The following is a 144,179-nucleotide window of genomic DNA, read 5'->3' on the forward strand; positions in this document are numbered from 1 at the left end:
GATTATTTGTTTTCATTCAGAAAACGTTATTTATCTCTTTACTCCCGGCTTTGAGGATGCAGCATTTCAACACTTCTTCAGCTGGGGTCACTAATTTGGGGTTTCAGTCAAGGGTGCCCCCCCCCGAGGGGATTATGGCGCAGGTTGCGCCATAAAGGGGGGTGTAATATTTAAATTTATTTATTGATTTATTTTTATTCTGTTTATATTTTGTTTCATTTATTTAGTTTGTGTGTGTGTATATATATATCATTGCCGTTGCACAGAACTTTGCTTATAAAATAATAATAATTAAAAATAAATAATTAAATAAATAAAAATATTTTTAAAAATAAATTCAATAAAAATATTTTTAAAAATAAATTAAACAAAAATATTTTTAAAAAGTTGGAAAAATAAAAAAGGAGCTGAAAAATAAAAAAAAAGGGGGAAAGAGTCGATAAAAATTTTTGGGGGAGGGGAGAATTCGCACCATTGAACCTAAGGGGGATTGGCACCCCTGGTTTCAGTTCATTTTCCCTATTCAGTATGTATCAAGTTTGCTATTTGATAAAAATCATTTGAGAACGGGGGGGGGGGGGGGAAGCTCTGCTCATTTCAGACAGTTGATATTCAAAGGATTCTCATGTACAAGGTAGTGCACAGAAATTTTAGTGCCCGTCACAAATGACTTTTACGACTCCTATGTCCCTACATTTTCACTCCGCGTTTAAAGAATCTCGGGCCCTCTTCAGGCTCGGAACTGGGACAACAGGCCTCTGCACGACCCTGATCATGTATAAACCCCCCAAAGCATGGCCCGCGCATTTATAGCAGGATCAGGGCCTCTTTGTCTGATGGTGCAGGATCCTTGAATTTTTGTTAATCGACGTACAAATATAAGTTTTTAATGCTCCTTTTTCATCCCGGGCCCTTTTACAGACCGTGTCCAACCCCAATTTCTCTGCCCCTCCCGTTTCCACAATGTGGGAGCCATGGCCTCCAGGGTTCTAAAAACTAGAGAGGAAGTTGATAAGAGAAGAAAGCATTCGCACGTGTGAACTTCAGCTATTTACTTTGGTATTTACTTAGGATGGAAAAAAAAAACTGTTTAAAAACGGTTTTTTTTCACATAGAATAAACAAAATAAAGTTTTTTTTTAAAATTATAACACTTTTAAAAATGCTAAGTGGGAAATTGAATGTATTATGTTCAATAACAAAATTGCTTGAAGTGGCCCACTCGGCGGTGGGCCCAGTCAGGGATCCCCGACTAGCCGACCTGGCCAGTCCACCCCTGATTGTGAGTATATATAATAGTGAGTATAAACAATTTTTTACCTCCTTTTTAAAAAAGTTAAGAAATGGTGTAAACCTTGTGAAAAGTATGCCAAAAAAGACTTAAAATGCTCATCAAGAACAAGGGAATGCATACTAAATATTAGATAATTATTTCACTGCTCGTTAATGTGTCTTTAGTTATGTAATCAATAAAGAATTTGCTTTCAAAACAGTCTTAGTCTAATAATTTGGCCAGCGCTGTACTTCAATAGTAACTGAAATTTAACTAAAATTGGGCTGATATGAAAGCATTCATTGCATGAAATTGTATTTGCTACACTGTGGATGATTAAAAAAAAGCACCTGGGGAAAAAAAAAACTCTTTCTTTATTATCTTAAAATTTTTTTTGCGAGTAGTTTTTAAAACTAGTGCATTAATGAAATCTTATTATAGATTGGAGACAGAATAGAATTTTTTTTTGAAATCTCTGTACTGACTTTTTGATTGAAAACAGAATATTTTGAGGTTCAGCTAATTTTAAAAATAATTTCCTCACTGTTATTGCATTTTTTGTTATAATTGTTGATTTTTAATAAAGGACAAAGAAAAATAAACTCATGTTTCTGCTAATGTATTTATTACCTCTATAAGAGCAAAACTGATCACTCTGAACATCAAAATACATGAGTAAAACTTGGTCAGTAGCATTGGAACAAGTATGTCAGTAGTATTATTGTTATGAAGATGTAATATCAAAAAACCTATAATCCTGATATACACACCATCGATAAAAACACTTTCACAAAAAGGTAAAGATAAATAAATATAATACTCCTTTTGTTTTATTTTACAACAAACACATGAAACAGAGGTGGGTGTACTTCATTTAAAAATAAACATAACATTTAATTGTAAGGAAATACAAAAACAGTAAAACATGATCGTAATTGATACTGGATACAATGGAAATAGTAATAGCTATACGTTTGTTGATTTCAAAAAATCAATGTTAGTGACATGATCTTATTGTGTTAATATTTTTTTTTCATGGCCATTATTGATGTGCATTAGGGATGCACAACTAAGCAAATTGGCCACTAACCAATAAACAATTAATCAGCATCAGGCGATGGGCAAACAATTACAATAATTATATTGACAATGATTTTTAACACACTCGTTTCATCATCTTTGTGTGTGTGTGTTTTCTATATTTAGAAGTTCGACTTTTCAGAATGAATTTATTGGTTAATTTTATTTTATAATAAAACGCTTATTTTTTAAAAATAAATCCTGTGTTTCAAAATTTAATATTTTTTGAAAGAATTAATTGTTTACATTCTTAAATAATATTTATTATTTTTTGTTGATTATATGTTACTATTTTTAATTATATTCTGTTTAAGAAAACTACATTATTTTTTGGTAAATGGTTGCATTCAGCGTAGTTTCAGGTTGCTCTTGGGATACTGTAATGATTTTAATTATGAAAAGTATTTCCATTGGTTTATGGGCAAAAATTCGCCCATTTTGAATAATCAGATGCTGCTGGGTATGATGGATTACCAATTTAGAGCGAGGAATGTATATGTTCCTGCTACTCATGTATCATAATTGTTCATTTCAACCACAAAACTTATTTAGTTCTGGCTTTCATATCCCCTAGTACCTGATTTCAAAGAGCCCTGATTGTAACATTTCAGATGTTAATAAAATACTTGTTTTTATAACGCATATCTTTCAAACAAAGATGCATTCAGTAATAATTTGTTTTATTCACAAAGTGTTACACACTTTAGGTCCTAACATCGAAGAAAAAATGAATTATAATTTAATAGTGCTTTGAAAATAAAAATGAATGTTATGAATTTAATACTTTGAAGTAAAATTTAAAAGTGTACTTTAAACTAAATCTGAAGCCCAGATATTGCATTGATCAAAAGGAAATGTTTCCAATAATCAGAGATAAGGCACCTAAAGTGATGGTTAAAGTTAACCATTACTTCGGGTGTCGTCTTTTAGTTTGATGTGCGTAGAGCCTTTTTGCCTTATTAAAGAGTGTCACTTTTTTTAAGTGGTATGAAAAGTTTCCTTTTAAAAGGAAAAAAGTATTTTTGTTACATACAATAAGCTTTTTCAATTTAAAACAGCAAAAATGTTCTTGAATTTTATATGCTATGCATTGACTACTTCATGCAACAAACGTATTGCTACTAGTTTAAATGGTACGAGAGAATAAACACAAAGAAAATTCGCGAAATGAATTTTAAAAATTTGTTCTTAATAGTAAAAGTATTTTAAAAACAGTGTATTTACAATTAGAGGACAACTTTATCTTAAAATTAAATAATTTAGTGCCCAATGTGACAAACGAAAGTTTTTAAAAGGAAAATTAGCATTACATTAAGAAATAATACAAATAATCATTACATAAATAAACATCTGAACCTCATAGCACGCTCTAAATTTAAACCTATCCTTGTTCAATTGTAAAATACGTTAGAAAAATTCATTGATTTAGAGTAGGTAAATATTAAATAGATAAGTATTAAAAATTCTGAAAAACGAGAAAAACTGTTAATCTTTCATCTACTAAACATTTTATTTAAGTTTCAAACTTGTATTAAAAAAGATATTTCTCTGTTGATTTTCATCAAAATTCCTAAAAGAATTGTCTTCAAATTTAAAGGGTTTTTTCAAGAAATGGCACTGAGGAAAAAAAAAATTGCAATGAAGTTAAACATTGATAAAAACAGATGCGTAACATACAGGCAGATGACTTACTGAATATCAACAAAAGGAACATTTAGCTTTCAAAATTTAGTCTGACTTTGAAAGTTTACTTTTCGTTAGTTCTTTTATAAAATCAACAATGTACTTGACGTCATTATTTTGCTGGATACGTCAACCCTCTACCGCCCAGATTATTATTTTTTGTAGAAAAATTAATTTAATGCACTGAATTTTAACTTTTAAATGCATCGTGCTATTTCTTAACAACGTGCCCAATTTAGTGTTTTAAAATACAATAAGATTAAACTAAAACTCTGTAGTTGTCAATAAAGAAACAAAAAAAAAAATACTTACTAAAGATGCTAATAAATAAATTTTAAACTTGTAAATTAACCAATTTACAAGTAATTTGGTATTTCGTAATTTGGTAATTTTGTGTTTATCAATTTACAAGTAATTTGATAAACAAAACAAAAATTGATTTCCTTTTTCGGAATTCGCAAATGAAGGACACATTTTTTTTTTAGTTTAGTACTCTTAAAAATGCCTACTTCTTTTAGTTATGAAAAGTAAATTTTACTTCTTAAATAGTAAGGCATTTTTATTCCTTTTTTTATCAGTTTTTTGGTATATATATATATATATATATATATATATATATATATATATATATATATATATATATATATATATATATGTATATATGTATATATATATTTTTTTTTTGTTGACGATTTTGTTTAACTATAAACCCATTTCTGTATTACTTATGATTTTCTTCGTATTTTTCTCATAATTTGAACAGAAGTTAAAAGTCAAATAACATATTTTACAGTGTTTATTTAAAAAAAATGCAATTAAGGGTTAAAGAATAATGTATTTACACACGTAAGGATGATTTTTGTTTCTAAAATTTTTATATTTAGAAAAGGGGTTTGTGTCTCTGTGACTGAAATATTAACTTGTGTAGAAAACAACGACTCCGATGTAAAGCAGCCATCATAGTCACACAGGTCTACAAATGAATAATACTTCTTTAAAAGAATACAATGAAGAAATTTAATGGAATATCAAAGTCACGGCAGGCAGTAGAGGGTTGGGAAAACTTTTTGTTTTATTTTATTTATTTTAGGACAATGTGAAAATATATTGAAATAATCATTAAAACTCCAAATAGCAAAACGGTCGAAGTATTTTTTCCACCAATAATACATACACAAATATTTATGCACATAATCGCTAGAAAACTTTTTATTCAAGCTAAACTGCAAAAATTTCCTGTGGCAGTTGGTTTTAAGCTTTTTTAAGTTTTACAAGTTCATCTGCTTCTTTGTGACCCCTCTCCCCCAAATGAAAATTAATAACACTTTATGTGGTCCACTTGTCAAATTTCACAAATAAACAATACATTCGTTGTACATATTTGACAAAATATATACTTATAAATTAAATACTAATGTGGGACGAGAAAGATCAGATAATAAAAAATATTTTTATCTCGTACTTTTCGTTTTCGTAAGTTTTGTCGACTTGTTTAAACTAGACTTTTGATAGATTCTAAGCTTTTACAAAAAAAGAAAAACGTTAACCATTACTGTGTTAGTGTTATGATTACACCTTTGTAAAAATAACACCAATAATTCATTTTGGTAACATTTTAGGTAAACTTTGAGTTTCTACGCAACAACAGCTGATTTCATCGCAGCTGAAAACGCTTAAACCGCTGAGAGACAATAAAAAATTTATGTGTAGAACAGTACAAGAAAAAAAATGATTATACTAAACTAAATATTAATAAGATTTGAATAAAATAAAACAAATATATTATAGCAAACGTGAGCAATTTAAATGATAGACAATGATTATATAAAATATATATTCTTCAAAAATAACTAAAAATAATATAGGTATTTAAAAGTTTTATGGATTTATTATCGGATCTTTTGTCGTCTCACTCAGTCTTTGAAAAAATTAGAAACAATTTTTCTATCACATTCTGTTAATCCGGCGATTTTGTATCAATTATTTATATACATAATATTCGCTAACCTAATCTTGTTGGGGCTCTAGAAAGGGATTGAATCTAAAGAATGAGTTCAACTTTGCACTATCGTAAAACAAAATAGAAAAATGTGTCTCTTAAGTGCTTGGGGCAAGGTTAACTCGTGCATGAATGCAATGTTAACCCAATTATATGCTTAATCCTGCATGATTTCTTAATTCTTCAGCTTAAATACGCCACCTTGTGGTTATTAAAGAAAATAGCCAAAGAGGTAAAACACATAAATTTCTCTCGAGTAAGACAGATGCATCATTGGACGGCCATATCTTACGTAGTGGGTCGGTTTTGAATTTATCTCCTACAGACGCCATTAGCCAGAGTTTGCAGCGTCGCCAATAGTTTATTTGAAATGCGAATAGGTTGCATGATTTGTCGAATGATCATTTTCTGAGAGAATTTTGTTTCTTTTCTTTTTCTTTACGATCGTGAAGATTAAAATTTGCACTTGGAGTTTTTGTCAAGGAAATTCCAAGTCAAATGAGTACTCGAAGGATATTTAACATGCCAGATAACAATAAAACATGGACGCTGTAGATTTTCTGCAACCTAGAAATCCATCACTTGGAGCCAGGTTGTAACTTGCTTTTTTGAGCGTAAAAACCAGCACCTAACCACTAGACTACTCTGTCGACCGATTTGTTTAGTTGTAAGTTTCTTTGTCGCGATACTTTTCAACCACGTTTTCCACAACTTTTTGGAATAATTTCAAATTTATAAACACAAGGGGAAAAAAATCAAGAAATTTTACATAGTTGAATATTGAGTATCAATAATAATCCTGCATAAACAGATAAAATTGGATGATAGAGTAAAATATCAAAAGTAAAACTTTTCACTAAAAACTGAAATTGAATTTGCAGTAAAAAAATAAGGGAACTGTTAGCTGAGTTAAATGTATTATATAAACTAAAAACGGAAAATGGCGGCTCTTTGTGAAATTTAGAGATTGCTTGGTACTTGTAGTAAGATATTCTGCATTATTTTTATATTTTTTTATACATTAACGAAAAAAAAAAACTCAAATATTAAATACTGATTTGCAATGCGAACCTTTTTTGTTAAACGGTTTCATTTGGCATGTTCTCAAAACTTTTATTGCGTACATTTTTCATTTTACAAGATATTAAGCATTGTCAGGTTTACCTTGCCCCAAACATGTCTTGTATTCGTTCAGATTCATACATTCCTAAACAAGGACCAATACAGAGCCCAATATGCAAAAAATTTGAATTATGTAATGGGACAACTGAACATAATATTCAGCAGAGGTGTTGTTAAAAAATATTTTTAAACTACAATTGTTGAAACTGAGCATTAAATAGTTGATTTAGTTAAATTCTATTTAAAAAAAATATTTTTAAAGTAAATGGTGAGATGGGGCAGAAGTGCTCATGAGTTATTTTATCACGTTAGATATTTTTGAGTTGATTATCTCTTGCAGTGATTTTAAATAAACATTCTAACATCTGTTGTAATACATTATTTGTACATATGAGCATTTCAGTCTCGCAGCCAGCTTCAAAATTAATTGAGGAACTGAAAAAGTTGAATTAATGAGCAAAATTTATCAAGAAAAATATTATATTTCCTTGATTGTATTTTCATTCCAAGTAATTATTTTCCCAAGCTATTGCAATGCTCTTTATTTCAAAAATTACTAAAGCAGAAAAGTAATTGAATAATTTAATTTAAGAAAAACTAAAAATCTGAAGATTCTTCAAAATGTTTAAGCTGATGGCATTAAAAATTGCGGAAGTGTATGAATATTTTAATTTATAAAAAAAGATTGGACATTTGTTTGCTATTTTTATGAAAAAAATGCGTGGATAATAAAGACAGTAGATTAATGTAGACAATTTATGTCAAGACATTACAAAATATTTTACATTAAGAAAGGAAACATACGGTGAAACATTTTTTGTCAGAAAATGAAATTAAATTTCAGAAAAGTCAATGAGTGTTTTAGCAAATTAGTATGTGAAATAGAGTTTTACGAACATTAATAATGAAATCAAGAATATATTGATTACATAAATAAATTTAACCATGTGACGAAAAACAAATCAATGTATAAGTGTAAAGAAATTAAGCACAGAATCAAACAATAGTGCAATGTTAAACTCTTCATTTGAATAAAAATAATGGAGATAACAATTTTCTTTACCATAGTTGAGCTTTTAGGGATATAAGAGTAGGTAAGACAATTTTCATATTAAATTGTTTTTTTTCAATATAAACTTTAATAGACCTCATGTATATAACAATACAACAATGCTTTAAACCTTCTTTTTGTTTAAACTTTTCATATAATCTACGTAACGTAACAATCTATTAGACACATGATTTCGATTATTGTCCTTATAACAACTACGACCAGGTTCACTTCTGCTGTCATCATCCGGGAGTGCCACTAGGTGGCGTTGAGTTGTTGGTGACGACAGCGCCCTCTGTCGTCGGGGAAGATGTTGAAGCACCAGCTGACATGGAACGATATATTTCTTCGTTTCCTTTGCGCACTGGAAAGAGAAAAGAGCAAATATAAATAAGTGTACAGAACGAAAAAATAACTTCCATTAAGCAAGCTATTTGAGTCATAAACATAAACACCACATCAATTACATGAACCTTTATCAGATCATGCCACACAGACCCTTTTCTTGATTTGCGAAGGTCTGAAATATACGTATATAGAACGTTTTAATCTCATTTTTATCACCCGGGGCCCCTTCTCCCTCGAAATCTCAGGGATGTTGAAACTCCCTAGACTCTCGCATGGTAGAGGCCATGATCATAAAAGGTAAAGAAGATTGGAAAGGTAAAAATTTCCAGAACCTAAATTCCTTTTGGATGCAAATGATGTCCTAAGAAACTAAATATTTTGAAGAGAAAATTTTCATGCTAGGGTTTTGGATCCATAACCTTTTTGTGTAACGGAAGTGACGTAGTTGTTTTTTTACTCGTAGTTGTTGCCAAAAATAATGAAAAATGATAGTAATTATACAGCTAAAATACTTTCGTTTATTAATTGTTGCCAACCCAATGAAAAATAACAGTAATTATAAATACTTCCGCTTATTAATTGTTTCCAAAAGCGATAAAAAATAACAGTAATTATAAAGTTAGTTTTGTTAGTTAATTTAACAAATTGATATCAATGCTGAATTTAAGCAAGCATATATATTATTTGCATTTAAAACTTCTTGAATAATGCAGGTTTTAGAAGATTTCTTTGATTCTAGTCAAGTAATCCGTTTAAAAGCGTAATCCACATTGCTTAGGTTCAGACTAGTTTGTAAACTTTTATTACCAAAATAAACCTTAATTTTTCGTTGGTTTTTGGCATCTACTAAAAAGCGGGTTTGCAGTATTGTTTATTTTTCTCCTAGTTTAAAATCGATTTTCTTCATTAAAGTAGTCGAACCCGCTTAATGGAATAGCCATTTTGCCTGGAAAAAGTATTTTAATAAGCGGGATATTCCATTAACCGGGATCAAAATACCATGTTACATTGGTTTGGTACATTGAAAATAAATTATATTAAGTGGGATATTCTTTTAACAGATATTCCATTAAGCGGGTTCAACTGTATACAGTTTTGTTGTGAATATGTGTAAGGCAGGAGCAGAAAGAATAAGAGCTTTACGTGAAAGAAAATGAGCCGGTGAAGTAACAGTTCAGAATATTAAAAAAAAAGAAATACGATAAAATAAAACAGTTTCGCTTCTATCGACAGTCTTTGCGACATCCCTTTTTTTCAGAAATTTACTTTTTAAAGTAAAACTCAGTGTTGCTAATAAAACAGTAGCTGTCGACGCTTTGCATATTTAGTTTCAAACACAGAGGATCCAAGCACAACTGTGCTGCCTTCATCAACAATGGTGCCATTAGTATTAATTATTTAGTCTGCAATCTATTGAAAGCAATAAATTACTGTTTCAAAGATCAACCACTAGTAACTTTACAAAGCAAATGCTGTTGTCCTTTCCTTAGAGGGACTGCTAGAACAGGGAAATAAAACTCAAAACAACTCAAGTGAACGCTGTAAGCTTTTGTCTAGGTTCTAAATTTTAATGTACTGTGTTCATGAAAGATGCAGAGAAATTCTATTGCGTAATGTTAAATCATGACATGGCTTCAGCATCCATAAATATTGATCACAGGATATTGATAAACCTGTAAACAATTTTCGATTCTTTGCATTAAACTACACCACAGTTAGTTTGAATCTGGAAACTGTAATAATGGTAATATTTAGATTTGTTTTCGAGTCTAACCCAATGAAATGTGTAGAAATATATAACTATTAGTCCTCTGTAATAAGATTCTTTCTGTTAGCTACCTCGTCGATATATTGCTAGGAATTGGAGTGTGTGCTTAGTATACATTTGTTTTTGCAATGTTGCAGTATTTTGGTATTAATTATAATTATTTTCTTATGTAATTAAACTTATGTCAGTTTTCTACTTTATCACCGTTCACTTACAGATCTTAGTGTGCTCAGCCAGACACTTCATTTGCAAGAAATTTTATTTGGTCTTGATATAAATTAGACAGTTATTACTGAAGAGACCAGTCTCTTTGCATCTTTAAAAAAAAAAAAAAAACCAGATTTTAAATTGGATCAAGATTTTTCTCTGATAGGAATTAAAATATAGAAGCAACTCATATCAATAAATGGACAATCGCCACCTGCACAGTGCACCCTTGCACCCAGCTTTCCAGACGTAGTCTGTGCGACTGTTATTGGGAGGCAAGAGAGCGTATTGGCAGTTAATACACTTTACATTTACTTTATTGTTCCTGCATTGTTCCTTGTTCTGTGTATTGTGGTTGTTTTTGCTATTTTGTTCCTTGTAATTTTTTCTTGCTGCCAGCCATTGGGAAAAAAATAACGTTTACTGCTTCAGGAAAAAAAGATTTTTTCGAATTTTGATGAAAAACATGTTTCTGAAATTATTATTCCGTGAATTGAAAGGTTTGAGGTTTATAAGTTAATAACTCTGTGAAATTTGCTTGGACTATGCAAAAATAGCTTAGAATTAATAACATCAAAAACCCATTGATGTAGATGTTCTGAATTAAACATCACTAGTCGACCCGTGCGGAACTCCGCACTATGCTTCGAATCGTTTCATAAGGCATTTCACTTTTAAAAATTTCAAAGGAAGAACATTATGAAGAAGAATCGAAAAAAAGTAAGCGCAGAAGAGAAGGCATGTAATTTAAAGACATCAGTAACAAAACCTCGTTAAATACAACGCTGTGATAATTTGATCGTCGCTCACCTTTTGGTCGTACATATTTTCAATGCAAACATAAATATCATTAAAAGTGGCTGAGTAGTGCCTCGTGAAAAAGCAATATTTGTGCATGTGAAAAAAACAGGTTGCGGCAAATACAGTGCTGCCCATGTGAACATCTGACAGGAAAAAAAGAAACATTAAAGAGATATTTATTGGCATGGATTCGAATTGGCGCCATTCTGATTAACAGTCCGACACCCCAACAAACCTAGAAATTGCGCCTTCCTTTTCGAAAACTATACATTGAAGGAATGCGTGGTAAAAAACAGCAAAAAAGTTTTTTGGCAAAAAAAAAAAAAAAAAAAAAAAAAAATAATAATAATAAGATCAAGTTTCTATATTTTGTCATTAACCAGCATGATACTATTTAAAATTATTCGTAAAGCATGGAATTTGATTAAAGAATGACGAAGATCTCACGTAGCGGTTGAAATAAGCATTCTAGAGAAGTAATAATTTAGCTTGAAAATAAGTGTTTTTATCTTTGAATATTGAACTATTTAACATAGAAGATTGCTTTAACTGTTACACCTTAAATACCCGCACATGTTTCTTTTTTAATCGAACACTTAAAATTCAAAACCAAAACCAGCTGAACTGAGTCCGTTTTTTAAGTGTAATTTTTCGAATGTAGACAAAATGTATTTTTTTTCAGCAGAAAGCAGAGGAGTAGAAAATGATTTCTTGCTAATGAAGTTGATAATAATTTTAGCGCTTTATATCGTATTTGCGCGAATAAAAAATTAAAGGTTTATTGGGTGAAACTCGTAGTTTTAATTTGGCGTAGTATTTTTTCATTTGTACAAAAGGTTGAACACTGCTATTAGAAACATCTACATTTCAGCATACAATGAAAATGTTTTTCTGAAAAAAAAAGGATTTCCTATAGGTAAATCTAATACTTTTTTATGATTATATTATGCTGAGTGATCTGGATGTAGTCAGAGCTTTAAAAAAAGGAAGAACACCCTTCGATTAACAGTCAACGTATCTGAATGATAACTGTAGCTTGCATAAAGGAATAGAAACACCAAGTAGCATTCCCACTGCATTTATTTTATTACGTGTGTATGTTATGAGTACATGTAATGCGTAATACTAATATACATTTGATATTATGTCGGACAGCCCAAGCTTGCCCGAAGTTCAGATAGTTTATAGCCGAACGCTCTACCGAAAAAAAACTTATCAATTTAACCAAACAACTAATTCCAGTGCTTTTAAGCTTCATTAAAATATGAACACACACAGGCTATTTTTTTTTTGCCGAAAGCGACGTAAAAATTGGAAAACTGCATTAGAACTTTGCAAAAAAAAAAAAAAAATAAATAAATAAATAAATAAAAAAAAATAAAATAAAAAATAAAAAAAATGCATAAGAACTACAGGCTGCATCAAGGTTTTCAAACAGCAAGGTGCGTTTTCGAAAACTTGATTTTTCGACCGTAAGTCTATTTTTCGTCATTAGCCAGCCTGATAAGTTTTAAAATGAGAAGGGAATAATATATAAGATAAGATAGTGAAGAGAAATGCTTTTATTTTTGAAAATTTTTACAATTCGTTACCGCAGGCTGCTTGAACCGTTATGACTTAGATGGCAGCACGTGTTCATCATTTAACAGCACGGTTAAAATACAAAATAAATTGAACTATGCTCTATTTTAAGCGTAGCTTTTCGAATGTAGTAAAAATGTGATAAGCTATTTTTTTTTGCAAAAAGAAGAAAAAATATATATTTTACCCTTTAAATTGAGGTAGTAATTTTTTTATTTGTACAAAGAGTCAAAAATTCATTAGAAGAATATATATTTCAATATACGATTTATTATTTTTTTCTGAACAAAAAATAATTCTATATTGTAGTCTCAAATCTTAAACCTGTTACTTATATTTTCGCTTACTTTATGCTTTAATTTTCTTACCAGAGTCAAAGCTTTAAAAAAGAAAAAAAAAAACGTACAATTCCGAAGTAATTTAGCCCAAAGTCACATCAAGTTTTCATAACGGCAAGGAGCGTTTCCTTCTCATTTATTCTATTTCCTCATATTTGTTATTCACTTAATTAAGTGTTCATGCAATGCGCGATATTTCTCTAATTTTTTGATGCAGATTGTCCGGACGTGGTCCCGAACACTCATTCTCCAGGTTACGAGGAGAACGCTCTGCCGATCAAGCTATTCAGCTCTGTCGGTCATAGTGCAAGTTAAAGTTATAAGTTTAACCGAAAACCTCATTCTGGTTCTTTAAAACAGGTTTTTTGGCTGAAAAAAAACAATTTTTAGACCGTGGGTCTATTTTTCGTCAGTAGCCAGCACCATAAGCTTTAAATCAAGGTGTAAATCAAAGAAATCGATCAAGAATTGAGGAAAATCTGACGTAGAAACCAAAAACAGGCTACAGAAATAATATATAAGGATTCTTATCAATTTCCTCCAAATAAAATATTTTTCGAGAATGAAAGTTTAGCAAATATTTTTTATTGGACAGGTTTTTGAAGTTATTTGTATTTTATATTAAAATTGGTACCAAGTTTTTATAGAAGCTCAAAGTTTTTCCAATTGTTTAAAACTGGAAAAAAAGCTTTAAAATTAGATTGAAGATCAGGTTGAGATGTGCTTGAAAAGATCGTTAAAAAAAAAAAAAAACTTTGTTCGAATCAGATAATTCTCTTAAATGTGATTAGAGAAAAGGTCAGATAAAAAGTAAGTTTACCTTGATTGAAAAAAATTAACGTCTAAATTACTGTTTTATACACATTTAGCTGTAAGAGTATCAACAATATTAAAATTAATTGCAATTGTTTGTTCATCTAAAATGGTTTTTAGTTTTATAGTTAAATAGAAAAATACTCTCCATCTGATAAACCAGAGTTCGGTTTGTTTTTTAAGGTTTAATGAACGAAAGTTTAAAAAAAAAAAAAAAAAAAACTTTTTCGAAAACAACTGTTTGAATTAAATCCAGTTACATACTTTATTTGCAATACTCATACATATTTTGCTTTTTAATAACTTAACTTTTTTAATCAAGCGTTTTTTTTCTCTAGGAAGTGACTTTGATATATCTTTGTCGTTAGAAGTTACCTTTATATATTTTAAGGAGAAAAAACGGAAAAGAAAGGTCGGATAGCGCTTAAGGAAATTAATCCCTCTGATATCGTGAATGGGAGAATTCAACTATACATGAATTTAAATTAATCGTTATTAAGTTAAAATAAAATCAAAAATGTTTTTCAAATTTTTTTTAAATATTTAAAAAAAAAATATTCTCAGAAACGTAATAAATATTTGAGAGCTGCTCTTAAAAAGGCACACATATTTGGGGGAAAATATTATTATATTTCTCCTATTATATTTCTCCGAACACTTCCCCCTTGAAAATGGCATTGCTCTAACTTAGTCGTAGGGATTTTAAAGTCGTCTGTCGTGTCAGCGAAATATTCTTGTGAACCCTAACCTTTATACTGCGTGGGTGGCAGCAAGGCAGAGGAAGTGCCCCCGAGATTTTTAACTTATATTCGTAGCTTAACCCTTGCGCATAAACAGATTGGAGCGAACATTTCTGCGACGGTATCTCGAATGCCTAACTACTTCGAAGAGATCGGATCAATGACCGCCTTTGTTCAGGAACGTGTCGAAATTCAGGAAGATAAATCACGTTGAGTTTTTTTTCGAAGTAGATTCATTCAGATATTAAAACGGTAATTTCTGATACAGCTAATCACAGTTATTTTCTCTTATATTGACAGCGGTTTTGTCACATTTGTTTTTTCAACGAGAGATTTCAAGTTGATTCATTTATTTCTCATTGATTCGTGTAACTATTTAAAGATAAATCAGGCTTTTGTGTTACGCTGAGTCTTAACGTTGAGCCTTTTCAAGACAGATCATTCAGATGTCAAACATCATTTCTGCTAGTACTAATCAAAGATGTTTTCTCATATGTTGACAGTAGTTTTGACACATTTGTTCTTCCAACGAGACATTTCATGTTTATTCATTTCTTTCTCATTGATATATATAACTATTTGAAGATAAAATCGGGTTTATGTATTACGTTGAGTCTTTACAAGGTAGATCACTCAGATATCAAAGCTAATTTCTGCTGGTACTAATTAAGGATGTTTTCCCATATAGTGACAGCAGTTTTGACACATTTGTTTTTCTAACGATAGAGTTAGCTCATTTCTTCCTCATTGATTGCGATAAATTAGATAAATCAGGTTTATAAACTACGTTGAGTCTTTTCAAGGTAGGTCCATCAGATATTAAAACAATAATTTCTCTTAGAAATAATCATAGTTATTTTCTCAGAAGTTGAGAGTATTTTTGTCACATTTGTTCTTCTAGCGAAAGATTTCGTGTTTATTCATTTCTTTCTCATTGAGATTTTAAGATAAATCTGGTTTGTAAATTGCATTGATTCTTACCAGGACAAATCTCTGAAATACAGAAAAATCGCATTACAGCGAATGCCAACATAACGAAATATCCGTTTCAAGGAAGTTAATGTTTAATTTCGTCTCAATTTCCATTACGTTGCTTTAATTTTATTACGATGAAATTCCCGCCATTACGAATGAAATCTGTGGTCCCTTAATGTTCCCATGTAATGGGATTTCATTACATTAAGAAATAAATTCTCCTTTCACTGCTCAAGCCCATTTTTCAGTAGGGGAATGTGGGGCAAAGTGAAATAGTGGTTCAAAGTGAAATATTTCCTCTGATTTTGGCGACACCTACCTAGCAATGTTTTAACTATGTAGTCTGGCCCAGTCAGGAAAGAAATTCCACAAAAGATTCAAGCAAATGGCAATACAGGCAATTGATACTCATATTGTAATATTTCGATGCAAGTTAAAAATTATTTTTGTTAATATAAAATGGTAAAATTCATGTTATTAAGATTTTAATTATTAATTGATAACTTCTAATATTTGGTTCAGTATTGATTTAGTTAATATTAAACTTATCTGTACTTTAAAAATATTGTACAACTAGTCAAGTACATGTGGGGCAAAGTGGATGGGGCAAAGTTAAATAGTTTATTTCATTTACTTACTCAATCGTTTATTAAATCAAATAACTTGTACGCATTCATTTATTAATTAATTTATTAACATTCCTTCATTTAGCAATTCACTTATTTATACATTCATTTACTAATGCTCTTATTTAATTCACTATTTTACTCACGCATTTTTTTTCTTAATACATTATTTATTTATTACTTATTCGTTTACTGTTTAGTTATCTTTTCATTTACTCATTCAACCTTTTATTTACTGATTTGTTTGATCAAAAATATTTTTTATAACCGAATAGAAAGTATTTCATGAAAAAAAATCTTACTTTTCTCTTTGCCCCATGAAAAAAAAAAAAAAAAAACATTTTCCACTTTTTATTGAAGGGGCAAATTAACTGCCAAAAAAAAAAAAAAAGCGGTTTCAATGGAAGTTTTATAATAAAATACAATGTTTTTTCTTTATGAACTGTAATTTTCAAAACAAGTTTCCAATTTGTTTATTTTGTAATAGTTCAGTCATCTTAACTATTTCACTTTGCCCAACATCCCCCTACTCTGACCCAAAGTTTCTCACAACTAGAAATTTCATATTGTTTTTTATTGATTTACATCACGATATTAATTTTATTTGATTATTTAACTTTAATTAATTACATTTCAAGATAGCTCAGCCCTTATAGTATGTATGTAGAAAGATAAATTACTCTGGATATTCCTAGGGCAAATCATTAAGATAATATAACTGTAGTTTCTACAAGTATTAACCAAACCTATTTCCCAGTTGACTGACACCAATTCTGTCGTATTAGTTCACACAATTCGACAGAAGGTATTCCGTATTGAATATTTTTTTCTTTTGCATTGATTCATAAATTTATCTTAGGGTAACTCAGCCCTTATGATATGAATTTAGAAAGATGAATTATGCTGAGCCAACTCAAGGCGGATCAATTACATAGAAAGCAGTAATTGTTGTTATAATTAATTCAACCATTTACTGGTTGACTGAAAAAAACTTTGTCGCATTTGTTCTTATAACCAGAGATTTTAATTCATGTCATGTGCTCTTTTTCATTGATTAATGTGATTATTTTAAGACAATTCAGCCTTTATGACAAAACACCGTAAATTACATTTTGAAGTAAAAATTACATTGAGGTTTCCCAGTACAGATCATTAACAACTGAAACAATAATTTATACTTGAACTAACCATATTTATTTTCAAATTGACTCAATTTTTTTGTTATAAGTTCTCGCAGCAGTAATTTAATATTAATTAACGTATATAATTTTCTTAAGTTATTCTATAATTACTTCAGATGCATACCTCAACCCTTATAATATGTATCAAAGTTTTCCTTTACGTTTAATTTTAGTGTTTTATAAATATTAATGTAGAGAAATAAATTCAGTTACATGATTCAATTTAATTGTTATTAATAACAATATATAAAATGCAGGGTGGCAATAAGTAAACGATCCTACTTTAAAGTTGTCTAGCAACGAAACTGTTGTTCAGCAGTATTTCAAGCAAGTTTGATCGAAAACGTTAAGTTAATGAAAAATTTTCAGAAACAGATATCACTTTAGTTTGACTATACATTTATTTAAATAAATACAAAACATCGTTTTAGACTTAATGCGTATTGTCAGACACAATCAACCCTTTTTCTAAACTAAAAGAATGATGAAATTCAAATCTATTTTTAGCTACAGTTCTCTTTTAGATGCTTTGTAACAACACCAAAAACCCAGACAAATGTCCTCAAAAAAAGGAGAAAAAATATTTTTGCAACGTGCAATCTTCAAATTCAAAAATACTAAATCAGCGCATAGCGTTTTCCACAAATAGAATCACAAATCCCTTCCTACTCACGCTCGTAACCATAGCAACGGTTCCTGCATCCTTTGCCATGGTTACCATTACTGTTTCAAGTAACCTCCCTTCCTCGTTTGCGCTGATCGAGCAAGATTGTAAAATGAAGCTGCTATAAAGAAATTTTGTCCTGCTCGTGTGGAACAATTTCAGTCAAGATTTATAAACGTCTATTTCAAGTAGTTTGAAACACATTCAGTGCCTTTTTTTTTTCTTAAATTTCTTTCTTTTTTTGAGTCGGTAGTAAATAAAAGGTAAACAACAAAAGAACTAATGTATTCTTTTGCCGGCTACTATGTGGAATTTGCAGTTAGGAGCACAGATAAAAATGGTAGTTCGACTCACAAAATCTGCTCTAACCATTCGTCTTTAGCCTACTTTCCTGTGGAACTTAAAAAAAGGTAAAAGATAAAAAAAGGATTTAATTTATTGCAAAGCGTAAGTTTTAAGATATCAAAAATAAAATAAATAATTTTATATTTAGAAAATAAGATTTAAGATATGGGTTTTGAGATGGGAAAAATGCATGTCGACTTGACCATTCGTCTACAATTTTTTAGAGGAATGTTCGGGTTCCAACAAATAGTTTTTTCATTGAAATATATGAATCAGGCTGCTTCATTTCTATTTACAATACTTGATTTTAATATTATTTCGCTAGTTTTGAACAGTTAAAAAATAATAACATTAGCACCAGTGGTCAAATTTAAGGCCTGCATTATTTCCTAAGTGAAAACATGGGTTTGTTTTGAATAAACCATTGAAACGAGCTTTTTAACTTTAAAGCAGACTTTTTTGGTTCATATCGGATTTCTTGATTTTTTTTAAAGACATTAGAAATTGCATGTATGAAAATAATTTACAGTTATGAATGCAGTTAAACTTAAAATTCATTTTCAGAAAAAAAAGTAATATTTTGACTATTTTTATTTCAAAACAATTTTATAATGAGGAATAAAACCAATTCTTATGCAAATAACAAACGTAATTCAAATCAAATTTTGTATGTGCGACACAGTAATGCCATGTTAATTTTGAAAAATAAGTAAAAATTACCAAATTGGTCAGCGTTGAGGAGATCAAATGAAAGTTAAATAAAAAAAAAATAAAAAGAAAGTTAAACTTTTTTTTGGCTAAAATCAGGTATGGTTTTAAAAGTAAATTTAATCAGACTTTTAAGTGAAAAATTCAATTTTTCATATATAAATCAGATGTCCCAAAATACCCGTCATATTCGGTGAAGCAGCCGCCGCAAGCGGCCAATGATGGTTGAGGGATCAGATAACACGCGGGCGAAGCTTGTAGTCAGTTATAATAAAAAAAAATATATCGGTGCAGTGATAGAATCTCGTGATACGAGAATCCGTTTTGTGTAAGATTTTGTGTCGAGAGATAGAATATTAAAAAGTGGCAAAAATATTTGCATTAACATATTAACAAAAAAAGGAAAGAAACTCAGATCAAAATATTAATCTGAAATCTAACCAGTATGTAGTGGCCATCACGAAACTTTCTCTTTTATTTACCTGATGAAATCTTAGATCAAACGTATAATCGCTCATGTATCCGCAACTTCAAATATATACTATTCGCAAAAGCGGGAAGATTTTAATAATTGAGATATTGGTGACGTAATTCATTGACGTTAAATTTTTGGCAACAATGCCTGTGCGAGGAAAGTTTTTCTTTTAGCATGCGTAAACAAAGAGTAGAAAAATATATATTTGCTTCGAGTGACTATAAAACAGCAGAGTTACCGAAATGAAATTACGAACGCAAAAGTTGAAACAGCGACATTTCTTAATTTTTGAAATATCCCCAGAGAAACAAAATTAAAGAGTGAAAATTAAAAGCATTTCAAAAGCTTTGAAGGTTTTGATTGAAAATGTTTTATTTGTTAACAAATAAAAGATGGCGACAGATAAAAATTTTAAATCAGTGAGATTTTCCCGATCATTTGACATCAACTAAATCACTTGACGATTCAAGAGCAAACGATTGTTAAGGTCGTATTTTCGCATTCATAAGGCCCTTTTCATTCACTCAAAAGATTGCAAAACCCCCTCCACCCGTTGGGACGATTGGTGCTGAATTTGAATGAGCGCCTGTTTCCGTGTTGGTTCACTTTTCATCAGTGTTTCCAAATATTATCTAAACCATTGCATTATTGTTTGAGCTGTAGCACTCATATTGAACAAGAAAGAACGTTTGATTATACCACACACTTTTGAAGCATTGGTGCGAAAATCGAATCAGCTAAAGTTTACCTGTCGATCAAATTTTGTTTGATTCTGTTCATTACCTGACGAGTTATAGCAGTCACAAAGATCGAGAAAATGCGTTCACTTGCTCAAATCCTTCATCATCAAATTTGAATCAGCACCTGCAACCTTTGGGGTCAATATGCAGAGCAAATCTTTGTCAATTCCGCGCATTACTTCAGAAGATATAGCAGGCACGCATACGGAGCTCCTTCCCCTCTTGAAGGAATTGGTGCCAGAAACTAATGGACACCAATTCCCATAGGGGTACATATGAGCATCAATTTTCGTTCCATTTCATGCAGTATGTTTTACTGTAGAGCAGCCACAAAGAAATAGTCACACACTTACACACAGACTTTTCAAAAATGGTCGAAATGGACTCAACACATCAAAAAATGTACAAATCCGTCAAAATTCGAAAATTTTCTATCTAGGTGCAGTTATGTAGAAGATGTTATCTTCTACATTTCTGTACCTCTGAGCCAAAATGACAAAAGGTACACTATAGTAACTTCATAAGAGAGAGAAAAAACATTTTTTCGGCGCATGCAAAAGATGGGACGCGCGCTCTGTTAACCCTGGTAAAAAGTTGAATTTTTTTTAAAAGGAATGACGTTCACATGACTCGATGCAAAATAGGCTTCTACATACAATACACTAAAAAACGGAAAATCGGAATATTTAGGCTTACGTCAGTCTGGCTGTGAGGAACAGCTAATAGATATAGAAAAAGGTAAAACTTAAAAGAAGAAAAAGTTAGAAACAATACTATTATTTTTCTCTCTTTAACTAGTGACGCAAACATCAACAAGTAATGAATAATTTTGTATGTAATCAGTGTCGGAGTTGAGAAGCGCTTTTCCAAATTTTATCATGGGATCTGAAAAGGTTATCCAGCAATAATGTAACAAAGGTTTCATCTTTCAAAACATAACTTTTCAGACCTGTTTTTGCATTTTACAGTACCTGCGTCCGATCGAAAAGACGGAACCGCGATCTTGGATTTTTTTAAAACAATGTTTTCCTTTAGATGAAAGCAACAACCATACTGTCGACGCACACAAAACTCGTATCTGCACATTTTTTTTTTCAAAACTGAGTTATTGTCACGGGGTGGTTCTTCATGACATATTGTACCGACATGCGATGTTTTATAGTCATTTGAGAGTGGGAAATATTTTTTTAAAGTTTTGAAAAAAGGAATCTCGGAATTAAATTCATGGAGACGGAAAACTTAAAAGAGAAGTTCTTTGTTTTGATTTCAGCTGCAGATACGACTTTTGTGTGCAGTACGGCAGCATGATGTAATTATCAAATTGCTCAAATTGCCATCTTCATCGTGGTACCAAAAGGGAAAAAGAAGTCAAATTCCTAGTCTTTAAAACTAAAATACATTCAAAGGCAAGAATGCGGATTTAGACTTAAATCACTTCCAATCTGATACATACACATAAATTAATAATTCATGAGTCATTTTAGAAAATAATCAAATAATATGTTTTCAGAGCTCAAATAAATCTTTCATCATTGCAAAAGCAAGTCAAAGAATCAGTAGGATCTTGAAAACTTCCATCTCTATTAGTAAAAATGTTTCAAGAACCTTTTTTTTAATCATCAAAGATATTTTCATTTTGGCTTATATATACTGGAGCAAAGCAAAGCTCTAATTTTCAGAATTTAAAAAAAAAATAATGCTTTACAAAGCGATATTTAAACTTAAAACGAAGCAAATCGGGCGCTCCATTGCTCTTAAAGAATGTTAATTTAAAGTCACCAGAATCTTGTTCTTTTTCGAAGTCATCCGCAACATGCATGGCATGAAATCTAAGCGCAAAACTGTTTGAGAGACATAGTAATGAGAATTATGTTGCCTTAGAACTGATAATATTCTTATCTTAAAGGTTAAATTTAACGAAATTTGTCAAATAAAGTGGTGAAATAAACCACACAATCCATTATTTTATTTCTAAATAACCATATTTGGCTATTGAAAAATCTGCTTTTATACTTTTTGCAGCTTGAGTTCATCAAAAAAAAAAAAAAAAAAAAAAAAAAAAATCTAAACATTAAAAACGCTAACAAAAGCTCTGATGTGATCAGTGTTAATAAATGTTAGGTTAGAAGTGTTAAAAAAAACTAAAACACATTACAGAAATTGTTCTTCATAATTTATCATAAATCGGGCTACGAGGGGCCCAAAATTACCGTTTTAAACGAAGTATCATGTTTCTAGACCTTACCATTATCCTGTGAAATGTGTATACTCAAACGCACATGTAAATAAACTCTCAATTTATTCATTCTATCGGTGGATTTGTACATATTAATATTGCCTCACTGTCTTAAGATTATTTAGCAGCTCTTCAGCATATAATTATAAATAAGGAATTAAAAATGTGGCCAAAAAATTTAATTTATAATGTAAACCAAGTTTAAATGATGATTCGAAATTTAATAAATAGGTTTCTAAATATAGTTAAAAGAACTTCTTTTCTATTGCACAGATAATAAAGAATTATACAATGATCTTTTTGAAAGTTGTTGCATCTTCTTTCACATAAAAATTGTGTAAGTTGGTATGGGAACAGACATAATAAGAACAAAGAAAGTTTCTATAGACTGAAATATAGGAAATTTTCAAACTTTCTTCAAATTTTATTATAATTTTATATTTTAATATTTTTAAAATCTTCTCTGTAATGGTAGAAAACTTTTCAAATATGTATCAACAATGCAATAAAACCCATTTTTAAAAAGTTTAAAGAAGTGTTTTTCAGTTTTTGGGAAGAGCATAACACAATGATCTTTACTCAACTGTGGTCAAAGTTTTCCCCCGAAAAACTGAAATGGTCAATCATTAACTACATTACTTGTTAAAGTTGCAAAGAAATTAAAAGTCATTCCTGTCATTCAAAAGAATTGCATCGTTTTACATTTCTGAAATGTGTCAATGGTATATTGGATAAAATTCCCAGCCCTTTTTCCAAAAACTATGAAAGCTGTGTTTTGAAATCATGAAAATACACAAAACTGGCTCCAACTTGATGATAATCCATTTATAAAATCAACTGCATGACATTAAAATAGCAAACTAATAATTGAACACAGAAACGACCAGTAATTTCCGTGAGAATCTGCTTCATTAAAATGATCTTGATTGGTGATCACATTATTACGCTTGACGTGAAAACAAAACTGGAAAGATATAAAGAATGTAACGGAAGCACAAAGATTACACATTATTACAAATCATCCTGTTTCAATGCAAAAGATGTGCGCTTACGGACGAAATAAAATCTGACAAAAAGAAAGAAAGAATATAACACGCATCTTATATAATTAAAAACTGAGCGTATGTATTATGTATGTATGTCCAATTAACTTCTCCCGAACGCCAATGAACTGACCATCGAGTAAGTTTTCGATGGATTCGTAATCTTCCCTCTTAATTTTTGGCTATTTAAGATGATCCTCCGATAATAATTAGCGGAGATATCAATTAAAAACTATTAATTGTGACTCTTAGATTTCAAAATAAAATCCCTATTTTTTGATGGCTTTCCTCCATTCAAATTATTATTCAGTGCTTCATCTTAACTTTCCGTAACAATGCTTTTATTAAAATTTGTAGTTGTAGCGTGAAGAAAATCGTTAAATAAAAGATCTGTTGCTATTTGTTTTCTCGAATATAAACAAAATTTTGGTTTTTGTTTTGAGGCTTTTCCTGCAATCGGGAGATTTAAAATGTTTACTTTTTTGGTTATTTTCCCGCAATCTGCCACAAAATTTTATTGATTTTTTTTTCCTTCGAGCCTGATTGTTGAACACGCGTCACTAGACATAACTATTATTTTCGAGGTGCACCATGCAAAGCCGCGCGACGCAGCTAGTAGAACTAGATTCTTTGTCAGAAGACTATGTGAAGGTGCTTTCTTTCAAACTATTGAAACATATACTCTTTCGTTTTTTGATTCAAGTAAAGACGTCGTCTTTTCAATACAACTTTGACCGGTGTTCTTTCGTGTATAAGCTATATCTTTTGCAATGAAAAAGAAGTTACTTTTAACCCCGAATCATGTGTAGGCAATAATTTTTATTTTGTCTGTTTCATTTACATTAATATCTTCCTACTTTTAGCAAGAAGGCATTAATTTGTTCATATGTTTCGTGAGCGGTGTACGATTGCTGTCAGTAAACAAAAGTACCAAATTGAAATAAAGAAGCACATTTTTTTTTTCAAAACGAGAACAATACATTAAAAAAATGTAAATAAAACAGCTTTTCATGAACTACGTTTTTTCTTAATTGCCAAAACTGCTAAGATATTTGCAGTAGGGTGAAACTAACTTTTCCAGACTCTCTTCGTAGAAAGCTGTTGCTAGGGAAGACAGCCATTGTTGAATATCGTATTCTGCATTGCCATTTCTTTAAAGCAAGTACTTAAGATTCCTTTTTCAAGTCCAAGCGCAAGTGTAAATCAGGGGTGGGGAGGGGGGGGGATCAAAATGTTTCCAATATAATTTTTTACAAAACTTTGAGACGCCAGCAGAATCACACCTTCTTTATGCCACTTGTTGTTGAGCTGAAAACATGATTTTGAAGGAAAGAGCTGCGACGTCAATGACGTCACACACGGGCAAAGAAAATAAAGAAAAAGAAAACGAAATGGTTCTCTGAAACTGTAGCCGCTTTACTGCCGGCCTTACTTTACAAAGAGAGCATAGAAAAGCTGGTTTTTCTCTAGGACAACAGTCTGAACAATATTAGCAACTTCGTAGAAAAATATTTTCTATCATTCTATCTTGTAAAACTTAAGATTTGAGTGTTTTATGCGCTCTTTTCCACATTTATATCTATACTTTGTGGACAGACTTGGAAGTTTTTGCATAGAGAAACGTTACTGAAACTATTGCTTTAAGGAGATTGTTCTGCTACTATATCTAACCATCTTTGAATCCTTTGATTAAAAGAATTCCTGCTTAAATGAAAATCCCTTTTAAAAACCTACATGCAGTGCCGCCAATTTTTGAAGTCCCAAACAAAGACTACTTTGCTGATGAGCCAATGAACGCAAAAGAAAAAAAAAACTATCACTTTGACTGAAAGAAGACCTCAGTTGTTGAAACAAATTTAGTATTGACTTAAACTTCATCAAATAGAGGACTCTTTTGAAAGTAGACATTTTGATGCCAGTTTAAAATAAATCAGTAAAATATGTGCAGTTTCAATTATTAAAAACCAGATTTGGTTACGGTGCAAATGCCCATTTAAAGTAATAAGTTAAAAGAATAAAATTTAGAATTTGCATACCCGTGACAGGAAACCATTTATTCAAAAAAGTATGAATTATTAATTATTTATGTTATTCAAATTAAATACGGATTAATAGACTAATTGTTAAAACAAACACACAAAGTCTTAAGTCATATAATATGAAAATATTTTCCAATTTGTTCAACAGCTTTTGATCGAGAGCACCACTGAGAACATGTGAAGACAAATACTAAGTAATTAAAATTTCCCCACCTTCGCCAAAGTTTAAAACTGCAAACTTTCTAGAGATTTAGTATCGTCGGCATTATTTGCCCGTAAAGTAGAGAATAAGCTGCCCTTTGAATCTACTTTAATCATGAGAATGCATGATTCACGAGAACGTTAAATTCCACGCAGCTTGGAAACAACTCTGGTAAATGTTACCCAGGCGCAGTTGCAGTTAATGCGAAATGTTTAATTAAATTATTCTGTTCTCGCATTGCGCGAAATACTGCGGGTATTTTAATAGACTATGCTTTATTAGTTCAGTAAGCTCCGATGCTTTAAGTGATTAATAAACATCATTCTCGAGATTCCCACAAATAAAAAAGATAACGGGTGGAAAACATGTGTATAATGAGCATTAATATTTGTTTAATTGGAACTTAAGGAGCAAAGCATCTTATATACAAACATATATACAAAATAGGAAACTGCTACTGAACCAATAATGAGTTTCATTAAAAGAAACTCAAATTAAAAAAAATTCTGCTGTTATGGTGTTTCGAGGCCTTAAAAAGCCTCTTTACCAGTAGATAAAACATTTGTGTAGAGCAATAAACTTAAGCAAAATATAGTTAATGTTGTTTTAGTGTTATTGAGTTAGAAAAATGAGTCTTTCACTCTCTCACTACCAATATACTTCCTCTAAGAGAAAAGGTTTCACGTATGAGAAGTGATCCAGTGGGATACTATATCCCGTTCGTATATGTTAGTTCGCCGTGTATGTCCCAGTGGCACTAAATGACGGCGGAAAATACAAGGTAAAGCGAAGTTATTTCGAAACAGATTGATCCCATAGAGTAATTTGAAACCGCCTTTGAGACATAAATGCCCCAGTTGACTCAAAATAGTTAAAACTCACACCAAATTCTGAAAAAGATAATGTTTTACATTTGCTCAAAAGAGTTCGATTTAAAAAGTAGTTTTATTGTGTACGTGCGGAGCAGAAAACGTGCTACTAACTCCTATATAGTATGTGTACTGCCTTGGAAAGGTAATTGTAGTAATTGCAAATTTCTCATTTTTTAAATTTAATTAATTATTTTATTTTTTTAAATTTTTGTTATCTATTTTACTTCAACTTTATGGTACAAGCTTACTTTTTTGGTTTCTGCTAAAAATTAAGTAACTTAAAAAAACGTCAAATTCCAAAATTTTCCTATTGTTAGTATGAAATCTGAAACGCGTTTCGTCAAGTATTTCAAAAACTTGTTTTTGCGGATATTGTTCATTACCTTCACTTTGAAGTATGAATGAATCAATTTAAGTAATCGTTTGGATTACTTCAAATATGTTTTTCTACTTTTACAATATAGAGATATCAGTTCTGTATTATCTGAATCAGTCAGAATCAGGTGAGAGACAGTGGTAAACAACAAATTCGCTTGTTGCAATATTTTCTTGAAAGGGAATTATTTCCTATTAAAAACAAGAACCGTCGAAAACTAAAGAAGCCTGCTTTGCCGTGTACCACTATCGGCTTTTTAGCATCTGATCAATATTCTCTGAATCAGCTAATGTTGCAAATTATGTTAAACATACTTTTTTACATTTAAGGTTGATTTCTTAAAACGAAATCTGAATTTCTCATCAAATGAAGATTATACGCAAAAAATAAGTAAAAAAACAAAGTAGCAGAACCTCTCAAACAATGTAAAAGCAGCAAAGAAAAAAAAAGTTTTTCCATTAAAATATTCTTTCACTGTTTTCTAAAAATGGAAGAAGTATTAAGAACACAAAAGGCAAATTAAAATAAATGCCATTATCTTTTATAAACCATTATTAGCTTTTGAGAGTAAGCGGGAGTAAACTTAGGTGCATCATTGAGTTTATAATTATAATATGACACATTAAAATGAGAAACAACAAAATATAATAGGGCCATTCCATGGAAAACGATCATTTTGTCCCGCACGTGAGGTCTCATATATTTCATTTAAAACAATACTTTAAAATATTAATGAATAAACTTTTTCTGCTTAACAAATTACAAACTTATGTGTGATATCTTAAGCAAAAAATTCCGTCATTACTCCTTAAAGTTACTACTTTTTAATGAAATATATGAGCCGTCTCGTGCGGGAGAACGGGTTGACTTTTTTAGGGAATGACCTAATACCACAAATTGCAGATAACTGGAGACACTTGTTTCGGGGTTACAAAGAACCCCTTTTTCAATGCAAAATAAATGAGCGTGTGGATGAAAAAACATCCGACAGAAGCAAGGGCTTCCTTGTAACCCCGAAACACATGTCTGCAGTAATCCACTTTTTGTGCTATTATACGTTGTTATTTCTTATTTTACTTTTCAAGCACAAATGTATGTATTCAATTTTATAATATGGCATGCTAGAACTTAACAAAAATTATTTAAAAACAAAGATTGCTTTCAAAACTTAGAGTGAGGCAAATGAGAAAATTCGACTACAACAAGGGCAACTGAAAAACGTCAAGACAGTCACCAAAACCGGCTGCCAACATTTCCAGATTTTTTCCTCCTTGACCGAAAACGACGCAAAATGACTCATTTTGTACGTTATATTTCTTTATTACTTCTAAATTTCAGTTCTTATTTTAATAAAAATTGCATTTTTTTGGAAAATTGAATTAAGAAGTCTGAAAGATAAGTTTGTGCCTCGAGTAATATTACATTGAAAAATGATGTAGTGAGAGGCGTAAAAATTAGTTTCGGCACATGATTCGAAGTGGCCACCAACTGTGGGAAGGTGGCCACTAACTTTTTGGGTTCAATGACCGCCGGCCACTATCATTTTTTTTTAGTATGAAGCATTACGTTATAAAATATTTACTTTTGGTGAGGTTCTCTCTTTATAACTTTGTTGGTTACATAGCTTTGTTGACAATTCAATGAATCATTTAGTGCTTAATACCAACTTACCAAGCTCGTCAATGATGGGTGCCATCCTCAAGGTCAACCCGACAAGAAAGAAACTTAGCATAATGAGAGAAAGGGCCACAATTCCCACAGCAAGGCGGGCTCTCTTAGAATGTTCACCTTCCCTGCCCATACCACTACTTCTTCTGTTAGAACTGTCCTCAGAATGCAGTCTCTGTCTTTTGCAAACACCACCTCGGCGGCATTTGTGACTACCTTTCCTACTGGCCCTTTTCCCATTTCCGGGAACAACTTCGATAGCAAACACTTTCTTCTTCCTCCTCTTTCTTTTCCCTTTTCTCGTCGATGTGTCAGGATCTTTGTTAGTGGAGGAAGGAGGTGTTGCCAGGAGTCTAGGGAACTCGTCGTCCCCTCTTGTGAACCATAGGGGACCAGTTCCTCCTCCGCCACCTTCGAAATAGTGGTTCTCGAACTGGCTGCTGAGGCAACTGGAACTGTGACTTTTTGCAGAGCACCGAGAATTTGAGTGGCATGGAATGTGCAGATGACATGTGTCAGTGATATAACTTCCTCGTTTCTCACCCATGGTGTGACAAAATGTTCGATATTTACTTTTGAAAAGTTTTTCAAGATGTGTCATAGAAGTTGGTCACTTTTTAAAAATAAAGCGAAGTATTGTTATTTGACCAACATTCTAGTCACAGAAAAAGCTCGAGTTGAATTTTACCAACTGTTCACTGCAACAACATGGCTGCCACTTTGTTTATAATAGGATGAGTGCCGTAGAAACTACAAGCTCAGTTTGTTTGTAAGTTTCAGAATTTGTCGAACTGACACGCTTTCTTTCTTAAAAAGAAATATTTGAAAATCTATCATTCAAATGTATTTTCCTTTTTTTTTTCAGATTTCACTGATAGGAAATTTCTGAACCATTCTTGATTTTTCTTGATACATAATTATACTATCATTAAGAGAGGAGTATGTCAATGAAATGGTCTTGAAAAATATTTGCAACATAGGTGTATATGTCTCTTGGAAATTAATACAATACTATAATCATTATCGAAAGCAAATTACTGTCGAAACAAGGTTTTTTAACTAAAAATCCAAGCAGTACTTGTTGAATGTATATGCAAACATTATCTTCACATTTTAAATTAATTTCTCGTTACTTGTCTAGGATCAATTGCATTTTGATTTTAGGTAATTATTTGTTCAAAGTTTAACCTAAAACTTGAGCAGATCACAACTTAGAGGCACACATAGGATGAAAGCTTCACATTAAACTTTATTGTTTACATTTGTCATTATGCGTTTTACTCAAATAACCAGCTTTTGATTAATTTTCTTTCACACACATTATGTATTTCAGTTTTGGAAAAATGACCATTTACTTTTTCACAAGAAAATATTTGAAGATTAATAAAATTAAATGCCTTACACTATATTAGTCATAATCAGAATTTTATTGTTCAAAAATATTCTTTATTCCCATTGCTCCTAAATGACTTTCAAGAAGAGCAATTTTGTGTTGCGAGGTAGAGAACTATACTTGATATGTTAACATCTGTTATAAAGCACATTGAAAGGACATAAATATTGAGCAAAATTTTCATAGTCGAACTTTGAGAGTAATAAACTCACCAACTACAGCTGAAGTAAAACCTTATCTAATGCTTATTTTTTAAAATAATGAAGTATTTTATCAGAAATAAATTCAGCTTGCTAAAACCTACTAATTATGAGGTAATCTTTACTAAAAAAATTAGAGTAAAATATTTTTAATTATAAATATTTTTATAAATGTACTTAAATGTTCAATTAGAAAATTTACTTTAGTTAGATGCTAGTTATTTGTACTTTTTGCTTGATATGAAGTTTATTGTTTAAAATAGTGCATGAAGAATCACAGCATTAGAAGCTATTTAAGCTCATGATAATAACTATAGATGAAAATTTCGTGTAATTCATATCTATCAACCTTAATATATGAATTGCCATTCCAACGGTGGTAAGGAATTGATTGTTGTTTCACTTAAAATGTTAAAATGGAGAATAGATTGTCTAACAAGTAGATTGATTGGTTGATGTGATTATCTTATCCTTTAGATAATTTTACTAATTTATAATAATTAGACGTAATTATTGCTTAGTATTTCAAAAGTTTTCTACATTTTTTGAAGTCACAAGCATTTTAAAGCACATTACACATTTGCAACATCAACAAATTTAAAAATTACTAGGAAAACCATTTCCCCAAAAAATATATCACATATGCGATGAATATCAATGTGTTTAAATTGAAATCAGAACGCAGTAAAAATTATTTAGGAATCCATAGGTACGAAACATCAACATTTATATCCTAAAATTTGGTATGCAACAAGTTAAAAATATTTCTGCGATTCCTAAAACAGTTTAAATTTTTAAATATATATATCGAACGTATAGCTATGTTCAAAAGAAATTTGACTATTAGAAAAAAATATATCGAGAATCAAATATATTTAGGATATTCTGTCAATATTATTTTACGGTCTTATTACTTTACGGATACTGTAACAACATTTCAAAAAATTCAAAGATACGATAACAGAGAATTGCGACAAAGACGTTGAACATAATTAATACGAATAGGAATCGGATAAATATGAATATGCTATGCATTGTTATGACATATCATTGAAGGTTTTGTTAAAAAATGTAGAAAACTTTTAAAGGCAAATTTAGAAAATATAGGAGAAATGTTTGTTCACAAATATTAGTTAAAAATATGATAAAGATGCGAATATTTCTGCTCTCTGACAAAACAACTTTAAAGAAATTTCAAAGCTCTACAGAAAATTTGGTTTTTGATTTGTCAATTTTTCACATCACATTAAAGAAAACTCATATGTTTGGTGAAGAAACAGAGTGTGGGGGGAAACTTTTCAATTTTTCTTAACTAAAATTTAATTTTTAGGGGCTAAAAATCCGAATTTTGATCTTTTGAAGAAAAATAATCAATTTCGTGACAAAAATTCATGACACTTTTACTTAAGGGTATTTGTCTCAAGTTCTACACGCATAATAAATTACATCAAACTTTAGTTGCGATTTGCAAGAAATAAAATATACTCGAATTTGTTAGTAAATGCTAAGAACACAACCTGAAACTTTAAGAACAAGTAGTATTTTTCGGAGATAATAAATTTTACTTAAAGTTTACTCTGCGATTCAGTTTTCACGTCTAGTCTTTCAAAACTGGGAGTTTAACTTCTGACTATAAAAATCTTCACATTAGAATTCCCTTATGTTTGCCGTAAACTGAAACAGTTAAACCAAATTATGATTGCTTTTGCAATGTATGCAGTCTATGTAAACATTTTCAAGTAACGCTGATTGTATTATGATTGAGATTCATGATTTCTTCAAAGTATCTTCCATGAGGATTTGTAAATAATGTAAATTCCATACTGTTACATTGTTCTTGAAACACATTTATATAATTCAGAATTCTCTTGAAACTGGTTTTAAACATGCGATTTAAAATGCATTTCAATTTATTTCGGAATAGTTCAGATGCTTATGGACAATCTGTAGTATATTAATACATCCTTTAGTTTTTCATAGAAGGTACTAAAAATGGAAATCATCAGATAAAATATCTTCAAAAGAGAATTATCATTTTTCAAGAATTCAAAACACACTTTTAAAATCAGCAAATAGGAAGGAATATTTTCTGAAATGCATCTGTAACATTTATATCCAAGATATTAAAGACCAAGTTTTAATTATTTCAAAATAATCAAATCATTTTTACGCAACCACTTGTATGCTTTTTAAGATCAAACTCATTTTTCAAAAAAAAAAAAAAAAAAAACGTTTTCTTACTAGTTATCCTCATTAAGCACACACTCCCGTCCCGGGAGCCAAACATCTATTAAAATTAAAGTTTTTCACAAAAAGATTCACAAACTTCGAGTTAAAGTGAAAGTTACAGCTGGAACATCTTTTTCTGGATTACGAAGTTGAAGTATCGAATCCCATAACAGAAAAACGAGATATAACCGCAACCAATGTCTACCAAAACATATATTTTGGAAGGGATAAGCTGGAAAATTTTTAGCGTATCAATCCCTTGGCAGAAGACGATGCATATCGACCTGCGCATGAGCAAACTTCATCTTGTGACGTCACGGAGTGGGCTCGCATTCCTATTGGCCTCAGGTTGTTGAAAGGTAATTTTCACAGACAGGCTGTTGCTTCTTTTTTATTTTATTTGATACTTTTTTCCCCAAAGAAGGTGCATTCCAAAGCATTTATGAAAGTATTAACAAGACTGTTGCAATCGTCTTTTATTCAAACAAGATGTATTAATTTAAGTAAATATTTTAAAATTATACTTCATCTGATTGTATAATGTGCTTGAGTGTTGGTAACAATATAAATTTTTTGCATTAAAAATGCCGCAACATCTGAAGTTATTTTCATTTCAAAAGACTGCATTTTTTTCATTTTTGGGATTGCTGTACCTCATTGTTTTTTTTTTATTATGTTTACTAGCCGATGTCACTTTCAATTTATTTTATCACAGTTTTAAACACACCAAGGTTTTTGCAATTAGTAGTGAAATTGTTTAGTGCAAAATATATGAAAATTCATTTGTATGCAAAAGGTTAACATGAAAAATGTACTTGAACATCATCATGATAAGTTTTCAATTCACTTTATTAAATTCAGATAGCACGTGAGTTATATTACTCTGGAGTATTAAAAAAAATCGAATCTCAAAGTCAAAGCCCAAACAAATATCTCTTCTATTATCTTACTTCCCGTAAGTATAACATTCTTTGGATCAGGTCAATATTCGGATATGAGCAAATGTCTTACTGTTGCTCTGAGGTGACGATACAGTTAGGTTTAAGACATCCATAAGCATTTAGAACTTTCAATCTAAAAACTATAGACTTGAATATATAAACAAAAAATATAAATTTGTTAAATTCGTTTAGTGTTCGGAATTTTGAAAAGGTATGAGCTAGTTTGAACTATTTACCGATACAGATTTGCTTTCTGTGAAACTTGGAGTGCTTAGGAAGCGAATTTAATTGAAACGTAAACTACTCAAGAAGAACATGAAGGCGTAAACGTTTTCAGAAGAAAATAAATAAAAGTTCAACAAAATATTTTCTCGTTTTTCAAAATAAATAAAGAATTGAATATATTTTGTTTTAGTTTTTCTGTACTGAATAGAATCTGAATTGACAATATAAAATTATATTGCAGACTGATTTTTTTCTCTTTTTTGTAACGGAAAAGAAATTGATAGAGGAAAAGGTAACGTATCTATTATCTACTTTTCTTTTCATTTTTAATTTAAAAATTAGTCCTCAATTCTGAAATGATTTCAAAGTTAATTAGTGACTATAAAAGATGACTTTAGTTAGAATCCAACTGATTGTGTGATTATCTTACGAATCGTTATTCCAGATAATGTTCAGCCGCACGTGATTCATTTTTTGGACGTTTCAGCAGAAAAATAAACGTTTCAGCAGAAAAATAAACGTTTCAGCATGCAACTCCATTAGTAGTTTCGAGGGTGTATCTGTTCGTATAGTTTCGATATTGTCTTGTAAACACGTAATTACATTGATTTTGTTTATTGAATTGTTCAGTTCACCCTAAATAATACAAAAAGCATTCCATACTTGGTATGCTTTTTGCTAGGTAAAAAAAGCAAAAAAAAAAAAAAAAAAAAAAAAAAAAAAACAAACAAAAACTTTAAGAAGATTACAAATTGTTTAGCTCAAACCTGCTTTGTAAACCTAAATCTGTCGAAATTTTAAAATTTCAATGCATTTGTAGCATAAATTCAACATTTTTACAAGTTTATCTCGAATACATTTTTCCAAAAAGCTCTAATTCTTGAACTTCGGCTACACTGTCATCTTCAGATTTGATCCCCAACGATCTTAAAACAAGGGCGTAAGACAAGAACAAAAAACATTCCTCTTTCAATCACCAATCATATTATCGTCTTTTGAGACTGCGTAGCCCAGGAAAACTATAAAAGGAGAGTTTTCTAGGAGTTCCTTCAATTAAAAAAGTAAAGAGAAGCAGGTCTTGTTGAAAAAAAAAAAAGTACTTAGTTTTATTTTTGAGTCACGGCGAGCACTTATTTTGCCGTATCCTTTGGGTTTATGCCATTGCAGTGTTTATAATATTTCTATTGAGGATAAAACAAAAACCTTAACAAATTTGGACAGAAATAATCGGAATCTTATTTTTGTCCTTACAGATACGCATAAACTTACTATCGCTGAAAATGCTAGAATTAGTAAACTTCTTAACAAATCAGTTAGTAAAATATTCAATAAATATTAATCTGTAAACTCTGACTATTCAAATTGAACGCTGTTATGACTTTACCCGAACTTTATTTCAAAACTTCCTTCGTTCGAATTTTTGTGCAGTTCCGTGCAACTCGAGATTGACAGGTTTGACTGGATTAAGGAAGCAGATTTCTAACACATATTTAAGTTATTTTTGCATTGAACTTTTTCATATACCCATTTCACAGCATAATTTAGGAGAACAATCATATGCGCGTCTATTACGTGCTTATTGCAAAAAAGTGATATTAATAAAATAATCAATCTTTATATATACATAGATGCACCACTTGAAATCCATAAAGAGGCAGCAAACAAGCGGTAACAGATAAGAATGCGCATTCTCTTCAATTCCTTCGGAGAACAGTGAAACACTAGATTTTTCAATAATTAACGGAGTTTACATTATCCTCTCTTTTTTTTAAATCAAAAAAGTTGTAACTTGAGTATTAAAATTGTGCCTTTTAAAATACAAAGTTAAACTAAAATAAATGTATAAGTCACCGAGTGCAAGAATCGTTTTTGCATTGACTACGCAAACCTTAAGTTGAACAAAATGTATTTTCCTTGTTAATTTGAAGTCTCCCGAATGCTTAAAAAAAAGAAGGAAAAAATCTTAAGATCAAGAGCATAAATAACATCTACAATGAGATAAAGATTTCCTCGCATTTTATACTACAATATTCAAGTTTTTTTTCCAAAATACTTTAAGTTACATTTTTTCAAAAAAAAAAAAAAAAAAAAAAAAAATATTTTAAAGACATTAACAAATCTCCAAAAATAGCATTCCGTATGATAGAAAACGAAAGTGAAATAATTTGCTCTAACATATTTTTGTGAAACTCGAATGTAAAACAGACTGTCAGTTAGTTTTATTAGAACGTTTCATTAAATTTCCTTTAAAATGTGTTATTTTTTCAAGAACTATTTCTTTCCAATTTTTTAATATACTATTCGAAGCGAAGGAAAAACACACTGAAGGAGTTACTAAATTAGGAATAGTTCAAAAGGGAAAATGCAATGCAAATTCAAATCCTGGAAACAAATTTTCGTATTATTTAACTAATCTAATTTTTAAAACAGAAATCAGACACATTATTTTTTCTAAAAAATAGAGTTTTAACCGAAACTTCTCGTGCACGTGCAGTTAATATCAGTCACAACCAACGAGTAAAGAAACACGATGAAGCTCGTGCTTATTGCTTCCATTAAAAAAAAAATTAAAGATATAAAAGATATTCATCAGAAATTATTAGTTTATGATCTCAATAAATATTTAAAAAATTACTTTTAAAGGGATCTTATATGTTTATTCAAGTATAAATTTAAACATTTGGTTTCAAAAATATGTAAACTACATAGAAAAGAGGTCATTAAAGTAGGGATGCACCGGATAGTGATTTTGCCGGATACCGGATATCCGATGTCCCCTTACCTGCCGGGTTCGGATATCCTGGCCGGATATCCGACGGATATCCGGCATTTCGATTGCATTGCATGTTCGCATATTTTTCTACAACGCCGTTTCAAAACAATAAATCAAACTTGTTCCACATATCATTTCTTTAAAAACATGTTAAGTACATTCAAATGAACTTTTTTAGAGCCTCTATATTTTAATTTAAGAATTGTACTATATATAAAATGAAACATTAAAATATTGTTTTACTTCGACAAACTTTCGGCAAAAATTAATTCTGTATGTAATGTACACATGGTTTAAACTTTTAATTATTCATAGTTGAAATCTTAAAGGTCGTATAATGTGTCGTATTTGTTATTAGATTTGCTTGACATGTAGAAATGTTTTTAACTTCATCATAAAGTAATACATTTTCTTGTTTCCAATTTAGAAATAACAAAAAATAAAACTTTGCTTTGAAATCATTTTTATTACAGATGATACACGTGTAAAATTTTTCTAACATACAAGTAAAAAAAAGAAAATATTAAAACAGGGCCAGTTTGACGCAAAAAATAAATAAATAAACTTAAATAATCAACTTAAAATTTTACTTTAATTCCAGAAATAAAGGTACATTTTCTCTAAAAATGCAAATTAGCATCTTAAATACAGGGGTCCCCCTAAGGCCTACCCCCTAAAAACCATAAATTCCCCCCAAATAGAAAGCCCCCCCAAAAAGAGAAAATACCCCTAAAACACCCCCCCTCCAGGTGGGCAACCCAGTTAACAAATTAATAAACTTATGCTAAAATAATCAAGTGAAAATTTTACTTTAATTCCAGAAAACAAAGATTCACTCTCTCTAAAGATGCAAATTAGCATCTTAAATACAGGGGTGCCCCCCTAAGAGCAAGGCCCACCCCCTAAAAACCATAAATACCCCCCCAAAATAGAAAGCCCCCAAAAGAGAGAAAAATACCCCTAAAACATCCCCCCCCAGGTGGGCACCCCAGTTAACAAATTAATAAACTTATGCTAAAAAAATCAATTGAAAATTTTTCTTTAATTCCAGAAAACAAAGATTCACTCTCTTCAAAGATGCAAATTAACATCTTAAATACAGTATTAAGAGTCATTCTCAACGCGTTCACTTTTTAAAAACAAATTAATAAACTTACTCTTAAATAATCAAATTAAAATTTCCCTTTAATTCCAGAAAATAACGATTCACATTATTAAAAAATGCAAATTAATATCTTAAATATATTACTAAAAGTCGTTCTCAACATGTTAACAATTTTTTTTAAACATAAATAAAACTATACTTAAATAATCAACTGAAAATTTCACTTTAATTTCAGAAAATAACGATTCACATTCGTAATTGATGCAAATTAACATTTTAAACAAACTATTAAGAGTCGTGTTAGACACGTTCATGCTCTTAAAAATAAATTAATATACCAATTCTTAAATAATCAACTTGAAATTTTACTAAATTCCAAAAAAATAAAGTTACACATTCTTAATGATGCAAATTAACATCTTATATATAATATTAAAAAATGTGCTAAACATGTTCAATCTTTCTTAAATGAATTTATAAATTTATATTTGAACAATAAACTTAAATTTTACTTTAATTCTAGAAAAAATAAAAATACACATTCTTAAAAAATAAATTAAATTCTTAAATAGGTTTGAAGAGGAATGGTCGTTTTTGAAGCAGCAATTACAAGAGAAAGCATCATCGAAAAGTTTATGAAACAGTGAAAGCTTTAACTGGAATATTTGCAAAAATAAATTCAAAATTAAACCCGTTTCGTACCGGATAACCCCACATCAACCCCGGATATCTCTCACATTTTTACCGGATAACTGCCCGGATAAACTGCAAAAAACTGTCGGATATCTGAATCCGGAGTGGCTTGCCGGATCGGATACCTCATAGTTCCGGATAGTTACAGAATCAGCCGGATAGGCCGGATACCGGATAGTTACCGGATATCTGGTGCATCCCTACATTAAAGTATCAATCATGAATATTTAAGATACATTTACTACAAAGATCAATATTAAGATATTTAATATTAATATATGTGTTTAAGAAATGTTTATATGTTTTAATTTTAAAATTACAGATGAAAGGTATAAAAATTAGAAAAGTTCGTTATTTGTATTTTTACAGTGAAAAAATGAAATATTTCAGAATTTAGCGTTCCATACGGGACTAATCAGAGCGAAATACTGTGAATTGACCCATAAACAAAGACAAATATCGCACAAGAACAATTTCATTTCAAAAAACAAAACATTAGCAAATAATAGGATTCTTAGTTAAAATACTCGGATCTTTGATACTGACTGCATCATCTACTAAAAGAATTCGTTAGTTTAGCGGAATCCCGTTTTAACGAAATTCGTGAAATCATTTCGCAGTAACGAAAATTGATTTTACCAATTGGCAAATATTTACATTGAAAAGCGATATCTTTGTGCAAGGTAAATTGGATAAAAATGAAACAACGTTTAAAAGCACAAAAAGTATAAAAAGTTTATAAAAACGCAGTCATGTTTCGGAGGCAATAGCCTCCTTCCTCAGTGCGAAATGTACATATGGATGAATCAAGGTCAAGAGAGAGTTTAAATTGCGTAACCTGCTGGTTACGCAATTTAATGAATCAAGGTCCCTTGACCTTGATCCATCCATATGTACATTTCGCACTGAGGAAGGAGGCTATTGCCTCCGAAACATGTCTGCGTTTCTATAAACTTTTTATCCTTTTTGTGCTTTTAAACGTTGTTTCATTTTTATCCAAATATTTACATTGTTCGTGTGAAATTTAAGTTTGAGATTATCTGTCTTCGCTAAAAAGGAGTTCTGCTACAAACGGTGTTCGACTGAATGACCAGAAATAAGAATTACTTTCATTATGTAATTCGATACAATAAAAATTCTATGATTCATTCAAAAATCTCAACATTAAGAGCACATTGCATTAGACATGGTTTATTTTTCTCAAAAAAATATCATTGGACAAAAAATGAAGTCAACAATCCTTTTTACTGCTTCTGGCATTAATAAAATTAATGGATTGTAGAATTCATTCAACATGTAACTTCTGGCAATATGGTTTTTGTGCAACGAGACATTATAAGTAACAAAACAAACTTTACGGGCTTATTAAATAATACTTTATTTCCCATCCTCCCAAAGATGATATTTAAATTATTTTTTATGTATGATTATTTTCATTTTAGGATTGGCTTTTAATTGAAAATAAAACATAATTTTTAACTGTTTTCATTGACTTATTTACATTATTAACTAAAACTGCGAGATACTTATTTGCGTGAGCGCTCTATTACTTGAATAAGTTACTAACGTTTGCTATTTTCTACTTAATATATAGCAAACGTTAGTAAGTTTGAAGTTACAGAACGAGTTTTGCAGTATAGACTAACTTGTTTGCTTGTAGAGCTGTTTCTAATTACATTAATTGCTTAAAAATCCTTAATTAAAAAAAGAAAACTTGAGCTACGCGATGAAAAAAAATTTAAAATTCTACTTTGACGTCGATTAAAAAAAAAAGGAATTTTGGATTGAAAATTTGCAAAAAATTATCTTAAAAACAGAACGCTTAATGTGGTGTGGTAGTTAAGTCCCCAACTTTTCATCTAGGCCGGGGTAATACGTAAAGTATTGAATTCGTAACTAAAGAATCGCGGATTCGGTGCTTGGCAGTCAAAGACTCTTCGCGTATGCTAATGGCGACTGGTGCACGTAGAATCTGTGCACCAGTCGCCATTATGTTACAGTGGTGTCACTACGAGGGGGGATGAGGCGGGGTGTCCGCCCCGGGTGTCACATGTCTGGGAGGTGACACCCTAAGTGGAATTGCAAGTTTTTGAAAAAAAAAAAAAAGCTAAAATGCATTTTTAAGACTACAAATTTGAAATTTTTCCGGGATGTAAATACCCGGTCTCCCCACTTCTGTCCGTTTTTTGTATATTAGCCAACTTAAAATTTCGTTATAGCACAAATGTAGTTGTTTCTGAATTGCATGAACTTCATTTTTTCATGTTTATTTTTTCATGTTTATTTTTTCTGTTTTTCCTTTTGCGTCTGTAGGGGAGGGGGTGACACCACAAATTACCGCGCCGGGTGTCACCCATACTTGGTACGTCACTGAGTTACAAAGTGCTCTAACTTCCTATTTCTAATCAATTTCTCTGAGACAAGGTGTATTTGGGGCTGCTTGGTTACAGCTTGGATCAAAAAACAGATCTGCTTTCAAAGAAAGATCCATTCAGACAGCTTAACCACCTGAAAGTGCAGCAGTATGTATCCTGAGGTATAGTGCTTTTCACTTACATGGGCAGGCTCAAGTCTGAAGTTTGAAATAATATTTGTGTATTTTGTCCTCTCCATGCGTTAATGCGTGGTAATCCTTAGCAGTCATGGTGAAAAATAGGAAGAAAAATATTACGACATAGTATAAAACTGTTTTCTGAGTTCAAAGAACAACATTTTTTTCTTACAATTCCGCTTCCATTCACCATTGAATACGCTCTTACAATTAAACAACAAAATATTATCCTTGTTAAGGAATTCTAAGGATACAGCTGTGCGGATTAAAATAAATAGAGGGAGAAAATCGAGGAAAAAACTATTTTTTAAAAAAAAGTAAAAATTTCCTTTAACTGCAACACAGTTTCGCACTTGCAAAAGTCAGTAATTCACTAATAAAATACTAGAAAATCGCCCATCAAGATATGACGGGTGAAAATTACTTCCCTTTTTTTGACACTTCAACGAAACCATTGCCTGCTTGGTGATATTCTGATAGTTGAAATTGTAACCGTAACTTCAGTGGATTAACCCTAAATTCCAGTAGGTAGCGTTCTTCAGTGTTGACTATTGTTTCGTTTCTTCACCCCCCTGAAAAGACAGTCTTACCAGTAAAACAGTTAAGTTATCGGATCGAGTTCAGCCTTGTCATAATAATGCCTTTCCCTGCATGTTAAACATTACCAAAACATATTATAAAATTGTCATGCCGTGGCGCGAGTTTCATTGTAGAAAATCGCGAGTTACTCGATCATATTATATATACGAGGATTATTGTCTTGTGCAAATTTTTTGTTTAGAAAATGTTCGCATGTGTTGAGTTCTGTCTCAATTAAAAACGCATTTTTTTTTCAAGTTTTCTTTTTGGTCACAACAACGGATATATTACGAGATATGTCCGTTACTGAGCAAACGAAAATTTTAAATATTGTTATGGTGAAGAGTATGCTTGAGAATATGATTTGATTACATTGAAGGAAAGTCAATGTTCTTCATCACACAATTTGTTGCAATGAACTATGAATATTACATATTCAAAGTCTTTATATGGTATTTTGAGCAATAATGATACGGTTTTCAGAACTTTTGTTTTCCGAGCATTGACGATTTGTTCTAATTCCAATTTACTTCCTTCGGAATTGAACTGTTTAAAAAGTGTTGCATTGGATCGGGGGTAACAAATGATATCATATACACCATAAACAGAAAACTTTTCAATTCAACCAATAAAACTCATACACTGGCCCCGGTGAATTATTCTAATTCGGTTTGTGTGTTTTACCCATTTTCCAAGAATCAGTCTTCAAATAGCAAAAATCTTAAAATAGAGTAATTTTTCTGTTGCATTTTCTCCTGTCAATAAACTTAAATTTTCGCAACAAAAACACCCGGTTCAGGAATTTGACAGACGGGGCATTTATAGTATTTCTTGTCAGTGTCAAATGACATACATAGAACAGACCCGACATTCTCTTAAATTCCGTATTGAAGAACATGAAAATTATGTCAAGAAACAAGATTTAAAACTCTCTTCTACTGCGCAACACTGTAGGTTTTACAGTCATATTTTCGATTTTTCTTCTGCCAAAATTATTCATGGTTGTTCTTCGATTTACGATTTAGATTTTTGGGAATCTTATTACTATTGGAAAAATTATTCTTCATTTAGTTAATGATTTATCGAGTACGTCCCCTTTCCATGGTGTTTAGAAATCTTATTTTTAATTTTTTTTTTCGTCCGTGACGTTTTTCCTCAGTATAGGTGCCCTTGCTGTTCTGTTGATGAAATAGTTTCTGGTTCCTTATCGTTTTACTTTGCTTCCTTTCATTTTTCGTACACTAGTCGTTTGGTTTGCATTGGTGAACCATTCATTCTTTTTTTTTATGCACTGATGCTAGCATTTGATAGCCCCTAAACAGCTACTTACTGAGTTTTTAACTCTCTTTTAATTGATTTTATTTGTACTTTTTACACGTTGTGACACTTTACTTATTCACACAGTACAAAGTTTTCGACTGCTTTTTTACAATAATGAAGCGGTTGTTATCGTGGACTAGCGCTTCTACAAAAGGCGTTTCTCGCCAAGCATTGCACGGTGTTTTTAAGAAATTATTCCGAATTTACGATGATTTATTACGGCGCTTCTGAAACTACACTCAGATAGAGAAATGATGGATGGAGTACGAATAAATATAGAAACGGAATTCACGTCCATGTCTTTCAGTTGCATCGATGTAAGAGTGAGAAAGATTGATGATCGAAGATCTTTTACCTTATCTTGATCGTATACGAACGAGAAAATAAAATATGTGTATAAATCAGGAAAATAGAATCCACTCCCTCCGTCTCAAATCAGTAACAAGATTTAAGTCGAAAAATGTGTCCCAAATATAGTTGCTACACTTAAATACAGGTAAATGGCAGCATCTGAGGAAATAAGTTTTTGACACATTTCGAGAAACACGTTTTAGATTCATTACTAATAGAGAAATGTTGGATTTAGATGAGATTTTTTTCGCGCTTTTTATCAACGGAAACCAAATGAGCAAACTTGTACAATAAAACTGAGGTACAATAGATGACAAAAATACAGAATAGTTATAAAAGAAATTTACTATCTATTACCTGCCCATGGCAGTTTAGAACTCAATATTGAAGTAGATGATCTTATAATTTTTCATGAAATATTTTTCGGAGATTTTAAGGTACTTTTATGTCATAAATGATCAATATTTATTTGCCAAGTATTCCTTTATTCAGTACCATGTTAGTTCCATAAATCCAGATTTCGCTCACTCCTAAGCTACGCCCCTTTTTTTTTTTGAGGAATCTTCCGCCAGTGGGCTGGCGGAAGATTCCTCAAAACTCATTCCTCAGAACTATCTGATTCCTCAGAACTCTTTAGTTCTGAGGAATCAGATTCTAGCTCTGGAGCTAGAAGATAGTTCTGGTTGCTCAAAACTATCTTCTAGCTCCAGAGTCAGGAATTCAATGGAAAGCAAACTGATCTTTCTGGTTTACTGATAGTAAAATAAAAGGTGTTTTTTTAGAGGTATAGAACTTTAGGTTCAAATAAAACACCGTAAAATGATATTAATCGCCATGAATTTGGCTTTATTCGAAAGATGATTCTTTGCCGTTTATTTAAATGTGATTTCTGGTAAAACCTGTGAAGTTGACCACCCTTGTAAGTTGACCACCTGTCTAAGTTGACCGCTTTTTTGAGGCACGGAATTAGCCCTTATCATATAAATCAACCTTTGTAAGTTGACCACCTGTTTAATTTGACCACTAAAGTAGTGCACCGCAGGTGGTCAACTTACACAGGTTTCACTGTATATGGCCACTTCGGCTGGCTTGGAGAACGTCTAAATCGGAAAGTCCAATTTTCTATCACTTTTTGCAGCAATGGGGGCCGTATGTGAGGGATATGTGACGAATGTTGTTGTCCAAGGAGTCAATCGTCTGTGGCTTATCGGTGTAGACCTGAGACTTCACACAGCCCCACAAAAAATAGTCTAGCGTAGTTAAATCGCATGATCTCGCAGGCCAATTCACGGGTCCATTAAGCGAAATTATTCGTTCTCCGAAAGTTTCTTTTAATAAATCAATTGTGACACGCGCTGTGTGGCGTGTTGCACCGTCCTGTTGTCTATTCATGATGAAATGGCAAACCAAACTAAACATAAAACAAGTGATAACTATCAAAATGGCCCACAGATCAAACAGTGTTCCCAACTTAAAGTTCCATATCTCTAAAAAACACCCTTTACATACAAAATGGGGAGTGGTTTAGAACTGTGCGAGTTCTGGATTTTTCAAACTAATTTGGCACTGATTTAAGGATGACGGGAATGACTTGATAAGTAAATGTTGTTGATTGTTGGCAAAACATCCTGAAATCTCTAAAAAATATTCAAACAAAATAGTACTATGATTAATATTAGTAATCAGTACAAAGGTATTCAAATGTAGTAACTAATTTGGGACGGAGGATGTGGAAAATTTTACGATTTACAACGGACTAAATATACTTTCAAAAGAAATGAAGGAAAAATTCAAGCTTTTGTAAAATACACGTACATAGGGTTTACTTTCAGAAAATGGTCTTTTATGGGGTATTTCTGAGCATATCACACACATTTGACTAGAGAGTCAAAAAAGCTTGTGAGGGAATTACGGTGCCCATTTGCATAGTCGACATTAGTTCAATGCTGTGGCCCGTTGTAGATAGCAAGCTGTTGCCGCGTGTCTTGATTCAGCGTATTTTGAGACAGCGGAAGCAAAGCGCAATATATTCTTCAAACCAAGCGCTGATTTTGGGATTCTAGTCCCTTTATATTACTCAATGATAATATTTTGAGTTTATTGAGTTCAATAGGTAAAAACTTACCGTGAAACGATAACGTCGACGTTGAATAACAAACATATCAACGGTGAGTAGGTTAAATTTGAAAAATTCCTTGATTGTGATTTATCAATTGGTGCGAGCGGTTAACCTACACCCACGCACGCCCCATAGAAATCGTACTTTTTAAGTTCAAATTTCTTTTAAATGAATTTTAATAAGATCGAGTGTAATTGCGACATGCGAGAGAAGTCATACTGTATATCCACCGTAAAGTTAGTGTAACAAGACTTTGCAAATGATGGAAGACATATTGAAACATAATTCTTTTGAATCCACTAAATCTTACTTTAAACGAATCTCTATCGAAGATAAAGCAAATTTTTCTAGTGCTTATCAAGAGTATATAGTATAGTAGCTAGATATCTTCTAAAATGAGAGGGGAATTTGGTTCATGTCCCAATGGTGAGTAAGGTAGGAGGCATAAATATCGCCTATGTTTCTAATACAGCCCATCATAATTTTCTAATGACTGGAGCTTTGACATAGACAATGAAGCCTGCAGAGTCACTCACCAACAGCAGGAGCTAACTAAAAAACTTTGAAGATTCAGGTTCGACTCATTTTTGTGCTCTGAATATATTGAATTTTCTAGCGAGGTGACTAATAAAAATACTCCATTTACCATCAATCTAGATAGTAGCAATTAATAGTAAGTATCCTTTTTTTTGTTAAAGCTATATAAAACTACGGGTAGTAGGCTTTTAGTTAAATTTTATATAGTTAGGGATAGAGTGCAAATTCTTTAGTAACATGCACAAAGTCTGATCATAATAATATCAACCAATGTCATCTAAGTCACGGTTTTGATCAGCAGCTGTTGTCAGTAGTTCCATAAAAATACCTTTCAAGAAAATAAAAAATAATTATTAAATAAAAACAAAAAACCCGACTGCGTAAAAACCAAAAAAAAAAAAACTGAAAAGAAAAATGTATAAGCGCAGTAGTTTAGAATGCTATTCAGTACTACTGAATAACTGCACCATTCAAATAGTTTTATATTCGTACACAGATAAGACACATCATAAATTCAAAAACAGAATAGAAGGATCAACAGTCGGGGCCCATTCAAATTGTACGGGGTTCCTTGATTCAAAAAGGAATGGGCCCCGACTGTTGATCGGGTATGATATGTGATGTACTGTTACTTAATAATTAAACACAAATTGTCAGTAATAAAGGGACGACTTGCTGAGGGAAGTCGATAAGTAACCCCGAATATTGGTGCTGACAGTTTGGAGAAAAAAAAAGTTTGTTTACTTTTTCCCCCCGAAGCGCATTTCTCTTTTTGCATACTATCCCACTACTCAAAGAAACATCTCTTTTCGATGGAACCTTGACTGAAATAGACTGCAAGTTTTGGCACCAGACTACCAGTGTCAGGTTTTTCCAATAGCTTTGACCTCTACTCACTCTAGTTCATCTTCTACTATCTTGTAGTGATCTACCCAAAAACCACCACACAGAAAAATTAATCTTATAAAGTGGGTGCAAAAAATGATTTTTTTTGGCAACTCCATAAGTAAGTTTAATTACCTAGCAAGAAAATTGGAGCAAATTTTATGATAATTTTCAATTTAAATGCAAAAACATCAACATCGAAAAAACATCGAAATCAAAACATCGATGGTCCAAAAACATCGAAAGTCCAAAAACATCGATGTCGCGCCCCTAATGTGAGGAATTAGGAACCTTGTATAATTCTTCCAGTACGGCTGATGACTTATGAGTCACCCTACGCGCGAATGGTTGAGAGCGAAAAAAACAAAACGGCGATAACGACGCCAAATGTGGCGTTTTCAAAGGGTTTCATTTATTTTACAAATGTGGTGAAACTTGGACAATGTAAGAAAGGTTTTCGTTGGTTTAGTGAAAAACGCAACAAAAGGAAAAGAAAAACAAAAATTTTGTATTTTATAAGGTTATAACTTGTATGAGCACAAAGTGATTTACTAAAGCCATACAAATGCATGTAAATATAAAATAATATTTGTTCTTAAGTTGTTTTATTTTCTAACATGTTCTATGTAAGCGAAATTAGGAGCATTCGGATGGCGGTATTAGAAGCACCTGTTTTTAAACTGAAAAATTCTTTAACCATTTTTTATTAACATTTCAAACATGTGGAAAATATTAAAATTTTATTGCGTGAATATCTAGCCACATAATATCCCTATGACTGAAAACCAACTTCACACTTATTTGTTTAATATGCATACCTTTGGAAAGCAAATTACATTAAATGTGCAATTTATAGGCCTTCTACTTTATTTGTGATTAAACAGTAGCCACATTTCGTTTCATAGTGATGTTTCTTAGGGAAAAACCACTAGGGTGGGTAATAATGCAAAGTGCTGATATTCCGCATAATTATGAAGAAATCCGAGTAATGGCAAATATTTATTAGAAAGCACTTTGCTTATTACAAAAACTTGCACTATATCTTATGCATTTTGGAAATCTTATGAGGGATTTTGGATGTTTTCACGAAGTCGGTTGTCGTTTAAAACATTCGGTTTAGTATGTATACCGGGGTAATAACTCCACCTCCTTTTATGATTTTATTTTATTTGCTGTATATCCTTGTTATAACAGGATTGCATTACGTTATGACAAGGAAATGAAAAAAGTGTATATAGCTCTTTGAACTATACCAGATTTGAGACATTAAAAATTTTCTAGAATATAAATTTGCCTTGCAATATTAAGGTAAATTTCTCTATGAAATAATTTTTATAGTATTTTACAAACTAAAATCAGAAAACCCTTTCATATTTCTTCTAGAATGCACCACAAAATGCTCGATCACTTCACAGCACTATGCTGGATTTGAACAGCTACCATTGTGTTTAAGCATGGTAACAGCAAAAAATACGTTATTAAGAATATCTCATATTATTTGAAACGTTCTATTTTCTTTGCGGTGACAATAGTTTTGGAAGTTTCTTTTTAGTGCTAATAAAATGGACCCGTGACAGTTTATTTACATTTAAAAGTAAATAAAAGGCATTTACATTAACTAAAAAGAGTGTATTAGGACCATCCCACAGAAAATCCATTATTTTGTCCCGTACAAAAATAATGATAGCTCAAAAGCATTTGTGATTTCTTCAACAAAATATTTTTACTCTTTTATATTTTTTAAATGATATATATTAGCTTTCCTGTGCGCGACAAAATGTCCGTTTTCCTTGGAATGATTAATTAGATAATTATTATGACAGTAATAGATGAAGTTCAGTTTGATACCCATTATGGAAATCATACATAACAATAGTGATAAAGCAAAAAATTAAACTGTAAAGAAAATGCATACTAAAGGGATCAGTTTTTGAGAAATTAATTATTTTCAATCAATAATATGTATTACCAAAAAGCAATAAAATCTCCCTTTGTGTTGTTTCTATGCTCTGTACTTAACTAATATGAAATTCAATATTTTATGCAAAAATAATGCTGTCAAAACAGAAAAGAAATTGTTTAACACACTAGTTTTGTCAACAATGAACAAAGAGGTTTCAATTAACGTCTTAATTACATATTTGGCGATAGCGCTGTTTCAGATTTCGGGGAAGCAGAGTAACAAAGAAAAGGTGCTCGAATTTCATTGAAATCTTGCGTCTGGCAGTTCCGGTGATTCTCGCGGGATTTCGGATCCATTACCGCCACCTGCCGGATAATTTCAACGTTCAACGCATTCCAAAGGCCTGGTAGTGATTGGCCTTCTAATTCAAACAATTAGTGGTTGAGAAAAGCTATGAATAGATAGATATATTTTATTTGATTTATATTTTGTCCTTGCATTGTGGCAGGAATGACACCATTTAAGTTGAACGGATAACACAAAGGAGAGCACTGATTTTTCTGTGAATGTTTATGAATAAATTTAATAAATATTGTACTACCATTGTGTCAACGTTTTTGTTTGTCTTGAGAATGTTCTGTGATTTTTTTTAACCAGATGGTTAAATTTACTTTTCTCTTGATATAATTTTTAAACTAATTAAATGACTCATTACGAAAAAATTAGACTTGTAACCAAAAACCCGGGTGTGAATTAAGTGCTTTGCTGATATCTTATTCGAGTTTTTAGCAGTTATTTTAATTTCGGGTGCATGTGTGTCGGCATGGGTGTGTGTGTGGGCGGGTGGTATGTATAGGCGCATGTGCACATGTGTGCACACTTGCATGTAGACATGTATGTGTATGTGTGTAGTAGTGTGTGTATGTGCGCAGGCGTGTGTGTGTATGTGCGCAGGCGTGTGTGTGTATGTGCGCAGGCGTGTGTGTGTATGTGCGAAGGTGTGTGTGTGTATGTGCGTAGGCGTGTATGTGCGTAGGCGTGTATGTGCGCAGGTGTGTGTGTGTATGTGCGTAGGCGTGTGTGTGTATGTGCGTAGGCGTGTGTGTGTATGTGCGTGTGCGTGTGTGTATGTGCGTAGGCGTATATGTTTATGTGCGTAGGCGTGTATGTGCGTTCGCGTGTATGTGCGTTGGTGTGTATGTGCATAGGTGTGTATGTATTTGTGTGTAGGCGCGTATGTGCATGTACTTAGCCGTGTTTGTGCGTGTACGCTGTATGGATCTTTATTTAGGCTTGTGTGCGTGCGTGTGTGTGTAAGTGTGTGTGTAGGAGCGGGTGTGTGTAAGACGATGCCATCGTTCAGGAGGAGCGGATTTCGGTGGATAGTGCGGCTGGTAGAGGCTCAGGAACAGAGGAGCGGAACCTGCAGGGGCCAGTGTACGGTGGTACTCGCAGAAGTCCTTGTCCAAAAATCAAAGGAACATCAACGGTGATCCAGTAAAGAGTAATAAACAATTTGTTGCTTGCTTAAAATCAAATTTAATTAACTACTTTTTTTTAAAATACACTTGTAGATGCCTAAGTTTGCTAATTGTCCCGAATTGAGAAAAAGAACTAAATGGTCACTTTAAGTATGACGACAAATGAAGTTAGTGGATCAAAGAATAAACAGTTTAATTTTTTTAAAGAAAAGAAGTTCAAACTGTTTTAAAGATAAATTCGCAGTAGTAACTTTCTTTTATACATTTACAAAAACAAAACGCCTGGAAAGTGAAGTGTTGCCCAAGAGTTGGAGATGCTCCTTAAATGAAATGCTGCTTTTTTTTCCCATTCCAATCTCCTAAAAAAATTTGACGCCAAGCCACACACTTCCAATTCTCAGTACACATTGGAAACACTTAAATAAAAAAAAAGTGTTTCAGTTGCCTGAATGTGCACCAAAATGTGCTCCATTAAAAATAAAGCATTTTTAAATGTGCTCAAAAATTGTTCCAAATGTGTCCTGCTCAAGACATTTGTGAAATTTAAACTTTTAAACACATTTGAGAAGAGATTAAAAACACATCTGAACACACTAGTGACTATTTTTTTCTCACAAATATAATTTCAACAGCTTTCGTTAACTACTAGTTAATGAAATATGTCCCAATAGAGTCGCTCGATATGATACGGCTAGAAGATTTGTTGCAGTAAATCGCAGCCGGTTGGTGCCGCTAATGCCGTCAAAAAGCATGGCCTTACCTGGATAAAGATATATCATTGCTCGGCGGCGTTTTTCAGCACTCCCGCGATATGGCTGAACACCGAACATTATTGGTGTAATCAAAGGAGTTTACCATAGGTTCTGTAAAAAGTGTCTCATTAAATATGCTACAAAATGTTTTGAAGAACGGTATGAGTGAGTGCTCAATGAAAATTCTCAAATGCGTTTCCAAAAGAGTTGAAAAAATGCGCTGAACCAAGTAGGTTTTCTGAATAGTGTTACCAGAAATGTTTTGGAAAGTGTTTTAAAAAGTGGATCTCAAGGTGTCCTAAAAAATGGGACAAGTTTTCGGGATCAAAAATTGTTTAAAATGAATTCAAACCGTGTATAAAGATTTCCAGTATAAAAGATCTTCCAATTTCTAAAAAGACAATAACATATACTAACTAATGTGTTATAAATGTCATGTGCCCAATTCCGTTTGTTTTAATGATCGTATTATATTTTTAAAAGAAAATTACACTAAAGTGTTCATTCTTTAGTTTGCCTCTATACCATATAAAGTTCACTAGAAGAAAAAAAACCTATGCTCTAAGATTACTTGTATTCAGAATGCCTCTCATACAAGAACAGCATTCACTCGTTTTGATTATACATAGCACAGTCAAGCTCGGTTATAACGACCTCTGATTTAATGGGAACCCGAACTCAACGATGTCATCAGAAATACTCGGTAGATACAATGTTAAGTTGATGGGAATATAACTCGCTTTTGACGAGCAAACCCCGCTTAAAGCGAGCAAATTTTCTCTGACTCATAAAAATTCTATTCTCTCAGCTTATTCTTTTTCGGTAAATTTCCTTTATCATTACAAAGTCAACCAAAGTGAGTGATAAATCATAAATCCTCAGAACAAGAAATGATAGCACTTTTTTATATTTGTGGAGTAAAGAAACATTGAAAAATTCTATTTGTGTGTACATGTGTATTTCTCAAAAACAATGACTCTAGAGACATGCTGACAGTTAAAAGCAAAGAAACTTACTTCTTTGGTACTGGGCAATGATTAAAAAGAAAAAGAAACGAGCTGATGTGTGCATCACATGACTTCCTTTTATGCCAACTTAAAAATAATAGCGCCTTGGAGTAAGCAAGGAAACACTAGATATTTTCAACCCTAGCTTTTGCGAACGAAGCAAAAAAACGTTTTACACAGATTTATTTCCCCATTATTGGCAAATTTTATTGCGATTCAGTGGTTAATTCTTTAAATATCACCAACATTGGCCGAATTAAAACCAGATTGAAAAATTAAAAAAATTAAAAAAATCGCCAAACTTTTTACCAAGTTGGCGACAGAACTTGGCGGCCAAAAGCTTGGCGATATAGTGCCAAGTGTTTGACAAATTATAACACCACTTGAATTAGCATTGAAATTAACAGTGATTTCCCCCCGAAAAGGTGTAAAAGACCCTTTTAGGAACATTCGAATGCAACCAAAAGAAAAGGTGCACAACTGGACCCCACTAGGAGCCTACGTACCGAATTTCAACTTTCTAGGACATACCGTTTTTGAGTTATGCGAGATACATACACACATACGCACATACATACGTACATACGGACGTCACGAGAAAACTCGTTGTAATTAATTCGGAGATTGTCAAAATGAATATTTCGGGTGTCTGTACGTTCCTAGGCATATATCCACGTATGGTCGAGTCGAAAAAAAAAAAAAAAAAAAAAAACTCGACATTCATTCGGGGGTGAGCAAAATGGAAATTAAGGCCGATTTTTGAGTGAAATTTTTTTCGTGAATACAATACTTCCTTTTTTGTAAAAGGAAGTAAAAAAGCAACTAAAGTGAATTCTTATGAATTGTTTTGCGCACTCGTTTTTACGAGCACTCGGTTATAACAAGAAAATATCGCTGTCCCTTTCGCTCGTTATAAGCAAGTTCGACTGTACTCTGCAAGGAAGATTCTGATGAACGGTGCTATTTCAATGGTAAATTTATCTGCGCTGTGATAAAAGTAATGGGATAACTCTAACAACAGTGAATTAAAACGATGATCAAGACGCCACTCAGTAATAGCACTTTCGAAAATATATAAAAATGTCCAAACTTAGTTCGTTTCAATAATGATGATGGAAACTGACACTAAGCGATAGTGAAAATTGAAATTTTTATTTTTATGTCATATTCTACCCTTTTAACGATATTTTATCATTTTTGTGGATTTCAATGATCATTATTTCGCTTTTAGAAATGCGACCTTATTTTTACTGCTGCAGTAAAACTGTTTTACTGTCCGTTTGATGTAAAGAATCAGCAGTTAACCAAACATATTTAATGGATGCGTGCTTTTGTGGTATCAACATTTCTGGCTGTGGTAGTTAATAAAGAAAGAACCTAAGTAAAAAGTAGTTTTTGATTATAAATGTACAATTTTTTTTGGCTGCTTTACTTTTTGGGATTTTTTGTCCCTAATTTATCCTAAATATTTTGGAGATTTTTTTTAGTTTTTAAAAACACAAGAACTGATTCTGCGTAAAGTACAGTAAATTACCGATTATCCGTAAAATAGGGTGGCACGGTTACCGCGGATAAATGAAGGCCACAGATAATCCGAACACCTGGTAAAAAACTTTACTATTGTATACAACAGCTAAAAAAATTTGAATAACACACATTCATTTAAATTTACAGCTAAAAACATTGTTACATTGGATCTGCTAACATTGAATATAAAAAATATAGGTTAAAGGTAAAAAGGAACAATGACATACCCATCACTAGGGTGGTCACAAGGTACACGGGGAAAAACTTCTTTCAACTAATCTTTTGCGGCAGCCCCCTAAAATGTACCAATAGACCGGAAAATGTGATTTGCCAAGTTTCAAGTCATTTCGATGATACTAACACGTGCCGCAAAGGGACTAAAGTTACGAAAAATGGCAATTTTTTGCAAAATATCGTACTTTTACATCTGTAAAACCAAAACTATTCATTCTAGAAACTTCGTTCTGGTTTCATTTTATAAGGAATTTTAGTTTCTTTAAGTCTAATTTCATTTAAATTCTTGTAAAAATTGATTGAACATTATTCAGGATTTTCCAAGTCAGGTGGTAGCTAATGTCCTCAAAATTGCTTAAAAAGAATGAATCATTAAAAAATAAATTGTATTAGTTCTTTTAGTTAACGGTTGTAGCCCCCTTACAATGCTAAGTAATCAGAGCAAAAACAGGAATATTATCAAAAATATATACAAAAACCCCGTTACAATGAATACTGATACAACGAAATATCCGATTTAACGAAAGAAAATTTCAGCCCTGATTTGATTTCCATTACGTTGCTTAAATTTCATTACTAGTAAAACCTCGTTACAACTAAAAGTTCTGGTATTTCGAAGTTCGTTGTAACAGGATTCCACTGTACAAAAGTTTTTTCTCTAAAACTCAAAGCTAAAACAGCGTGTAAAACTATTGAAATTATCAGTAGAGGCCATTAATACGGAACGTTGCTTTATTCCTATGTGGTCAGAGCTAAACAATAGCTTAAAAATCCCAGTCTTGTAAGGGCTTCGACCCTCCTATTGAAAGGAAAATTTACGATTCCCAGGAAAGTGGTCTGTGTTCTTAGACGGGGACTTGTTAGGGCTTCTGCATTTTTTGAGTACAGTTGTTACAGAAAAAGTTTTTTTATTTAGCAAATCTCTACCACATTTTGAAAGTTGGTTTAAAAGAAGATTTGATTTTCAAAACAGGTACGTCCAATAGTCCTCAACCAGATATGTTTCAAGAATTTCAGGATGAATGGTATAGATAAGAAGCAATCCAAAGCAAGTATAGAAGATTAAAGACAAAATAAGCAATCCTGGTGAAATTTCAAGCTTTCTCTTTGAAAAATAAAATCAGTAGCAGCCTAAGGATGACTACAAGCAATCCATTCAACTTTGCCTAACTTGTTTAGGGAGTCTTTCTCCAAACAACGTTACGTTTCGAGTACCTGGCGCTATTCATCGCACCAGATGGATGGCAAAGGCCATATGACGTAGTGAGAAGCAAAGGGATGTAAGTGGGCTTTTTAAAGTTCTTTATAAAACGCGTTTAGAGTTCAGATTCATTTTAACTTTTTTTCTAAATCATGCTATATAACAGACCCTACCAGAGCAACTAGTACCATCTCTTGCCCCTAAGCAGAGTGGAGGTTCCCCTATTATTTGTAATGATTATCTCCAAAATTTTAATTCTGTCAATTACATCCCTTTGCTCTTTACTGCCTCATATACTCTTTAAAAATATATCTTTTCATGAGTCAATTCCTTAATCGATTTAGAGATAAAAGGTATTGAAGATATTTGGTTGTTTATCATCAAAATTTACGGAAAAGTATGGTTTATTGTCCGCGATCCAGCTTTGGCCCCCAACCAAACAAGATCTACAGTTAGTAAAATGAGATAGTGGTTCAATACTAGAATATTTATGAAAATGACGTAGTCACAGAACTACATAAAATAATTAGCCATCTGTGGTCCTGAACCTCAGAGAAGGTTTTATTTCTCTTTAAAAAAAAAAATTAAAATCTGAAGTAGGAGATAATGAAGATGATTGTAATGATAGGGATAGAAAACACAGCTCAATCTGAAAGAAGCTTAGTTTATTGGACAAAGAAGTACATTTTTTCATTTCTCCTCCAACTATTTAGAGATTTCAATTTTTTTACAGAGATTTGAAATCGATACAAAGTTTTTAAATACTGATCTTGATGAATAGTGTAGAAACCAATATTATATTGAAACTAAAAAGATAGTAAACAGTTTACGGGTTGTCAATGTCACAGCTGAAAGAGATGTAAAACTAATACACTACTACAAATTATGTCTGAATGCAGGCACATTTTTCCACATTCATAAAAATCTACCATATCGAAAACATTACCTCTTTGATTTGTCAATGAAAAGTAATAACATAATGATGTATGTCTTTTCAGTGTACGTCATTTAAAAGTGTAAGAAATAAAATGCATTAGATTTTTTTCCCTTTCTTTTTTGTAGTTTTTAACTCTGCTTTCTCTTCTGAACTGCTTCGTTATTTTATTTTAAATCATCAATTTGTAGCATTTAAATTTTAAAATGCCTCCAAATAAAGCCTTTTTAATGGATAAATTAAAATTAACAAAGAGCAAAAAAATGTAATTGAATATTGTAATGCTTTTAGGTCTTTGCATGAAAATTCTTTATTGATGATATCTTCCATGACCTGACCTGAATAATGCCAAGAACCATTCTGTAATTTTTTTTAAAAAAATGGATAAAACATTTCATCACTAGAATAAAATTTCCTATAAACTGAGACCAGAACGAAATTTCTAGGATGAAAAGTTTTTGTTTTAAACAGGAAAAACTACGACTTTTTGCTAAAAATCGCTGTTTTTTGTAACTTTAGCCTCTTTGTGGCACGTGTTAATTTTATCGGATTAAGCTGAAACTTTGTCAATCATCTTTTCTAGTCCATTGGCACATTTTAGGGTGGTGCCGCGGAAGAAATTCGAAAATCGATTTTTTGTGACCCCCCAAGTTTGTAACAAAACTTGGCGACCAAAACACTGGCGATATATTGCCAAGTGTCCGACAGATTATAACGCTATTTAAGTTTACATCGAAATTAACAATGATTTCTGCCCAAAAAGGGGCAAAAGACCCCTTTAGAAACGCTCGAATGCAACCAAAAGGGGAGGTGCACAACTAGACCCCACTAGGAGTCTATGTACCAAATTTCAACTTTCTAAGACGTACCGTTCTTGAGTTATGCGACATACATACACACATACGCAAATACATACGTACATACAGACGTCACGAGAAAACTCGTTGTACTTAACTCGGGAAACGTCAAAATGGATATTTCGGGCGTCTATACTTTCTTAGGTACATATGTGCGTGTGGTCGAGTCGGGAAAAAAAAACTCAACATTCATTCGGGGGTGAGTAAAATGGAAATTAAGGTCGATTTTTGAGTGAAAATTTTTTCGCGAATACAATACTTCCGTTTTTGTAAAAGGAAGTAAAAACGTTTACTGACAGTTAAAAAGAAAAAAAAATGTAAAAAGTCCCGTCGATAATTCGAACCGCCAATATTCTGAACGCCGACAATGGGGAGTTTACTATATTTAACTAAAATCTCGTGATATTAAAAAGCTATATGTTGTGTAAATTAAAGTAATCAAACTTTGATTGCATATGAAGCATAAAAAGGCTGCGCAAATAGACTAGAGAAAATGTACAAATATGGCATACAGCTATTAATACTCGTATGTTCCTATAGTAATTAGCACTCTAATTTCATTTCGTTGATTAGTTTGAAATGAAAATTTAACGGTGAAGAAGTGCTTCGAAAGCATTGTATTCTGCATACACAGAGAGATTAGGAGCTGTTGCTTAATAATCTGCATTCAGTTCACACAATTACAAGCACGAATCATGCAGAAAATATGGCCGTAAACGCAAAGTCGAATAGCTACATGCACATTGTAAATAAAGTCAGGGACTGAAAGATACGAAACAGGTAATAAATAATTCTAAATTATTACATACAGACCTTTTATACAACATTTTAGTTTTCAAAACTGGTTTCAAGCAGTTGTTGAAGTATGCGGCCTTCAGCTGTAATACATGCAGACCATTTGCACCCTAGATACATATTCACATATTAACAGTTATTCTTTCGTTAAATATCTTGTTTTAATGATATTTAGTTTATTTTTTTAGCAATTAGTTTTCTAACATCCGCAGAAGAAATAAAAATACACAAATTGCTTACATTAACGCTTTTAAAAATGCTATTCATTTTCAATTTTTGTTTGCCACAAAAATGATTTCTTCTATTTTTAGCAACAACTTTTTCAGCGCATCAGTTGAGTTTTTTACATTAAAAAATAAAAATAAATTAAAAAAAGAAAGTAGAAATAAAAAGCTTAAAAAACTATCATCGGTTTGCTAAAAAAAAACTTAGCATTTCCGATTTCAAAATACTTTTTCATTAAATCACTAAGGATTAGATTCAGAGAATGCTCTTGCTTTTCAATAGCCCGTTCTATACTTAATTAAGCATACAAGTACTTTCTATAGAGCGTAGTTCTCCACCATTACTTTAAGCTACTCTATCTTTTGCTTAAAACGAAGAGCAACGATTTTTAGTTTAAAAGAGATTCAGATAATGTCTTCGTTAACATTTAAAAGAAGAAAGCATATAAGTAAATCGATTTAAAATTAGGAGAAGGGTTTCAGAATTTCTAAAAGGTACCGGAATTGATTTCATGGTTCAAAATGAAGATATTTTAAACGATACCTAGTAGAGTATTGATTCGCAATTAAAATTAATCCTACGTTTTAACCCAGCATCGTAATTAGTATTTTTTATCACGGAACTTCTTAACATGTTTTAGCCCTCAATTTCAACAATAAATAACGGGATAAGCTATACATTATTTTTAATTATTCGGAGATTTTATTTTTCAAAATGCTTAAAAAATGAGGAAGCTCAATTGAAGAATTAATTCTTTAATAGAAGCGAAATAAAAATAATGAGATTGAAAATAAATGGAATGCCTGAAGGTGATGATTTATTTGTTTCACTAAAGTTTAGAGTAAGAGTTTTTTTTCTCTTTTTTAAAAAACCTTTTTGAATGTTTAAGAATTTAAAATAGACAGAATTTCCAAATTGAGTTTCATAATTGTGGCAACTTTTACACCTTTAACTTCACAGCAGAGGTAATGTTAAAAGTGCTAGTTAGGGAGCAAAAAGCAATCAAAGATTTTGTTAAGGGTCAACTCCAACCATTCCATTGAGAAAAAAACTGTTGGCAAAATTTGGCGAGTCATCATTTTTAGCGTTTACTCACCAAATTATGTAAACAAGTTTTTTTTCTGAGTTTTTCTTTATGCATGGTTATTGCTTACCGTTACGTTATCAATCTTTGATAATTCTTCCTGACATTGAATTCCAAAACCGCTTAAAACAGAAACAAGTTTTTAGTATTTTCATTTTTATAGATTTTATTTTGCTACTTTTTGTTCCATTTATTGATTTTTTAGAAGTTTATAATGTTGTTGTTAAAAATGGCAAACCGTATGCTTTAATCTAATGTTACGGTATAAAAAGAAAAATCAGATGTAAACTACAGAGATAATACAAGATTTTAGGTTAAAAAAAATTAAGTAAACTAAAAAAATACAAAATGGGTGGGTCTTGGATAAAATCTTAAGCTCATTTTTGGCAAGTGCTCTCTAAAAGTCAAACGAACCCTTCCTAGGCCAATAATGATTTTCTTAAAGACATTAAGATTTTAAAAATGACTTTATTTAAGTTAACTAAATTCTTTTGTGCTTTAAATTTGAAAATGTTTAAAAATTACATAAATATACGCATGCGCATAACTAATATTCAATCCATAACCGACAAGGTAAGCGTGTTCAATCCTTAGATGAGAGAAAAAGAAGATTGACAGTTGAAAACATAATATGCGGTTTACTTTGTTACCCTGAATCATATATATTCATGTCCTTTATATTCATGCACGAAGTTGTAATACTGCTTCCGTCGCATGTATATCCGTCAATTGTCACCCTAATTACAAATGTGGAAACAGCAAATAACTAAATTTCACAGAAAACGAAAGAAACAAATTCAGTTTTAATACATTGTTTAAGTTATTTATGCAGCCATTTTTTCATGAGTGATTTTATTTATTTTTTCTTTATTCTCTCTCTCTCTCTCCTTTTTAGTATTAACTCATGAAACAAAGTATCCGTATTATTGCACCAAAAGAATTACTTGAGTAGTAAAAATCGTAAATATGCGGTGTTTTATAATCAAGAGTACAATACGGAAAAATATTCTTGACATTCATTTTTGAGAATAGAAAACAGTGATGAATAAATGTCCGCCATATTATAACACCACTTGAGTTTACATCGAAATTAACAATGATTTCCCTCCAAAAAAGGCCCAAAAAGACCCCTTTAGAAACACCCAAATGCAACCAAAAGTGGAGGTGCACAACTAGACCTCACTAGGAGTCTACGTAGCAAATTTCTACTTTCTAGGACATACCGTTCTTGAGTTATGCGACATACATCCGCACATACATACGTACATACAGACGTCACGAGAAAACTCGTTGTAACTAACCCGGGAATCGTCAGAATGGATATTTCGCGTGTCTATACGTTCTTAGGCACTTATCCACGTGTGGTCGAGTCGAAAAAAACCCTCATCATTCATTCGGGGGTGAGTAAAATGGCAATTAAGGTTGATTTTTGAGTGAAATTTTTTTTTCGCGAATACAATACTTCCTTTTCTGTAAAATTAAGTAACTGTCCTTAAAGGAAAAGCAAACGAAAATGTTACAACGTTAGAGGCAGTGAGAAGCAAAAGGATGTAAGAGGACATTTTCAAGTTTTGAGTGAAACGTGTTTAAAGATAAGGTCCTAGGTATGCTTTCATTGTTTTTTTTTGTTCTAAATCATGCTGTATAGCAGCACCTAATTGAAGCTACTAGTACCATCTCTTGCCCCAGAGGAGAGGGGCACCTACCACTTTTACTGGTTATCTCCAAATTTTCAATTTTGGCACTTACATCCCTTTGCTTCTCATTGCCTCATAAGTAAAAACGCAGTCAAAAACTGTGTACAATGGAATGAGTAAAAATATGGCAACGTGTATACACGTACAAACAAAAGCAATTAAAAAGCGTTAAAAATTTCTGCAAACAGCTGTTTCGAAGTTATAAACACGAACCCCTTCATCAGTGCATAAAACAAAAACGGTACACAAAGTCCGACGATGGACAAGTGGACAAGTCTAGTCTGATGAAGGGGTTTGTTTTCATAACCTCGAAACAGCTCTTTGCAGAGTTTTTTTTTTTTTTTGTAACTCTTTTCAATTCCTTTTATTTGTACAGTAGTGGTACCCGCACGGTTTCGTCCGTAGTTGAAAATTAAAAGGTCATTCGTTCGCCTAAATATTTACAAATAATAGATGACGAATTTCTCGCCAATTGGCTACGTTCATTCGCTCTCCCATTCCACGTCATGATAATTTCGTAATTTACTCGTCCATCAGATGATAATTTTGCTCCGGAAAATATTCTTAAAATTAAAATAGAAAAAGAACAAAATCGAATTTTCGAAAAATCGCTTCGAGGTGCACACTCCCATGCTACAAACTAACTTTGTGCCAAATTTCATGAAAATCGGCAGAACGGTCTAGGCGCTATGTTGCATGAAATTACAATAACAAACGTAAAAGAAAAACTGCTTTCGCTAAGCTGAAAAATAAAATTCTGCTAGGTAATATATCGTTTATTTCTGTTACAAGTCAGGTTGTTTTTATTGCAAGTACTAGCATATGTATAATCTCACTCATAAGAAAGAAAACATCAAAAAGGCCACAATAATTCTAGATGTTTCAAATAAGTTTTTAACCAGACAAAAAATTATTATAATAATGATATTGAAACATCATAACAGAAAAAAAAAGTTGCTAATAACGCCTGAGACACCATAATTAGTTACTATTTTATCATCATTAAGAATGCATTAAGTAAAGTAAGTCATTAATGTACAACTCGAAGCATCGTTCTGACAAAAAAAAAAAAAAAAAAAAAAAAAAAAAAAAAACCCTCCCTTTTTTTAGACTCTGTTAAAAAAAAAAGTTAGAGAGACATCTTTTGTTATGTATAAAATGTGATATGGGTATTTTATTTAATGTTATTATCTTGTAACGTTTAAAAACACTGATAAAATAACATAATTTTCTTAAGAAACTTAAGTATAATAATATTGGTAGGTGGTCTCTTTTTTTAGAAAAGATCGTTTATGAAACTTTATACAACAGTTTTGACCCCAAAAAAATTTCACCTATTGACTTAATTTATCTTATATTTAATAAGTTCATCATTGGAATGAACTAATATAATGTTTAAATGCTAAAACATTGTATTAGGTTCAAAAATACTGCTTTCAATATTTTTTTTTCTTAGCGAAATCAGATGAAACCCCACTTATTCCGTTAGAAGGTATACGTAAGTTGTGCACTTTTATTTAATTTTAAAGCAAGTACGTAAAAAGGGGGTAAATTGGTCTTACTTGATAAGGTATGTACATTTTTAGCATGGAATATTAACATAACTACATCTGTGACATTTATTCAAAGCTTATACTTGTACAAAGATTTATTTCCTTCAGCAGAGTTATGATTCAAATTTCCATGAATATATAATCTAAACTTCTTTTAGGATTTTGAGCAAGATTTCTGTTGTTTTTAATAAGAGAAAACGAAACATTAATTTTAACATATTAAATTGCAGTACAACTTCTTAAAATTATTCCAACAAAATAGAGGCATATATTTCAATTAGATTTTTACTTTATTTCACATTGATTTAGTGCATAGTATATGGAATCCCGAGGTGGATTTACTTTAGCCGGATTGTTAAGAGCATTGAAAAAGGCAGGAAAATGTAGTTTTTGAATGACAGATCTTCCTCAGTTGAATATTGTGTCAAATTTCTATGAATATATATTATTAACTCATTGGAGGCAGGATTAAAAACCCAATTGTGTTTTTGCATTAAAATCGGAGACAATAGTTTATTTTAACATGCTAAATCGTATTAATATTATTTCTCAAAGTGTTTTTTGTGGATACGCCATTACTTCCTTAATGCGTCATCAAACGCCAGAGGTATGATATCAATCTAAATCTTTTTGTTCTGCTATAAGCGGAAAATAAACAAATGAATAAACTTTTTGCTGTTATTCAAAAAAAAAAAAAAAAAGAGAGAGAGAGAAAAGAAAAGGATTTTTAGTTCCTTGAATCGAGCTCGAATGAGTCGTACGGATCAGCTAGAAATTAACTAAGTTTAGAAATGATGCAGTCATAAATTCTGATAAAATATGTAGCACTTTACAACAAAATGCCCGGAAGCGTAGACGATATACAATAGAAATATTGCAAACGTCCTAGACAACACTGAAAAAGATGGATTAAATTATCGATATTGATTTTTACTATGGTATTTTTGCAACTAGAAGTTTATAAAGCGAAGGAATACACTTTTTATGGGGGGGGGGGGGGGAGGGACTGTTATTATGATACACATATTTAAAAAATGGACAAATATTTTTAATCTGTTAGTCGCGATATATACCAAAATATCTACCTTATAAGCATAAATGAGAATTATTTCGGTATTACAATAATTGCGTGAAGCATTAGACTGTTTAAGGAAAAATTACCTTATTTTTTCTTAAACTAACTAAAATATATCTGCCATTATGTGCAAGAATTCAGTAGACAAGATGATTTCGAACCACAAACTATGTGAATAAAAAAAAAACTATGATAGCTCTTGCATTAAAAGTAACTAATGGATTACCCTACTTTTTGACGACATTTGAAATTTCCTCTGCCCTTAAATACTATCAAAAAGTAAGGTTGAAACTGAAAAATATAGAGGAAGGAAATTTCGTGTCGACGAAAAGTAGGAGACACCTAACTATAATGCTTGATTACGACCTCAAGTCTTTGTTACCATCTTTCTTTGCATAGGCGTAGAAACCGGAGGAGCTGGGGGAGCTTGAGCTCCCCCTGGAATATTTCAGACAGGCTCAGCTCCCCCAAAAAATTCTTGCACTGCTGCTTATTACCGTACATTGATTTTATCAAACCTGATTTCAAAAATGTGATCTGCCTTTTCTAGGAATTTCCACCCAATAAGCAACAAAAGCAGGAGGCAGACGGAGTGGTCAGTGCACATGAATTCACCTTCACCCTTTTTTCACTGTTAAAACATCTCTTGATTCCAGAAATGCGGAAAAGTGGGCTCTACCCCGCGGCCTGCGAAAAGCAGTACCAGTACCAATATTGGTTTTCTCCCCACCTGAACTTTCGAGAGCGGCGTCGCAGTTCATTTCATATTCTTATTAGTTTTGCGTGCCGTTTTTTTTGTCCCATGATCACAAAAAGAGATAATAGTGAGCCAGTTTGGCATTTAAATATGAATAACATGTAAGGTGCTACAGACATCACTGAAAAAAGGTTACTAAGGTTGTTTGTACTTGTTCAAACAATGTTGAACTTGTTCAAATAATTTCAACTTTCCAAAAACTTATCTCATTTTAAGTTATCTGATCCCTCAGATTATACTTTACGAAGTTACAGTTATTCTTGTTTTTTTGCTTTCTCAAAATTACGATTTTTTCATCACTTACAGATATATTTTCATACCAAAATCGTTACCTTTCATCTATTATTGCAGAAAAAAACGCCAAAAATATTTTATAGTTTCTACCGAAGACTTTCACAAAAATTTATCTGAACAATGTAATATATAATGAACAATTCATTTTAACACATTTCCAACGTTCTGTTTCACCGGTCTCCTGTTTTATCTATTCCCCATTTTCTAGTTCTCAGAAAATAAGAAAGTCTTCTAAATGCTACGCTGTCGAGGCCTCCCTTTTCCTCCAAAATTATTACCGAGCGCCTCAAATTTTGTTTTCAAGACTCAATTCCTTGAAAATTTCCGGAAGAGAGTCCCTGAATGCCTTGCCCTCCAACAACATTGGAGATTATGTAATGTTCTGTTTTTGGGACTTCAATTTCAAAAAATTGCTGGACCCCTAACGCCAACAAATATGATCTACAGTCGCGTTTTTTTAGCGACTACAATTTCGAAAAAAATAAGAAGAAACGTATGAACCTTTTCTGATTACATCATTGAAAAACGCTCCCTAGTAGGACTTCAATTTTGAAACATTTCCAGAGTAGAGCCCTAGTACAGCCTTTTACCCTGACATCATTGAAGGTTGTGTACAATTACGTTTTTAGGACTTCGAATTCCAGAAATTGAGACGGAGATGTAAATCGATTCGAAAAATCGATCGACGACAATCCTTCGAGTCATATTTTCCCTAAAAGCAACAAATATGGCATATAATCGCGTTTTTAAGACATTAATTTCGAAAAATTTTCAGGGAGGGTATTCGAACCTTTTCTCCCCTTAACATTACCAAAGATCACCTAAAATTAGCTTTTAGAACAAGAATTTTGAAAATTTTCCGGGGGAGGGCACCCCGAAACTCCTTTATTTCTACGTGCTCATCTTCGAGTACTAACTGACCCCTTTTCAAAACCAATCACCTCATTCTCTCCATAAACAATTGTATATGTACAATATTATATAAGAGATGGAAGTTTCGAAACTAATGTTTTATGGGGAAAAAATTTAGGTGCCCCCCCCAAAAAAAAAAATTCTGGTTGCTCCACTGCTTCTGCCCCTTAGATTCCAGACACTTCTTATACTGTGTCCCAGCTCCCCCTACGTCTACAAAGTTCCTACGCCTCTGTTTCTTTGTAACAATGATTCATGGCCCGCATGCAAAACTTTATTTTTTATTTATCTGCATATTTATAAAAGTTGCTTTCAGATGGCTTGCCTTGAAAAGTAGCCATTGGTTACGGTTTTAACATGTTTGTTATTTTACTTTAAAAAAATGAAATTATTGATTACTTACATATTGCATCGACCTCTGGCGAAAGAAACAAGGTAACCACTACAAGTATTGCACTAACTATTAAAATTGTCATCGTTATCACCATAACTGTGCACACTATCCGTTTTCTTCTGGCTTCTTTTGCAGTGAGTCCTGGAATGTTCCTCATTCCTAATTCTACAGCGACAACATCAGACATTGATAAATTGCTTGCTAGCGTCTTTGTAGAACTACACTTAGAAGAACGGATATCACTGATACTATGTGGTCTAGATCTGGGAATTGCCAAGTGCTTTCCAGCTACTATGAGTCCAGATCTGTCACTAACGCTTCTCCTAACACGTGGTCTGTAACGTGACTTGTTACCTTCAATCGCTGAAACTGATCGTCTCACTCTTTTAGTTCGAGGTCTCATTTCTGGATTATATCTGGGGGTGCTTGAGGCCCTATCCTGATACTGTTGTCTTGTTTCACTGTCACTATGGTGCCTACATAGACGACGTCTTGATGGGGGTTTCTTTGGAATTCTAAAGCTGCTGTGAATAACGTCAATAGGTTGAGGATTTTTGGAAGCGTCAGCATTGTAGTGTGAACCTGTTTCGTCAATAAATTGGATATCTGGAGGAATCGCCATGTTAGGAAACTGAAAAACAATCCCAGATTCATTGCTTCCGAACAATTGAGTTGAATCCACTGATAACTTCTTGGAAGTAGCTCCAGTGTTGTGCATAAAATCAGTGTCCGCCAATAGAACGGCACTAGATGCGTAAGAAGTTGAAGGCATTTGCTTAATATAAGATTCTGCCTGTGAAGTAGTAAAAGCCATTTTTTGCAGTGAAAAGTCGAATTCTTTTGGAGGGATATTTTCATACCCGGAAGTTACTTCTGATACCGCAGAAGAAACCGATTCGACAGGGTCGTTATGCAATTGAGAAGAAGTAACTGACGACACAGTAGTGACACTAAAATCAGAATTATTTACCGATGTGTCAATAAATTCGATGTCAGTTTCTAATGGCATAAGCGCGAGTTTTGTGCTACGGTTGACCGATTCCAATTTTGAGAGGATTTCAGAAAATGAAAGACATTTGTGATTTGAGTCTTTTCCTTGCACTTGACAATCTTCGTTTTTGAAAGATTGTTTGTTTAAACTCTGCTGCGCGGTTTCTTCGAGTGTATGTTCGTTCTTTGATTCATCGAGTGCTTTATTTAAAGAAGAAGACTCGGCAGAGTCATCAATGTAGTGAACATTTAAGGAACTAATATTCTTAACTCCCTCAGGCAAGGACAGTTTGCTCAATGTCTCATGTGTTTTTGAGAGACTTACTTTCGACGAAAAGTTTGGAATTGGAACTGGAAGTTTGGTTTTTCTTAAAGTGTGAGACACTTCCATTCACAATAAAAAAAAAAGCATGTTACTGTGAACACATGTTTCTGAGGTGAGAGGCCGTGTTTTTAGTTAAAAGACTACTTGGTTCCTTTAGAAAAAAGTCATATGCTCATGCCTTGGCTTTCTTTTTCCATTTTTTATGCAGTTTTTTCTGGGGGAAAAATCCATTTCTAGCTACAACAAAATCTATATATAGCATAACTTTTTCCACGGCAGATTATTTAACTTTACCTTCTGCATCATCAATTCAAAAGTCATTATTTCGTGGACATAAGGTGATGAAATATTTAAATAATCACTTTACGTCATGCATAATTCTTCCACATTTCTTACTCTAATCTGTTTCGCTCTGGAACTACAATTATTATTTTTAACTAGACTACGATTTTTTAACAGCTTTATAATCATATTTTTGTCCATTATTCATTATTATTTTTTATGCACGTACACATAAATTAGAAAAGAAATCAAAGAACCTCAATTTTGAGTATGAAATATTCGAAACTGATATTTTTCAGCAGAATACTCTAATTTTTCAGCGCATTGTTAATTACATTTTCGGCTCTGAAATTGAATTCGAAATTAAAGTATCAATAAACACAATCAAGAAACGCGCTATCAAAAGTATTTCTCACTGATTTGAAAGGTGAACAAGAGGCTGCATGGAGGGTTGAAGAAAACATTTTGAAAAGAATAAGCAAAAAATATTTTCTCCGTTTTAAAAACACTTGAATAGTAATATTTTCTTAAAAAGTGAGACAGACTAATTTACGCACGTAGCTTCTATCTCAGAAAACAGTCATGTAGTCATAATAGTATGTAAAACATACAACTGTGACTTGAGTCGTAGTCATGTTTCTTCATATCTTTTGTCAACTACAACCATAAATCACTTTAAATATGTCACTGAGCTCAGTTTATTAAGTAAAACTGCAATAAATATCTTTTGAAGCTTCTTTTTTTTTTTTTTTATCGAAAAACCATTCCTTATCCAAGATGATGCTTCCAAACGTTACAAAAAAACAAAATTAAAAAATAAACTTACTTCTTTTCTAAAAGTGCGCAAACGATGTCAAACGCGGTTATCCGTTTGTCTGCGTTATTCAAAATATATCCTTGTAAAAAATCGGGAGTTCTGGATTGTAAAAATTTCCTGGGCACAAAATTATCGACTAATCAACTACTAACCATTAAAATATCGCGGTGCATAGGAAAACACATCCCAGACTTCGGCACACACTGGATCTACAGTCTGTTCCGTAAGGAATTTCTCGGAATTCTAAAGTTAACCATGTCTCAGATATGAGAAGATGAGTTTTGACAACACGAGTTTGGGGGGAAATATAAAAGGATGTTATGTTTTGTACAGAAATAGTGACAAATTAAGAGCTGGAAGAGAAGCACACAGGACTTTGACGTCAGCACTACGCAAGCAAGTGAGGGAAAGACGGTAAACTAGGAGGGAAAAAATCGGGGGCAAAGTTCTGAAGAAGTGATTTCTCTTTCACGTGTTGCGGTAATTTGGCTCAATTACAATTCTACGAGTAAACAGTGGAGTTTCGTTTTGAGAAGAAGTGCAAAAGAAAAATCTTTATTTTATCTCTCGGTTTTCATTGTCGTAATCTTTTTAATTTAAAGTTTTATCTAAAGAGAAAAACAAAAAGATTTTAAATTTGCATTAAAGAAAAGATTCAAAATACTTATAGTTAGAAATTGCTCTAAAAAGTATTAAAAAAAACTTCATTATTTGAACACCATCGGTACTACTTTTGAACATAATTTTTGAAGTCGGTACAAAAAACGATGGATAAAATCATATGAGGTATATGAATAAATAAATTACAGATATTAATTGAAATAGATTCAGTTTCTTGCAAACAGCATATTTGTAACATATTAAAAATATTTATTTCTTGTTTCGAGCGTTTTATGAAGAATGAGAATGAACTACCGTTATATATTATTTCATTTAATTTTTTTGATCTATCAATTTGCACCAATTCTAAAAATTATGTTTAAAAGTAGTATATAAGGTCTTTAAAGATTGAAACTATTTTTTCCTTTTAGAGCATTTTACTTCATTTAAAAATATTTCTAATTATATTTATTTTAGTGGAAACGTATTTTATACTTAGTATGCTTTGGATTTCTTGAAACTAGTTGTACGTGGGTCTTGAAACTAGACCTTGAATTTTTAACAAAGTGTAACCCGAGTAATTATACACCAGAACTGACACGTCAACATTTCATATTTAGCAAAACACTGCAGCAAAATCCTTTTATTTATTTGTTTGATTATTTTTCGTTCATAATCCTGTTAGTTAAAATTAAACCAACAGTTATTTGACAACTTTTCCATCATTTGACTAATACTTGCACTGTTATTGAGCAATCACGGATTGCTTATTGTTTTCACTTGACCGTTGAGTGACGTCCGTCCTTTGATTTCATTTTTCTATGCTTATAATGCAGACGTCCACGTGCCTCGGAATCAAATTAATTATTAACAACCTTCTCTGTATTACACAATCCTTTTTACGTGAAAACACTATCCAACACACAACACCCAGCATCCAGTGCATAACATCCAGCCCCTGGAATTCATTTGAATTTTTACGTCTTGAATTTAAATTATGTTTGCTGTAAAAACCTCTAGTAGAAATGAGATACCCAATAAGCAGGGTCCTATCGCAATTCGTGATCGTGAAAAACCAAATTCAAGGTTTCAAAAATCAAACTAATTGTTCTTCAATGCGTTTTACTTTATTTTTAAGTAAAAAGTTTCTCTAAAACTTCATTTTATCAAGTGATTACAGTGACAAGGGATCTTTCATGTGATTTATGCCACATATAATTACCTTCATCTCACGGCAGTTTCAATGTTCTTTCAGTTATTACTCATCCACGAAATGCAAATATGATTTAACTATTCACAAGCGTTCTCTCGTTGTGGTTCTACAATCATTTAGTCCCTTCCGTTGCTTCCGATTATGCTAATGACGTCTTGTCAACCGTGCCTACTTAGAACTGCATATCGATCAGCTCGTTTTCGCTGCATAGCAAGTTTGGGTTGATGATGCGAGATCTGGATCCTTACTGAAGTTTAATCCTTCAGTTTTAGATAAAAGGAAGGATGCAGTTCTTTAAAAAGCATAATAATAAAAGTGGCGGGACGATTGAACTTTTAATCGTTTGTTTTAAGATTGATTAATTAAAGTGAGCAATTAGGTATTTTACTACTCGATTTTTTGCCTAAAGATTAATAGTAACAGTTATTTAAAAATATGGATATCACAAGTTTAAAAATAATGGATTACAATTATTTTTCCAATTGTGGTTCTACTTAGAAAGTTCTCTGGCTTGGGTGCAGTTCAACTTTGAAAGAAAAATATTTTGGTACAGTACATATAAAAGTTCATACATGAAAAATAATTTTTTATTGCGAAAATTCTGTGGAAAAACTGTGTATAAATAAAGGACTAAAAAATAGATTTATTTGAATTAAAATTAAGAGACAGTAAATGTACCTTGTTAATAAGATTGTTGAGTATCCTTACTGCCTATAATTCTAAAGCAAGGTTTTCTATCAAACTGACATACATACATAAATGTATTATGTGTGAAAATATCTATATTCAGATACAGTGCTGGCCAAATTATTAGACTAAAGAGTGTTTTTTTTTTTAGTTTTTTGTACACTATATGTACTAAAATACTATTTATTTTACTGTTAACGTACAGTACATAATGTACACTGGTTATTACGTTATTTTAGCATAATTTAATGTTTGCAGGTGACAGCACTGTCTGCTTTGTTTATGTTCTTTGTTTATCTACCTACCAGGAACATAACCTCAATCAACTTAAACAGTTCACTAGTTCTTTTTATTTTTTATTAGTGTGTTCTATTTTATTTAAAGTTAGTTTTAGGTAATTAGTGAGTATGTGTATGTGAGTATATAATAGTGAGTATAAAGAATTGTTTACCTCCTTTTTTAAAAAGTTAAGAAATGGTGTAAATCTTGTGAAAAGTATGCCAAAAAGACTTGCTAAAATGCTCATCGAGAACAAGGGAATGCATACTAAATATTAGATAATTATTTCACTGTTCGTTAATGTGTCTATAGTTATGTAATCAATAAAGAATTTGCTTTTAAAACAGTCTTAGTCTAATAATTTGGCCAGCACTGTAGTCTAATTAAGGTTTTAAACAAAAGGCATAGTCCTTACGCTGTTTTGAGGTAAAAGGATGCATATGAAGGCATACTAGACAGTAAAATTAATTGACTCCTAGGTATTGAGCAAGGCACGTACAGTTCTTTGAATAAGTTAATTGGAGTTCAATTTATAATTTTAAAAGCTGCTGAAGTTGGACTACAATAAATTGCTTAAATGAAAGCATTTCAATCAGGGAGGAATTCAATTTAGTTGAAGGCAATTCTGCTGCACAATGTTTTAGACAGAATAAATAAATTTGCTGAATTAATTAGTGAAGGAATGAAAATGAGGCTGTTCCTTACTCATATGAAGCACTCAATGTTATTGCACAAAGGTGTTTCTCGGAACCCCAAGATTCGTATCTGGTATTACATTGCAAGCTTATGCGTTATAGCATTGTTCTCTAAGATCACTACATGTTCTTTTGAAAAACAATGAACAAGAATTACGGTGCACAAAATATTTTACTTTTGTAATTTGTCTTTTTCGGAGTTAATAAATATAAATCTTCAATATAGCGCTGAAAAAACGCATGTTTAATTTTGAAAAATCGGTCTCTTTAACTATACCAAGTTCGTCATTTCATAACATTTTTGCTTTTGTTTATTTGAATTGTATCCTTGAAATCTAATACACCCTATTTCAGACACGAAAATAAAAATGTAAAGTGGACTTCTTTTTTTTTAATCAATAGGGGAAACCGGGAATTGTTGATACAAATTTTATATTTTGGTTTTTCCAAATTTGCTTCAAATGATGTGTATGAAAGCATAAGTTTGTGCAGATATTATATGCACATATAAGATTGTGCATAAAGCATAAGCACCACCAATATTTTTTTGCAAAATGATATGCATCACAAACAACGTGCAAACTACAATAATTTTTAAATAAAATAATCATTGAAATTTTTTTAGAAATACTAGGGGGCTCTGCCCTCTGCTCACTAACGCTCACCAGCCCCGAAGATTTAAATCGTCAATTAAAAAGAAACAGATTAAAAACGCACTATGAGAACGAATCGAAAAGACATAACTATGGCAACGCCAAATAAAACATCAATTATTTGAATGGAAATGAGATTTTTCGAACTTGATTAAAACTGCTTGTTACCTTTTTTTCTTTGGAGATAGAAGCTACGTTTTTCGACCATCGATCAAAAAAAGGCGCTCTTTCAGTGGCGTTCAAAAGAAAACTGTGTTACAATTCCTTCACTTTTTATTGATAGATTTAATGAAGAAAGTAATGCCTGAATTTTAGCTAAGCCTAAAAAAGTTCGAGCTAAAACGCAAATAACTCCCGCCGTATTTGAATTAGAGCATTGAAACAAATTGCGTAGAACGCGGAAAATTCTACCCATTCCAACGATATATAATATTATTTTGTGTAAGTAATTTTTCACCCGTTTAATATGCATTAATTGGCAATTTACGCGAAATTTGAGCTTAAAAAATTAATTACAAAAAAAAAAAAAAAAACTAATTCGAATTTTAAAAAACAATACCCTAGGTGCAAACCACCGGGACTCGAAGTAATTATGTACTAATAGGTGCTATGGGGTCTCCTGAACGCTGGCCCGCCACAGACTTCCGTTCAAAATTTCCTTTGACCTTACTATTTTTTAATATAAAGATAGATCAATAAAACCCAAAATAAGTCAAGTTGATACACCAATCAATAACCTGTTATACTGACATAAAAAACACCGAAAGGAAGTTTTCAAAAGCTGTTCCTGAAGTAGACTCTTCCAAAAGTTTGAAGTTTTTATCTGAGTTTGCTGATAATCGCTACAGTTAACACAAAAATAAGTATGACTATCAACTCCTAAATAAACTCAAAAATGTCAAGAAAAAATTCCATTACTTTCACTTTTTCTTGAAGGGAGGGTGAAGAGAGGTTGGATCTATCTAAGGATTACTGGAAAAGAAAACAAATATATTTAAAATCTTTTCGGTTGAAATATTACACTTATTTTCACATGTTACGACATTTTTTTGAAATTATATTACAATACCCGACTTTAGAAGAAATTCAAAGCCGCTGTACAGTGCTGTACTTTGCTTTTAAGCAAGTAGATTGGCCGAAGCACCGAATACCTAAGCTTCGGTTGCTGCACCAAGTAGAGCTTTACCTTGAACTCAAAATAAATTTATATATTATATCATATTATACTCCAAATGTTTTAATATTGTTGGCTTCGTACAACATTTTCAGCTTACTTTGTATTTTTAAAATTACTATTACCAACTATGATATTTATTTTTACTTTGCGCTAGTAGTGCCTTAAAAGCAGATACTATTTCTAATTTTAATCGCAGTCAAGTAATATGACGCATTATTTAGACAATGATCAAACAGGCCTGTTCTGCAATAAAGTTGTTAATTAGGTATTCGTAATTTTATTATTTTTTTTATTTAAGACAAATTTGTAAAAGTAATATGCATGCATTATTTATTGCTGGTTGTTGTTGTTATTAGGTCCATAGCGAATAAACACTACGGAAAAAGTGGGTGCCCCTTGAGATGTTGGAATTTATTACTTATTTGCAAATAAAACAAGACAAAGATTTGCAGCACAAAGGGGGGAAATAACACCCAAGTTACTATTGGGAATCGAGCCCACGATCTCCGCCATGTGAAGCGAAGCTTCTACCACGTAGCCTCGAAGTCCCCGCTTATTACTAATCTATCATTTAAAAAAATAATATTAGTATTTTAAATAGCATTTATATTTTTAGTAACTAACTACATGTTTATTCTTTTAGGTTATTGTTGAGTCAAAGAATATTGATCAAAGACCATGAAATGTAGACTCCTAAACATATTTTTTAGTTTTAATGAAAATTTTCACTTTTCTGTAGACTTTTATAGATAGATATAAGAAGCAGAAAAAATGTAAAAAATATGTTTAGTTTATATTCATAAAAACGACGAGTAACAAATTATCCTTATAAAAAGTTCTATTTAGTTGCAAGCATTTCCACTCACTGATTTATGTGCAATTTCACACGTTTCTCACATTTTAGGTAATTACATTTCAAGAAATGTTCTTCAACCAAGCAATTACAGATCTCTGTCAAGTCAGTTCCAATGCATATTATGACATTTATCTTCGAAATTACGAGCTCGTAATCATTTTAATTAGTTCAAATATTCAGAGAGTTGTTTAATTAACTTAGCTCTAGAGGTTCAAGAAATAAGACATGAAATGCTAAGATAAGTTCAAAGGTAACAAAATTAATTGATTAAATGCAACGAAGTTCAAGAACTGAACTAGATACATTAACTGATATTCGAGTTGATTTGAACTTGGACCTAGCAAAGAATTTTTCTTTCCGTTTGCAAAACAAAAAGTTTGTATAAAAGGTTATTAGAACATTTTTTACCCGAACTAGATAACCTTAATTAACAAATATGTTTGCATCGTTTTGGTTCTTTTACTTATTATTTTTTTATTCTTATTATTTAAATTTTTCCTGACTCTGTCCCTTTCACGTTTTTTTAAGGTCCTGTTAACTTCAATTCATTTTACGTAGCTCCAAATTGAGAAACTATTTTCAAACACTGAAGAAATACAAAAATTAATAGGCGAAAGTTAATGTCTTGACCAAAGCGGAGTTGTGTAAATCACAGGACAGGAACTAACTGAAAACTCTAAAGGTTTATATACAACAGCGGATAGTTTCAGTTCACAAAGTACTCTCATTTTTCTGTAAATAACATGAATGTAGAAAAAATAATTCATATTTAGAAAATCAATTATACGTATTTTACGAAACGCATTTCATTGAATCTATTTATATGTACTCAAGAACAGTGCTTTATGTTTTTATTACTTTCAAATTGCCTTATATTCTTCTGGTTCTCTCGAATTCCATTTAAGATTAGTTTCAAATTGCTTATAGCGCTCCCAGCTTACAATGACTACCATGCACATTTTTTTTTTGGATGTAGTATACGTTTTCATCTTTTTTTTTTTAATTTTTATATGTGCTATATTTTGTTTGAAAATATTGAGAATTTTTGCAAGAAATGAGAAGACTAATTTTTCAGCAGATTATAAATTCCCGTACTTATATTCTTTCTATCAGGAACTTATGCTCCCCGAGCAGCATTCAGATCCAATAAAACTGGATACAGGGGCTTCTGTTGCGCACTGATGTATTTTAACATGCATCTCGATATAGGGGGAGCCGAAGCACGTTGGTCCTTTTTTTCTACTTTTCATTTTTTACCTTGTCGAAAATCGAATGAGCAATTCGATTTTCTACCATTCATTTCATAAAAATATTTCTTATTATCCCGGAGTTTTTTTGAAAATACTCAATTCTTTAACGTTCTTCTTATTCGCGGAATAGGTTATTCCGCATTACGCAAACAACTTCTGGTAAAGTTTTAATGATAAATATTATCCAATATTGTAACTTACGCATTTTTTTGTGTTTAAAATGAAAAACATATAGTTTAAAGATCAATGTACGAGTAAAATCATAGGTTTAATTAAATATTAAATTGACTATTTGTCGCTATTTTTGCCAAAACCATCAACATTTCCATAAGAATAAGCACAGCCGAGGCAGTGAGAAGCAAAGGGATGTAAGTGACAAAGTTAAAAATTTGGAGATAACCAGTACAAATGATAGGTGAACTTCTCATTCGCTTTCGAGCAATAAATAGTAGAGGAATGTGGGGCAAAGTGAAATGGTTAAGAGGACTGAGCTTTTTCAAAACGATCAAGTTGGAAATTTGTTTTGAAAATTTCAGTACATAAATAAAGAATATTATATTTTATAATAAAACTTGCATTGAAATAGAATTTTTTTGCGGGGGGGGGGGGGGGTAATTTTTACTTAAAAAAAGTGGAAGAAATAAACTCTATTTTTTCATGAGGCAAAGTGAAAAATGAAATATTTTTGAATGAAGAATTTTCTTAACATAGTTTTGATCAAATGAATTACGAAAATAAAAGAAAGAATGGATAAGTGAAAAGATCCCGAAAAAAATAAACAAATAGTTAAAAAAAAATAAATAAATTAATGTATGAGGATAACTACACGAGTGAGTAAAAGATTGAATGAATAAGAAAAAAAGTGAATAAATAAATAAAAAGGTGCCTTACTAAATTAAATTATGCTAGTAAAGTAATTAATAAAAAACAAGTTAGAGATTTAATGATTGAATAATTAAACGAAATTAACTATTTCACTTTGCCCCATCCACTTTGCTCTGCATGTACTTGTCTAATTGTACAAAATATTTAAAATACAAATAGGCGTAATATTAACTAAATAAATGATGCACCGAATATTAGAAGGTTCATTTAATATTTCAAATGTTAATTACAAGAACTTTATCAATTGAAAATAAAAAAAATAATTTCCCACTTACAACAAAATATAACAATATGAGTATCATTTTTTGAAAATTGCTTGTATAATCATATTCTTCTCTATTTTCAGAGTTATTTTTTTCTTGACTGGAATCAGCTACATATGTTACTACATAGTAAAAATATTACTAGATAGGTGGAGCTAAAAGCAGAGTAACTATTTCATCATTTCACTTTCCCCTGCCATTTCACTTTGCTCCATATTCCCCTACTAGTAGTTCTAGTAGGTGTTGCTGTACAGTCTACCTAGGATTTGAACTTTAAACGCGGTTTACTTGAAACTTTAAATAGTCCACTTACATCCCTTTGCTTCTCACTGCTTCAACTGGGGTTTTCATCAACTTTACTGCTGCTACTACTAGTTTTTTTTTTTTTTTTTTTTCTAATTCGTCTAAAAGTTTTCTTTTTTGCAGTTTTCTAAAGGTGGACCCAAGTACCCCGTGTTCTTGGTCTGTAAACATCGCATCGTAATTTGTTTCTTTATTTAAAAAAAAAAAAAAAAAAAAAAAAAAACGTGCAAATAACCGTGAACTAAAAGAACTTATTTTTTGGAGAGTAATTCCTTTTTCTTCCTCCAGTCGGTAATAAAAATCGTTTAAAAAAAAGTTGCTGACTCCTAAAAATTATTCAGCACTGATGAAGTAGCACTTTCTAAGAAAAAAATCTGTTAAATATACCTATACCATTTGATTTCCTTATAGGATTAATAGAAGTATTAGTGCTTTTGTTGGTCATCAATCAAAGCAAGAAATATTAATAGTATTAAAATAGTTGAAACCGATTCAACGTGCCCCTTTGTCCAAAGAGCCCGGACTATCCTTATTCTAGATAAATGTTATACCAGAAATACGTAACTTTTTCCAAAGAGGCTACCGTAAGTGTTACTTTGTTGCACCAAAAAATAGGATTAGAGGGTGCTTTCGATTGGCAAATCAAATCTGTTGATAACATAAAAGCATATTGTATCAAGTGCTCACATTCTTTCATTTCCTTTGCAATGTTCCGATAGACTAAGAAGATTTCTTTTTCATTTCCTTTCACGTGTTCCAACGGGCCAGACAATTTCTTTTATTTCCTTTCCAAGTGTCAAAATACAGATAATGCGTTCAATTGTTAGAAGCAAAAATTTTCCCAAACGCTGTCTAAAGTTAGTTTTTTTTACTTCCTTTAACAAAAAAGGAAGTATTATATTCGCGAAAAAAATTTTCACTCAAAAATCGACCTTTATTTCCATTTTGCTCACCCCCGAATGAATGTTGAGTTATTTTTTCGACTCGACCACACGTGGATAAGTGTCTAAGAACGTATAGACACGCGAAATATCCATAATGACGATTCCCGAGTTAATTACAGCAAATTTTCTCGCGACGTCTGTATGTACATATGTATTTGTGCATATGTGCGTATGTATGTCGCGTAACTCAAGAACGGTAAGTCCTCGAAAGTTGAAATTTGGTACGTAGACTCCTAGTGGAGTCTAGTTGTGCACCTCCCTTTTTGGTTGCATTCGGGTATTTCTAAAGGGGTCTTTTGCCTCTTATTGGGGGGAAATCATTGTTAATTTAACTCTAGTGGTGTTATTATTTGGAGGGCACTTGGCGATATATTGCCAGTCTTTTTGTCGCCAAGTTTTGTCGCCAACTTGGCGACAAATTTGGCGACTTTTTTTTGAAAAATCTGTTTCAATTTGGCCACTGTTGGTGATATTTAGAGAGTAAACTATTGAATCACATTAAAATTTCAGTAATGGGAAAATGACATTAAATTGGAGTAAAAGGAAGTCATGTGATGTATACATCAGTTCGTTTTTTTTTTTTTTGGATTGTATATTTATGGAAGCGGTCATCAAAATTTCTTCAAGTATGAGAGTATAATGTTTTGGGTTACTGTAAACGCCATGCAAACATATATAGCAATTACCTTTGCTTTAAAAATAATTAAATTTTCCTGAACTTGTTTTAGAAGACTTAATTTTAAGTTGACCAGTGATTTTAATTGCCGTCGCTGCTGAATGAAAATATTTTTCAAAAAAGAAATTATAGCATAACTTTTCAAAAAAAAAAAAAAAACACATATATTAAATAAAACATATAAATAAATAGCAATTTGAAGTTAAAAATCATAAAGATGAAAATTACAAAGACAACAAGATGTTTTTTCTCTTTTAAAACTCATTTTTTAATACCAAATCTTAAATATTGAGACAGTTAAAAAGCTTTCTTTAGCTCAAAATATTTTTTTGTTGTAAGCAAAAAAGGGTCGAAATTATTAAGTTGTGTCAAGTACACTCTCAAAAGAGGAAGTTGATACATTAAGCATAATATGCATCAAAGGAATTGTATTTAGTTGTACTCCGGACATTTCTGACAATGTTTCGTCTCACAGTTTAAAGGTTCATTTTCCAAGATGACCAAAGGATTGAAATTTTAAGATGAAAGCCAAAAGCCTTTTATTGGAAGAATTGACATTCAAAGCTTGCACTTTTCTGCATTGAAGAAGAGGTTCCTTGAAACCTCGAAATATTTGTCTGCAACATCTTGCAATATTTGTGCATCATTGTAACAGTCATTTTTGAGGGTTACTAAAGAGGGTTTGATTTGTTTTCAAGAAAAAAAATCTAATGTGCTGGCATTGGATTTCCTTGCTTATTTATTAATCCTTTGAACTACAGTGAGGCTTACTAAGAATTTCTTTTTTTTAGTCAACTGTTGAAGCCACTGTGTCAGTTAATCGAAGTAAAATAAAGCTAGGTAGCCTCAAAGCAAGCTCTAATGCCTTAAAGCGTTAAATAATATGAATTTTAAAGTAAAATAGTAAAATTGAAACTTTGAAAGCTGAAAATCTAAATCTTTTGCTTAAGTGATCCCCCTTTTCCGTATAACAGCATCGATTTTACACTATCATGTTAATATTTTCTCTCTTAGCTATAGTTGCATATTAATTCAGACATTCCTTTTAACCCCTTCAGACCTGGTGTCCGGTATATCAGATATACACTTTAAACAGCTGCTAATCTTTTAATAATTGATTTAATTAGTTGATTTTTTTTTGTAGTTGACTCTTAACGTTCTACTTATTATAATCTGTGAAATAATTTTTCGTTTGGGGATTGGCAACACTCACATATAAGGATTGAAAGATAGAGAGTGGCTCATTTTTCCAACCATGGATTTTCATCTGAAAAGCGAGGTTTTTGTCCTGATTTTTTTAAAAATATATAATCTATAAGTAATCGTTTCAAACGCTTATACTATGTTTTATAATTGTTTGTAGAACATTTTATAGTGAAGTTTGTTCGGTATTTTATGGTTTTTGTATATGAAATATTGAATTCAAAAAGTCTGGAATATTGGACGTGCCATAACTCTTTTAATTTTTCTCCTACAAACTCAAAATTTTGTCTATAAGATACCCTTTACCATAGTACACTGTGTACCAAACAAACATCAACATTTTTGGTCCAATATTTCATAATTCCGACTGAAGGGGTTAAAATTTAAAACTCGTTTCTAAAAAAAAATCTATCTTTTTTAGGTCTTATTTTTCAGTAACTTTCAACCATTGATGACTTTACTATTAGTAGATTTTAAATTCAATGATTTTGCTAACTTTTAAGCGTAAAATGTTTTGAAAAAAAATGAAGGGAACAGTTAAAATTACCTCTCCCAACATATCATTTGAAGAGATATTTTATATTATAAAAGTCGTTTGCAGGAACTAAAAGTCAAATTTCATTAAAACTAATTTTTTTAACAAAAAAAAAAATCGTTTGCAGCACTTTTATTGGAAAAAAAGAAAAGCAACACATATTCGTTGTTTTCTTCTATGGCCAAAAATTAAAAATAAACAATTAAATAAACTTTACAGTTTTACATTTTAAAAACTTTTTTGATTAGCCGAGGTATGTGCCAAAATTTTTGCAAATTCATTCGCTTCCACGTTATTGTAGCTCTGCCTTCTTTACGCCGTAAATCAGAATGTCGTATTTCATATCCTTTATCATAATGCCTTATTCTTGAAATAAATCAAAACATAGTTGCAGTTTTCCAATATACAATAATTCCGCATTTTACTCCACGTCAAATGCCAAGATATTTGGAATTCGTGATAGTTGGTTACAGATTCTATTCATCTTATTTAAGTGTACAAACTACTATGAAGGCGATATATCCCTTGATAGTGCTTGAATCTTGGACTTTGCTACCATCTTACAAATTGTGCTCTTTATAGTTTAAAAAAAATCAAAGAAATATATATTAATGGGGTTTTTGTAGAGCGGTATTTTTTTTCTTTTTTTTTTATCTTTTAAGTTTTTCTACAACGTGTTAAGTTATTCTTATACTTTCTTTAAAAAATAAAACTCAATTATTCTCAATGTTGTGCTCGCAGGTAAGTATTTTCGATATTGAAACTATTTTTTTTCGAAGTTTCTAGTGCAAATTTTATCCAACTATCGCAGTAAATGTGTGTTTGCAGGTGTAGCATTACATGAGGTAAAAAATATCAAACAAATCATTAAAATTACCTCGAGATGCACTTTGTCAGAGTTACAACTTAACGTTAAAAATATTGTCCAGGGCAAACAATGGCTGTTTTAGAGACTTTTTTAATGACATTTTTGGTTTATTTAGTTTTTTCAAACGTTTAATCTAATTTTCATTTTTGTAATTAAAATTTAAAATAAAATACCCTATTGTACCCTCTAATATCACAAATATCTAATATTTTGTGGATAAATTTTACCCCGTTAAAAGTGTTTATTGCCGATAAAAAAAAAAAAAAAATACGGATTTAATATTTTTAAGTGTTCTTTCGATGTGACAAGTTTTATTCCAATCGGAGATTCACACTTGGGTAGGGTTTCTTGTAAGAAGGGTAAGTCACATGTTGAAAAATATCAAGTGGTGAATGAGGTGTGGTGAATACACCTGTGTTGTACGAGTTCTGGGGGGAAGGGGTGGGTGATATTTTTCTCCTGTGCTCAAAATAATTTTTAAAAAAATCTCTTTTTAATTGACTTACTATTATTTGTAGCGTTTATTGATCTCCTGTAATAATTATTTCTGATTTACGGTTTGATTTTCTTTTTGGAGAATGTGGTCCATCGATGGATATACAATGGTTCATTCATAGCAACCGGCTCCCATGAATAAACCACATGCAAAAATATTCAATTTTAATTTTTATTCTTAATTGAATATAGTTTGCATAAAAGCAAATACTTTTTCAAGGAGAAATATATTGAGGATTAATTTCTATAGTCAAAGGAAAGTTTGAGGCTGAACTACTTTTAAAAAAAGGTCAAAACGGTTATACGGTCAATCGACGGTAACCTTCAGTATAGTAAGTACAATGAAAAGGACATGTGAATTGATCAGAAAGTAATCCACGTGAAAAATGTTTCCAGAAAGAAAGTGAGTTGGACACACACGCGAAATTAGTGAGACAGACTTTGACGGATCATTTAGTTAAAAATGATACATATATTTTTTTTAAATGTTATCGTGATACCGTTAAAAGCAATGAAAATGTTGCCTAATTTGTATTTCTCACCCTTCGCCTAATTTCATCTTTTAACCCATATTTCACTATCGTCCTATATATAGGACAGCTCAGTTTCTTTGCGATACTATAAGTATTTTCACATATTTTAACTTATGTTTGTTACTGTTATAAACGTTACACTTGATTAGTGCTAAGTACAAAAATTGAGAATTCTACTTTGAGGATTTTATTTTATTTTGTTTTTTTGAATTTAGCGATTTCTTGCTGTTTTATTATGCGAAATTTAATTTTTAATCAAATCTATTTTATAAAAAATATGCCAAAATTCTGTCCACAATATATTACTTTTAGTCGTATCCGTTAACGCTAAAGAAAATTTGCAGAGAAAAAACTACATTTAAATAGGTTTTATGGAAGTTTTTTCAGCCGTCCTGTAAATAGGACGATAGTAAAATCCCCTACTGTGCGCTCCCAATGAACAGATCTGAACTCTCACAGAATAGATGGGCCCAGAAGTCAATACTATTCAGTTTTGTTGTAACAAAGTGAGCAGGAACTGGTTTCTCTGGTGTTTGTGGGGGAATGCTTTTGTTGGTTAATTTACCATGAGCATTTTATCACGTGGTGACGCTATCTTCTGCACTGGGTTAAAATATTCGCTCAGTTATTGTTGTTCGAAGTGTGAGAGCTGATGTCAAAAACAAGTAGAGATGAGTACTTTTAGTAGATCAAGTAGGAAATTCTTAACAACGGAAGAAGCTGTGGAATATTTAATGTCATTAGATGATGAAGCAGATGAGAGTGATCCTGAAATGATAACAGTGCCACCTGATCCAGACACAGTCACTGATGATGAAGAAATTGATGAAACCTCTATTACTGCACATGGTCACGCTATTTTTGATGAGAAACTTCAAGAGGAAACTGCTGGAACAATTGAAATTTTAAAAGGAATAAATAGCAATGAAGAAATAAATATATCACAAACAAAATGGACTAATCACGTACCAAAGTTTTCATCACATCCTGAAAAGTTTTCTAATGAAAATCATCAGAAGATATTGGACATAATTTCAGAAAAATCACCCGTGGAGCTTTTCGAGGTTTTGGCTAAAAATATGATTTTGAAAGCAGTAGAAGAAAGCAGCAAATATGCTGGACAAAAAAATAACCATGATTTTTGTTTGAAAACGGACGAATTCAAACAATTTTTAGGCATACTTTTCTACAGTGGTTATCACATTCTACCAAGAGAAAAAAATGTACTGGGAAAATGCTCCTGATACAGGAACAACTCTGGTTAGTCAAGCAATGTCAAGAAAGCATTTTTCTGATATCAAGCGATATTTACATTTCAACGACAATGCAACTATTGATTTAGATCGATATTATAAAGTTCGTTCTCTCTATGATTTTTTGAATGAAGCTTTGCAACAATTTGGTGTATTTTCGTAGCATTTAAGTATTGATGAAAGGATGGTTCGTTATTTTGGAAGACATGGATGCAAAATGTATATGAAAGGGAAACCTGTGAAATTTGGTTACAAGCTCTGGATACTTTCATCTTTTGATGGTTATCCTTTTCATATTATACCATATCAAGGGGCACGAAAAGAGAACCCCATTTCTGAACATGGTTCCACTAGTTGTAACGAAACTAAAATGATGAAAAAGGGACAGAAGTTGTTATCAGAAACAGTTGTTGATGAGTTGCTATCCATTATTGAAACTCCAGCAAAGCATAAAATTTATATGGATAATTTTTTTTCATCTTATAATCTTTTCTCTCATTTGAGAAGCAAGCAATTCTTTGCTACAGGAACAGTAAGGGAAAACAGAATGGGAAAATGTCCTTTAAAGTCCTCTAAAATCCTGGGAAATATGGATCGCGGAACATCCGACAGGAAATTTGACGTGAATAATGAGATTGCAGCTGTTCGATGGAACGATAATAGAGTAGTATCACTCATCACAAATTTTGAAGACACGAGGTGTTTTAAAAAAGTTGAAAGAAGAATGAAGGGTGGAAAACAAAAAGTAGACATCCCATCTTGTGTTGTTTCATATAACAAGTATAAAAATGGTGTTGACTTGTTCGACGATCATATGGAAACATATTACTCTTCCATACAAGGTAAAAAGTGGTATTGACCTTTAGTTATAAATGCCTTTGAAACTGCACTGGTTGCTGCTTGGAAAATATCGAAACTCTTTTCTACAGAACAATCTTTGGAACTTCTTGAATTTCGTAGAAATGTCACTATTGCTTACCTTGGTTTATGTGTACCACGAAATGTTGCAGGAAGACGTCTGGGTGTTCAGCAAAAAAGCGCAGCTTTTTTGAAGTTGCAGAGTGATCATATTTTAGTTAAAAACCCGAATGGAAAACAGCGTAGATGTCAGCTGAAAAATTGCACTAAAAAACCCGTGACTATTTGCAAAAAATGTAATTTGGGACTTTGCATGGAATGTTTTCTTCCGTTTCACGCATACCAGGATGCTTGACTGGAAAACCTTACACGGTAGCGGATTGTACCATCGTCCTATATATAGGACAGCTTGTTAAACTGAAACTAATAAAATTTTGGTAAGTTTTAAAATTTTATATTTCTTCTTGAGCTCTTATTAGTCTGTAATAGCAATTTTTCGGAAAAATATTAATTATTTTTTAATGTGGTACAATATGGGTTAAATAAATGCACAAATAACTTTTTGCTTACACAAATTCTGAATGATACGAATAACAAAAATTTTATAGGGTCAAATTTTGACTTAGTACTGATTTATTTAATGTTGTGCTTTAAAAACAACCAATTAACATCAATAAATGAGGCCTTTACTCACCCTGAAATGAGTTCAAATAGTCATTAAAACAATAGGAGCTGGTGAAGGAGATTACTACTTCGTTTTATTTTTTTTCTTTTAATAGAATGTTCTCCCCTAACTGAGTACAGTACGTTTTAACTCGTAGCTACAGAATATGATTTTTACTTTAAAAATACTTTATTATATTGAAAAATGAATCTTTAATAGAAAAAAAAACAATTGCTTTAAAGGAATTGAAAAACCCTTTCAACTGTAAAAAGGGAATCAAAAGTTTTTGAATGCGCTCCGCTAAAGGACCAAACTAGGCTTGAGTTCACAGAAACGTTCCATTTTTCATATAGTACATCTAAGGAGGATTTTCGAAGGATGTAGGAGAAGAATCTATTCATAAAAAGAAGAACTATGGAAAGCAGGGAAAAACTCCAATTGCCGATTTTCCCTCGGGGCATCGATAAAGCCTTTTGCGGGCGAGTCTACGTCTGAATTGGGGCCAAAGGTAAGAGAAAGGACCAGTTGAAGTGGAGGAATAGGATCAATCTATTTTTAGAAAGCATCTCCTAAACAAGAGTGCCATCTCTCCGCCAGCTATTTTGAGAGATAGGGAGGGAAAAATCTTTTGGATGGGGATGAGGGAGGGGTTGTTCAGAACGGGTGGAGTCCATTCTTGAATGGTGCGGGAGGATCCCTAAAAGAAGAGTGACGTGGAAGTTATTAATTGTAGTAGAAATGTGTTGTTTGACATAAAATATTCTTAGAAAAACCAAAGTACATTTTTTTAAAACAAAACTAATACTTAAAACTGAAAAATAATTTAAAATAAAAAGTGTTGAGGCAGATAAGCATTAATATTACGATTTTGAAATCAAAGGGAACATTGTCTTTTTTTTTCTTCTGTAAATTAAAAGTAGTTTTTGGTTTTCATTGTACGAAAAATTTCTGAAAACATTCCTGGAAAATAAGGGGCAGTTAGACTGCAAAATTTCCGCCAGTATAATTTGAGACCAAAGAAACAGAATAGTTCCCCGCTAAAAGTCGGTGACCGTCATGAAATCAACAATGGAATTCTGAAGAATTCTGATACCTTCCCAGTAAAAATACGTCATGTTTCTGGAATAAATCAGGAAGGAAACTTTAATGTGTTTTAAATACCAGCTTGGCATATTATTGCTTTACCTTCCCAGTTAAAGTTCGTCATGTTTCTGTAATAAATCAATAACCTACAGAGGAAACTTAAATATACTTAAAATACCATTTTGACATATTCTTGGATTACCAGGAAAATCTTAAATAAAATATGGCCTAAGCGAAAGCAAAATTGCAAGCCAAAATAGAGCAGCTTATTTGCATGCTGTTCTGACAAAGCTACGCTATCCACAGACTGCACTTTGAACTTGTTTGGGGCTCAATCAATCTGGAAGGGCCGTAACTAATCTGAAGACGAAACACCAAATAATAAACATAGTATATCTTCCTACTGATAATTAAAAATGATGTATACTACAGTAAGAAATCTTTATATATGAAACTTTTAGCGATTCAGAAACCTTTTTTGCAAATATATACTTATTTCTCGCAGGAAACTGGTAAAATCCCGGAGAATTGCCCCAAAATATTCTGTGACGTTTTGGAATTCTGTTAGTGTTTTGATTAAAAAACGAGCATTAAGCACAGTTTGATTTTCTGAATAATATCTCATAAATTTAAAATCTGCTGCAATTGGTACATGACATTATAATTATGTTTATTGATGCAGGCAGTTATTTTTAAAATTAGGATAGCTTTTATTGCTTTTGATACAGGTTAATTTGATAAAGGTTAAATAAAAACTGGCGTAGCAATCGAGTGAACGAGTTTATTAAATCAGTGAACAAAAGCAAAATTTTCCAGTCGTATCCTGTTTGTAATTGCATAGAATGGTGTGCCAAATAGTTTTTTTTCCCGAAATTCAAAGATTATATTCAATAAAAATTTTGTAAATGCAGATCCACGTATAAAACAAAACGTGTTATTTAAATTTAAAAAAAATGAGCTGAGATCGATTTTTGATAGTCCCATAAGAGCTAATTAAATGTATAGTCAACCATTAAGACTGCTTCTATTCGATAAAATATGCTTTAAATTGAAATGAATGTAAGCATAGCTTCTGTTAAAAGAATGTTTTGATCGGTTGAAATAATTGTAAATAAAGTTCAAAATAAAAATTGGAGATCAACAGAGCAAAAAGACTTTGACCTTTACTGATCACTTAATTATAGGATTATATTTCACTTTTTCATGCGTTGAAGTTTTTAGAACTTTTAGTGAAGATAGGTTTTCTGAAAGTTTTTTTTTCTTTCTCTTTAACTCTCAATTTAATTTTGTTAGATTTATTAGATTAATAATTTCGCGTCGTGCAGATGGTAACTTTATATATGTTCTCAATGTGGCAACAATAAGTAAAAAATATGTAAACTAACGTAGAAAGGTAATTTTGGTGCTCCACTGCGTTTTATATATGTAACATTGTTCTGCAATAATTTTTTGAGAGAAAATTTGGAAGAATATAGCATTAGAATGATGGCATTAGATCGAAAAAAATTTATTGCGGTCTTTTTCCTCATAGCTCTTTGTATTTTTTTCCTTTTTTATTTACCATTCTATTAGTCTTCTTGAATTGAAAAAGTTAAGATTTTTTTTAAAGGTTGTACAAGCAGTTTCAACACAACTTTGGTTTTTTACGCTTAAAATATGGCCTATATAATTTTGAAATTGCATTTAAAAAATGGTTTAAAGTTTATTTCATAAAAGAAACTGCACTCGATATGTGCTAGAGATAAGTACAAAATTCATCATAAAAAATGATCCAAATACATCTGATGGGGAAATTATGCAAATTGGTCAAAGCTAAACTATGACCGCCTTTGGCTCACTTGCCTCGCTAGAAGTTTAGGACGATATAATTTTTCTTTATTTGACTTTATTAATCTGAGTTTTCTAAAATTGAAAACTTGATTTGCTCAGAGCGAATGACGTAAAATGATCTGATGCAGCATGGACACTTTCTGAGAAATAATTTGCCATGTGGGGCACCTGATATTATAATTGTTAGAAATACACTCCAGGTTGCAATTATTCGTTGCAGAAACGTAATTCGTCAGAAACGAATTAAGGTATTATGATTCGCCATTTAATATTTTAATTGAACATTTAGCCTTCATTTTATTTTATTTTTTGTAAGTTGACAATAGTTAAAATTGGAAATTTTATTTTAATTCACTTAGCCTCCTACGAACAGATACACTGAGAATTAAACTGAAATTTCGGGGAAAATTAAGCTGTCTAGAAGATCTTGAAGAGTTACGTCACTTTTCCTTTCTCACAACAGTCTAATTAGTGTCAAATGGTTCTTAAATGAATAAGAACGTCGTACCGTAACTATTAATTTAAAAGAGGTGTGATACAATGTTTTACATTACATGATATTTTAACACAATAATCTGGACCAAGAATATTCCATTTCAAGTCAAGAATATCAGAGCTGCGGACATTTTTAGATTTTAAAATCCATTTCTTTAAAAGAGGTGAAAGATACTGAAAGAACTCATTTCTGTTGCTTGAGGTTTCATTTATTTTCTACTCGCTGCGTCGCCCGGCTTTGCACGGTCTACCTAGAAAATAAAAGTTATTTCAAGCGATGCGTGCTCAACAATCAGACTTCAACAAAAAAAACAAAAAAAAACAAAACTAAAATTTTCCGATAGATGGCGGGAAAAATAACCAAACAGTAAAAATTTTCAAAAGCAAGAATTTTATGTGTTCATATTCGAGAAAAAAATGGCAACTGACTTTTCTTCTCAATGATTTTCTTCACGCTAAAAATTTTAATTAAAGCATTTTTCAACAACGACTGTGATCAAAAATGAATTTCTAATTGAAGTCTTACCTACATTTTAGCATGAAATTAGTTAGAAACAGTTATAATTTATGTTCTAATTACGTTGGAACATTGGAACAAATTTTATCTGATGCAGAAAAATCAGGGGTTTTTATGGATATTTTATTGTAAGTTTTGCTAGCAATTTTTTACTCATTCAATCATATTATAGAAAAACGCCTTTTTTTGGTCCTAAAACTAAAGTTCGGAAACTTCCCTACGTTCCTTTTCGGGTGCCAAAGCACCTCCCTTCCAAATTTAGACGAGATCTGACGTAAACTGTAGATTTGTATAGGGAAAATATAAATACGCTTACATAGATATTCTTCGTTTTATTTATATAGATTGCATCCTTTAATAAATAAGGAAACATCCCGCTTTTGTATAGTACGCCGTTAATAAAGTACAAGTCTTTAATAATGATAAATGCAGTGGACCGGTGCAGCTCTTTACTAATAGATGTAACAACTATGTTTTCCCAGCGATAAGTTCTCCAAATGGTAAATAATTCGCTATGAGCTGGTTGACAGGATTATCTGTTAGCTCGGTAATCGAAGAGGAAACGCGAAAAGTGAAATGCTTGTCGGGCATTTTTCTCTAAAATGTTAAGCTTGTAGTGGATACGGTATTGTGCAAGTGTGTAAGGAAACTGGTTTTAAATGAAAATATTAAAACAGTATGTTATTTAATACATCAAATCTATTTTTTCTGTTGTTCCTAGCATACCACTTTTTCCAACTTTTAAAGAAAGGTATTCCTTTCTTTCACATATAGAATATCTAAGCTTTAAAATTGTATTTCAAATATAGAGGATACACAAGTCAGTTACGCATATTACAAAAAATATTCTCTGCTCACAGCACTCTAAAATTCCATTTTAACTTCTAGGCAGTTTACTAAATACTATGAATTAACTTGAATATATGGATTCAAAAACTATTATCGTTTTTAAAATGCTTAATAGACCATAATAAGCAACAATTATTTCAATCATTTTTAAAGATGTTTGTTTTGTTGGAGTATCAACCTGTGTGAAGGCTGCTACATAATCCTTAAACTATAACCATACCAGAATATTTCTAACATTTTCACTTATTATAATATGCAAGATTTATTTTTGATTTACTACTTTTAATACGGCTAAAATTTTTATTTCCAATTTCTTAAGTCAATCTTAAAATACTTGGTTTTATTCATGTTAATGTTTTATGCTGCTTTATCTATCTTAAAACTGCGTCCTTGGTTGTAAGAACAAATACGTTGTGAGAATAAATTCAAAAATACATTAATACATAAAAGCATGCAATTTCGGGAAATTTTGAAAAGGTGGAAAGAAACCCTATTTTTCCGGTTTTCTAAAATAAAATGTTTTTTTCAAATTAAATTGTATTAATAAATGCTATACTTTCCTAAAAGATAAAATAATAGTTACATACTAATAGATATATTCAATATGTTTTATTGTTTCTTTTTAACCGAAATATACATAACACCTTTACTATTAACAATTATCTAGTTGCTTTCTATGTTCAAAAGACCAAAAATTAACTAAATTAGTCAAATCATCAATCAACCATTAATTTCGAGTACGATGAGATTTTTGAAAATTGTTAATCAAATTTCTTGACCAAACATTTTTTCCCTAAATTTTGAGATTTTAATCATAATATTACTTTTGTTTAAAAAAAATATGTTATGCATTTATAAATGTGTTTGTACGTGAAGACACACACACACATCAAATGAAACTATATTATAATTTTAGTTAAACATGTCTACTAATTGATATAATTGATAAACTAATTCTGATTTGTGTACACATTTACAATGTTAATGAGAAGTGTAGCAAAAAGAGCTTTAATGCACAAGGAAATTATCTCTTTGTCGAGTTGATCCAATTTTTTAATCAGTAAAAGGAAATTTTGTATTTTATGTTTCTAATTATTTATATATTTATTTGGTGGTAGGGAGTGAAAGGTTAATCCTGCATTTTACTTTCTGAAGAGCAACGAAAAACTTTATCAATGCACGGTAACCTCTTACAGATGAGTTTACTACCAATAAAGTTAAATACTGTCGTCAAAACATGCTGCTCTTAACCGTATAACGATTTTTTTCATGTAACGAATGGGTACGATTTGCAGTAAATGTATGAAATTTAAAAAATTTTAAGACAAGCACGAATGTGATAGAAATTGGTTCATTTTGAAAAGTTTAATTTCTACTGGAAATGGTAGGGTAGACCGAGGCATGTTTAAGCAGTGCCCTTTTTTCAAAACGAATTATAACTGGAGAGCCAACAGTCATAACAGATTGACGCTACTTTTTAGCAAATATTCTCACAAGTTTTTAGGCATCAGTCGAGGTTCGGTCCAGCATACAGAAAGAATAATGTTTTCTACCAGGTTGAGTAAATTTTGTATTGAACGTTTTGAAGCTTATTGAGAATAAATAATACTTAGTTAAGAATGAACAAATGTATAAAAATGAGCAGAACTTTATCCTTTTTCGAGAATTGTATTTGTATGATATGAAATGTTGTTAATTTTTTTATACGTTAAAACTAAATCAAAACTTGGTGAAGGGGCACGTTTACCCATTGGACGTCGGAGCACCTTTACGATCGTTCTTATTGTGTGTTACTTAAATGTGCCCCTGAAACGTTTTTTGCTCCAAACTGTCTCAAAATTGTTTACCATTTTCCGGCTGTTTATTTTTGAAAATTATCATTTAATAAGCTAAACATTCGTATCTTATAGCTTACAATCATATAGTGCTTGCTGTCTTCATGCCTTTTCAGCATCAACTTCACTATTCAGTCTGTAATAAATTTGCTTTATTTTGGTAAAGGTAAGACATTATGTTCAAAAAAAAAACTCTAACAGAACCACGTTAGGTGTCAAAATAAATGTGCGTAAACGTGCCCAGTGTCCAGGACATGTTTACGCAACTGACTTGGATTCAAAAATATTTTTTTAACGATTAAAAACACAAGATGAGCAACAACTGAACATACCAATTTCGACTCCATTAACTGCTTCATAAAACTGCCATGTCCTAAACTGTCCTAAGTTAAAACTTAAAAATTAGAAAATTCATTAAACAAAATCCGCGTAAACGTGCCCCGGTATACTATAATTTCTACTGGTATCGGTAATTTCTATTGCAAAATCGTTTTCAAAAAAGAAGTCTTTTTTTTCCCCCACCAACGTTTTTAGCGGAAAAAATCTCAAAAATGTGTTCTTTTCCTCATATAATTTCTTCAGTAAATTTACATGTTGTATATGTTTTTTTCAATAAAAAGCAACAATCTTATTTTTGAAATACATCCAAAAAAAAAAAAAAAAAAAAAAAAAAAAACACAGCAACAGTACAATCGGGAAATTCATGAAACTTTGTTTCTTCATTAGCCACCAACAGTTGACAGTCATATTACTTCTTCAAAAAGAGAGTAAACGAATAATTTATTATTTTAATGCAGCGATCAATTCATTTCCTTCGCTGTTTCAAACAAATTTTTACAAATGCTTTCTCAACATGAGCGATAACAAAATTTGTCAATATTAACAGAAAGAAAGCTAAAACAGAATCTGGCGGCGTCGTATTTTTGTCTGAAACTTAAAAACTGTAAGTAAAGCTGTGTGAAGATTTCTGACTACGATAAGTTTTAAGTGAGCAGGACGAAGTGGCTAACTGCCAAAAATATCCGTTTGTAACAAAAACATTTTTTTTCGTTGTGTAAAGAAAACAGTAATGAGGCAATATTCGATGCCATAGGGGAAACATTTTCACGGTTAATGTGTTTAGACAGCGCTGAAAGTGGGTTTTTTTGAAAACGGTTTTACATAAAGTATACATAGCGACGTTCTTCAGATAATAAAATGTTTCAAGTGTCAGAAAACTCAAGAAATAATGGGTCTAACATAAAATGTTACATTTTTATAAACACAAAGAGTCTTTCCTTTGAATTTTTACTATTTGATTATTAATGGCGTTTAAAAAAAAACTTTTAAGGTTTTTTTTAAACATAATTAACAATGTATTTTTTTTATAAAGTTACGTTAAATTCAACCTTCAATTTCAAGCAATTATGGTTTTACGATGACTGCTTTTAAATCATTTAATCTTAGAAATGTAATTGGGCAAGTCCACGGGTAACTGACAGAAATTTTAAGAGCAAAACTTTATGTAATTTGTAACGTTCAACGCAAAATATACGTTGTGTAAACGATCTTTTCTTCTAGATTATTGTATTTTTTAAGCTAAATTAGATGGTTTAATTGAATTCTCGAAATATATTGTGGTTCATATTTAAAAAATTGTTAAAAACATCGTAACTGACTGACATTTAAGAAAGTAGCATGTTTGTCAGTAACCGTGCTTCGGATAAATTTTTTTAAATCATCCAAAATGTATTTCAAGAATTTAAATTATATCATTGAATTCCGCTTAAAAAATAGAATAATCCAATAAAAAGGATCGTACGCACAACGTATATTTTGTGTTGAATGTTGCAATATACACACTGTTTTGCTCTAAAAATGTCAGTCTTATTCTTGGAATTGCCCTAATACTTTTGTGATAGCACGGATTTTTTTGTCAATAATATATACCTATAAAAAGGGTTAAAAAAAAACGATTTGCTAAAATTAAATCGTGGCTGCTCACTCATTTTTTTTCTTGTAGTTTGTTGAGCACGTTTGCACTGATGAAGATGCTCTATTGTAGCATCTTCCTGTCTATTTGTGCTTCAAAGTCGTTGTTTCCCTTATTTTGATCGATAAAATCTTAAACTAAACGTGTGCAAGAATCTCATAAGAGCTGTTGGATTTTAATGCAATTGTAGCTAAATTAACCTGTACATTTTTAACGAATCAAACGTCACATAATGTTTTCTAAAGAGATAGTTCGAAAACAATCCGCTTTAAATATCTGAGAACGAAATAGTATTTCATTTTTTAAAACTGATTACAACAAATACGATGATTGTAAGTTTGTTGTAAATGCGTTAACGGAAAAGCCCAATTAGTTCTGCATAACACTAAACGTTAAGTATATTGCATTACTAACAAGTTACACACTAAATTAGATTACATAATTTAAGAACTTCATGTCTTTGGAGAAGGAATATCTTTTAAATAGTATTCCTCTCCGAATCAGTTTTACTTCGCAAACGTCTATGTTATGATAAAAATTGTTTTAAGTTTGACTTTAAACTCAATTGTTTTAAGTTTGACTAAAAATAGTATTCCTCTCCGAATCAGTTTTACTTAGCAACGTCTATGTTATGATAAAAATTGTTTTAAGTTTGACTTAAAGTAATTTAAGCAATTTTCATTTTTTTTTTCTTTGAAAAACAATAAAATGTTGGGTTAACGTTATTAAATGAATCGTTTGTTTCAAAAACCAGTCAAGCGACACAATTGCTAATTTTTGAATAACATCTATAATACCATATTAAACTTTTCAATAATGATTATAACATTGTTTATTTAAAAAAATATGCTGCCTAAATATGTATACCTTTTAACTAAAAACATTGTACTCCTTACAGAAAATATTTAATACGAAGGTAAAAATGCTTTTTCGAAATTTTAGAATTTGTCGCTGACTGGATTTTGAAATAAACGGTTCAAATTCGTTCGAATATACGAGTGTACAAGGTGCTAATAACTGAAGTTACTCTTTTTAGACCAACATAAAACTCGTTATAGTTAACATATGTCATTGAAAGTTATATATATACTAGCCTGCGTGCCCGGCGTTGCACGGGCTACTCAAAAAATGAAAGAGCTGTTCAATTGATGTTTTGTATTATTCTGACATCAGTTTCTAAAGCGCTAAGGAGTAAATAATTACGCGTAATGCAAGGTTTGCAAAACACCAGTAGAGCATATTTTTGGCAAAAACCTCTTTAACGTTAATCATATTTATCAATAATACAAGTTATGAGTATTTTCAATTAGCACAAAAGATGAAAATATATGCATTCTCAACTATAATATGTGCTCACTTTAAACTGAATTAAATCTGATAGAATATATCTGAAATATTTATGTGCAATTACAATCAGCTTTTTACATAAAATGACACACACTTTTTTATTGATTAGGTGAAACTAAAGCACCAAGACTTATTAAATACCAATAAGCATTAATTTAATATCAAGCCATCAGATTCCAATTAAGCTTTTGTTAAAATCCTTAAAAACAATCTTTTTTGTTCAATCTGTTTCACTTAAAGAAATCCAAACAATCTTAATTTAACGTGTTCTTTTAACGATACAAACTGTATTGCAAAAATCGAAACAGGAAGGAAAAAGAGATTTATTACAATTCGAAAACTCACCCATGTGACGGAAAAAAGTCCAACAAAATAAACATAAATAGTCGCACATCCTAAATGTACCCAAATATGAGGCCGGTGAATGATAAACTTACACTTCAATCAATAAACATTACTAAAGAAACATTTTTCATATGCTGAAAAGAGTTAAGAACGTTGAATGTGAAAAAATAAGAAAGGACAGACGATAAATGTCCGAATAGAGCAACCAATTTTAAACTAATTAAAAATTAAATTCTAGATGGAAACGTTGTTTTAAGATTTGGACAGCAGCCAAAAAAACTCTTTTGACACAACTATTAGAATTTTATTTGCTCACCCATACGCAAAATGGCAACAGGAAAGAAATAAAAATTCCTGAATAGCGTTATCTTAATTAACGTTTTAATTAATATCTCCGCTATTTAAAGTCGTACAATTATGAGATTGGTCCTATTGTTTTCTTTGGAGAATTTCGAATTGATCGGTATCTCGTTTGACTCCCGATTCGCAGTGGTTCTCGAGAAGATCGATCTTCAGACAGACAGACAGACAGACAGACGGACGCGAACAGATTTTAATATTATAGTGGATTTTGTAGTTCAAGGAAAAAGAAACAGACAGTAATAAAACATTAGCTCGATTTTTTTTTTTTTTTTTGCAGAAAATTGAAGGCTTCTTGACTTCTGTATCAATTGCAATTCTGATCACCAAGGTTCTCTATTTGATCGAGAAATCTTTCGCGCAACTGTATAACACGTTATGACACGCTTTCAGAGTAATTGCAGCAAATTGGAAAAAAAAAAATTAGTGAACAAATTCTGCGATTAAATCAAGTTTTTTTGCGTTTAGGTTTTTTTTTCATACGCCGTTCGTCTTCTCACTGGGTGGTAAAAATTTTAATTAGTGTTTTATTGTTGTAATTTTTTTTTGCCATATATATCTAACGTGTATATATGAAGTATCAGTGTCTTGCGTCTATAAGATTATCTATACAAATCCAAACAAGATATAAAGTACGCAATACATCCACCCTGTATATAAAGTACATTCTTCTATTTCCAATATACATTTTAAAATGCCTAATATGAGAACAAATTTTGTTAAAATATAGTCAAAATATGTCACTCATGAATATTTAAATTATGAATAAGAATTTATTTCCAAGAACATTAAGAAACCACAATTTACCTATTCTACAATTAAGCATACGGTTTTAATACTTTGATGCCTAATAAAATGAAGCTTTTTCAGGGGAAATACTTGAGGAAAAGTATTAAACGCAAGTACAAAAATTTCTACAAAAATATTTTTCAGAAAAAATGCCCCAACATTTCCGTTAAATGGCAGAGAGTTATCCCTCTCATTTTCATCTACCCTGAATCATACAGGAATTCTTCCTTGTGAGATTTCAATTTTTATAACTCTTATTCGACAGGGAAGTTCAGGAAGTTTATTTAATAAATATAAAAGTGATTGGTTAGTTTCATAAAAACAATCAATATATTTAATCACATTGTATGGTTCACATATAGTTTCCTATTCATCCGGATTCCTTTGGGCTGGTACTTAGACAAAAATATTTTTTTTTTTCATTTGCTAAGCCCCAAGAAAAAATAGAGGAATTGAGGAAAAATAAAGAATGGAGTGGAACTCTTAATTTGCGACTGTTAAAAAAAGATGATTTTTTTTCAGTAACTAAGCACTGTTGCTACCAATTTCCAGAATACCTCCGTTTACATTAAATTATAAAAAAAAACACCATTTCCTAACCAAGACCAATGACGAGTAAGCTGAATATTTCTGATAAAAATAAAAATTTTAATAAGTTAGTTTATCAACAAGTCATGCTTTTCTCTGTAATACTACTAAAAAGGAAACGTAGTGATGCCAAAAAATACATTTATCTGAATAAAAATCAATAAAGCTCTAGTAACAAAATACTCTCTTACCCATTTCGTCTATCACAGGTCCCAACCGCAATGTTACACCAACTAGAAGAACACACAACAAAATCAAGGAAACAGCCACAAATACGATTATTTTCCTTCCAAGAGGAGACAATTGGTCATCGTCTTTCTTCGCAATATTTATGGAGTCCTTTCTCTTTTTGTTCTTTGTCCTCTTTTTCTTTCTACCAGAACCTTTGAGACGTTGTTTATCCAAAGGACCCCTTTCCGAAGAAGGCCAAGGACCGCCATGATAACTGTTTGATTGGGACGAAGTCTCATCCCTTGATGGTCTTGAAGAACTGTCCATCTTCAAAGTGCCCCACTCGTTCGTTGTTGTAGTATCTGAAGCAGGCAACACGGGAATGTGAATACCAGGAAGCCATGGGGTTATAGTGGGGTCTGTTAGGCAGTTAGAACTGCGGCTCTTTATGGAGGATCGTGCAACAGTAAGTGTAGATTGTCGAGAGAGAGGGTCTTTACCATCTTTGAGCTCATTTGTCATGACGAAAGATTGTCTCAGATCATTGGCAGTCTAGAAATTCGTTGATGGCTCTGTTCTCGCTTTATACGCAGTTTAAGGCTAATACACACTGTGTGGTAACACATAACATACATTTAGCACCAGTAATGATTGGAATGCTTGCAGAAAAGGAAATTATTTTGTTGTTTTTTAGTCTTTTTGCAAAAAATATTTTCAGAAATTTAACTTTCTTATTTCTCTATTATGAATCACAGAAGATTTTAACACTATTTGACTGCTTTTTTCGCTGCATTGAATGAATCAGAATGTTCTTGTGTTTATTTTGTGCGTATTTGACGAGAAATCTTAAGAAAGTACCTGACTTGAAGACAAAAATATTTGAGACGTTCAATTTAATGACTTCAACTGATATGAAGTCTTTTTAAATCTGCTATCAAATTATGTAATCATCAACACACAAAAGTGAACTGGTGCTTTATCGATAATTCTTGAACTAAAATGCTAAGGAGCATATGCGTTTCATAATCACTTATTAAACCTGAACTATATATTATGAGCAACTCAAAGTATTTTACGTCACAGCATTGTTTATGATTGCTTAATAAAAGTTCTGACGTCCGATTTGATTGTGCATGCTACGAAACATAAGGATTACAGGGACGTTAAAATGTGCATTCGTAAGTCACATAACAGCATGTTATAAAATATGCATTAAGTAAAGTTCTGTTTGATTGTTGAATATAATGGGCAAACGTGATTGTCAGTTATGTAGCACAACTATTTCACCACGTGATCTCTATCTGCGAAATATTTTAAATGAAAGTACAAAGTTTCCACAAAATAACGGACCAAAAATTGGTGGAGAATGAAGAAATAAGTGATGTTCTGGAAGTATTTGCAAAATACCGCTTTGGAAATACTATTAATTGTAAAACATTCAACAATACTTATAGTGCTGTTCCTGCTCAAAAGTATGCAAAGAAATAAATGTGCAAAATAAGTTTCAATATCAAATTCCACAGATGTAAGTAAAGAAAACAAATATCTCCTTGGATCATATTAGGCGACCAACTGTATTTCAGAATAACAACACGGATAAATTAGGAATGGTTTTTAAGTTCTGTTTTGGAATGATAGAAGTATAACCTTTAACCAAAATCATAAAATAACTTGTTTATCCAGCTCTCTACCAACATTAGATAATGTTTCAAATGAAACATCAATCACAGTTACTGTTTCAAAGCGCTATGTCGTATCGACAAAGGCTAAAGTTTATATCGCCATAGTGATATTTGTAAATGAAGAAACCATTAAGCATGGTACATTTATATCATGAAGAAACAATTGTTTCAAAATAAATCTTTGTATTTATGTAAATGTAAGAGAGTAGCGGTAGAAATAATTTAATTTCGTATTCAATGCTATGTGCAGGTGAAGTGTAATTCAATTTTCTACCGAGAGTGCTAATTAGGGATGTCAAAGAATGGTGCTTTACAAGAAATACGAAAACTCACCAGAATATTAAACATTCAATACAAACATATCCATCAGTGGTAATTACTACAAATTGTATCACGTTGACCTTTGAAAAATAATATTCTGCAAGCAATGCATCAAAACATCACCCAAAAGAGCATCTTTTTCTCTAGCTGATACACAAAAATAAACGATCATTTAATCGTTGCTCGGAGAAAGATCACGCCAGCTCCTGGCAAGCAATTAAATAGGGGGTAATCGAAGCATTATGGTGGTTACGGTACGTGTTTCGATTAAAAGAACTGCGGAGAGATAACGTGTTCTCTCCTGGAATTTCGAAAGTCAAGACCACCAGCTATGCCTCGCGGAGAGACCAACCACTTCACGATGGCAGCAGTGTGGAGACAGGGTGGAAGGGGTGGAAGCGCTGCTAGGGTGCTCGGAAGGGGGCGATTTGGAAACTGAAATGTGAGCTTCCGAGCAACGCTCTGATTGGGAGCCTTGAAAAAATGCCAGATTTTATTTAGATGCAATGTTAATAAGTGGGTTATCAGATATGCAGAATTTAGAAGGCATTTTACAACATTGAATCTTTTGAAAAAAAAATTGTTTTTGCAAAGTAGTAGGTTGATGATTTTTATTTATTTAACTAAATTTATAAAGGTAGCTACTAAGGTGAAATTTCGTTACGATGAATTTCAAGAGAATGCAAATTTTATTCGCTTATGCAAATTTTATTCGCTGTAACGGGAATTCGTTTGCAATATAATCCAAGAAATGTAATACGAATTAAATGGGGGATGAAAATTTATTTCTCTAAAACGGATATTTCGTTGTATTGGTATTTGTTGTAACGGGATTCCACTGCATTAAGAAATTTCCTGAAAATAGTGATGCAGCAGCTATAGTAGGAAGAAAAATGATAGTATTGTTACTCTAATTGCATACGTAGCGCACCGTTGAGATATTTTCCCGCTCTTATAGAGCAGATTTATTCTTTCAAAGCGTTATGTACTTTGCGATACGTATCAGAAGAATGTTGCTTTTAATTTCTACAAATTTATCACGGTAACTATTAAAACAATCCTAAAAATGGTGGCGCAGCAGCTACAGTAGGAAGACAAATGATGGTATTGTTACTCTAATTGCATACATAACGCATCGTTGGGATGTTTTCCCGCTGCTACAGGGTAGATATATTTTTCCAAAGCGTTATATACTTCACGCTACATATAAGAAGAATATTGTTTTGGGTTTATTTAAATTTGTTTGTTAAGGTAGTTTTAAAAAAAATCCTGAAAATGGTGGTGCAGCAACTACAGTAGAAAGAAATAGAATATTATTGTTACACTTATTGCACATACAGCGCATCGTTGAAGTATTTTCCCGCTATTATAGAGTAGGTATATATTCCTTTAAAAGCGTTATGTTCTTCCCACTACACATTAGAAGGATGTTGCTTCGGATTTATTTATCGAGGTAGTTTTTTTTTAAATGGTGGTCTAGCAGCTATAGTTGAAATTTAAATGATGAGATTGTCAGTCTAATTGCATACGTTGTCAGCGCTGAAATCTTTTCCCGCTGTTATAGAGGTAATCAGTTATAGATATGTATTTCACGCTATTTACTTAAATTGGTTTATAAAGGTAGCTAAAAAAAATCCTGAAATAGTGGTGCAGTAGGTATAAAAGAAAGTAAGATGATGGGTATTGTCACTCTAATTGCATAAGTAATGCATCACTGAGTTATTTTCCCGCTGTTTTAAAGTTCGTATATTCTTCTAAAGCGCTATGTTCTTCATGCTACATGTTAGGAGAAAGTTCTTTTGAATTAATTTCAATTTGTTTATCAAGGTATAGCTGTTTAAAAACATTCTGAAAATCGTGGTACTGCTGCCATAATAAAAATTTAAATAGAATATTATGTTTACACTAATTGCGTACGTTAGAATGTTTTCCCGCCGCTGTTTTAGAATAAGTAAATTCAACTTAAACGCTATGTGTTAAACGCTGAAAAGTATTAGGATGTTGTTTTCGATTAATAGAAATTAGTTTTTCAAGACGGTTGTTGGGAAACGTTCTAAAGATGGTGCTACGCAGTTAAAGTAGAAGGAAATATAATATTATTGTTAAATCTATTGCTAACTTAGCGCATTGTTGCAATGTGTACCGCTGTTTTAGAACTGCTACATTCTGCCAAGGCGTTATATGCTTCACGTTGAAAAACGGAATGCAGCTGTTAGAGCTAAGTTTAGGGCTGTTCTTTTGGTCGGCAACATGAAATAGACTTTCATTTCATTTTTGTTGGCATATAATTAAGACAATAATAACTAAGACTCTCCAATATATTATTTCTCCGAAGAAATAGGAAGACCTGTCACGTGACGATGAAGGTGACAGTTCGTTGCGCAACTTTTCCGGTTAATCCGAAAGAGATTTCCGCTCGGTTTTTTATAATATTTCCTCTACGGTTAATCTGTCACCTGTTACTCGTAACGTTTAATATTTCACCGTGATTTTCACAAGTTTGCAAAACATTATGACTTTACTGAACTGTCTTTTATTCTACAGATGACGTTCCATTTCAAAAACTTTTTCGCGCTAAAATTGATTAGCATTGTTTCAAAAAAAGATATTTTGAGACAGAACTTTGCGTTTGTAAAATCGCGATTATTCGTACATAAGAGGTTTGTAAAAGTGAGCCCAAACTACATGATGTCGGTATGAAGTGATAAAAATGATGAGAATCATACTAATTCTGTGTTCAGGAATTTGAGAAGTACATGGAGGTTTGATCGCATCTGGGATTCACTGTGAGTCAATTGCATTTTCGAAATACTGGTCTGCGAATAGGTTCTCTCAAATACTTTGATGGATTACTAGATGGACATACCCGAAACTAATTTCCTCTTTGTTTTTTAATCTTGTTTGGCTGCAATGGATGAACTTTTGTGTCCTGATTGCTCGAAAAGTTTTTCTGCAACCATATCTGAAAAAGACTTCCTTCACTAACTCGTTTTAAGTTCAGAATACTAAATGTACGGTGCTGTAGCATGTAGCAAACACAAAAGTCGAATATTTATTGGAGTAGTATGGTTTGTGAAAATTGTGTTGATAGCTTTTTTTTTAAAACCTTATTTAAAGTTTATACGTGTGAATTAAAAATCATCGATAACACAAAAAAGAAATATCCCGCAGTTAGGCTCAAAGAGAGGACATGTCAGCCTAGTCGGAAACTTGGTGCCTTTGCCTTGTTTGCTCCCGGCTTGAAATTGGAGTAGTGTAAATTTTATAAGTTTCATGGAAGTAGGGGGCCCGACGAACAAACTGACAAGGGGTCCACCTCGGCTATTGGCAGCTCTGCCCATCCCCTGTACTCCGAGGCACTTTATCGCATGTCAGAGCAATTCACTGTGTAAAAAAGGACACCACTAACAGATGCAAAAAAAGAGAAGATTTTGAACAGTAGAAGTAAACCTGAGCCTTTGAAAAACATTAGAAATTATTTTTCTTCAGGCAATATAATTTCTAGTACTTCCTATATACTTTTGCAGTAACAAAATGTTGGTTAAGTAAAATTGAAGAAAAAAGGAAAATACACTTGTCTTTTTTTTTTTTTTTGCAAAGAAGCATATTTGAACTTTGCGGTTTATGTCAGAAAAGAAAACAAGTAGAGCAATGCTTGTTTATATAATCAGATATTTTGTGAGTCTTATGGGATGTTATTGACGAGATGTTTTTTTATTTCGATATATTTTCATTTCCTTACGATTATGTATAACATTCGATTTCTGTTGAGAATCTAGTGCATGCTAAATTATTTTTCCGCTCACAATCTAACATAGAGTCCTTGTGCTATTATATGATATAATTTCGTACTTCTTCATTCTAAATGGAAGATATCCCTGTAAATGCTGTGTGCTTTCATTTCAAATAAAACTGTAGCTTGTTTCTGAAGGAAAAAATTTTGAAATCCAGCAGTACTTAGCTATGAACGACCTTTAACTTGTATTGACAAATTCGTTGTGAATATCTTTAGAACGAATATTTCTGCCGTACGCATAAACAGTAAAACTGAACCAGAAAAGCGAAATATAAATAATCGAGTGCAGAATTTTATTTCAACTACCATAGTTTGACGGAATACAATGATTGATCTTTTCTGTTATGTATAAAAATGATCATTAATTATTACTATAATTTAAAAAAAAAGTCAAAACCTTAACAGCTATTACACATTATATCTTCTACCGGGACCTTAGTTACTAGATGTTGTTTGTGCATCAAATTGGGAGGGTAAAAAGGTTACAGGATATAAGAACCAATGGCTTAACTACTGAATTAGCAAGTTTGCTTAACCTTTAAGATCTGAAATAGAAATTGAAGTTTGCGGTGCTTTCAAAAAACGTACAGCTTATTTTTCCTACGTCCAGATTAATAGCACTATAACTGAAAATTTAAATTGTTTGATTTTATAGCGGTTTTGCAGTGATAACATAATGAATTTTGAAATGAAATGCAATTAAACTCAATAATTATGCGAAAATGCAGGGTGTCTCAGTTAAATGCTTCAAAACTACTAAGAGGGGTAGGATGCACTCTGACGACTAGAAATCAAAGAGCAATGCTGGGTCGTAAACACTTTCCCAACCCGAATTGTTTCCATGTGCCGAAAACGCGAGATGTGCATTCTAGTTAGTGGAAAAACTCCAACCACTTACTTTGACTTATGTACCTTTTATTTTTTTACATGTATTATTAAATGTATTATTTGTAACATGTATTATTTGCGGTTTATTTTCTTGGTGGTGCCTCTGTGTACATCAACGCTTCAGGAAAGCGTTTTCGACCCAGCATTACTATATGATTTCCAGTCGTCAGGATGAACCGCACCCCTCTTAGGAGTCCTGAAATTTTTAATTGAGACACTTTGTATTAAACTTAAGGAAGTTTAATCGTAATTCATTTCAAAGTTCAACATGTTAGTACTACAAAACCGCAAAAAAAAATAAATAAATAAATAAATAAATAAAATAAATAAATAAAAATAAAATTAAAAATCTGCATTTATGGCAGCATTGAACTGGATGTACGATATGATATCTCAATAACATTGAAAAAAGTATAATTTCTAATTTTCTTTTTGCATTCATTCGTTAATAAAATACACCTGAACTTAGAAGACATATATACCTCATACTAGTACTTAAAGGGTTAAAAGTTAAATGTTAATGTTCTAATCATTATGAAAATAATACCAAACGTTCATTTTTATGCATGGGTATAAGTTGCTTATGATTAATTCAGTGTTAGAAGCCAGAATAGGTAGCCAATTACACAAGATCATATATAACAGCCAATCATTAAATTCCGAACCCTGTAAGACTGATTTTTGGCTGTGTTAACTGATAATGGTGTGTTGTTTGACACAATGACTCGAGTTTTTTCAGCACATGAATATATAAGTGTAATAGGGGTATTGTCTGAAATCAATGACTTTAGTTTTTTTTTGCACATGGTTACATAAGAATAATATAGAGTCGCTAAATTATGTTTTACTTACAAATATTTCAAGCACGCAACGACAAGATAAAAAATAGTTAAAAATTTTACAACAAGAAGCGAATTAATAGAGCGCAAGAAGATTAAACTGAGGAATAAAGCCGCTATACGTAGGTTTTCTAATCCAGTTTAAGTTTAAATTACAGAAATAGGGCAGTGAATTCTCCGCACGTACGTCTAAATTTTCAAAAGAAAAACTCTTATGCCAGCTTAATCTGATGAAAAAACTCAAACTTTTTTGGAGAAGCAATCCTTTCGGAACTCATTTCGACGCATTGCAATTCGGAACACGTTTAAGTAAAGTTTCTACTACAAGTTGTGTGGAAACGAAAATTGAAAAATTCGAGATTTAAAGCATGGGTAAGCTAGAATATCAGATTCTAAAACATCAATCCTTAAACACCACAAAAACAAATTAATCCCTCATAAAATTTTTCCTATATGTAATGGATGTAATAATGTCCGAGTAAAAATTTCATCATTTTAATTTTGTTCTTAAATATGTCTCTTATGGGACGTTTTGTGGGCAGAATGAACTAGAAAAAAAGACACCAAAAAGCGTTCCACCTGCTACGGTCGAAATGCATGCACTGAGCTTTTGTTTGTATAAATTGCTCCTGGGACGGCCGATATTCCATTATAAGGGAGAGTGTTGCACCTTGGGACACTTTTCATGTTTTAATTTTTAACTTTAATTATTTAAATCAAATTTAAAATCTAAAAGTCACATTGAAATACCCTAACATATTTCTATAAAATATATTTTTTTAAAATTCAGTCCGTTCGAAAATAAAATATTGCCAGCAATTTAAGGTAAGAGTTCCAAGCTGTCCCAAGGTACAGCATCCTATTGTACCTTAGGACACATCCTCTTGTACCATGGAAAAATCTTCATGATTCAGGAAAGAGCCATATACTTAAACCAATTTTGCATCAAAAAAAAAATCATGGCTTATGAACTAAATGATGAATAATGAATTATGAAGTAATGAATTATTATTTAATATTAAATGTGTTTAAAAGAATACATAAGATTAGAACATTTTCCTTTGTTCTTAAACACATCTTAATTATTAAGAACCATGCATATTTTGTACCTTGGAACGTATCCTAAGGTACAATATGTTTAATTGTCCCAAAGGTACAATTACCACGTGGTTTAAGAAAAACCAATATGAGGGTCAATCTAGATGCATTATCATTATTTCTTCAAAACCGAAATACTTAAAGTACTACTTTTCTTTTATAACAAAATAGAATTCAGTTGAATAGTTTTACAAGTACAGAGACAGAAAATGAAATAAAAATGAAGAAAACATTTACTTTAGAGTCATGAAATTTCCTATATCATAAATTCCTCAAATTTACTTATTTGATGCTGATTGTTACTATGGCATCATTTAGTGGTGAAGGTTACTATTAGAGACTAGCTGAACCAGCAAATTTTGTTCTGCCATATAAATTATGTCTAGTAAATATTTTGGCTGTTAATTAAAAAATAATGAATGTATTACAAGTGAATGGAGATGGGTCTGTTATGGAAAGAGGAATGAAAAGCTGTTAAGACGATGATCACCTGTAAAAACAAAGAACACCAACCATTGATTTTTCTCAATACAATGTATTTCATTAACGTAACGAACAAATTCATTGTTTGATCTATTAAAACTTAAAGGTAGTGTGAAAAAGTAATATATTTTTTATCCTAAAGTATAACAATCAAATAAAGAAAATGAATAATGCCAACTTAACGAAGGCGTTTGAATTCTATTGGCACGTTTGTGGGAATCATTGGAATTCGTGGCAGCAAAACATTTTTGGTTCGGAATTCATGATTCAGATTGGTGGCTTCGATAACGTTTTTTATAATTTTTTAAGTGACCAACCGCGTGCCATTGCACAGCCGTGGTAGATTCAAATTTCGAGGTAAAATAACCGCAGATCCAACTTATAGTCGTAGAAAGGGGCGGCATGCTTGATAAATTTAGTGAGTAAATTACTCTGTTGTATAATGTACAGCTTTATTAGAATCGCAAACTGTATCGATCGATTTGTATGATACCAAGTCACGAGGCAATGACTGCTGTATCTTGAAGTTCAAATCTTCGACGTCCACATTTTTTGCTGTTAATATGGTTCTTCTGCCAGCCACTCCTAATTTATGCATTGTGTGCGACATTGGGAAATTGGTGGTCAATGAGAGCATTTTGAGAATTAACGATAGTGCAGAAATTAGTGGGCAATTTATGCATGTAATATTTTCATAGAACCCTTTAGAAACACTCAAATGCAACCAAAAGGGGAGGTGTACAACTAGACCCCACTAGGAGTCTACATACCAAATTTCAACTTTCTAGAACATACCGTTCTTGAGTTATGCGATATATATACGCACATACATATATACGTACATACCGACGTCACGAGAAAACTCGTTGTAATTAACTCGGAAATCGTCAAAATGGATATTTTGCGTGTCTATACGTTTTTAGGCACTTATCCACCAGTGGTCGAGTCGGTAAAAAACTCAATATTTATTCGGTCGTGAGTAAAGTGGAAATAAAGGTCGATTTTTGAATGAAATTTTCTTTCGCGAATACAATAATTCCTTTTTTGTAAAAGGAAGTAAAAAAGTTGACGCTCATGTACAAAGTAATAAATAATGTAAATAATGTAAAAAAGAGTAAATAAAACAATATTTATTCATTTATGAAAACAATAACACGCATGGTTGAAAAAACTTGTAAATTATTTATAAGGGAAGGTTGTCTATGCCCCTGCTTGGTGTGTCATCGACGGTGCATACGTACATCGTGTTTATACGAACGTCCCCGAGTTTTAATCCGTCCTAGTAAAGCAGCAGTAAAGCGGTATGGCGCAACCAGGATTAAAATAAAAATGATACATTTCTAAAAAAAAAAAAAGAAAAGAAAAAAAATGAAGTTTTGTAACTTATGATTAGTGAAAAAGCAGTTTATTTTTTTTTTGTTTGTCATTTTTTTTTTCGTTATTCTGACACCCTCCACCTACAAACTAAGATGGTCATTCCATTTTTTTTTTAAATTATAATTTAAGTTTATAATTATTGAAAGTAAAAACGTCTTTTGGGCAAAGCAGGTCGGGCAAAGTGGGTATAGGATTTAATCATGTATTTATTCATAATTTCTTGACGCATGTACTGACTTAGATTTTCTATTTCAATTTGATAAGTATAACTTTAAAAAGTTATTTTTATGATAGCAATTAGCTAGTCTATTAATTTAATCAATTATTTCTTTAGGATTTATAAACAAATGTACTGACTTTAAATTGGATAAGTTGAACTTATATATATATATATATATATATATATATATATATATATATATATATATATATATATATATATATATATATATATATATATATATATATATATATTATCATGCCAGGTAGCTGGTCAACTAATTAATTCATTTATAACTGTTATATATTGGCAAATTATTATTATTATTAGTATATTGGAATACACTTCGCACCATCTACACCATATCACATACGAAGATACTATGTGATTTATTTGTTTATTTTTTGTCAGTTTAGTAATAAAGGATCAGAACTTGACTACTCTAGAGCAACTCGAAAAGTTAAAATTTCTTTCTTGCACGCCACTTTGTACAAACTAAAAGTTACTTATACACTTATAGTCCAAGAGCCCAGGACCGCCAGACCTAAGTTATTTTCTAAGTAATAAAATGTCTAGGACAGAATAGAGTTAACATGTACTTTCAACATACGCCTGTTTATTAACTTGGTCCGCGGGTCAATTTGCAGGTACTGGGTACTGAATGTACGCAAAAACAGTGCTAAACTTAGTTAGCCTAAGTTATTTTCTAAGTCTCAATTTTTATATTATGATACTCAGGGAATTATTCCGAAACATTTTGCAAGCAGCCAGACCAATCGTATGGGCCAAACATCCCGCCAGACACAGTTAAAACATCGCTCTGATACGAGCGCGATGCTATTATTCTTGAGCTGAAACACTGAAAAATATTGTCTGCTTTCAAAAAGCAATATTGTTAAAGCAGAAAACCTAGTAAAAAAAACATGAAGTAGGATTTCAGTGAAACTCGATTTTACGTCCCCCGAATCTACGTTTTCTCCATATTTCACGTTTTTTCATCAGGTCTCCCAGTTATGCCTGCTAACTTAGACAGTGGACCAAATTTCAGGTACGGGGTACTGAATGTACGCAAACACATTGATAAAGTTTTTTTTCTTTTGGAGGGCTGATTTCTCACGCGCTCGTACTCATAGCGACGTTTTAGCTGTGTCTGGCGGGATGTTTGGTCCATACGATTGGTCTGACTTCTTACAAAATGTTTTGGAATTGTTCCCTGAGTATCATAATATACACATTGAGACTTAGAAAATAAGTAAGGTTGCGCCACTGTCAGCCATTAGTGCCCACGGGACGTGTCTGGTAGTTTTTTAGGTTGTTATAACTGTGTCTGGCGGGATGTTTGGCCCATACAATTGGTCCGGCAGCTTACAAAATGCTTTGCAATAGTTCCCTGAGTACCATAATACAAAAATTGAGACTTAGAAAATAACTTAGTTTAGCACTGTTTTTGCGTACATTCAGTACCCAGTACCTGCAAATTGGCCCGCGGACCAAGGTAATAAACAGCGTATGTTGAAAGTACATGCTAACTCTGTTCTGTCCTACACATTTTGTTACTTAGAAAATAACTTAGGTCTGGTCATGTCTGGCGGCCCTGGACTCTCCATCTATTAGTTTCTCAAACAGGAAAATGGTCTCTAGAACTATTGTTACACTAATATCATTGCGGATCCTTTAAAAGGTAACACTAATGTGTTTTAAAATATGTAAAAACAAAATTAAAACTACTACTACAAAACAAAATTAATGCATAATGTAAAAACAAAAACAAAACTACTTTTTTTCATCATCCTCACATAAATAATAGCCGATGCTAAAGTAACCTGCGTGTTTCAAAAATGAAACTCGCGCCACGGCATGATAATTTGATAATATGTTTTGGTAATGTTTGACATGCATGAAAAAGCTTTATTGTGACAAGGCTGAACTCGATCCGGCGACTTAAGTTTTATTGTAAGACTATCACTTTAGGAAAACGAAGGAACCAAAATAATTCACAACTCCGATAAACTATAGGGGGCGCTGCAGCCACTGTATAATGGCGTATGAAAAAGGTAAAACAAACAATTGCTGTAACTTATAACTTGCTTTGAAGATCAGTGAATGAAGAACAGTGAATTCTGAAATTATATTATACTATAAACTGTCTGAAGCCTGTATTTACCCCAAAGAAAACACGTGGTATGGAATGTTTTACCTTTTTCGGTAGTATTGTAAATCACAGCAAGGTAGCGTATTCGAGCACTCTGGAGATGCGAATTGACGTTATCTACTGGAGTTTAGGGTTAATCCTCTGGTGTTACGGTTAAAATTTCAACTATCAAAATATCACCAAACAGGCGATTGATTCGTTCAAATGTAGGAACAATTCTCACTTGTCATACCCTGACGTGTGACTTTCTAGTCGGTTGAATAAATACCAATCGGTTTGTGAAATCTAAAGGTAATCTGCAAACATAGAAATAATTTACTTTCCGTATATATTAATAACCGTCGCAATCATTTGGCTCTCTTGCATTAAAAATACCATAGGTTTTTTTCCCTTTCTTTATCAAAGAAACGATGAAAATTCCCCCCCCCCCCAATTTTCTACTTGTTGCAGGATCGAAAGGTATTATACAATTTTAATAATGAATAAATGAATGATTGCAAATGAATAATTTAATGAAGGAACGCAAATGGTTTTGTAAATGAATGCATACATAAGTCGTTGAATAAATGAGTGAAAAAATAAAGCGAAATAAATTTCACTTTTCTCCGCATGCACTAGACAAATTTCTTTAAACGTTTAAAATCAAACTATGGTTACGATTAAATAAGTAAATAATATACATCAGCAGTTATCAATCAATATTTAAAATATTAATTAGAAGACTTTTATCAATATATATTAGCAAGGATTATTCCTGCCCACTGCAAAATATTACAATACAAATGCAACAAATTTTCAAAATGATCTAAAGGTCAATGCATGTTATCGTATGCTTTCATATGTGAAAGTATCTACTTTTTGATTGGGTCAAGTAAATACTTAATAATGTAGTTAAAGCATTGCCAAGTAGTGGGCACTGCAACCCTGAAACGTTATTTACCATTTTACCATTTGCCCCTTATTCCCTTATTTAAGCACTTGTCATCACTACCCGATTAACGCATTTCGTTTTTGTTTTAGCTTTTCTGTTTTGAAATAAATAATTTCCATCCCCAATTAAAAAGAAGAGATGCAAACAGTTCTTAAGAAAAGGAAGAGAAAACCTGCCATGCACAGTTGGGAAATAAATAAATTGAACTTTCTATGTGGAAATGTCTACCCGAGTAAATCTTTCCACTTCAACTCGCTCCCATGATTACGAAAAAGTAAAGCCGCTTTCCCTTTAATATGTTTGAAGTACAACCAGAGACATTGGATAGAAGCCATAATAAAACAAACAACCATGAGTGAGCCGACTTCTCATTCGTCTTGAACTCAAGAGGGAAGAAAAAACTGAAACAGAAACTATTTCCAAAATAGCACAAAGAAGTTTTCTTACTTTTTTGAAAAGACATTATCTTGCTGTGCATTGTGTATTCTTGAACATCTGATTTTCTTTTAACGTATATATATATATATATATATATATATATATGTATATATATATGTACCTTTTTTAATTCTACTTTCATGCTTAAGTAAGCATTAGCTTCGAATAATTTCATTCAATCCTGGCTCTTTCTTGAAATTTCTCGTTAGATTAAGCGTCTTTTAGTTCAGTTAAAGTTCGCTAAATTACCCTTGTCGTCGGTCAATGCTACGCAAAAACGGAAAATGTCCATAAAAATTATTATTATTTTTAAATTGTTATCATGGAAAATCTTATGATTATCACAAACTGATTTTGGTCAATTCTTTGCAAAAATGGTACAATTCGATTTTAATGGTTACTTCCAAATCATCATATTCTTAAAAGGTATTCTCCATTCTTTTGTGTGTAATCAAGAATTTATTTTTTGCGCATAAATAAATTATAAAATGTTCAAAAATACTCTTCTTTAAGACCTGAAGGAGAGCATTACTACAACATTTGCTACATTTTTAATGCATCAAAAAATGTTATTTCCTGGTTTACTTGCTTATTTCTGACGCGTTTCAAAACCTATGAGGCTTCTCTACGGGTATGCTGCTCAAACTTTCTAACAAAGAAGCTGCTTGATTGTGCTCATAAAGTTATGTTTATTTGGGCTTTTTACTTTATTTGCATGTATTTTCCGCCATTTTAAAATCTTAAATACTTGATATAATTCTAACTGCTGCATTTTGTGCCTTGTTTATATTGATTTTTCGTTTGTTTCAATTTCTGTATTATATACATACATACATACATATATATATTCTCGCGACGCGTTCCGAAACCTGTGAGTCTCTGCTGCTCCCATGAAGAAGCAGCTTATTTGTGCTTATAATATTATTTTTATTTGTGGTCTTTTTTTCTTTTACATACTTACATTTGTCTGCCTTTTTAAATCACATGAACCTTCTTTAGCGTTTTTTGATGACGAAACTTTGCGTAGAGAACATAATGAAGAGATGGGAAATTTTTTATGCGAATCAAACACAAAAATTCTAAATTTTGCCGAAAGAGGGTGTTTTTAATAATATGCACATTTACAACTAGTTCATTGTTTAGATTTCACCATCATTTTCACTACCCTCACCAAATGGAGCTCCTCCACACATTACCCCACACGTGATCCGCCACACGCCTTCGTGTTTAGGACATCCTCAAAACTTACTTAATCGAACATTCTATTCACTTTGGAAAACTCTCTCTTTTATGAATAAGTCGTCACATCTGTCTGAAATTATAGTCATTTGCTTTTCTGTAAGTGACTATTTCTGCAATAGATCGATTTTCGTCCCAGTCGGATAGTTCCGTTTTAGCGCGACTTTTTTTGTCTTTGAATCAACTGTATCACTGCTAGGTTTTCACAAAATGAATTGAAAAAGGTTTAAACATTCATATTTTTGGATTTTAGTATAAAAAAAAAGTTTTTCTTTCAGGCAAGAAACAGGAATTTTGAAAAAGATGGATTTAAAAACATTCACATTTTTTTTTAAGGTAATGCTTTAGATAGCTTTATTAGAGAACGCAAAAATATTTGAGCTTACTTTTTTTCAAATACATTTTTTTTACTTGCAAATGTTTATAATTTTTTTTGGTCAATAGTTTTTTTTCGTTTTACTTAACATGCTATAATTTTCACATACAGTTGATTTTTTAAGACAAAGATTCATCATTGATTAACAGCTGAGTAAAAATGTTACTTTAGTTTGGAATTATTGTTAATTCAATGAATATATTTCTGTCTACAGAGAAATAATTAGCAATTTTGACTTCCGATTAATGGTCCTTTTGCATTTTTATTTGAATTTACGCTAGTGTACTCGAATCGTTTGTTATCGAAAATCAGTAAGTATTGTAGTTCACTTTAAAAACAATTTCTGAGTGCATTCTCGTATCATTAACACTTATAACTTAGGTGTTCAAGCTTAATGAAAAAACTTTCGATTGCACCCTGTGATAACAGTAATGTTAAATACCATAACATTATGTGTGTAAATCTTAGTAATATAGGACAAAACTAGATGTCAAACTTTCTTTGCAAAAAGAAGAATATATTTCACAGAAGTATTTTTCCAAGCTTCGACTTCTTTTCAACATTTCAGAGTGGCTTGCTTGAAATGCCCCGAAACGTCAAAAACTGTATACAATACTGACGTTGACGAAAATTCTATATGCAATACTTTTCCCCATTTATTTTCTCGAAATGTGTGTCTATCTTTTTCTGTCTTGAGAAAATGCATATAACTGTCAAACACTTCAGTTGACAGATGAAAAGGAGATTTTAAAAACGGCACCTAACTTTTTGCACTGAAATGGAGTTTAAAAATTTGACTGTTTGCACTTAAAAAGTATAAATAAATTTTTGCATTAACAAAGTATTAAATTTTAAATATGTTATATGACAATCTCATTTCATCTATAGTGCTGGCCAAATTATTAGACTAAGACTGTTTTAAAAGCAAATTCTTTATTGATTACATAACTATAGACACATTAACGAACAGTGAAATAATTATCTAATATTTAGTATGCATTCCCTTGTTCTTGATGAGCACTTTAAGTCTTTTTGGCATACTTTTCACAAATTTTACACCATTTCTTAACTTTTTAAAAAAGGCGATAAAAAATTGTTCATACTCACTATTACATATACTCACATACACATACTCACTAATTACCTGAAATTAACTTTAAATATAACAGAACACACTAATAAAAGAACTAGTGAACTGTTTAAACTGATTAAGGTTATGTTCCTGGTAGGTAGATAAACAAGGAACATAAACAAAGCAGACAGTGCTGCCACCTGCAAACATTAAATTATATTAAAATAACGTAATAATCAGTGTACAGTATGTACTGTACTTTAACAGTAAAATAAATAGTATTTTAGTACAAATAGTGTACAAAAAAAACAAAAACAAAAAACTCTTTAGTCTAATAATTTGGTCAGCACTGTATATGTATATAAAAATGGATGTTGGTAAATGTGGATGTTACCACTAAACTCAAAAACTACCGAACCAATTTGACTGAAAATTTCACCATTTTTTTATTAGTACTATACCTGAGAAAGTTTATAGACTAGTTTGAAAAAAAAAATTATTGGTGTTTTTTTTAAGTTTCAATTTAAGTAACCATTTTCACATGTATTCCATAATATGGGGTTGATAAAATACTTGCACACATTAACATTATATGTCCATCAAAAGCATTGATTTTCTTCTGAGGATATCATCGATCCCAAATTTCTAAGTTAAATAAAAAGCAAGTTGAAAAGTTTATAGTTCCATGTGCAATGACTTTCATTAACTCAAATTAACATTTAGTGTTTCATCTCAACTTCCTGTGGATAGCTAGATTTGTTGTATTGTTGAATACTTTGTATTGCTTTTCGTCTGACTGTTCACATAGGCGTGTGCAGAGCTTTAGAAATGGTGGTACCACTATACCCGGAGGTTGAAATTGCACTTGGGAAGGCTACCATACTTACTTGCTTAAGGACAACTTTCAAATATTGTGAATAAAAAGCATTTTTAAAGCGTATGAGGTAAGAAATTAATGAACCTAAAACTGTAAAATTTCAGTGACTTTCGTATTAACTTTCTTTTCTACGTGCTAATGGGGATACCACGGTACCCCTGGTGACCCCTGTGCGCACGCCTGTGACTGTTCAAGGCGTTTCTCAAGTCAAATCATAAAGTAACGTTTTCCCACATGATTAGCAAATAATAAACACAATTGACTGAATATTTTTTACTTTAATGCAATTAATTATTTTTCATTTATTTATATTGATAGTTCACTTACTCATCATCTAAACAACCATCATAAATCTCACCAAAGTTTTTGCAGAAAGATTTCAATAGCTGAGGCATTTGGCAATTGTTTCACCTGTCCCTGTTTTCGAAGGCAAATACTGCGTAATAATGTTTCGCGGCTTTCACCATATAACCAAATTATCGCCATTGAAAGAATCTTTAACACTTTTGTTAATACGTAAAATAATCCATCAACTAATTTGGGCAAATTCATAATCAGCAGCAAAACTTCCATTTATTTGTCTTTTTGCGCAATCAATCAACAATCCCCAAATTTTACGACTTATTTTTGACACATTTCAGATGCAGATGTTTAGCGTCATTAAGTATCTCAGCATTCGGGGACAATATCTCTTTGACGAAAATTAAAACTAACCGTTTCACACACTTAGAGGGAAGCATTACCTAAGGAAGGTATCCCAAAACGCTTGCCGCAAATTTGGTTACATTTTAAATCGCACCAAGAACCCACCATAATTAAAATTTCCCAAATTAACTAAAGCAGGTTTAGAGGGATTACGGGCTGCTACATTAGAGTAGGAATTAGTAAATGTAGGGAGCAAGTCCAATCATTGACTTAGCAAAAGCTGACCCAAAGACCCCAAGTCACGTGGCTCAACAACGACAAATGGTTGGCACGTTTTGCGTGTAACAAACAAAATAAACTTGATTTCTTTCAATGATTTGCTTTAAAATCTATCACATGACTTGGGGTCTTGAGTTCACGATTGAAAGTCTTCATTCTCTCCATTTTATCTCTTCTCAATGGCTACTACATACTTGAAACAGTTTGTACTCTAAGACCCATATAGAGAAGGTTTTAGACAATGTTCAAAAAAAAAAAAAAAAAAGTAGTATTTGCAAATAAAACTTTTTAAACAAGTAAAGTTTAATGAGAATTTTAAGAAGTTTAAACATACAGACAAAAATATCAACAAAATAATTTAAAAAATCGTGAAAAGGGAAAAATCAAAGCAGTTTTTGATATATATCACAAATTCAGCTAATTACGATTGCAAAATTATATCCAATATTTTAAGAAATGCTAAAAAATGAAGAACAAAAATCTGATTTTTGAGTAAGTTGTAGCATTATCTAATTTTCAAAGAACAGAACTCCCTGATTGCGCATTATATCTCCTATCATTCCGAAAGTTTATATACCAATTTTCTAGCTGCTTTATCACCCAGAAAATGAAAGTAAAAGTCTTTATTGAAAATTAAAGATAAGTCTTTTAAAAGGCGTTTAGTATGAGTCTGCTGATAATATTAAGCAAAATTAAAATTTGCAAAAGGAAATTGAATAAATCCTCTAACAAAATCAAAAGAAGTTAAAAGAAAAAACGAGCTTACGTGTGCATCACATGACTTCCTTTTACTCCAATTTAATATCATTTTCGCATTACTGGCAATTTTAATGTGATTAAATTGTTTACTCTCTAATTATCACCAACAGTGGCCAAATTGAAACAGATTTCAGTAAAATAAATTTGTTGCCAAGTTGGCGACAGAACTTGGCGACCAAAGGACTGGCGATATATCGCCAAGTGTCCGCCAAATTATAACACCACTTGAGTTTACATCGAAATTAACAATGATTTTCCCCCAAAAAGGGGCAAAAGACCCCTTTAGAATCACGCGAATGCAACCAAAAAAGAAGGTGCACAACTAGACCCCACTAGGAGCCTACGTACAAAATTTCAACTTTTTAGGGCTTACCGTTTTTGAGTTATGCGACATACATACGCTTATCCGCACATACATGCGTACATACAGACGTAACGAAAGAATTCGTTGTAATTAACTCGGGAATCGTCATTATAGATATTTCGCGTGTCTATACGTACTTAGGCACTTATCTACGTGTAGTCGAGTCGAAAAAAAAAAAAAAAAACTCAACATTCATTCGAGGGTGAGTAAAATGGAAATTAAGTGAAGTGAAAGTTTTTTCGCGAATACAATACTTCCTTTTTTGTTAAAGGAAGTAATAACGACGTCAAAAAGCAGAACCTGCAGATTACTGCACAAATTACAGTAACCTGCAATTTGTATTATTTTTGACGTTGTTATTTCTTATTTTACTTTTAAGCACAAAGGTATTTATACACATAATGAAAAGAAGGGTTTAAAATAATACTTAACACAAAGTCATTGATTTCTAAGTGGTTGATAAATGCAGTACATAACGAGCTGATGTGTGCATCTCATGACTTCCTTTTACGCCAATTTAATGACACTAGTGTCTCGGAGAAAGCACGGAAACACTCTATATATTTTCTCCCCTAGTTTGTCACGAACCGAAGTGAAAAAGCGTTTTGCAGAGAATAATTTTACCAATATTGGCAATTTTAGCGTCATTCAACTATAACTCTCTAAAGATCGCTAATAGCGCCAAATTAAGACCAGATTTAAAAAAGAAAGAAAAAAAAATGTCGCTACATTGGCGACCAAACATGGCGACCAAAATCGTTGTGATATATTGCCAAGTGTCCGCTTAATTATAACATCACTCGAGTTTGCATTGTGATTAACATTGTTTTACCCCCAAAAAGGCGTAAAAGAAACCTTTTGGAACAACCGAATACAACCGAAAGAGGAGGTGAACTACTAAACCCTACTAAGTGTCTACAAACCAAATTTCAACTTTATACGGCATACCGTTTTAGATTTATGCGAAATACATACGCACGTCACGAGAAAACTCGCTGTATTTAACCCAGAAATCTTAAAAATGGATATTTTGCGCATTCGTACGATATATATGATTACGATATATATACGATTCGTTTAGATATATATGCACCTGCGTTTGGGTCGAAAAACAACTCCACGTTCATTTGGGGGTGAGCAAAATGGAATTAAGGCCGATATTTGAGTGAATGTTTTTTCACGAATACAATATTTCCTTTACTATGTAAAAGGATGTAAAAAAAACGTGGCAAAATGTTACAATTGTAGTAAGAACGAAATGCCTTAATGCAGCACTTAATATCTGTAAAATTTGATCAGTATGTACTGTTATTAAAATACACGCTTTTAAATGTAAGGGTCTATGTTGAGTTAATCAATTTCTTTCTTTCTTTTTTTTTTTTTTTTTTTTAGCTGGATTTACACTGTTTTTGTTTGTTTGCTCCAATACATTTTTCAGAGGAAGTTGTTACAGGATTTTAGTTTACAGGACGAGTATCATTTATTCTAAAAATTTTCTTAAGGGTTAATTTTCACACAAGTTTTTACAATTAATTAAGTTTATTTTGATTTTCTGCAACTAAAACGTTTAATTAGCATTACACAAAATGAAAAATAGATAGGGATCTATCCATATTTCTGAGGAATTGAAGGTGGGAGGAGGTTCTAACGGAAGTAGATGTGATGAAAGAGAACAGGGAGGATGATAGTTTGGTAGATACTTGGCGGGAAAACTAGATATCATAACTTTTTAAGGCTGAGGGTTTTGGGGTTTAGCATGAAGGCTTTCTTTTTTGTGCGGAAAAGTTAAAGGTTTTCTTGGCGGGGAAATTTTTACAACAGGGTTGTTTTTGATGCGTAAAGTATCTTTACCAATCATAACAATGTTTTTTTTTTGTGTTTAATGGTATAAGTTAGGAACTTCCATATTACACAGAACTATTTTTCATAAATTTTAAATGTCATATTGAATTTTTAACGTTATTTAATTGTTGAGAGATGATCAGAAAAAACTTTGCAGTTTAATTTTTTTAGTATGTTGCTATTTTTAATTTATTCACAAATAAAATGCGTATTATTAACTTAAGCAAGGCTTTTAGAAAATTTTTTAAGTTTTCACACTTTATTTCGTTTTTAAAAATAGCAAAGTTTAGCACTAGCGGTTATAAGTGAGATCAAAAAATTCATAAGAAAAATATGGAGGAAAGTTTCACGATGGCCACAACATATTAGTTTTTTTAAATTAGTGGTACCCGCACGGCTTTACCCGTAATAGAAAAATTAAAAGTTCTTTTGGTTCCCCTGTATATTTACAAATAATGTATGGTGAATTTTCTCGCCAATTGGCTTGTACCCATGCTACGGTTCCACGTTATGATAATTTCGTATCTCGCCAATTGGCTTGTGCCCATGTTACGGTTCCACGTTATAATAATTTCGTATCTCGCCAATTGGCTTGTGCCCATGTTACGGTTCCACGTTATGATAATTTCGTATCTCGCCAATTGGCTTGTGCCCATGTTACGGTTCCACGTTATGATAATTTCGTAATTTACTCGTCCGTCTTATGATAATTTTGTTCTTAAAATTGGAATAGAAAAAGAACCACATTGAATTTTTGAAAAATCGCTTCGAGGTGCACACTTCCATGCTACAAACTAATTTTGTGCCAAATTTCATGAAAATCGGCCGAACGGTCTAGGCACTATGCGCGTCACAGAGATCCTGACAGACAGAGATCCCGACAGAGAGACTTTCTGCTTTATTATTAGTAAAGAAGATACAAAAACTATTGTTGACCATATAAATCTAAATAACTGTTTTCACTCGAAAACTAGGTTGTGTTCGAGTTACGATGCATAGGTTCTGGCATCGTACACCATGGAGATCTTAATATGAAATGACACTTTGTATGATATAGCAAATATTTTTTGTTATATAATAGCTTAACATCCTACCTGGTAAGTGATTTTGACCAGTAAAAGCTATTGCACTTACCTAGAAAAAATAAACAGAAAATTAGTCGTGTAAATATGAAACATAAACATAATGAAAAGCATATTAAGTTCAAGGCAAGACAATGCACAAATAATAAATATAAGTTCAGGATTAAGTAAATATATAAATGTACGGGAGTCATAAACGCATGATGAAATCTTAGTACATTCTCTTCGTATTTGACAAAAAAGGTTTCTTAAAAAGTGCTCCGAGTAAACCTTTCGTCAACTCTTAGAGCAGGAATTAGTAAATGGATCGAGCAAGTTTAAGCATTGGCGTAGCAAAAGCTTGGGCAAAGACCCCAAATCACGTGACTCAACAACAACGAATTGTCCACTCGTTTTACGTGAAACTAGAGAAAGAAACCTGACTTCTCCCAATGCTTTGCTTTAAAATCTATCACATGACTTGGTGTCTTTGTTTCACGAATGAAAGTCTTCATTTCCTCCACTTTATATCTTCTGAATGGTTCAACTGACGAAAATTTCACAATATTTAAGCATAAATTAAAACATTTTGTTGTTTAATAAAGATAGAGACGAATTTGAAACTGCTTTATATACAATTTTGCTTTTTAGGTGTATCCATACAGATCTAATGTTTTCGTTCGAAAATAGGCTTTAAATTACCCAAACGATCAAGCCTGTATGACCCATTAAGATAATTTGGATGGCTTTGTTAGGATTGGTAGAACCAACCTCGAACCGACTTCATTAGGCATAAAGAGAAAGCGTTATGTGATGGTTTGGGTGTCGCCGCCCTTTGTGGAACTAGTTATTGTTATTCCTTAAACTATTCGAGCATCTGAAAAGTGCAGGGAAGTGCTCAATAGTCACTTGTTGCCAACTACACTGTTAAAAATTCAGGAAATTTTTGTGGTAAATATTAGGGCAAAATGGAGTGTTTACAGTACAGAAGCAATTAACAGAAAATTGTACCGAAAAAAATAAACTATTGCAACACCCATTGATACAACACGTGACTTACAGTGCGAAGCACATAACACCGTACTTACCCTCACTCCATGTGTCCCAAATGGCATGGCGATCAGCGAAACTTCCTGCCAAAACGAAGGTCCTGAGTTTTAAACTGCTGCTCAAATGTTGCATTTTTTTTACTCTCATTTATTGTTCCGTAAGATTTTACAGTAAAATTGGATTTTACGGTAAAAATTACTGGCAACATGGATACCAGTAGTTTTAACAGTAAAATTTTAGGGTTTTTTTTAACAGTGTACTGAAGATTTTGGTGGTGCAAATTATTTGTACGAGCAGAAAAATGCACCGATTCGCACATTCAGACTGTTGAGAATATGGTTTGCTGATAACAGTACTTGCATCATGGTATGACCCACACTTAACTCTGGTTTAATTTAATTTGAGAATAATTCAGGCGCTATCGTTTGCATTGTATATACATCTGGAAGACAGTTTTCAAATGTCCTTAAATTAAAAAAAGAAAAGAGTCGAACGAAGTGGGCCTTATATAAAGCCAGAATATATGGGCAACTGAATAAAAAGCATGTCAGCTTGTATACTCGCTGTCATAAAAATGGATCTATTATTGAACGACCCAGTTGCAAAAATGTTTTCAACAGTCTGCAACAGAAATAAAAAATAAAAAAATAGTCTTCAAGATGAATTGAAATTAGATTGATCATAAAACCTTAGTCGGCACCGAGAAATTCTTAAAAATAAGAAGCTAAAACACTAGTACATGCTAACCGTGAGTTATAGTTGAGAAAATAATGGGGCAAATCTTCATTAGCTTTAATTTACGTTCTTTTCTCTTTAAAAAATTTAGTTTTTTGAAATCCTTCAATTAAGAAATAGTCTGAAAACTTTCTGAAAAATCTGCGACACACTTCATAGCTTCGCGCCGTTTCTGCTCCCGGGTTGCGGACAATTCAAAGGTATGAAAAATGTCTTTATACTTATTAGACAACTAATTTGCTTCGATTAATCAATTTTCGAGGTAAATTATTCAATTCAAATTTAATTCTCGTTGTAGTGTGTCAGCTAGGCAGGAAAATTGGGATGCGGTGCTTCATTTTTCCAACTGTACCGTAATATGGTGTGAAGTCAGACTTCTACAGTACATACATGCTATAAGGACCTGTTTATAGGGTGAGTAACCATTCACAGCATAACAACACATTCACACAAAGAAAGGACAAGGCCAGAAGAGAGAAAGTACATCGCATTCCGACCGGGATTCACACCCGGGACCTCCCAATCGCAGTCAGACTTTTCTGACCACTAGGCAAGGCGGGCGGCTTCGAATTCTATTCAGCATAAAAATATTTTTATTATATGCTTTTGTTATGCATGAACATATTTTTGATTACAAAAATGAATTAGATCATGACCCCTTCTCCTTAATGCGGCCAATGACCATTTCTAGAATTGTCCCTGCGAGAGCCCATTCACACCTCTCGAGAGAGGGTGGCGAAGCGAGGAAGGATGTCATAAAAATATCCTGAGCAGTATAAATAAACTAATATGCAAGTAATTGACGGCACTGATTTTAATGACACATTGGGAATAATGTTAACAAGTGCCTATTGCCGTCATATCTCATTGAAAGCAATCTATAACCGATTCAGTTCTTTACCCCTATAACTTTCCTGTTCAATATTTTTTTCTTCTAAATATAGAATTAATGAAAATAGTATTTAATAGAATAATAAAAAAAATATGTAGTCGTATTTAGTTTAACAATTGTAGAAATAAAATATGGTATTTATTTTGATGGAGTAACCACAATATATCACTGGTGGACGGGTTTGGGATAGTCTTCTCTTAATACAGGGATTCCAAAACTGTTCCGAATTCGCGGCACCCTTTGAAGAACTAGACATTTTTAATGAAACCCTAATCTATTATGTACAAATTATTTTTACTACAAATATTTTGTGGCCTAGGGTGCCACGGCGCACTGTTTGGGAAGGAACCCTTGTCTGAATTCGCAACTCCAGCGCTCAAATACGCTACCTTCCGGTGATTAAAAAAATTAAAGAAAAAGGCAAGACATTGCGCTCCACATGTGTCTGTTGGTAAACATAGGCAGTTTGTTGTGAGTACTTATTAACCCATTCGATGTATCATATATTGCTTTTTTTATTCGCAAAAAAAAGAGAAAAAAATCAGCACTTCTTGGAGCGATTGTCGTCAAAATTGAACCAACACTTGTTTACATATGGAATCACATTTATTCCAAATTTCATCCAGAACGTAACATAAGTTCTTGAGATATGGCACTCACAATGGAAAAAAAGGACGTACGATTACGCCACCCCCTTTTCAACTGTTGACACCAAAATAAAATCAGCTCTTGTACCCTTCAAAGGCTACTTGTCGATAAATTTTTGTTTGATTCCGTTCATTATTTCTTGAGATACAGCAGTCACAATTGACGAGAAAAAACGTTCTATAGCTCAACCCCCGTTTGAGATATTGACACCAAAATTGAATCAGCACTTGTTCCCGTTAAGGGCAACATATGGACCAAATTTTGTTTGATTCCGCCAGTCACTACTTGGGTAATAGCAGGCACGCATAACTCAAGAAACGTCCCATTGCTCCACCCCCCTTGAAGGAATTCGCGCCAAAAACCAATGGGCACAATTTCACATAGGGACACATATGTGTACCAAATTACGTTCGATTTCATGCGGTAATTTTAGCTGTAGAGCGGCCACAAAAAACTGGTTACACAGATACGTGACACACGGACACACACACACACAGACATTTTCCAAAAATGATCGAAATGAACTCAGCACTTCTCAAAACGTTTAAATTCGTCAAAATTCGAAATTCGAAAATTTGCACGAATCCAATACTTTTTTTTTAAATATATTAGATATAGAAGAAAGTAAAAATCATACATACAAACAAAAAGCATATTAGCATTTTCTACGCTACGGCATGCGTTTGTTTTACCTTTTCATCCGCTATTAGACAGTGGATGTATTGCCCTCTATAGTTTGTTGAAGTTGCGAAAAGATCAAGAGTGATTTCATAAATTCCCGGGGCTAATACTAATTCTGCTAATTAAATTATAGGAAGAATTATTATGAACGTACAACTATGAAACGCTGAAAAATCAGCTAAAACAATGATATGGTACTTTTGAGCACCGTATCGGTTCAGCTGATTGAACGAATGTAAATAAAGTTCTAAGGAAATATTTGGTTAATTTTTTTTTAAACAATAATAGTCAACAAAATGTTATGTAAATTTGTTTTCATGACTATGTAGGAACCCACAGGGACCACATTTTTTGGCAGGTATGACTCACCCTCCCCACCCTACCCGAATTGTAAATCTGTGTGCCCATCCAAAACCCGAAGCTGGATCTGTCCTCGACTCAAAGATTGTCATTTTTGGATTTCTGTTATTCCACTGTCAATCATGGCGGCCATATTATATTACAAAACCGTTCTTACAATAGAGTTATCAGCCGTTACCACCATTTAAGGTAAATGTGAGACAGCGTTCAATTTTCTTTTAAAACTAAAGCCTCTTTTAGAAATTAGCATTTCCTTTTCATTTTTGTTAATAAGGCGAACATCAGACTACATAATGACAGCAATTATTCTGATGAGTAGTAAGTACCTTATCATCGTCTAAATTATCGACAAAAGCACTTAAGACGACGGATTCATTTTAGTGAAATGACAGCAGTTTTTCATTTCATTATAATTATTCTTAAGCCTTCCATTACTTTATGCGTAGATCATTTTAACTTCATAGAAGCGGGTGTTTCTTCGCTAAAAAAACATTTCATTACTATTTACAATTATTACTATTGATGAAACGTTTTACGTTTTAAACTGGAAATAAGTTTTTGGATACTTTAAAAATATTGCATTCGAACATTCACCTCAACTAAATGAAGACGCTTACCATAGCAAGCAAGTTAGTTTTTAAAATAAGTTTTATCATTGCATGGATGTTTTTAGCGCAATAATGCACTAATAAATAACATTTCACTAAGTTATAAAATATATTTATATTTTATTAAACCAGAGTTGATATGATTTTGCCTGACCAGAAAAGAAAAAAAAAAACACATATTGCGCCTTGAACTATTTAAAATTATTTTGTACACTTTAGCTAGAAAAAATTGATTTACAGAAACTTTTATGCTTACTTGTGTGCATGCATAAACTACGCTTTGTGGACGATTGATTAAAATGTTTCTAAAATAATTGTTATACTTCAGAAAACAAAATTTCCAAAAAAAAAAAAAAAGTCTCATCGTTTACAAAATAATCGAAACTTTTTCAAAAAAAAAAGAAATCTGAATATGAGAAATTAGATTTTGAGTAAACCTCAATACTTAATAGTTGGGAAAAGAGTTTACAACTCTGCGATGTTACAACTACAGTGTCAAGTAGAGTACTAAAATTTTATGAAAACAATGAACTTTTCTGCATCCAATAGACTTGCCTGAAATTAGAAAAAGAATAAAGACGCAAAAAGTATGAAAAATTTAAATAGAATAAAAATTATTGATTTTTCATAAATTTAATTTAAAATAATAAAGCATGGGGGAAAAAATAAAAGATAATTACTTAAGTTTTCAAAAATTTCCTTTAGTTGGATCATAAAATGATCTCGTCAAAATTCAAATTTATCCTTTTTATTTTTGATTTTCTTAAACCATTAATATAAACAAAAGTTAAAAAGAGAGTGAGAGAAAGAGAAAAAGAGAGAGAGAGAGAGAGATTTGATATGCACATAAAGTGAAAAAAGTAATAACTATGTCGATAATGGATTTTTTTCCTCAAAAAATCAGTGCGGTTTGCCAACCTTGAGATAAATTACGTAAAGAGTTTGTAAATTATGTTCAGTTAGTAAAACTTTCACATTTTAAACCTTTTTGTTGCGAAATATTGTTGCTCCTTAGAAATGCTAAATACCCATCTTCCTTACCGCAGTAATAATTTAAATATGAACGAAAGTTTTGTACTGTTAGTTGATAAAAGTAATTAAGAGTTTTTTGAAAAATTATTTTTTAGTTTCGAGAATTCGTATTTTTTAAGGACCCTATTAATCTTTGATTTACAACAATGACAATTTTGAGACATGTTGAAGGTTTTTTGGTGCTACTTGGCATTGCACCATTAGTATTTCAGGCAATCTTGAGTATATAAACTGTAAAACTTGCTGCAATCATCGGGTTTCAACAAAAAATGGTTTCTTTTCGCAAAAAAAAAAAAAAAAAAAAAATTAAAAAAAATCAGATGAATTAAATGATAAACGGATAAATGAACAAATATTGAAGCAACAATTTCAAAATTATTCAAATTTTGAATTTTACGGTTACCAAAAATTCAAATTGAAAATACATATTAAAAAAATGCCTTTGAATAAAACGACTTTGGAAATTGACAAAGTGAATTACTTAAAACATTAAAAAAACGTTTCATTTTTAACATTAACAACTCTCGCTTAGGATCATTTAAAAAGACATAGTTTTAGCAGAACTTGTGGCAAAAATAATTATTTTTCGAAATGATGTCAGAAGTAATAGCAAGAACAAGAGCAAAACAATGACACTTATTATTCTAATGAGGCTTCACGTGGCTTCTCTCCTGTCAATAAAAGTTAAAAGTAACCATGTTTCTTACATTGATAAGGATTCGTTGGTTCAGGTTTCGCTACCGCCATTTCTTTAACGAAGGTAATTATTTTCTAAGGTAACAAGATGGCGTTCATTAGTTTGATTTGGAAGAACGTTGTAATAGGATACATCGATTAGGTTTCACGATATCTGGGATTTCATATTCTTTTCTTTTTTTTTTTTGGTTATTTCTAAATGCTGAAGTTTAAGAGACAAAATCAGTCTTACTTTTAATGAGGGTAATAATAATTGAAAGTAAAAATACGTTCTTTGCTTTGGTTAGTAGATATTCGTTACTAAATTCAAGGTTCTTTTTCGTTTTATGTTGAAATGTAACCTTATTTAGTTTTATGCATGGGGTCGTTTCCGAAATTTTGAAAGTATTCTTTCTGAAAGAGCATGCTCATAGGATCTGACCATTTAATCGGTACGCTTTTATTGTTTACGCTTCTGCCGATGACATCACTTAGGATAAGATAACATTCACTGTTTTCATTTAGAGAGCATGATATTTAATTCATTTCTTTACTCACACATGTGTTGGCAACGATATGGTTGATAGCAAGCATAGAGTGCAATATTTAATTCGCTTCTTGGTTATCAGAACGTAGAAACGTGGTAGACAGATGCGTCAAAGTACATCATTTGTGGCGTCATAAAGACCGCGATTCATTTTCAAAATCGGACATTTTAAAAAAAAATAATTAAAAATTAAGTGTTGGAAAAATGAAAGTTTTTCTCGCTCCATTTTTTTTCTTATTCTATCAATTTCAGTGACTAAAAATAGTACTTTTGACTGAAGGAAACAACCCCATTAGACGGAGTTATTATGTATTTAAAACCTGCATTTATTTTCTGCAATGGCAAATATTTTAGAACAAAAGTATTCAACTTTTTTTTTTCATTTTGGGTAATCCTTTGAACTTATTTCCTTTTCAGGAAAAAAACCCTTGATCAAAGAGAGAGAGAGAGAGAGAGAGAGAGAGAGAGAAAACATTATGAATTTTATCCTATTGAAACTAATAAAACAATTTTTGTATCTTTATTTTACCATAGTACAAGCATCTGAATAATATAGTGAATAATGAGGTATCTAATGGGGTTTTTCTTCTGTTGGTTTTTAAAAATATATAACATCAATAACAAATAAGAATTTTCGTATAGAACTACACGACCATACTTTCCCGTATAACAACATTGACTTTCTAGCATCTAATTAATAACTCTATTAATTAGATAAAATGGTAAATTAGGTCAAACATACCTTTTTTGAATTTTTTGAGCTGATTTATAAAACAAGATATGCCTGTCTCATCTGATGAAATAGATGCGTACAAAATAAATAAAGAACCAATAGAATAGATGCACCTTTTCAGTTTTTTGAAGCAGCTTATATATTTTTTCCATAAAAAATACTTTAATCGTTTTCGATTAAAAGTATAATACAAAAGTTAATTCGAAAAATGCATTAAATGTTTATCGAAATAATGTATTGTCGTTTCGAAAAAGAAAAAAAATGTACTCTATGTGCTGGATATATATGATATGTATATACATAAATATGGTTTATTTTTCCCCCTTTGCCAAAAGCAAATTAAATATATAAATATATGTTAGAAAAAAAATAACTAAATACTAAAATGTCCTCTTATATAAATAATTTTCATTAAAAAAAACTGTTTTCGCATTTCTTTATTTATGTTAAAAAATAAAGTACTCCAAATTTCTTTTTATTTCCCGTTCAGTCAGCAAAAATGGAATCAACAAATTAAAACTTTCAAATGAAAATGCACAAAAATATCTCGACAATCGTTTTTTTATAGTAAAAACCACGACTGCGGAATCGAGGCGTAGAGTCAAAGACTTTAAAATTTAAAAAGTCGGAGTCGTTCATTTTCCTTCCGAGCCTGCATTTCTGCCATGGCTGCGAAGTCAAAATGGAGACTTGGAGCAGAAGGTGGTCTGAATTTGGGGTATAGGAATCGGAGTCGTCAGTTAGCCATTTTATCTGACTCTGCAGCCGTAGTCAGCTTATTTGCGGTTTAAATTCATATCATTTTGATTAGTCATTTTTATCTCTGACTATAGCCAATGTTAAAATCTACGAGAAATGTCGTTTCTATTTCCATTAATACTTTTCCCCACTTTTTTGAAACTAAAAATTAAGAGCATATTCAGAAATTAGGCAATTTTTTCAATATTCTAGTGCCAAAAAAAGTATTTTCAGAGTTGTTGGTTTCTCATTAAAATTCCTTGAACTTTCCCGTAGACACTAACGTTAAATTTTTTTGAACTGATTGAATTTGAACGAAAAATTGCTCAAATCAAAAAGTGAAATGTAGGAATCAAGTGTTTTCACCGATATCTTTCAAACAAAAAAAATAAGTCATTGTTGTCTATTCAATCGAAAGTTATTGTGTATGGGGGAGGGGGGGGGGTTGGCAAACAGACCGACCGACAGACAAATTATTCATATTTCCAAACTCTGCTTTAAGTTTTCAATACATTACCTTTTTTTTTCAGTAATGTTTTTAGATTCATTAATCCTTTTGTTAGATTCATTAAGTCTTCTTTCATGCTTTTTTCTTCTTTCATTTACCTTTACGGAAAAGTAAGCAAATAAAAACATGAAATACATTTTTTATTTAATTTATTTTTACAAACGCACTACACTGTTAAAAAAAACCTGAAAGTTCAGGTAGTTTTCTGACTGATTTTAACAGAATATTTCCGTAATGCTTCAAAACGTATTTTTTCCTTCCAAAAACAGAAATATCACGAAAGGAAGTAACGAAAACAGAATTTTTCCATTTCTAGGGTTGCCGCTGTGCTGTACTTTGTTAGTATCCTGATTAGCCTTCAAGTTATGATAAACATCGCTTTTTGATAGTGCTTATTAAATCGCACTGTTACATTTTTTAATTAAAAGCTTATTTAGAATAACAACTCAGATGTCGAAGACAAAATAGATAGCTTGCTATTTCATGTCTGGAAAGTAATATACTCGTATGTCGAAATTGTTTTTACGCCTTTGGACTTTGTAAGTTTGGAAAAATGTTTGCGCCATTTTCAGACAGGCAGCTGTGTTTTGATCGCCCTGGTGATTTGATGTGAGTTTTACTGAGTCAGTATTAGAATATTATTGCGGTGTATTATTTTGCTCAATACTTTGAACAATTCTGTTCGTTAGTCATATTGTGTGTTCTAGCGGTGAGAATAGTTTTAGAATCTCGTGTTATCCATTTAAAATAAAGGCTATTGGATTACTTGTGTACAGACGCAATGGAGACACATAAACTTAGCACCGCTGGTCACATGTAAGTATTGTAGAATATCTTTGTACATGTTAATATACAAATGTATTTTTCTTGTTAATATGCATTTGATAGAATTCCGATGGTAGCTGATTTAGAATTTATAGAACTATTATAAAGTTACTGTTTTTGCTCTAACGCGTTGTATTCTTGAAAGTCATTAAAACGTTAAATGCCAACGTTTCGTATCAACCGGAGATTATCGTGGTGTGCGAGCAAGACAGAAAAAAGTCACTCAGTTTTTTTTTTGACAGATTGAAAGTAAACATTTTGAATCTCTAAATAAAAGTATGTCTTGCTGTTATATTTTTTGCGAAAAGGCATAGCAGATTGTTAATCTTTGAAAATACAATTACAATTTTTACAAGAATAAGTTTTCTTGACTACTTAGAAATCTAGAAACATTCATTACTCCTTTCGGGATTTCATTTATAATAAAAAATATAAATTATTTAATTTATTTCCTTAGGATCTCATCCAACAACTTATTTGAGATTATTGCAAGTTTCTTGTTAAAACATTTCGGGTAAAACGAACTGATTGATATGTTTAGTCTAAGTATAATGCTTATGCACTAAAAATCAATGTTGCTATTCCAATGAGTGAAAAATGCGGAAATCACCGAGGGGGGGGGGGGGGGTATACATCATCTGAGCAAAAAATTCTTCACGTGTATGTCAATGATTCTGTTTTTAAACACAGTAAATTGGTATGCGGTACCCTCCATCAGGTATATTATTCCATGATAAAGTCAACCGGTTTTTAATGGTATTTTATTTGACTCATTCTGCAAATAAAAATATTCTATTTTTCATGCATGCTTTTCCATGCCATGCCAGAATATGTACGAGGAGATGTGGAAGGAAATATCGAGCAGTATCAGCATCAAAAATTGGTGTTATATTCAAATCCACTAATTTCCTTGCTGGTACTTTTCGATTGTTTTTATTCATCTGAAGGTGCAAATTTCAAGATAGATGCCTGAAAGGTAAGTTATCAAGCAAAAATTTCACTTAAAATATATTTAAGTAATAAATACAAATAAAAAAGTAATATTTTTTGAATGGTTAACTATTTTTATAATATTTATTATTTTAAACATAGGATAGAAAAACGAGAATGAAATTTCAGTAAAATATGTAAAAATGAGAAACGAAAAAATAGCGCAACGAAAAATCAAGAACCGAAAGTTCTGTAAAGATACAGAAAATTTAAAAACGGAAAAATAGATCAACGGAAAGAAGAGAAATGGAATTTTTGTTAAATCACGGAAAATTTATAAATGGAAGAACAGAACTAAACGGAGAAATGGAACTTGTTAAGTCACGGAAAATAATTTAACGGAAACGTAATATTTACGGCAACTTTGCTGCCGGTACTTTATCCGTTATTTTCAGGAAAATTTTTTAACAGTGTACGTTTTCAATATTTGATCGATCTTTCACTTACAAATTAAAACTTTACTAAACGTTGGCGCTTTTTTAAAGCAAATAGTAATGATCACTTTCTTAACCACTGAAAAATATTTAGGAGATCTTACGATTTCACAGGATTCAGGTTATCGACGGTAGTGTGCACCAACTTTGAAGAAAATAATTATAGGTTACATCTTAAAGACGGATATATCTTAAAAGCGGCCCAGAGCTGAAATTTTCAATAGGCGTTTTTTTTTTCACTCTAGGGTTCCCGTACCTATACCACTGTTTTTGGTTTAACCAGTTGGATAAGACCCTGAATGCAAAACTGATTTTTTGATCCTGTCCAGAAGCATCTTCGCTAAGATGGGACCCGGAACCCTCCGGTCACAAGTCCGATGCCTTACCGATCAGGCCACCTCTTAATAGGCGGCTACGCCTTTACATCACTTCAAAAGGCTTTCAGTTTGAAACCAGGTAAATTTATTTATTACTAAACTTTTTGTTTAATCATAGTATTATGTGTTGTGTGTGGCTTTTGTTACCTTATTTATTTTCAACAACTTTACATGAACAATTGTTTGTCCGTTTTTTTTTTGCTGCACCTAGAGATGTAAAATTTCCGGAAGTGGTGGGAAAAAACCGGTTTTTTACCGTTTTTTCGGGAAAAATTGGAAAAAAATGGAATAAATTTGATTTTTTATGAATAAAATTTGGGTTTCTTAATAGCAGTGTGTTTCTTGTAACATATAAAGGGTTAAACACTAAAAAATATATGCTATCCACACATATTCTTTTTCTGCTTGACAGAAATCAACATGAAGGTAAGATTAATTAGAAGAAAAAACTTTTTTGTTTTATAACTGAGTAGAGGGCTTTCATGGTGAAACCCAGAAATAAGTCAAGTCGTCACTCAACCAATAATATTGGATGATGTGTGTCTAATCATAACAATTACATTTTCTGTTTTAGATTGCCTTTGAAACTTCTGAAATTTTCGACTTTCAAACATGATTGATATTTTTTTATTTTTTTAGAAGAAAAAGAATACAATGTTATTGTCTAAAAATGAAAGCTATTCAGTTTTTATTTTTTCCAATGCAGTCTAAGTCCAAATCAAAACTAAATTGTTTTTTCTTAAGCTGAACCAAAATTAAACTGGAGTTTTAGTTTATTCATACGTCCGTGCTAAGCAGAGTAATAAAAGTAGTCATACCAGCCCTTTTGAACAAATTTGAGTTATTACAACCAAGTTGTTCTCTGTTTCCTATTTTACTTAATAAATAAAATATTTTAGGATCATCTGAATCAAATGTATGGAAGAGCCACACTTTAAAATACAATATCTCAGATTGAGCCCAACAGCAAAGTCCCCTTTTTGGCTTAGCACGGCAGTACACAGGGTGCGGTAAAAAAAAAAAAATATCGGACAAAAATCGTATCAGCGAAAGGTAATTTCATTTTAATGAGTACCTAATTTATTTTTGTTTCTCACTTTATTAGGAAATAATTTACAATATATGACATAGTTTATGTAATGTTTTTCGGTTTTCTTACAATATTAAGCGAAATACCTGCTATTTTAAGTTGCTTAACCAAGTAGAACAACAAGTTTGTTTGCTTGTTGCGACTCAACAAACAGTATTTCAAACGGCATGCCGTTTCAAATGACTTGGAAATGATAGTCAATATCCGGAAAGTGTACAAAAACGAACAGTGAACATTTCAGTCAATCATCAGGTCATCCAAAAGTGAGTTCAATGAAATCCTCGGGTTTCCTCGAGAGCAGTCTTTTGTGGGAATTTGTGACCTATAAGTGCGATTAAGGGGAAAAAAAAGCTGAAACAGAAGTTTTGCAAGTTCCAAAAATTCAGGCATTCGTATGACTCTAAAGATGCCACAAACGTTTAAGACAGGCCCGCAAGTCCACGCTGGAAGAGATTGTTGAATGTAATCGCTTTCTCCATTGGTTTAAAAGAAAGAACTGTGCTTATATCTTTTTGGAAGAGACATTTGCAGCTTTCCACGGAGTTCGCAAAATCTCTTCTTTAATCCACCATCGGACTTTGAAGAAAGCTTATTGCTATTTGAGAAACATCATTGGATACTGAAAATCTGCCCTCTATTCTATTTAAAGAGCCGCAGTCTTGTTTATCGGGCTTCACTACTTTCTCTATGTCTTGCTGTATGTGTGTCCCCATGTTTCGTATTAAACGTATTTGTTTATGTTCAGCTGTCTGAATCTCTGCTTTACACAACCTTTCAACAGAGATACCTGTCATTGATTTACCGTTCAACCGGTTCATAGCCCCCAGAACCATAGGATTTGGTCTGTAGACACTATAGGCTCCCATATAGAGGGAAAGTGGGGGCTCAAGCCCCCCTTTGGAAATGAGAACTTCCTCTCCCTTTTAATACGTTTTTCTTTGTAAAAATGTAAAAATATTTTTTCTCCAGCCATTAATGAATTAGTTATCAAAAGTGTTAAATTTTATTAGCTCTAATCTGTACTAAAGTCGGTTTCCATGGGGAAAATATCGAGCTAAACCATGGGGAAAATATCAGAGCCCCCCCCCCTTAAAATTTTGCATGTGGGCGCCCTTGGTAAACACTCCAAGTACCTTAGAAAGGGTTAGATATCGCCAAAATCCGAAGTCAGGCTTGGTCTGAGATGGAATCAGGACAAGCGACAAAAAAACTCGTTTTTTTTTTGTGGATGAGGGCCGTAAAATGAATCAAAAAGTGAACCAGAAGGACATTTTAGAAGTTATTGTACTTCTGTAGGCCTAAGAGTACTTCAGCATTGTAGAATGGATATTTTTAATTTAACTCCACACCGATTCATATGGCCGAAAAGACAAGAGTGGTGCAAAGCGCATTGGTTTTGAAAAGATTACATCTTTTGAGTGGACGCTCTCCTCGCTCGACCTCAATCCCATTTATTACACTGTATGGCCTATTTTAGAGTCAAAGGTCTACCCTAAACTACGTATAAAATTGAACTCTCTAAAACAATTGCTTTATAGGGATTGATAAAAGGACTTGCTGCCCTTGAATGAAAATTTCAATAAGCAGTTGCATCTCTATTACTTCAAAAGGCGGCGAGTTTGAAACCAATTAAATTATGCATTGCTAAAGGTCACCTCATATTATTATTTTTTGTATTTTGTTAATTTATTTATTTTTAATAAAGTTTCTTGGAAAATTGCTTGCCCGGGTTGTTTTTTGCCGCACCCTGTACATTTGGTTCGCAGTCAGCAGAAACATTAGTTTTGTGATTAAAGTTATGCTTGTTTGTTTTATGAAGAAGGAAAATAAATTCTTCACTAAGATTATTGGTTTAAGCTTTTTTGTAAAAAGTATTATTAAACATTTTTTGATCTATATGGCAAATTATGTTTTCATGCAACAACTTGCTTTAACGTTAGGCAGTACTTTAACATAAAACACGAGGGGGGAGGAAATTGCATCAGAATTTAAGCGTGAGAAATTTCTAATAAATTTTTGCTGAAAATTTTAATTAAAACCCTGAAAAGTTGAAAAAATACTTTTTTTTTCAATTTTTCAGAAAGTGGAAATTTATTCCTTCGGAAAAAAGCGTTTTTTTTGGAAATTTTCCGGGTTTTTTCCGACTGTTTTCATCTATAACTGCATCCTATAAATGCTCATATCATCGGAAATTATAACGAATGGTATGAAATGTTGTTGGTAAAATGTTTTGATATTGCTGTACAAGTTAGTTAGATACGACATTCATTTTTTTAAAAAGACTAGGGGGCTCTTCCCCCTGCTCGTTAACGCTCACCAACCCCCAAAGATTGCTTCGCAATCTTATTCGATTCTCAGATTTAAATCATTAATTGAATAGAAACAGAAGAAAAACGCATTATGAGCTCTCTTTAGGTCAAAAAGCAACCCTTCCCTGAGTTTCAAAATAACTTGTACAAACTTGCAGCGCTGTAAGGGCTAAGGGGCTCCTGAGCATTGCAAAACTGCAGTTTTGTACGTTTGAAAAGTCGCTTTTATGTTCATGGTCTCTAATAATATATTAGCTCAGGGCTTGAATTGAGTTGAGCCTAAGATTTTCCATTAAAATCGAAACCCTTGAAGTTTTTGAATTAGAAAGAAGAAACACGCGAATCGAAAAGACGTAACTATAGCAACGCCAAATAAAACATCAGTAATTTTAATGGAGATGAGATTATTCGAACTTTATTTTTAACGGCTTGTAACTTTTTTTCCTTTGAAAATAAAAGCTAAGTTTTTCGAACAAAGGTCGAGTTAGATCTGGAGTTAAAAAAACCGCTCTTTTCAACGGTGCCAAAATTAAAACTGTGGGGCAATTCCTTCGCTTTTTACGGATAGATTTAATAAAGAAAGTAGGGCCTAAATTTTAACTAAGCCTAAAATAGTTCGAGAAAAACACGCAATTAACTCCCGCCGTATTTAAGTTAGAGCATTGAAACAAATTGCATAGAACGCGGAAAATTCCACCTTTTCCAACGATATATAATATTAATACGTGCAAGTAATTTTTCATTCCTTTAATAGGCAATTATAGGCAATTTACGCGAAATTTGTGCTTTAAAAATAATTACAAAAAAATAATTCGAATTTTAAAAAATAATGGTGCAGACCCCCGGGGCTCGAAACAATTTTGTACAAAATTTCAAGGCTGCAAGTGCTCTTGGACGCAGGTCTGCCACAGACTTCCTTTCAGAATTTCTTTGAAACCTTACTTATATTTACAAAAAAGAGAAACGGGTGCGTACTCCGTCATCAAATAATAATAATAATAATTCTTTTTGTTAACAATGTTAAATGGAATCCTCGTGCCATATACGAAGGTAAGTCAAAAACTATCTACACTTTTCGTTCTAAAACTGAGATAGGTGCGACAGATACATTATTTTTCGATATAGTCTCTCCCGCCCCTTTAGAGCTTGGTCCAGCGAGCCACAAGCTTCCGTATGCCTTCCTAGTAGAAGGTTTTCGTTCGGTCATGAAGCTACTTTTGCACCGTATCCCGAACATCCATGTCTGAAGCAAATCGGGAGGGTATTCCAGGCTTTCGAAGCACAGCCTGTTGATTGTTTATATGGTGTGATGGGCCGTGTGTGGCCGGACGTTCTATTGCAAAAAAAAAAAAAAAAAAAAAAAATCTTTGAGGGTAGACCACGGCGTTTGTTTCGAATCGCCAGCTTCAGCTTACTGGCCAACAAAATCTGACCACTCCTTGTTGCTCCACTTTGGTGCAATCTGATAGTGGTACTGACATGCTTGTGCTTTTGTAGCCAGAGGACAACTGACTCGATCGTGGTATAATTCGGCACACGTGACCATGCACGCACTAACTCAACGCAGGCGCATAAGGGCGCATCCTACCTTGGTTCAATTATTTCGTAGAACGAAAAGTGTGGGTAATTTTTGACTTATCCTCGTATGATCTCATTCAGTACTTTTTCACTCCTAAATGGTGGGTATTACTGCAAATACTGTGTGGTTTATTCCAAATACATTATAGGAAGCATAGTTTTCTTGGAGGATTTCATAAAATTAAATTAATTTGCAGCGATAAGCTACTTTTAATTTGTTTTGACAAATTTGTTGTTGGTACATAACAGACGAATATTTTTGCTCTACAAAGGGTGAAATGAACAGTGGCGAACTGGATTGAAAATATGAAACATACAAATATTTGAACTTGAAATTGATTTCAACTTGTATTATTTGACTGTACTAGAACTTCTAAAGTTTAAAAATTTTAAACATCATTAGTGCAATTTTTTTTCTGGAATTGAACAAATAATTGTAACTTTTTGATTAGATGCATCGAAAAGTTTATTCATTTTCACTACAAGCGAAAAAAAATTATAGTCCTAACCCTAATATGTATACACACACACACACACACAAATATATATATATATATATACATAAAATCAGTAAATTTTTAAATAGAATGTGTCACTTTGATTTCTTATGCTGATGTTTTTACTTTTAATGTTCACATTAGTGCACATTAGGCTTTAAACGTGCTGTGATTCATTCCAAAGAATATTTCTCTGATTTCTTACATACGTGTCTTAGAGACTGCAGACAGTCATTTCACTTTCTTACTTCTCAAAATGTGCCAAACAAAACAATTTCCTAAGCAATTACGCAAAAACGCGACCTATAATTAACGCTTTTTAATGAGACAAGCGGTCCCTGCTCTGCGTGCTCCGGCTCTTCCGATTTTGAGGAGAGGTAGGGGGATTGTAGAATTTGCTCCTGTCGCGCCACGCATCTTTTTGCTCCTCCGATACAATCGCGCTCTCTCGCCAAGCCAAATGGAACCATTTATTGACTCCTTGGCGAGATTTTTCAAGCAATGACACTGCCATACTTTGGAACGAAACGCCTTTCTGGCAATAAAAGGCTTTCGCCAAATATAGTGTGAAACTGAGATTGCTGGTTTTGTTTATTTATCACACTCCAGTCAAACGGTTGTGAATTTTTACGATTAATCCTGAGGTGTTGTAAGTTGTGGTTTAATCATTCACTAACGATACGAATTGTAATCCTGGCTGAGGGAACGATCAGATTTAACTGTGCAAAGGTATATTTTTAACGTTTTCAGAAGAGAATTTTACGCATGGAAAATGGGAAATACAGCTCAAAAATGTAGACAAGCGCGTTTTCATGATTTATATTTTTAACATATAAATATAGTATGGTGGAAAATGGAGGCAAAAGCAATCGGAATTATAAACACAAATGTCAAAAATTCTAAATGTTAAAAACGAAATTTGTACATTTTTCTTCTTTCCCTGTCGTCTTTCCTTTAATCTTTAAATAGTTAGTGTTTTTTGATATTTTGATATGAGCAATTAATTACTGTTATTATCTTCATGTTTTTTTTTTACAATTCGCTCCTCCAAATTGAATTTCGGTACTGTATAAAATATATCGGAGTATTTTCACGCCTTGAAAGAAGGGGGAAAAAAGAAACATCTCTGACTCAATATCTCCGATTGGGAATAAATAAATATAACGCAGAAAAAGGTTGAACTTTCCGAGAATTTTAATTCAAAAATGCACTCTATATTTACCAATTTAGGTCTTCAATTAATCTCAAGAAAATAGTCTCAATATCTATCAATATATGCATATCTATTACTATATCTATCATTATATGTATTTAGCTATTTATCCTTGTAAGACAGCAGAGTTTCTCCGGTTCCATCGCTAGATACTTTACATAACTTACAAAATTGTATATTTTTTATAATTTGAACGGGATTCTTGGGGGAATTTTTATTGTTAGACTCTTAAGAATTAGAAGACACTTTATATTGAGGTTTTGCTATTTTTTACAATGCATAAACAAAATAATTATTTTTGTGCAATTAAACGCATAAAACGTTAAATATATTTATTTTTCAAGTTATTTTATTTAAAACATGACACATCGTCTGCAAAAACTATATTTCTATACCAAGTTTCATGCTTCCAAGATTAACTGTTCTTATGGGAAGCGCACCATACACACACACGCACACAAGCCTAAACTTCTTATTTTATTATATCACACTCTGGCAACAGATTTATGCACAATTCAAAAAAAAAAAAAAAAAAAAAACATGAGAAAATAAAAGTTTTTCGCTATATTACTTTCACCTGATTTATTGTAAACTAGTGGTACCCGCACGGCTTCGCCCGTAATAGCAAATTAAAAGGTCTTTTGGTTCGCCTGTATATTTACAAATGATGTGTAGTGAATTTTCTCGCCAATTGGCTTGTGCCCACGTTACGGTTCCACGTTATGATAATTTCGTATCTCGCCAATTGGCTTGTGTCCATGTTACGGTTCCACGTTATGATAATTTCGTAATTTATTCGTTCATCTTATGATATTTTTTTTTCTTAAAATTGGAATAGAAAAAGAACAAAATCGAATTTTCGAAAAATCGCTTCGAGGTGCACACCCCCATGCTACATACTAACTTTGTGCCAAATTTCATGAAAATCGGCCGAACGGTTTAAGCGCTATGCGCGTCACAGACATCCTACGGACATCCTACAGACATCCTACAAACATCCAGACATCCTCCGGACAGAGAGACTTTCTGCTTTATTATTAGTAAAGAATATTAGAGTGTGTGCCAAAATTTATAATGAAGAATTCACTTGTTGATTTTTATTGTATAAATTATTAATATTTACTTAAAGTTCGAAAATATTTCTTCTGAATTATGAATTTTTAATGATGTGTCACTAGTAATTATACCGCTTACATGCCACTGCGCGCCAGTTTTGTAAGCTAACGTACGGCGAGTTTTGTGACAATGAAGAGCATTGAATTTAGGTTTTAAAATTAATAATTAATACGCTTTTTTTATTTTAACTTTTTGAATTGTGTCGCATCTGTTGCCAACCCCGTGCGGTATGTAAACATACTCGTTTGTATAGGTTATTTCACTATATGCTATAATTAATTGTTCCTTACTTGGCAGAAAGCATTTCTTCGAAGCAAAAAACAGATTTACAGGTTAACTTCCCACTTTCTAACAGCAACTATTTTAGAAAAGTGTCTTATGTACGATTCCCAGATAAACGGAATCCATTGATCTAAAGCTTAATCCAACAATAGGCTTGAGATTAAATCCCCTATTGAAACGAAGCAAAAAAAAAAAAACTTTTGAAAGTATACATTAAGTAATAAAATAAAATACGTTGCACGTATTTAATTCTAAAGTATTAGTTAAAAAAGACTGGAAAAATAAATTCTAACGCCGAAAGTTTGGTAGTTTTACTCTTTCTTGCCAGCGAAGAAACATTAAAATCATTAAAGGTTATTCTTATTTTTGTTATTGTTATTATTATTGTCGTTGATGTTTACTTCACCTTAACCATATGAAAAAATGCTGATTTTTTTAAAAAAATAAACAATGAATTAGTTCAAATTTAGCAAATGTTTGTAATACATGTGTTTTTATAAGATTCATCAAGTGTTCTGTGATTTAAAACGAAATATAAAAACGCTTTTATGGAGAACAAAAAGGTGAAATTATAATAAGAAACTGATTGAATGCAACCTGAATTAATATCAGACTTGTACGTACAGTGCCAAAAGTAGCGATAACCGGGAAGATGTAGCAACCCAAATGCACGGAGAAATTACCTCGGTTAAATGATGTTCTTTTTTTAATGGTTCAATTCTAGGAATTCGATATTTTTTCCCCCGGCTGATTTTTCTTTTCAATCGATAAGAACCCACTTCTCTGATTTGGTTGAACTCCAATATCATCACAAATAGAGAGATTTATTGCTTTAAATGATACCAGTTGACAAGCTTTCAGTACATTTTGGGGTTGTTGCATATCCTTCTAAACATCGTTTTGTTCTACAATCAAACTACCTTTCCCGTTTCGGGGTTCGACGAAAACTAATGTTAATTTAAACTTGAAAAATAGCCTTTACAAAGCAAACTTACGGAAAAAGAAGTAACAAAGATTCAAGATAATGCTTCTTTTAACGGCAAAAAAATTTGTTTTTGGGGTTGTAGAAAAGGTAACATCACGGACAATTGAGTTATTTTGATTTTATGTGGTAAGGTATACTATAAATCTTGCGAGCAATTTATCAAATTGACCTAACATGTTTTGCTTAAAAGATCAACTCGGTTTGTCTTATTAATACTTACGTTTCTGAGATTAAAATTTAAATAAGTGATAGATCGCAAAAATCAACATATTCGTTCAAATTTATGTTGCATTGAGAATATGAAAAACGAGCAAGTTTTTCCTTTCTTTTCCGGAACTTTAAAAGTATGTATTGATTACGCTGTTTGTACTGAAGCAGAAAAATTTATGCAATAGACATGGATTGTATAAAAAATGTAAACACTGAAAATCACTGAAAATTTCACGATGTAGCTAGAGGATAATTTTCCTAGTCTAAACGCGGGAACATTTTTATGTCAAACTTAGAACACTAAAGTTTGTACATTATGACGTTTGTTGTAATTTTAATATTATTTGCTGCAATTCTGTTGACACTGTAATAGCATTGGGCTCGTTATTCAAATAAGGCTGCAGAAAGAGCAGTCTCTGGTTAGTGGTTGATGAAAGAATTTTTTTTTAAATTTTATTTATTTATTAAAAGCATTGCACACTACAGAAATAATTAAATTACGGTGGCAACAATATAGAAAAAGCAATTAAAACAAACTATACATTTCAAATATTAAAACATAAAGACTTATAATTGTAAAGTGACAAGTTAAAAATATCTAAATCATGACAATGAATGTTAAAAAGTTTGTAAAATTTAAAAAGACAAAAATTATCAACATAGTTCCGTCTGGTAAAAATATTTTAAAAAGAAGAATGACTCCTAAGAGTTCTACTTGGGACATCAAATTGTATCGAATTGACGATATCTGAGCAGTCAATTAAGTTATGTAGAACCTTGTAGAAAAAAAAGACACAAAAGCTCACGGCGTGATTTAAGAGTGGGAACATTATAAGTAATACATAAATGAGAGTAAGAATAAGTTAAAAAATTTTGATTATTAGTTCTGTAACATAAGTAATAAACAAATTTGGATTGAACCTGCTCAAGATTTTTAGATTTGTTATTGTAATAGGGATTTCAAATAAGACTGCAGCACTCGAGTTTGGAGCGCATAAGACAAAAATAAAGCATTTTACGTGCTTGCTAATTAGAAAAATCTTTAGTCTTGCGTTTAAAAAAAAAAAAAAAAAAAAAAACAGAACCTTATATGCCCTTGAAACAATGTTGTTAATATGTTGCGTAAAATCAAGGTTAGTATTAAAAGTGATGCCTAAATACGAAGCTAAGTCAGAACGCGATAAACACTGCTGATAAATTTTATAAAAATGCAAGAATGGCTCAGATCTGCGACTGTAAATCAAAACACTGCATTTACTACTATTTAAATAAAGCCTATTCACCTTGCACCACCGGTGCAGCTTATCCAAATCAATCTGTAAAAGGTTAGCGATAGTGCGAATGTTTCTAAATAGCTTTAAATCATCAGCGAACAAAAGATAGTCACAATATTAAAAAACCGCTTACGTTGGATATGACCTGTCCAATGATGTCCGCGCAAAAGTGAAATGTTTTACCGCTTTGGTTAATCTCTTAAATGATCGAATGGGGTATGATCAAGCTCTAGAAGTGCGAATAAAAATTGCTATTCAGTTCTTATTCATTTTTTTGACCTATTCTGATTAGAAATTTCCTATTGAAAACCTTTTGTGATTTGACTCTATGAAGGAGGTGCAACATCCCGAAATTGTACAGAAAGTTCCAGCCCTTGTAGACTAATTAATTATATTGAAAGAAAAATATGTCCTTATTATTAAAATGTGCTTATTAAAAAAAGTTTGAATCATTTTAAAATGAGCTTTGGAAACTGTTCTCGAAAGTTGCTGACGAGGGAAAAAGTGAGAGATCAAATAGATAAACTAAAATTTTCCCCTTTAATGTTACCGATTTCACACATTTTTTTGGGATTTTTTCCCCAAAATCGTAGAAAATAAAGTTATTTCTTGAGTACTTAAAACACATAGTTACAAACCTCTTTTTTTTTTTTTTTTTGTAGATTTTTTCTTTTTTTTTTTTTTTTTGTTTAAACCGTTTTATTTAAGGAAGTTAAATGTTTTTCTCCTCTCAGCCAAAATAAATGAATAAATAAATAAAATAATAATAATAATTTTAAAAGCGGCTTAAAATGAGAAGTCTCAATAGAAGTATCGGTTGAGGTAGCGTTATTTCAACTCACATCCTCTAGCCCATGCATTTGTTAACTAATTGTTTTATTGTATTGTTTTTTTCCCTGTAAATTTACTTTTATATAGAATGATTTATTTTTGCTCAGTTTGTAACAGAAAAAACATCAAAACCAATTTCCCTAGAGCTGAGTTTGCAATCTTGCATGATACAATGGTTTCACTAAGTTATTCAGTCTTTTCTCGGTACAACATCTTCGATTTAGCTGACCTGGCATCCTAAACTCATAATGAATTAAGTTTCACGCTTACTTTCGCCGCTTTATGCGGAATACTCTCTAATTATTAGGTAGTTTATATACCGCTGATGCAGGATTTCCTGAAAGTATTAAAATGAGAAAGGTGTCTTTATCCAGTGTGACTATAGACAATCTAACCACGGTGTTAAGCTTTCGAGTTAGTACAATTGACGCACATTGCCAGGGGTGCCACAGGGGGGGGGAGGAATTATGGTACAAGTTGCGCTATCAAAACTTTCGAGGGAGGGGGACTTTATATTTTTAACCTTTATTTACTTAAATTTATTTATTGATTTGTTTTTAATTTGAATCATTTATTTTATTTTATTTTGTTAACATTTTAATTCATTTATTTATTTAGTTTGTGTGTGTGTGTATGTAAGTCATTCGCGTAACACAGAACTTTTCGAATACAATATTAATAATACTTAAAAACAAATAAAAAATATTTTAAAAAATTAAATAAACAATATTTTAAAAAATAAATTAAATAAAAAATATTTTTGAAAAATTAATAAAATAAAAAAAGAGATAAAACATATAAAAAAAGGAAAGAGGGTTGAGAAAATTTTTGGCGGAGAATTTGTGCCATTGAACTTGGGAGGGGGGGGGGGATGGACACTCCTGCCGCATTGCTCGAGATTTTAAAGCATTAATAGTCCGCAGGAAGTAATATGGTACATTTCCTCCGAAAGGTGGGAATACTCTAATGATGCTTCATAGACAATGCAATCGTAATATTATTCCGAAATTACCATTGTGTTATTGCATGTGTAAAATAAAAACACTTTGTAACACACTTGGTAAGTGCGTAAAATAACGCCACCATAATGTTCAGGACCTTGTATCTCGCTCGTTTATGACTGAATTGACTCCGAATTTTGCTCATTTATCACATTACCATTAAAAATGAGAAAAAAAAAATCTTTCCACCTGAAAATTAA

The 144,179-nt window shown here is 31.9% G+C and overlaps 2 protein-coding genes across 2 annotated transcripts; one reads left to right on the forward strand and one right to left on the reverse strand.

Annotated features, from left to right (window-relative positions):
- Positions 1 to 8,070: 8,070 nt before the first annotated feature.
- LOC129224804 (uncharacterized) lies at positions 8,071 to 66,545 on the reverse strand. Its single transcript, XM_054859353.1, has 2 exons — positions 65,546 to 66,545; positions 8,071 to 8,571 (listed from the first exon to the last, which is right to left on the reverse strand). The coding sequence occupies exons 1-2, from the start codon at positions 66,543 to 66,545 to the stop codon at positions 8,450 to 8,452; spliced, it is 1,122 nt and encodes a 373-aa protein (XP_054715328.1). The 3' UTR covers positions 8,071 to 8,449.
- A 16,990-nt stretch (positions 66,546 to 83,535) lies between these two features.
- On the forward strand, positions 83,536 to 84,177 carry LOC129224805 (piggyBac transposable element-derived protein 3-like). Its single transcript, XM_054859354.1, has one exon. It carries the CDS (start codon positions 83,536 to 83,538, stop codon positions 84,175 to 84,177), a length of 642 nt encoding a protein of 213 aa, XP_054715329.1.
- The last annotated feature ends 60,002 nt before the right edge of the window (positions 84,178 to 144,179 follow it).

This window comes from Uloborus diversus, chromosome 6, assembly GCF_026930045.1.
Source record: "Uloborus diversus isolate 005 chromosome 6, Udiv.v.3.1, whole genome shotgun sequence".
Taxonomy (NCBI): Eukaryota; Metazoa; Arthropoda; class Arachnida; order Araneae; family Uloboridae; genus Uloborus; species Uloborus diversus.

What these genes read in the sequence shown, in the direction of transcription:
- LOC129224804 (XM_054859353.1), bottom strand. Translation starts at nt 66,545, where the DNA reads ATGCCATTAGAAACTGACATCGAATTTATTGACACATCGGTAAATAAT. An exon ending in GCCAGAGGTCGATGCAATAT is followed by an intron (nt 8,572 to 65,545) that starts GTAAGTAATCAA and finishes TTCTCTTTCCAG; the next exon opens with TGCGCAAAGGAAACGAAGAA.
- LOC129224805 (XM_054859354.1), top strand. Translation starts at nt 83,536, where the DNA reads ATGTATATGAAAGGGAAACCTGTGAAATTTGGTTACAAGCTCTGGATA.